At 45.9% G+C, this 113339-nt stretch overlaps 4 protein-coding genes across 5 annotated transcripts; 3 read left to right on the top strand and 1 right to left on the bottom strand.

Moving 5' to 3' along the window:
• Nucleotides 1-27892: 27892 nt before the first annotated feature.
• Nucleotides 27893-74275, top strand: MMP25 (matrix metallopeptidase 25). Its single transcript, XM_075261642.1, has 10 exons — nt 27893-28034; nt 42080-42212; nt 42349-42487; nt 42837-43108; nt 51020-51196; nt 51268-51352; nt 51648-51730; nt 51810-51962; nt 52301-52558; nt 73986-74275. The coding sequence occupies exons 1-10, from the start codon at nt 27954-27956 to the stop codon at nt 74249-74251; spliced, it is 1647 nt and encodes a 548-aa protein (XP_075117743.1). The 5' UTR covers nt 27893-27953; the 3' UTR covers nt 74252-74275.
• Nucleotides 74276-74295: 20 nt separating this feature from the next.
• On the bottom strand, nt 74296-106288 carry LOC142187816 (uncharacterized). Of its 2 annotated transcripts, none has more exons than XM_075261640.1 (15): nt 106160-106288; nt 92714-92974; nt 89792-89893; nt 89554-89709; nt 89374-89454; nt 85725-85781; nt 84691-84723; nt 84563-84613; nt 84405-84473; nt 84187-84328; nt 78061-84083; nt 76287-76511; nt 75013-75117; nt 74842-74934; nt 74296-74705 (listed from the first exon to the last, which is right to left on the bottom strand). In XM_075261640.1, exons 2-15 carry the CDS (start codon nt 92950-92952, stop codon nt 74696-74698), a joined length of 7386 nt encoding a protein of 2461 aa, XP_075117741.1. In that variant the 5' UTR covers nt 92953-92974; nt 106160-106288; the 3' UTR covers nt 74296-74695. The 2 variants fall into 2 exon arrangements, with proteins under 2 accessions (XP_075117741.1, XP_075117742.1); XM_075261641.1 differs by having other exon boundaries at nt 106165-106288.
• On the top strand, nt 90522-92322 carry LOC142187819 (uncharacterized; the record flags this gene model as incomplete). The annotated part of the gene is made up of 2 exons (XM_075261643.1): nt 90522-90601; nt 92208-92322. Coding segments are annotated over 2 exons (195 nt in total), but the record flags the coding sequence as incomplete, so codon positions are not given.
• Nucleotides 106289-106401: 113 nt separating the features above from the next.
• THOC6 (THO complex subunit 6) lies at nt 106402-113326 on the top strand (the record flags this gene model as incomplete). Its single annotated transcript, XM_075261639.1, has 7 exons — nt 106402-106471; nt 109555-109670; nt 109746-109810; nt 109891-109994; nt 110083-110123; nt 110197-110245; nt 113255-113326. Coding segments are annotated over exons 1-7 (465 nt in total), but the record flags the coding sequence as incomplete, so codon positions are not given.
• Between the last annotated feature and the right edge of the window lie 13 nt (nt 113327-113339).

Here is a 113339-nt window from a genome sequence, read left to right as displayed (position 1 = left end):
CGCGGCCATATAGTCTGGGATTATAAGAGACCCCGGCCATATAGTCTGGGATTATAAGAGACCGCGGCCATATAGTCTGGGATTATAAGAGACCCCGCCCTTATAGTCTGGGATTATAAGAGACCCCTCCCTTATAGTCTGGGATTATAAGAGACCGCGGCCATATAGTCTGGGATTATAAGAGACCCCGGCCATATAGTCTGGGATTATAAGAGACCGCGGCCATATAGTCTGGGATTATGAGAGACCCCGCCCTTATAGTCTGGGATTATAAGAGACCCCGGCCATATAGTCTGGGATTATAAGAGACCCCGGCCATATAGTCTGGGATTATAAGAGACCCCGGCCATATAGTCTGGGATAATAAGAGACCCCGCCCTTATAGTCTGGGATTATAAGAGACCGCGGCCATATAGTCTGGGATTATAAGAGACCCCGCCCTTATAGTCTGGGATTATAAGAGACCCCGGCCATATAGTCTGGGATTATAAGAGACCCCGGCCAGTATCTCCAGGCTCAGCAGCCGTTCAGGTATCAGGCGGTGGTACATAGCAGGTCAGGTATCAGGCGGTGGTACATAGGAGGTCAGGTATCAGGCGGTGGTACATAGGAGGTCAGGTATCAGGCGGTGGTACATAGGAGGTCAGGTATCAAACGGTGGTACATAGGAGGTCAGGTATCAGGCGGTGGTACATAGGAGGTCAGGTATCAGGCGGTGGTACATAGGAGGTCAGGTATCAGGCGGTGGTACATAGGAGGTCAGGTATCAGGCGGTGGTACATAGGAGGTCAGGTATCAGGCGGTGGTATATAGGAGGTCAGGTATCAGGCGGTGGTATATATTAGGTCAGGTATCAGGCGGTGGTACATAGGAGGTCAGGTATCAGGCGGTGGTACATAGGAGGTCAGGTATCAGGCGGTGGTACATAGGAGGTCAGGTAACAGGCGGTGGTACATAGGAGGTCAGGTAACAGGCGGTGGTACATAGGAGGTCAGGTAACAGGCGGTGGTACATAGGAGGTCAGGTATCAGGCGGTGGTATATATTAGGTCAGGTATCAGGCGGTGGTATATATTAGGTCAGGTATCAGGCGGTGGTATATAGGAGGTCAGGTATCAGGCGGTGGTATATAGGAGGTCAGGTATCAGGCGGTGGTATATAGGAGGTCAGGTAACAGGCGGTGGTACATAGGAGGTCAGGTATCAGGCGGTGGTACATAGGAGGTCAGGTATCAGGCGGTGGTATATAGGAGGTCAGGTATCAGGCGGTGGTACATAGGAGGTCAGGTATCAGGCGGTGGTACATAGGAGGTCAGGTATCAGGCGGTGGTACATAGGAGGTCAGGTATCAGGCGGTGGTATATATTAGGTCAGGTATCAGGCGGTGGTATATATTAGGTCAGGTATCAGGCGGTGGTACATAGGAGGTCAGGTATCAGGCGGTGGTACATAGGAGGTCAGGTATCAGGCGGTGGTATATATTAGGTCAGGTATCAGGCGGTGGTATATATTAGGTCAGGTATCAGGCGGTGGTATATATTAGGTCAGGTATCAGGCGGTGGTATATAGGAGGTCAGGTATCAGGCGGTGGTATATAGGAGGTCAGGTATCAGGCGGTGGTACATAGGAGGTCAGGTATCAGGCGGTGGTACATAGGAGGTCAGGTATCAGGCGGTGGTACATAGGAGGTCAGGTATCAAACGGTGGTACATAGGAGGTCAGGTATCAGGCGGTGGTACATAGGAGGTCAGGTATCAGGCGGTGGTATATAGGAGGTCAGGTATCAGGCGGTGGTACATAGGAGGTCAGGTATCAGGCGGTGGTACATAGGAGGTCAGGTATCAGGCGGTGGTACATAGGAGGTCAGGTATCAAACGGTGGTACATAGGAGGTCAGGTATCAGGCGGTGGTACATAGGAGGTCAGGTAACAGGCGGTGGTACATAGGAGGTCAGGTATCAGGCGGTGGTACATAGGAGGTCAGGTATCAGGCGGTGGTACATAGGAGGTCAGGTATCAGGCGGTGGTATATAGGAGGTCAGGTATCAGGCGGTGGTATATATTAGGTCAGGTATCAGGCGGTGGTACATAGGAGGTCAGGTATCAGGCGGTGGTACATAGGAGGTCAGGTATCAGGCGGTGGTACATAGGAGGTCAGGTAACAGGCGGTGGTACATAGGAGGTCAGGTATCAGGCGGTGGTACATAGGAGGTCAGGTATCAGGCGGTGGTATATAGGAGGTCAGGTATCAGGCGGTGGTACATAGGAGGTCAGGTATCAGGCGGTGGTACATAGGAGGTCAGGTATCAGGCGGTGGTATATATTAGGTCAGGTATCAGGCGGTGGTATATATTAGGTCAGGTATCAGGCGGTGGTATATAGGAGGTCAGGTATCAGGCGGTGGTATATAGGAGGTCAGGTATCAGGCGGTGGTATATAGGAGGTCAGGTAACAGGCGGTGGTACATAGGAGGTCAGGTATCAGGCGGTGGTACATAGGAGGTCAGGTATCAGGCGGTGGTATATAGGAGGTCAGGTATCAGGCGGTGGTACATAGGAGGTCAGGTATCAGGCGGTGGTACATAGGAGGTCAGGTATCAGGCGGTGGTACATAGGAGGTCAGGTATCAGGCGGTGGTATATATTAGGTCAGGTATCAGGCGGTGGTATATATTAGGTCAGGTATCAGGCGGTGGTATATAGGAGGTCAGGTATCAGGCGGTGGTATATAGGAGGTCAGGTATCAGGCGGTGGTATATAGGAGGTCAGGTAACAGGCGGTGGTACATAGGAGGTCAGGTATCAGGCGGTGGTACATAGGAGGTCAGGTATCAGGCGGTGGTACATAGGAGGTCAGGTATCAGGCGGTGGTATATATTAGGTCAGGTATCAGGCGGTGGTACATAGGAGGTCAGGTATCAGGCGGTGGTACATAGGAGGTCAGGTATCAGGCGGTGGTACATAGGAGGTCAGGTATCAGGCGGTGGTACATAGGAGGTCAGGTATCAGGCGGTGGTATATATTAGGTCAGGTATCAGGCGGTGGTGTATATTAGGTCAGGTATCAGGCGGTGGTATATAGGAGGTCAGGTATCAGGCGGTGGTATATAGGAGGTCAGGTATCAGGCGGTGGTACATAGGAGGTCAGGTATCAGGCGGTGGTACATAGGAGGTCAGGTATCAGGCGGTGGTATATAGGAGGTCAGGTAACAGGCGGTGGTACATAGGAGGTCAGGTATCAGGCGGTGGTACATAGGAGGTCAGGTATCAGGCGGTGGTATATATTAGGTCAGGTATCAGGCGGTGGTATATAGGAGGTCAGGTAACAGGCGGTGGTACATAGGAGGTCAGGTATCAGGCGGTGGTACATAGGAGGTCAGGTATCAGGCGGTGGTACATAGGAGGTCAGGTATCAGGCGGTGGTATATATTAGGTCAGGTATCAGGCGGTGGTATATATTAGGTCAGGTATCAGGCGGTGGTACATAGGAGGTCAGGTATCAGGCGGTGGTATATAGGAGGTCAGGTAACAGGCGGTGGTACATAGGAGGTCAGGTATCAGGCGGTGGTACATAGGAGGTCAGGTATCAGGCGGTGGTATATAGGAGGTCAGGTATCAGGCGGTGGTATATAGGAGGTCAGGTATCAGGCGGTGGTACATAAGAGGTCAGGTATCAGGTGGTGGTACATAGGAGGTCAGGTATCAGGCGGTGGTACATAGGAGGTCAGGTATCAGGCGGTGGTACATAGGAGGTCAGGTATCAGGCGGTGGTACATAGGAGGTCAGGTAACAGGCGGTGGTACATAGGAGGTCAGGTATCAGGCGGTGGTACATAGGAGGTCAGGTATCAGGCGGTGGTATATAGGAGGTCAGGTATCAGGCGGTGGTACATAGGAGGTCAGGTATCAGGCGGTGGTACATAGGAGGTCAGGTATCAGGCGGTGGTATATATTAGGTCAGGTATCAGGCGGTGGTATATATTAGGTCAGGTATCAGGCGGTGGTATATAGGAGGTCAGGTATCAGGCGGTGGTATATAGGAGGTCAGGTATCAGGCGGTGGTATATAGGAGGTCAGGTAACAGGCGGTGGTACATAGGAGGTCAGGTATCAGGCGGTGGTACATAGGAGGTCAGGTATCAGGCGGTGGTATATAGGAGGTCAGGTATCAGGCGGTGGTACATAGGAGGTCAGGTATCAGGCGGTGGTACATAGGAGGTCAGGTATCAGGCGGTGGTACATAGGAGGTCAGGTATCAGGCGGTGGTATATATTAGGTCAGGTATCAGGCGGTGGTATATATTAGGTCAGGTATCAGGCGGTGGTATATAGGAGGTCAGGTATCAGGCGGTGGTATATAGGAGGTCAGGTATCAGGCGGTGGTATATAGGAGGTCAGGTAACAGGCGGTGGTACATAGGAGGTCAGGTATCAGGCGGTGGTACATAGGAGGTCAGGTATCAGGCGGTGGTACATAGGAGGTCAGGTATCAGGCGGTGGTATATATTAGGTCAGGTATCAGGCGGTGGTACATAGGAGGTCAGGTATCAGGCGGTGGTACATAGGAGGTCAGGTATCAGGCGGTGGTACATAGGAGGTCAGGTATCAGGCGGTGGTACATAGGAGGTCAGGTATCAGGCGGTGGTATATATTAGGTCAGGTATCAGGCGGTGGTGTATATTAGGTCAGGTATCAGGCGGTGGTATATAGGAGGTCAGGTATCAGGCGGTGGTATATAGGAGGTCAGGTATCAGGCGGTGGTACATAGGAGGTCAGGTATCAGGCGGTGGTACATAGGAGGTCAGGTATCAGGCGGTGGTATATAGGAGGTCAGGTAACAGGCGGTGGTACATAGGAGGTCAGGTATCAGGCGGTGGTACATAGGAGGTCAGGTATCAGGCGGTGGTATATATTAGGTCAGGTATCAGGCGGTGGTATATAGGAGGTCAGGTAACAGGCGGTGGTACATAGGAGGTCAGGTATCAGGCGGTGGTACATAGGAGGTCAGGTATCAGGCGGTGGTACATAGGAGGTCAGGTATCAGGCGGTGGTATATATTAGGTCAGGTATCAGGCGGTGGTATATATTAGGTCAGGTATCAGGCGGTGGTACATAGGAGGTCAGGTATCAGGCGGTGGTATATAGGAGGTCAGGTAACAGGCGGTGGTACATAGGAGGTCAGGTATCAGGCGGTGGTACATAGGAGGTCAGGTATCAGGCGGTGGTATATAGGAGGTCAGGTATCAGGCGGTGGTATATAGGAGGTCAGGTATCAGGCGGTGGTACATAAGAGGTCAGGTATCAGGTGGTGGTACATAGGAGGTCAGGTATCAGGCGGTGGTACATAGGAGGTCAGGTATCAGGCGGTGGTATATATTAGGTCAGGTATCAGGCGGTGGTATATATTAGGTCAGGTATCAGGCGGTGGTACATAGGAGGTCAGGTATCAGGCGGTGGTACATAGGAGGTCAGGTATCAGGCGGTGGTATATAGGAGGTCAGGTATCAGGCGGTGGTATATAGGAGGTCAGGTATCAGGCGGTGGTATATAGGAGGTCAGGTAACAGGCGGTGGTACATAGGAGGTCAGGTATCAGGCGGTGGTATATATTAGGTCAGGTATCAGGCGGTGGTACATAGGAGGTCAGGTAACAGGCGGTGGTACATAGGAGGTCAGGTAACAGGCGGTGGTACATAGGAGGTCAGGTAACAGGCGGTGGTACATAGGAGGTCAGGTATCAGGCGGTGGTATATATTAGGTCAGGTATCAGGCGGTGGTATATATTAGGTCAGGTATCAGGCGGTGGTATATAGGAGGTCAGGTATCAGGCGGTGGTATATAGGAGGTCAGGTATCAGGCGGTGGTATATATTAGGTCAGGTATCAGGCGGTGGTATATATTAGGCCAGGTATCAGGCGGTGGTATATATTAGGTCAGGTATCAGGCGGTGGTACATAGGAGGTCAGGTATCAGGCGGTGGTACATAGGAGGTCAGGTATCAGGCGGTGGTACATAGGAGGTCAGGTATCAGGCGGTGGTACATAGGAGGTCAGGTATCAGGCGGTGGTATATAGGAGGTCAGGTAACAGGCGGTGGTACATAGGAGGTCAGGTATCAGGCGGTGGTACATAGGAGGTCAGGTATCAGGCGGTGGTACATAGGAGGTCAGGTATCAGGCGGTGGTATATATTAGGTCAGGTATCAGGCGGTGGTATATATTAGGTCAGGTATCAGGCGGTGGTACATAGGAGGTCAGGTATCAGGCGGTGGTACATAGGAGGTCAGGTATCAGGCGGTGGTATATAGGAGGTCAGGTATCAGGCGGTGGTACATAGGAGGTCAGGTATCAGGCGGTGGTACATAGGAGGTCAGGTATCAGGCGGTGGTATATAGGAGGTCAGGTATCAGGCGGTGGTATATAGGAGGTCAGGTATCAGGCGGTGGTACATAGGAGGTTAGGTATCAGGCGGTGGTACATAGGAGGTCAGGTATCAGGCGGTGGTACATAGGAGGTCAGGTATCAGGCGGTGGTATATAGGAGGTCAGGTAACAGGCGGTGGTATATAGGAGGTCAGGTAACAGGCGGTGGTACATAGGAGGTCAGGTATCAGGCGGTGGTACATAGGAGGTCAGGTATCAGGCGGTGGTATATAGGAGGTCAGGTAACAGGCGGTGGTATATAGGAGGTCAGGTAACAGGCGGTGGTACATAGGAGGTCAGGTATCAGGCGGTGGTATATAGGAGGTCAGGTATCAGGCGGTGGTACATAGGAGGTCAGGTATCAGGCGGTGGTATATATTAGGTCAGGTATCAGGCGGTGGTATATATTAGGTCAGGTATCAGGCGGTGGTATATAGGAGGTCAGGTATCAGGCGGTGGTATATAGGAGGTCAGGTATCAGGCGGTGGTATATAGGAGGTCAGGTATCAGGCGGTGGTATATAGGAGGTCAGGTAACAGGCGGTGGTATATAGGAGGTCAGGTAACAGGCGGTGGTACATAGGAGGTCAGGTATCAGGCGGTGGTACATAGGAGTTGGGAGTTGCCGTTTCTTTTGAGCTCTCGATTATCTTTGCACAGAACAAACCACTGAAAGAGACTCCACCTAAACCACACGGTGTAGACGTCGCCTTCACCTGCTGTCACCGCCATATAGAGCAGACGCGTCAGAGGCGTTGCCATTACTGAGACTGCTGGAACCTTCCAAATAACCACGTGGTGGGGGAGGGGGGAGATGCCGCTGTCCTCGCAGTGTATCCAGAGCACAATACCACACGCAGTTCAGGACTGCAGAAAAGCTGGATGACAGCAGCTGTCAGTGACTAACGACCAGGTGACCATGGGGGAGGAGTCATGTCCTGTCTCTGGGTACATGGGAATGGGAACATTTACCCACTGCACCACTCCCCAGCAGACCTGATATAAAATAAATGGTAGAAACATTTACCCACTGTAATGCTCCCCAGTAATACTGATATTCACATACCTGCTAGGAGCATTTACCCACTGCACCACTCCCCAGCAGACCTGATATAAAATAAATGGTAGAAACATTTACCCACTGTAATGCTCCCCAGTAATACTGATATTCACATACCTGCTAGGAGCATTTACCCACTGCACTCTATTATACCTTACACTGATGGTAGGAACACTTACTCACTGCACTCTATCATGCCTTACACATACACACCATAGGAACACTTACCCACTGCACTCTATTATTCCTTACACACACACACACCATAGGAACTCTTACCCACTGCACTCTATCATGCCTTACACACACCATAGGAACACTTACCCACTGCCCTCTATTACACCTTACACACACACTCCATAGGAACACTTACCCACTGCCCTCTATCATGCCTTACACACACACCATAGGAACACTTACCCACTGCACTCTATCATGCCTTACACACACCATAGGAACACTTACCCACTGCACTCTATCATGACTTACACACACCATAGGAACACTTACCCACTGCACTCTATTATGCCTTACACACACACCATAGGAACACTTACCCACTGCACTCTATCATGCCTTACACACACCATAGGAACACTTACCCACTGCACTCTATCATGCCTTACACACACACCATAGGAACTCTTACCCACTGCCCTCTATCACACCTTACACACACACTCCATAGGAACACTTACCCACTGCCCTCTATCACACCTTACACTTACCCACTGCTCTCTATCACACCTTACACACACACTCCATAGGAACACTTACCCACTGCACTCTATCATGACTTACACACACCATAGGAACACTTACCCACTGCCCTCTATCACACCTTACACACACACTCCATAGGAACACTTACCCACTGCCCTCTATCACACCTTACACACACACTCCATAGGAACACTTACCCACTGCCCTCTATCACACCTTACACTTACCCACTGCACTGTTCCTCATTCGACATAAGAATAATTTTGGCAGCAATACCTGTAGGTTTTATATCTGGTGCAATGTGTAGAAAGGACTGGTGTGTACGAGCTCTAACAGATGACCACACCCCTGGCAGAAGACAAGATTGATCTATGCAAAGACGACTACTGGGACCTATATGACTATGAAACCATAGATAGACCGAAAACGCCCCCGCCCCCACCATAGAAACTAAACGGACTCCGCCATCTTGGGTTAGTGGGATTGGCCACAGCTTTATTAAATTAACAGTTAGAGTAAATAAACCAAAACTTTTAACTTGAACATTAAGGAACGAATTGTCCATGTCCCTGTCGACCATCATCTTCGTCGTTATGACAATCGCTGACCATCAGCTGACATGTAGACCCTCGTAGACCTTCATGGGACACTACAGTCATGGCCAAAAGTTTTGAGAATGCTACAAATAGTAATTGTTACAAAGTCTACGGCTTCCGTTTTCCTAATGGTAATTTGCAGATACTCCAGAATGTTATAAAGAGTGATCAGCTTAACAGCAATTACTTACACAGTCAATATTTGCCTAGAAAATGAACTTTATCCCCCAAAACACATTTCAACATCATTGCAGCCCTGCCTTAAAAGGACCAGCTAACATGGTTTCAGTGATTGCTCCAGTAACACAGGTGTGGGTGTTGATGAGGACAGGGCTGGAGATCGATCTGTCATGATTAAGTAAGAATGACACCACTGGACACTGTAAAAGGAGGCTGGTGCTTGGCATCATTGTTTCTCTTCTGTTACCCATGGTTATCTCTAAAGAAACACGTGCAGTCATCATTGCACTGCACAACAATGGCCTCACAGGGAAGAGTATCGCAGCTAGAAAGATTGCACCTCAGTCACCAATCTATCGCATCATCAAGAACTTCAAGGAGAGAGGTTCCATTGTTGGCAAAAAGGCTCTAGGGCGCCCAAGAAAGAGCAGCAAGCGCCAGGACCGTCTCTTAAAAGTGTTTCAGCTGTGGGATCGGGCTACCAGCAGTGCAGAGCTTGCTCAGGAATGGCAGCAGGCAGGTGTGAGTGCATCTGCACGCACTGTGAGGAGGAGACTCTTGGAGCAAGGCCTGGTCTCAAGGAGGGCAGCAAAGAAGCCACTTCTCTCCAGAAAAAACATCAGGGACAGACTGATATTCTGCAGAAGGTCCAGGGAGTGACTGCTGAGGACTGGGGGAAAGTCATTTTCTCTGATGAATCCCCTTTCCGATTGTTTGGGACATCTGGAGAACAGCTTATTGGGAGAAGAGGAGGTGAGCGCTACCACCAGTCTTGTCTCATGCCAACTGTAAAGCATCCTGAAACCATTCATGTGTGGGGTGGCTTCTCAGCCAAGGGAATCGGCTCTCTCACAGTCTGGCCTAAAAACACAGCCATGAATAAAGAATGGGACCAGAATGTCCTCCAAGACCAACTTCTCCCAACCGTCCAAGAGCAGTTTGGCGATCAACAATGCCTTTTCCAGCATGATGGAGCACCTTGCCATAAAGCAAAGGGGAGAACTAAATGGCTCAGGGAACAAAACAGAGAGATTTTGGGTCCATGGCCTGGAAACCCCCCAGATCTTAATCCCATTGAGAACTTGTGGTCAATCATCAAGAGACGGCTGGACAAACAAAAACCGACAAATTCTGACAAAATGCAAGCATTGATTGTGCAAGAATGGACGGCTATCTGTCAGGATTTGGTCCAGAAGGTGATTGAGAGCTGCCAGGGAGAATTGCAGAGGTCCTGAAGAAGAAGAAGGGTCAACACTGCAAATATTACACCGCTGCAGTAACTCCTTCTAACTGTCACTATAAGCTTTTATTACTCAGAATATGATTGCAATTCTATTTCTGTATGTGATAAAAACATCTGACAAACACACAGAAAAACCAGAGGGAGCAGATCATGTGACAAGAGGAGATTTGTGGCATTCTCTGAACTTCTGGCCATGACTGTAGACCCTCGTAGACCTTCATGGGACATGGACCAAGCCCCGCTTGTGTGACAACTGAAAGGAAGAAATACAGGCAGACAACAAAGAGAAAACACCAGAGACAAAGACCAAGAACCAAAACCGTAGGGTCAGGGTGGGCGGGGGGACTTTCAGTCACTTCCAGACCACAGGTATGCCACCCTGACTACGCGCCTCTAAATATATCATATGCCAAAAATGATACATTACTTAGATACGGGGGCGGGCTTGAATTTGAAACAATACCAATACCCTGGCAACCGTGCAGCCAGACCTGGCCCAGCAGTCCTCGCCCTTTTCCCTAAATGGTGCAAGGGCGACATACTCAATCAGCTTCACAAACCCCCCTGATAAATATGGCGCCCTGCAGTGGCCGCAGTCCACAGGTGTGTGCCCGCTCCCCTCCCCCGGCTCAGTGAGGGGTCCCTCCACATCCGCAGTTTGATGTCTAATTTCAGATCCCATTGTTCTGTGCAGAGCTCCTGGATGCAGCCACATTCCCGATCCTGCACAAGGTCTGTATCTACAGCAGAGACAGAGAGGACGACTATGTACCAGGAGGTCATTACAGGGAGGGGTCGCTATGATGACATCACTGAAAATGAAGAGGTCACACTGTATACCCACCTTAAATAACCCTACCCCCAAATAGGAATGTCTCCGAAGATCTGTCCGTTATCACAGGTGTGGCCTGATCAGACATGGCGTCCTACCACAACAGGGTGGAAAAGAGATCCCCCTGCTGCCCTATACAAAGACTCTTAGAGGCTACTTTTGGATAGTGTACCTCTTGGTGAGAGATCACTGACTACTAGCCATATCTCTGTGAGAAGTTGGATGGGGTTTTTGATGAATTGTTCAGCGCTTCATTCTTAACTTTACTGTTGAACCACACACTGCCCACTGCTGGTGAGATGATGTGGGCGCCATCACATAGGACAGTCGGTCCCCCCTAGTAGTGATATGTACAGGACACATTGCCCACTGCTGGTGAGATGATGTGGGCGCCATCACATAGGACAGTCGGTCCCCCCTAGTAGTGATATGTACAGGACACACTGCCCACTGCTGGTGAGATGATGTGGGCGCCATCACATAGGACAGTCGGTCCCCCCTAGTAGTGATATGTACAGGACACACTGCCCACTGCTGGTGAGATGATGTGGGCGCCATCACATAGGACAGTCGGTCCCCCCTAGTAGTGATATGTACAGGACACAGTGCCCCCTGCTGGTGAGATGATGTGGGCGCCATCACATAGGACAGTCGGTCCCCCCTAGTAGTGATATGTACAGGACACACTGCCCACTGCTGGTGAGATGATGTGGGCGCCATCACATAGGACAGTCGGTCCCCCCTAGTAGTGATATGTACAGGACACACTGCCCACTGCTGGTGAGATGATGTGGGCGCCATCACATAGGACAGTCGGTCCCCCCTAGTAGTGATATGTACAGGACACACTGCCCACTGCTGGTGAGATGATGTGGGCGCCATCACATAGGACAGTCGGTCCCCCCTAGTAGTGATATGTACAGGACACACTGCCCCCTGCTGGTGAGATGATGTGGGCGAGATCACATAGGACAGTCGGTCCCCCCTAGTAGTGATATGTACAGGACACACTGCCCCCTGCTGGGGTGATGATGTGGGCGCCATCACATAGGACAGTCGGTCCCCCCTAGTAGTGATATGTACAGGACACACTGCCCCCTGCTGGGGTGATGATGTGGGCGCCATCACATAGGACAGTCGGTCCCCCCTAGTAGTGATATGTACAGGACACACTGCCCACTGCTGGTGAGATGATGTGGGCGCCATCACATAGGACAGTCGTTCCCCCCTAGTAGTGATATGTACAGGACACACTGCCCACTGCTGGTGAGATGATGTGGGCGCCATCACATAGGACAGTCGGTCCCCCCTAGTAGTGATATGTACAGGACACACTGCCCCCTGCTGGGGTGATGATGTGGGTGCCATCACATAGGACAGTCGGTCCCCCCTAGTAGTGATATGTACAGGACACACTGCCCCCTGCTGGGGTGATGATGTGGGGGCCATTACATAGGACAGTCGGTCCCCCCTGGTAGTGATATGTACAGGACACACTGCCCCCTGCTGGTGCGATGATGTGGAGGCCATCACATAGGACAGTCGGTCCCCCCTCGTAGTGATAGGAGCCCTGACAGTGTCATACACTATGTATTATAGATATATATAGTCCTAGGAGTCCTGACAGTGTCATACACTATGTATTATAGATATATATAGTCCTAGGAGTCCTGACAGTGTCATACACTATGTATTATAGATATATATAGTCCTAGGAGCCCTGACAGTGTCATACACTATGTATTATAGATATATATAGTCCTAGAGTCCTGACAGTGTCATACACTATGTATTATAGATATATATAGTCCTAGGAGCCCTGACAGTGTCATACACTATGTAATATATATATATATATATATATATATATATATATATATATATATATATATATATATATATATATATAGTCCTAGGAGCCCTGACAGTGTCATACACTATGTATTATAGATATATATAGTCCTAGGAGCCCTGACTGTGTCATACACTATGTATTATAGATATATATAGTCCTAGGAGCCCTGACAGTGTCATACACTATGTATTATAGATATATATAGTCCTAGGAGTCCTGACAGTGTCATACACTATGTATTATAGATATATATATAGTCCTAGGAGCCCTGGCAGTGTCATACACTATGTATTATAGATATATATAGTCCTAGGAGCCCTGACAGTGTCATACACTATGTATTATAGGTATATATAGTCCTAGGAGCCCTGACAGTGTCATACACTATGTATTATAGGTATATATAGTCCTAGGAGCCCTGACAGTGTCATACACTATGTATTATAGATATATATAGTCCTAGGAGCCCTGACAGTGTCATACACTATGTATTATAGATATATATAGTCCTAGGAGCCCTGACAGTGTCATACACTATGTATTATAGGTATATATAGTCCTAGGAGCCCTGACAGTGTCATACACTATGTATTATAGGTATATATAGTCCTAGGAGCCCTGACAGTGTCATACACTATGTATTATAGGTATATATGGTCCTAGGAGCCCTGACAGTGTCATACACTATGTATTATAGATATATATATATAGTCCTAGGAGCCCTGACAGTGTCATACACTATGTATTATAGGTATATATGGTCCTAGGAGCCCTGACAGTGTCATACACTATGTATTATAGATATATATGGTCCTAGGAGCCCTGACAGTGTCATACACTATGTATTATAGATATATATGGTCCTAGGAGCCCTGGCAGTGTCATACACTATGTATTATAGATATACACTCACCGGCCACTTTATTAGGTACACCATGCTAGTAACGGGTTGGACCCCCTTTTGCCTTCAGAACTGCCTCCATTCTTCGTGGCATAGATACAACAAGGTGCTGGAAGCATTCCTCAGAGATTTTGCTCCATATTGACATGATGGCATCACACAGTTGCAGTCGCAGATTTGTCGGCTGCACATCCATGATGCGAATCTCCCGTTCCACCACATCCCAAAGATGCTCCTCTATTGGATTGAGATCTGGTGACTGTGGAGGCCATTGGAGTACAGTGAACTCATTGTCATGTTCAAGAAACCAGTCTGAGATGATTCCAGCTTTATGACATGGCATTGCATTATCCTGCTGAAAGTAGCCATCAGATGTTGGGTACATTGTGCTCATAAAGGGATGGACATGGTCAGCAACAATACTCAGGTAGGCTTTGGCGTTGCAACGATGCTCAATTGGTACCAAGGGGCCCAAAGAGTGCCAAGAAAATATTCCCCACACCATGACACCACCACCACCAGCCTGAACCGTTACCGATACAAGGCAGGATGGATCCATGCTTTCATGTTGTTGACGCCAAATTCTGACCCTACCATCCGAATGTCGCAGCAGAAATCGAGACTCATCAGACCAGGCAACGTTTTTCCAATCTTCAATTGTCCAATTTCGATGAGCTTGTGCAAATTGTAGCCTCAGTTTCCTGTTCTTAGCTGAAAGGAGTGGCACCCGGTGTGGTCTTCTGCTGCTGTAGCCCATCTGTAGCCTCAAAGTTGGACGTCCTGTGCGGCGTTCAGAGATGCTCTTCTGGCTACCTTGGGTGTAACGGGTGGCTATTTGAGTCACTGTTGCCTTTCTATCAGCTGGAACCAGTCTGGCCATTCTCCTCTGACCTCTGGCATCAACAACGCATTTCCGCCCCCCACAGAACTGCCGCTCACTGGATGTTTTTTCTTTTTCGGACCATTCTCTGTAAACCCTAGAGATGGTTGTGCGTGAAAATCCCAGTAGATCAGCAGTTTCTGAAATACTCAGACCAGCCCTTCTGGCACCAACAACCATGCCACGTTCAAAGGCACTCAAATCACCTTTCTCCCCCATACTGATGCTCGGTTTGAACTGCAGGAGATTGTCTTGACCATGTCTACATGCCTAAATGCACTGAGTTGCCGCCATGTGATTGGCTGATTAGAAATTAAGTGTTAATGAGCAGTTGGACAGGTGTACCTAATAAAGTGGCCGGTGAGTGTATATAGTCCTAGGAGCCCTGACAGTGTCATACACTATGTATTATAGATATATATATAGTCCTAGGAGCCCTGACAGTGTTATACACTATGTATTATAGATATATATAGTCCTAGGAGCCCTGACAGTGTCATACACTATGTATTATAGATATATATAGTCCTAGGAGTCCTGACAGTGTCATACACTATGTATTATAGATATATATAGTCCTAGGAGTCCTGACAGTGTCATACACTATGTATTATAGATATATATAGTCCTAGGAGCCCTGACAGTGTCATACACTATGTATTATAGATATATATAGTCCTAGGAGCCCTGACAGTGTCATACACTATGTATTATAGATATATATATAGTCCTAGGAGCCCTGACAGTGTCATACACTATGTATTATAGATATATATAGTCCTAGGAGCCCTGGCAGTGTCATACACTATGTATTATAGATATATATAGTCCTAGGAGCCCTGACAGTGTCATACACTATGTATTATAGATATATATATATAGTCCTAGGAGCCCTGACAGTGTCATACACTATGTATTATAGATATATATAGTCCTAGGAGCCCTGACAGTGTCATACACTATGTATTATAGATATATATATAGTCCTAGGAGCCCTGGCAGTGTCATACACTATGTATTATAGATATATATAGTCCTAGGAGCCCTGACAGTGTCATACACTATGTATTATAGATATATAGTTCTAGGAGCCCTGACAGTGTCATACACTATGTATTATAGATATATATAGTCCTAGGAGCCCTGACAGTGTCATACACTATGTATTATAGATATATATAGTCCTAGGAGCCCTGACAGTGTCATACACTATGTATTATAGATATATATATAGTTCTAGGAGCCCTGGCAGTGTCATACACTATGTATTATAGATATATATAGTCCTAGGAGCCCTGACAGTGTCATACACTATGTATTATAGATATATAGTCCTAGGAGCCCTGACAGTGTCATACACTATGTATTATAGATATATATAGTCCTAGGAGCCCTGACAGTGTCATACACTATGTATTATAGATATATATAGTCCTAGGAGCCCTGACAGTGTCATACACTATGTATTATAGATATATAGTCCTAGGAGCCCTGACAGTGTCATACACTATGTATTATAGATATATAGTATTACACACAGTGATGTCACAGTACAGGCATTATATATACTGTATATAGGTATGTATATTGGTATATTGGATATTTCTCAGTGACTTTCCTTGTATTTCGGTCTCTGGGGATATTTATCCACTTATAGAAGTTCTGTGTATATAGCGCCCGTCCTGTCAGTGATGATCAGGTTTCCTCCTCCCCGGCTCGCCTGCTGCACTTTCACATGGATGCATTCATTATTTATGGCGGTGTAATTGTCCAGGAGACATGGGCTGGTAATGGCGGTGTGTAATAAATGTGTGTAATGATGTGTCGTGGCAGTGTATGATGGCGGTGTATCATGGCGGTGTGTCATGGCGGTGTATGATGGTGGTGTGTCATGGCAGTGTATGATGGCGGTGTATGATGGCAGTGTATGATGGCGGTGTGTCATGGCGGTGTATGATGGCGGTGTATGATGGCAGTGTATGATGGCGGTGTGTCATGGCGGTGTATGATGGCGGTGTGTCATGGCGGTGTATGATGGCGGTGTGTCATGGCGGTGTATGATGGCGGTGTGTCATGGCAGTGTATGATGGCGGTGTATGATGGCAGTGTATGATGGCAGTGTGTCATGGCGGTGTATGATGGCGGTGTGTCATGGCAGTGTATGATGGCGGTGTGTCATGGCGGTGTATGATGGATGTGTGTCATGGCAGTGTATGATGGCGGTGTATGATGGCGGTGTGTCATGGCGGTGTATGATGGCGGTGTGTCATGGCGGTGTATGATGGCGGTGTGTCATTGCGGTGTGTCGTGGTCAGCCAGGAGGATGGTGCGCTATATCTGTATATGAGCTCACACTTTGCAAGTCTACCCAGAGGCCGCACAAACCCCTCATTGTCATCTCCCCCCACCCTGACAAGCCCCTGGAAGACTCCGTGGGAGAACCGCTCACTGCTCGCTGGGTCAGGGAGGCTTTGATGTGACAATCAGCGGGTGACAGGGTTAATAATGATAACTGCCCCCGAGGTATGACATCATCGGGCAGGAAGAGGAGACGAGACCCTGCCCAAACAGCTCAGTATACAGTATCACACAGGATAGGATTAGATACAGCTCAGTATACAGTATCACACAGGATAGGATTAGATACACAGCTCAGTATACAGTATCACACAGGATAGGATTAGATACACAGCTCAGTATACAGTATCACACAGGATAGGATTAGATACAGCTCAGTATACAGTATCACACAGGATAGGATTAGATACACAGCTCAGTATACAGTATCACACGGGATAGGATTAGATACAGCTCAGTATACAGTATCACACGGGATAGGATTAGATACACAGCTCAGTATACAGTATCACACAGGATAGGATTAGATACAGCTCAGTATACAGTATCACACAGGATAGGATTAGATACACGGCTCAGTATACAGTATCACACAGGATAGGATTAGATACAGCTCAGTATACAGTATCACACAGGATAGGATTAGATACAGCTCAGTATACAGTATCACACAGGATAGGATTAGATACACAGCTCAGTATACAGTATCACACAGGATAGGATTAGATACAGCTCAGTATACAGTATCACACAGGATAGGATTAGATACAGCTCAGTATACAGTATCACACAGGATAGGATTAGATACACAGCTCAGTATACAGTATCACACGGGATAGGATTAGATACAGCTCAGTATACAGTATCACACAGGATAGGATTAGATACACAGCTCAGTATACAGTATCACACAGGATAGGATTAGATACACAGCTCAGTATACAGTATCACACAGGATAGGATTAGATACAGCTCAGTATACAGTATCACACGGGATAGGATTAGATACACAGCTCAGTATACAGTATCACACGGGATAGGATTAGATACAGCTCAGTATACAGTATCACACAGGATAGGATTAGATACAGCTCAGTATACAGTATCACACAGGATAGGATTAGATACACAGCTCAGTATACAGTATCACACAGGATAGGATTAGATACACAGCTCAGTATACAGTATCACACAGGATAGGATTAGATACAGCTCAGTATACAGTATCACACAGGATAGGATTAGATACAGCTCAGTATACAGTATCACACAGGATAGGATTAGATACACAGCTCAGTATACAGTATCACACAGGATAGGATTAGATACACAGCTCAGTATACAGTATCACACAGGATAGGATTAGATACAGCTCAGTATACAGTATCACACAGGATAGGATTAGATACACGGCTCAGTATACAGTATCACACAGGATAGGATTAGATACAGCTCAGTATACAGTATCACACAGGATAGGATTAGATACACAGCTCAGTATACAGTATCACACAGGATAGGATTAGATACACAGCTCAGTATACAGTATCACACAGGATAGGATTAGATACACAGCTCAGTATACAGTATCACACAGGATAGGATTAGATACAGCTCAGTATACAGTATCACACAGGATAGGATTAGATACACAGCTCAGTATACAGTATCACACAGGATAGGATTAGATACACAGCTCAGTATACAGTATCACACAGGATAGGATTAGATACAGCTCAGTATACAGTATCACACAGGATAGGATTAGATACAGCTCAGTATACAGTATCACACAGGATAGGATTAGATACACGGCTCAGTATACAGTATCACACAGGATAGGATTAGATACACAGCTCAGTATACAGTATCACACAGGATAGGATTAGATACACAGCTCAGTATACAGTATCACACAGGATAGGATTAGATACACAGCTCAGTATACAGTATCACACAGGATAGGATTAGATACACGGCTCAGTATACAGTATCACACAGGATAGGATTAGATACACAGCTCAGTATACAGCATCACACAGGATAGGATTAGATACACAGCTCAGTATACAGTATCACACAGGATAGGATTAGATACAGCTCAGTATACAGTATCACACAGGATAGGATTAGATACACGGCTCAGTATACAGTATCACACAGGATAGGATTAGATACACGGCTCAGTATACAGTATCACACAGGATAGGATTAGATACACGGCTCAGTATACAGTATCACACAGGATAGGATTAGATACAGCTCAGTATACAGTATCACACAGGATAGGATTAGATACAGCTCAGTATACAGTATCACACAGGATAGGATTAGATACACGGCTCAGTATACAGTATCACACAGGATAGGATTAGATACACGGCTCAGTATACAGTATCACACAGGATAGGATTAGATACACGGCTCAGTATACAGTATCACACAGGATAGGATTAGATACAGCTCAGTATACAGTATCACACAGGATAGGATTAGATACAGCTCAGTATACAGTATCACACAGGATAGGATTAGATACAGCTCAGTATACAGTATCACACAGGATAGGATTAGATACACAGCTCAGTATACAGTATCACACAGGATAGGATTAGATACAGCTCAGTATACAGTATCACACAGGATAGGATTAGATACACAGCTCAGTATACAGTATCACACAGGATAGGATTAGATACACGGCTCAGTATACAGTATCACACAGGATAGGATTAGATACAGCTCAGTATACAGTATCACACAGGATAGGATTAGATACACAGCTCAGTATACAGTATCACACAGGATAGGATTAGATACACGGCTCAGTATACAGTATCACACAGGATAGGATTAGATACAGCTCAGTATACAGTATCACACAGGATAGGATTAGATACAGCTCAGTATACAGTATCACACAGGATAGGATTAGATACAGCTCAGTATACAGTATCACACAGGATAGGATTAGATACACAGCTCAGTATACAGTATCACACAGGATAGGATTAGATACAGCTCAGTATACAGTATCACACAGGATAGGATTAGATACAGCTCAGTATACAGTATCACACAGGATAGGATTAGATACACAGCTCAGTATACAGTATCACACAGGATAGGATTAGATACAGCTCAGTATACAGTATCACACAGGATAGGATTAGATACAGCTCAGTATACAGTATCACACAGGATAGGATTAGATACACAGCTCAGTATACAGTATCACACAGGATAGGATTAGATACACAGCTCAGTATACAGTATCACACAGGATAGGATTAGATACACAGCTCAGTATACAGTATCACACAGGATAGACTTAGATACACGGCTCAGTATACAGTATCACACAGGATAGGATTAGATACACAGCTCAGTATACAGTATCACACAGGATAGGATTAGATACACGGCTCAGTATACAGTATCACACAGGATAGGATTAGATACAGCTCAGTATACAGTATCACACAGGATAGGATTAGATACAGCTCAGTATACAGTATCACACAGGATAGGATTAGATACAGCTCAGTATACAGTATCACACAGGATAGGATTAGATACAGCTCAGTATACAGTATCACACAGGATAGGATTAGATACACAGCTCAGTATACAGTATCACACAGGATAGGATTAGATACAGCTCAGTATACAGTATCACACAGGATAGGATTAGATACACAGCTCAGTATACAGTATCACACAGGATAGGATTAGATACACAGCTCAGTATACAGTATCACACAGGATAGGATTAGATACACAGCTCAGTATACAGTATCACACAGGATAGACTTAGATACACGGCTCAGTATACAGTATCACACAGGATAGGATTAGATACACAGCTCAGTATACAGTATCACACAGGATAGGATTAGATACAGCTCAGTATACAGTATCACACAGGATAGGATTAGATACAGCTCAGTATACAGTATCACACAGGAGAGGATTAGATACACAGCTCAGTATACAGTATCACACAGGATAGGATTAGATACACAGCTCAGTATACAGTATCACACGGGATAGGATTAGATACACAGCTCAGTATACAGTATCACACAGGATAGGATTAGATACACGGCTCAGTATACAGTATCACACAGGAGAGGATTAGATACACAGCTCAGTATACAGTATCACACAGGATAGGATTAGATACAGCTCAGTATACAGTATCACACAGGATAGGATTAGATACACGGCTCAGTATACAGTATCACACAGGATAGGATTAGATACACAGCTCAGTATACAGTATCACACAGGATAGGATTAGATACAGCTCAGTATACAGTATCACACAGGATAGGATTAGATACACAGCTCAGTATACAGTATCACACAGGATAGGATTAGATACACAGCTCAGTATACAGTATCACACAGGATAGGATTAGATACACAGCTCAGTATACAGTATCACACAGGATAGGATTAGATACAGCTCAGTATACAGTATCACACAGGATAGGATTAGATACACAGCTCAGTATACAGTATCACACAGGATAGGATTAGATACAGCTCAGTATACAGTATCACACAGGATAGGATTAGATACACCGCTCAGTATACAGTATCACACAGGATAGGATTAGATACAGCTCAGTATACAGTATCACACAGGATAGGATTAGATACACAGCTCAGTATACAGTATCACACAGGATAGTATTAGATACACAGCTCAGTATACAGTATCACACAGGATAGGATTAGATACACAGCTCAGTATACAGTATCACACAGGATAGGATTAGATACACAGCTCAGTATACAGTATCACACATGATAGGATTAGATACACAGCTCAGTATACAGTATCACACAGGATAGGATTAGATACACAGCTCAGTATACAGTATCACACAGGATAGGATTAGATACACAGCTCAGTATACAGTATCACACAGGATAGGATTAGATACAGCTCAGTATACAGTATCACACAGGATAGGATTAGATACAGCTCAGTATACAGTATCACACAGGATAGGATTAGATACAGCTCAGTATACAGTATCACACAGGATAGGATTAGATACAGCTCAGTATACAGTATCACACAGGATAGGATTAGATACAGCTCAGTATACAGTATCACACAGGATAGGATTAGATACAGCTCAGTATACAGTATCACACAGGATAGGATTAGATACACAGCTCAGTATACAGTATCACACAGGATAGGATTAGATACACAGCTCAGTATACAGTATCACACAGGATAGGATTAGATGTAGCTCAGTATACAGTATCACACAGGATAGGATTAGATACACAGCTCAGTATACAGTATCACACAGGATAGGATTAGATACACGGCTCAGTATACAGTATCACACAGGATAGGATTATATACACAGCTCAGTATACAGTATCACACAGGATAGGATTAGATACACAGCTCAGTATACATTATCACACAGGATAGGATTAGATACAGCTCAGTATACAGTATCACACAGGATAGGATTAGATACACAGCTCAGTATACATTATCACACAGGATAGGATTAGATACAGCTCAGTATACAGTATCACACAGGATAGGATTAGATACACAGCTCAGTATACAGTATCACACAGGATAGGATTAGATACACAGCTCAGTATACAGTATCACACAGGATAGGATTAGATACACAGCTCAGTATACAGTATCACACAGGATAGGATTAGATACACAGCTCAGTATACAGTATCACACAGGATAGGATTAGATACAGCTCAGTATACAGTATCACACAGGATAGGATTAGATACAGCTCAGTATACAGTATCACACAGGATAGGATTAGATACAGCTCAGTATACAGTATCACACAGGATAGGATTAGATACAGCTCAGTATACAGTATCACACAGGATAGGATTAGATACAGCTCAGTATACAGTATCACACAGGATAGGATTAGATACAGCTCAGTATACAGTATCACACAGGATAGGATTAGATACACAGCTCAGTATACAGTATCACACAGGATAGGATTAGATACAGCTCAGTATACAGTATCACACAGGATAGGATTAGATACACAGCTCAGTATACAGTATCACACAGGATAGGATTAGATACAGCTCAGTATACAGTATCACACAGGATAGGATTAGATACACAGCTCAGTATACAGTATCACACAGGATAGGATTAGATACAGCTCAGTATACAGTATCACACAGGATAGGATTAGATACACAGCTCAGTATACAGTATCACACAGGATAGGATTAGATACACAGCTCAGTATACAGTATCACACAGGATAGGATTAGATACAGCTCAGTATACAGTATCACACAGGATAGGATTAGATACAGCTCAGTATACAGTATCACACAGGATAGGATTAGATACAGCTCAGTATACAGTATCACACAGGATAGGATTAGATACACAGCTCAGTATACAGTATCACACAGTATAGGATTAGATACAGCTCAGTATACAGTATCACACAGGATAGGATTAGATACACAGCTCAGTATACAGTATCACACAGGATAGGATTAGATACACAGCTCAGTATACAGTATCACACAGGATAGGATTAGATACAGCTCAGTATACAGTATCACACAGGATAGGATTAGATACACAGCTCAGTATACAGTATCACACAGGATAGGATTAGATACAGCTCAGTATACAGTATCACACAGGATAGGATTAGATACACAGCTCAGTATACAGTATCACACAGGATAGGATTAGATACACAGCTCAGTATACAGTATCACACAGGATAGGATTAGATACAGCTCAGTATACAGTATCACACAGGATAGGATTAGATACAGCTCAGTATACAGTATCACACAGGATAGGATTAGATACAGCTCAGTATACAGTATCACACAGGATAAGATTAGATACACGGCTCAGTATACAGTATCACACAGGATAGGATTAGATACAGCTCAGTATACAGTATCACACAGGATAGGATTAGATACACAGCTCAGTATACAGTATCACACAGGATAGGATTAGATACACAGCTCAGTATACAGTATCACACAGGATAGGATTAGATACACAGCTCAGTATACAGTATCACACAGGATAGGATTAGATACACAGCTCAGTATACAGTATCACACAGGATAGGATTAGATACAGCTCAGTATACAGTATCACACAGGATAGGATTAGATACAGCTCAGTATACAGTATCACACAGGATAGGATTAGATACAGCTCAGTATACAGTATCACACAGGATAGGATTAGATACACAGCTCAGTATACAGTATCACACAGGATAGGATTAGATACAGCTCAGTATACAGTATCACACAGGATAGGATTAGATACAGCTCAGTATACAGTATCACACAGGATAGGATTAGATACAGCTCAGTATACAGTATCACACAGGATAGGATTAGATACAGCTCAGTATACAGTATCACACAGGATAGGATTAGATACACGGCTCAGTATACAGTATCACACAGGATAGGATTAGATACACAGCTCAGTATACAGTATCACACAGGATAGGATTAGATACACAGCTCAGTATACAGTATCACACAGGATAGGATTAGATACACAGCTCAGTATACAGTATCACACAGGATAGGATTAGATACAGCTCAGTATACAGTATCACACAGGATAGGATTAGATACAGCTCAGTATACAGTATCACACAGGATAGGATTAGATACAGCTCAGTATACAGTATCACACAGGATAGGATTAGATACACAGCTCAGTATACAGTATCACACAGGATAGGATTAGATACAGCTCAGTATACAGTATCACACAGGATAGGATTAGATACAGCTCAGTATACAGTATCACACAGGATAGGATTAGATACACAGCTCAGTATACAGTATCACACAGGATAGGATTAGATACACGGCTCAGTATACAGTATCACACAGGATAGGATTAGATACACGGCTCAGTATACAGTATCACACAGGATAGGATTAGATACACAGCTCAGTATACAGTATCACACAGGATAGGATTAGATACACAGCTCAGTATACAGTATCACACAGGATAGGATTAGATACACAGCTCAGTATACAGTATCACACAGGATAGGATTAGATACACGGCTCAGTATACAGTATCACACAGGATAGGATTAGATACACGGCTCAGTATACAGTATCACACAGGATAGGATTAGATACACCGCTCAGTATACAGTATCACACAGGATAGGATTAGATACACGGCTCAGTATACAGTATCACACAGGATAGGATTAGATACACGGCTCAGTATACAGTATCACACAGGATAGGATTAGATACAGCTCAGTATACAGTATCACACAGGATAGGATTAGATACAGCTCAGTATACAGTATCACACAGGATAGGATTAGATACACAGCTCAGTATACAGTATCACACAGGATAGGATTAGATACACAGCTCAGTATACAGTATCACACAGGATAGGATTAGATACACGGCTCAGTATACAGTATCACACAGGATAGGATTAGATACACAGCTCAGTATACAGTATCACACAGGATAGGATTAGATACACAGCTCAGTATACAGTATCACACAGGACAGGATTAGATACACAGCTCAGTATACAGTATCACACAGGATAGGATTAGATACAGCTCAGTATACAGTATCACACAGGATAGGATTAGATACAGCTCAGTATACAGTATCACACAGGATAGGATTAGATACAGCTCAGTATACAGTATCACACAGGATAGGATTAGATACAGCTCAGTATACAGTATCACACAGGATAGGATTAGATACAGCTCAGTATACAGTATCACACAGGATAGGATTAGATACAGCTCAGTATACAGTATCACACAGGATAGGATTAGATACACAGCTCAGTATACAGTATCACACAGGATAGGATTAGATACACAGCTCAGTATACAGTATCACACAGGATAGGATTAGATACACAGCTCAGTATACAGTATCACACAGGATAGGATTAGATACATAGCTCAGTATACAGTATCACACAGGATAGGATTAGATACAGCTCAGTATACAGTATCACACAGGATAGGATTAGATACAGCTCAGTATACAGTATCACACAGGATAGGATTAGATACACAGCTCAGTATACAGTATCACACAGGATAGGATTAGATACACAGCTCAGTATACAGTATCACACGGGATAGGATTAGATACACGGCTCAGTATACAGTATCACATGGGATAGGATTAGATACACAGCTCAGTATACAGTATCACACAGGATAGGATTAGATACACAGCTCAGTATACAGTATCATACAGGATAGGATTAGATACACGGCTCAGTATACAGTATCACACAGGATAGGATTAGATACAGCTCAGTATACAGTATCACACAGGATAGGATTAGATACACAGCTCAGTATACAGTATAACACAGGATAGGATTAGATACACGGCTCAGTATACAGTATCACACAGGATAGGATTAGATACAGCTCAGTATACAGTATCACACAGGATAGGATTAGATACACAGCTCAGTATACAGTATCACACAGGATAGGATTAGATACACGGCTCAGTATACAGTATCACACAGGATAGGATTAGATACAGCTCAGTATACAGTATCGCACAGGATAGGATTAGATACACAGCTCAGTATACAGTATCACACAGGATAGGATTAGATACACAGCTCAGTATACAGTATCACACAGGATAGGATTAGATACAGCTCAGTATACAGTATCACACAGGATAGGATTAGATACACAGCTCAGTATACAGTATAACACAGGATAGGATTAGATACACAGCTCAGTATACAGTATCACACAGGATAGGATTAGATACACGGCTCAGTATACAGTATCACACAGGATAGGATTAGATACAGCTCAGTATACAGTATCACACAGGATAGGATTAGATACAGCTCAGTATACAGTATCACACAGGATAGGATTAGATACAGCTCAGTATACAGTATCACACAGGATAGGATTAGATACAGCTCAGTATACAGTATCACACAGGATAGGATTAGATACACAGCTCAGTATACAGTATAACACAGGATAGGATTAGATACACAGCTCAGTATACAGTATCACACAGGATAGGATTAGATACACGGCTCAGTATACAGTATCACACAGGATAGGATTAGATACAGCTCAGTATACAGTATCACACAGGATAGGATTAGATACACAGCTCAGTATACAGTATCACACAGGATAGGATTAGATACACGGCTCAGTATACAGTATCACACAGGATAGGATTAGATACAGCTCAGTATACAGTATCACACAGGATAGGATTAGATACACAGCTCAGTATACAGTATAACACAGGATAGGATTAGATACAGCTCAGTATACAGTATCACACAGGATAGGATTAGATACACGGCTCAGTATACAGTATCACACAGGATAGGATTAGATACACGGCTCAGTATACAGTATCACACAGGATAGGATTAGATACAGCTCAGTATACAGTATCACACAGGATAGGATTAGATACACGGCTCAGTATACAGTATCACACAGGATAGGATTAGATACACGGCTCAGTATACAGTATCACACAGGATAGGATTAGATACAGCTCAGTATACAGTATCACACAGGATAGGATTAGATACACAGCTCAGTATACAGTATCACACAGGATAGGATTAGATACACAGCTCAGTATACAGTATCACACAGGATAGGATTAGATACGTCAGGCTGTCCAGCGGATATGCTGCAGGTGGGGGAGGGTCGGGGTGGGGTCGGATGCTGAGACTTCTCTCTCTGTGTTCGGAGCTGCGTTACTTGTGCGGTGCAGGGGACGAGGGTCGCACAGAAGACGCAGAAAGGTCGCAGAGCAGCAGGATGTGGACAAGGCGCAGCAACTGAGCGGCAGGATGATCGGTCTCTGGATCCTCGGGCTGAGCCTGGTCGGGGTCGGGAGTAGCCCCAGCGCCAAGGACATCAGCTCCGGGATGGTGAGAACCTGCTGGGGAGGGGGGAGAGTGATAAGACCCCCCTAATATCATCACTATCATACACTGTCTGTAATATCATCACTATCATACACTGTCTGTAATATCATCACTATCATACACTGTCTGTAATATCATCACTATCATACACTGTCTGTAATATCATCACTATCATACACTGTCTCCAGTATCATCACTATCATACACTGTCTGTAATATCATCACTATCATACACTGTCTCCAGTATCATCACTATCATACACTGTCTCCAGTATCATCACTATCATACACTGTCTCCAGTATCATCACTATCATACACTGTCTGTAATATCATCACTATCATACACTGTCTGTAGTATCATCACTATCATACACTGTCTCCAGTATCATCACTATCATACACTGTCTCCAGTATCATCACTATCATACACTGTCTCCAGTATCATCACTATCATACACTGTCTGTAATATCATCACTATCATACACTGTCTCCAGTATCATCACTATCATACACTGTCTCCAGTATCATCACTATCATACACTGTCTCCAGTATCATCACTATCATACACTGTCTGTAATATCATCACTATCATACACTGTCTGTAATATCATCACTATCATACACTGTCTCTAATATCATCACTATCATACACTGTCTCCAGTATCATCACTATCATACACTGTCTCCAGTATCATCACTATCATACACTGTCTCCAGTATCATCACTATCATACACTGTCTCCAGTATCATCACTATCATACACTGTCTGTAATATCATCACTATCATACACTGTCTCCAGTATCATCACTATCATACACTGTCTGTAATATCATCACTATCATACACTGTCTGTAATATCATCACTATCATACACTGTCTGTAATATCATCACTATCATACACTGTCTCTAATATCATCACTATCATACACTGTCTGTAATATCATCACTATCATACACTGTCTCTAATATCATCACTATCATACACTGTCTGTAATATCATCACTATCATACACTGTCTCTAATATCATCACTATCATACACTGTCTGTAATATCATCACTATCATACACTGTCTCTAATATCATCACTATCATACACTGTCTCCAGTATCATCACTATCATACACTGTCTCCAGTATCATCACTATCATACACTGTCTGTAATATCATCACTATCATACACTGTCTGTAATATCATCACTATCATACACTGTCTCCAGTATCATCACTATCATACACTGTCTCCAGTATCATCACTATCATACACTGTCTCCAGTATCATCACTATCATACACTGTCTCCAGTATCATCACTATCATACACTGTCTCCAGTATCATCACTATCATACACTGTCTCCAGTATCATCACTATCATACACTGTCTGTAATATCATCACTATCATACACTGTCTCCAGTATCATCACTATCATACACTGTCTCCAGTATCATCACTATCATACACTGTCTCCAGTATCATCACTATCATACACTGTCTCCAGTATCTTCACTATCATACACTGTCTGTAATATCATCACTATCATACACTGTCTCCAGTATCATCACTATCATACACTGTCTGTAATATCATCACTATCATACACTGTCTGTAATATCATCACTATCATACACTGTCTGTAATATCATCACTATCATACACTGTCTGTAATATCATCACTATCATACACTGTCTCCAGTATCATCACTATCATACACTGTCTGTAATATCATCACTATCATACACTGTCTCCAGTATCATCACTATCATACACTGTCTCCAGTATCATCACTATCATACACTGTCTCCAGTATCATCACTATCATACACTGTCTGTAATATCATCACTATCATACACTGTCTGTAATATCATCACTATCATACACTGTCTGTAATATCATCACTATCATACACTGTCTCTAATATCATCACTATCATACACTGTCTGTAATATCATCACTATCATACACTGTCTCTAATATCATCACTATCATACACTGTCTGTAATATCATCACTATCATACACTGTCTCTAATATCATCACTATCATACACTGTCTCCAGTATCATCACTATCATACACTGTCTGTAATATCATCACTATCATACACTGTCTGTAATATCATCACTATCATACACTGTCTCCAGTATCATCACTATCATACACTGTCTCCAGTATCATCACTATCATACACTGTCTCCAGTATCATCACTATCATACACTGTCTCCAGTATCATCACTATCATACACTGTCTGTAATATCATCACTATCATACACTGTCTCCAGTATCATCACTATCATACACTGTCTGTAATATCATCACTATCATACACTGTCTCTAATATCATCACTATCATACACTGTCTGTAATATCATCACTATCATACACTGTCTGTAATATCATCACTATCATACACTGTCTCTAATATCATCACTATCATACACTGTCTGTAATATCATCACTATCATACACTGTCTCTAATATCATCACTATCATACACTGTCTCCAGTATCATCACTATCATACACTGTCTCCAGTATCATCACTATCATACACTGTCTGTAATATCATCACTATCATACACTGTCTGTAATATCATCACTATCATACACTGTCTCCAGTATCATCACTATCATACACTGTCTCCAGTATCATCACTATCATACACTGTCTCCAGTATCATCACTATCATACACTGTCTCCAGTATCATCACTATCATACACTGTCTCCAGTATCATCACTATCATACACTGTCTCCAGTATCATCACTATCATACACTGTCTGTAATATCATCACTATCATACACTGTCTCCAGTATCATCACTATCATACACTGTCTCCAGTATCATCACTATCATACACTGTCTCCAGTATCATCACTATCATACACTGTCTCCAGTATCTTCACTATCATACACTGTCTGTAATATCATCACTATCATACACTGTCTCCAGTATCATCACTATCATACACTGTCTGTAATATCATCACTATCATACACTGTCTGTAATATCATCACTATCATACACTGTCTGTAATATCATCACTATCATACACTGTCTGTAATATCATCACTATCATACACTGTCTCCAGTATCATCACTATCATACACTGTCTCCAGTATCATCACTATCATACACTGTCTCCAGTATCATCACTATCATACACTGTCTCCAGTATCATCACTATCATACACTGTCTGTAATATCATCACTATCATACACTGTCTCCAGTATCATCACTATCATACACTGTCTGTAATATCATCACTATCATACACTGTCTGTAATATCATCACTATCATACACTGTCTCCAGTATCATCACTATCATACACTGTCTCCAGTATCATCACTATCATACACTGTCTCCAGTATCATCACTATCATACACTGTCTGTAATATCATCACTATCATACACTGTCTCCAGTATCATCACTATCATACACTGTCTCCAGTATCATCACTATCATACACTGTCTCCAGTATCATCACTATCATACACTGTCTCCAGTATCATCACTATCATACACTGTCTCCAGTATCATCACTATCATACACTGTCTGTAATATCATCACTATCATACACTGTCTCCAGTATCATCACTATCATACACTGTCTCCAGTATCATCACTATCATACACTGTCTCCAGTATCATCACTATCATACACTGTCTCCAGTATCATCACTATCATACACTGTCTCCAGTATCATCACTATCATACACTGTCTCCAGTATCATCACTATCATACACTGTCTCCAGTATCATCACTATCATACACTGTCTCTAATATCATCACTATCATACACTGTCTCCAGTATCATCACTATCATACACTGTCTCCAGTATCATCACTATCATACACTGTCTGTAATATCATCACTATCATACACTGTCTGTAATATCATCACTATCATACACTGTCTGTAATATCATCACTATCATACACTGTCTGTAATATCATCACTATCATACACTGTCTGTAATATCATCACTATCATACACTGTCTCCAGTATCATCACTATCATACACTGTCTCCAGTATCATCACTATCATACACTGTCTGTAATATCATCACTATCATACACTGTCTCCAGTATCATCACTATCATACACTGTCTCCAGTATCATCACTATCATACACTGTCTGTAATATCATCACTATCATACACTGTCTGTAATATCATCACTATCATACACTGTCTGTAATATCATCACTATCATACACTGTCTCCAGTATCATCACTATCATACACTGTCTCCAGTATCATCACTATCATACACTGTCTCCAGTATCATCACTATCATACACTGTCTCCAGTATCATCACTATCATACACTGTCTCCAGTATCATCACTATCATACACTGTCTCCAGTATCATCACTATCATACACTGTCTCCAGTATCATCACTATCATACACTGTCTCCAGTATCATCACTATCATACACTGTCTCCAGTATCATCACTATCATACACTGTCTCCAGTATCATCACTATCATACACTGTCTCCAGTATCATCACTATCATACACTGTCTCTAATATCATCACTATCATACACTGTCTCCAGTATCATCACTATCATACACTGTCTCCAGTATCATCACTATCATACACTGTCTCCAGTATCATCACTATCATACACTGTCTCCAGTATCATCACTATCATACACTGTCTCTAATATCATCACTATCATACACTGTCTCCAGTATCATCACTATCATACACTGTCTGTAATATCATCACTATCATACACTGTCTGTAATATCATCACTATCATACACTGTCTGTAATATCATCACTATCATACACTGTCTGTAATATCATCACTATCATACACTGTCTCCAGTATCATCACTATCATACACTGTCTCCAGTATCATCACTATCATACACTGTCTGTAATATCATCACTATCATACACTGTCTCCAGTATCATCACTATCATACACTGTCTCCAGTATCATCACTATCATACACTGTCTCCAGTATCATCACTATCATACACTGTCTCCAGTATCATCACTATCATACACTGTCTCCAGTATCATCACTATCATACACTGTCTCTAATATCATCACTATCATACACTGTCTGTAATATCATCACTATCATACACTGTCTGTAATATCATCACTATCATACACTGTCTCCAGTATCATCACTATCATACACTGTCTCCAGTATCATCACTATCATACACTGTCTCCAGTATCATCACTATCATACACTGTCTCCAGTATCATCACTATCATACACTGTCTCTAATATCATCACTATCATACACTGTCTGTAATATCATCACTATCATACACTGTCTCCAGTATCATCACTATCATACACTGTCTCCAGTATCATCACTATCATACACTGTCTCCAGTATCATCACTATCATACACTGTCTCCAGTATCATCACTATCATACACTGTCTCCAGTATCATCACTATCATACACTGTCTCTAATATCATCACTATCATACACTGTCTGTAATATCATCACTATCATACACTGTCTCCAGTATCATCACTATCATACACTGTCTCCAGTATCATCACTATCATACACTGTCTCCAGTATCATCACTATCATACACTGTCTCTAATATCATCACTATCATACACTGTCTGTAATATCATCACTATCATACACTGTCTCCAGTATCATCACTATCATACACTGTCTCCAGTATCATCACTATCATACACTGTCTCCAGTATCATCACTATCATACACTGTCTCCAGTATCATCACTATCATACACTGTCTCCAGTATCATCACTATCATACACTGTCTCTAATATCATCACTATCATACACTGTCTGTAATATCATCACTATCATACACTGTCTCTAATATCATCACTATCATACACTGTCTGTAATATCATCACTATCATACACTGTCTGTAATATCATCACTATCATACACTGTCTCCAGTATCATCACTATCATACACTGTCTCCAGTATCATCACTATCATACACTGTCTCCAGTATCATCACTATCATACACTGTCTCCAGTATCATCACTATCATACACTGTCTCCAGTATCATCACTATCATACACTGTCTCCAGTATCATCACTATCATACACTGTCTCCAGTATCATCACTATCATACACTGTCTCCAGTATCATCACTATCATACACTGTCTCCAGTATCATCACTATCATACACTGTCTCCAGTATCATCACTATCATACACTGTCTCCAGTATCATCACTATCATACACTGTCTCTAATATCATCACTATCATACACTGTCTCCAGTATCATCACTATCATACACTGTCTCCAGTATCATCACTATCATACACTGTCTCCAGTATCATCACTATCATACACTGTCTCCAGTATCATCACTATCATACACTGTCTCTAATATCATCACTATCATACACTGTCTCCAGTATCATCACTATCATACACTGTCTGTAATATCATCACTATCATACACTGTCTCCAGTATCATCACTATCATACACTGTCTGTAATATCATCACTATCATACACTGTCTCCAGTATCATCACTATCATACACTGTCTCCTGTATCATCACTATCATACACTGTCTCCAGTATCATCACTATCATACACTGTCTCCAGTATCATCACTATCATACACTCTCTCCAGTATCATCACTATCATACACTGTCTCCAGTATCATCACTATCATACACTGTCTGTAATATCATCACTATCATACACTGTCTCCAGTATCATCACTATCATACACTGTCTGTAATATCATCACTATCATACACTGTCTCCAGTATCATCACTATCATACACTGTCTCCAGTATCATCACTATCATACACTGTCTGTAATATCATCACTATCATACACTGTCTGTAATATCATCACTATCATACACTGTCTCCAGTATCATCACTATCATACACTGTCTCCAGTATCATCACTATCATACACTGTCTGTAATATCATCACTATCATACACTGTCTCCAGTATCATCACTATCATACACTGTCTGTAATATCATCACTATCATACACTGTCTCCAGTATCATCACTATCATACACTGTCTCCAGTATCATCACTATCATACACTGTCTCCAGTATCATCACTATCATACACTGTCTGTAATATCATCACTATCATACACTGTCTCCAGTATCATCACTATCATACACTGTCTCCAGTATCGTCACTATCATACACTGTCTCCAGTATCATCACTATCATACACTGTCTCCAGTATCATCACTATCATACACTGTCTGTAATATCATCACTATCATACACTGTCTCCAGTATCATCACTATCATACACTGTCTGTAATATCATCACTATCATACACTGTCTCCAGTATCATCACTATCATACACTGTCTGTAATATCATCACTATCATACACTGTCTGTAATATCATCACTATCATACACTGTCTCCAGTATCATCACTATCATACACTGTCTGTAATATCATCACTATCATACACTGTCTGTAATATCATCACTATCATACACTGTCTCCAGTATCATCACTATCATACACTGTCTCCAGTATCATCACTATCATACACTGTCTCCAGTATCATCACTATCATACACTGTCTGTAATATCATCACTATCATACACTGTCTCCAGTATCATCACTATCATACACTGTCTCCAGTATCGTCACTATCATACACTGTCTCCAGTATCATCACTATCATACACTGTCTCCAGTATCATCACTATCATACACTGTCTGTAGTATCATCACTATCATACACTGTCTCCAGTATCATCACTATCATACACTGTCTCCAGTATCATCACTATCATACACTCTCTCCAGTATCATCACTATCATACACTGTCTCCAGTATCATCACTATCATACACTGTCTCCAGTATCATCACTATCATACACTGTCTCCAGTATCATCACTATCATACACTGTCTGTAATATCATCACTATCATACACTGTCTCCAGTATCATCACTATCATACACTGTCTCCAGTATCATCACTATCATACACTGTCTCCAGTATCATCACTATCATACACTGTCTGTAGTATCATCACTATCATACACTGTCTGTAATATCATCACTATCATACACTGTCTCCAGTATCATCACTATCATACACTGTCTCCAGTATCATCACTATCATACACTGTCTCCAGTATCATCACTATCATACACTGTCTGTAATATCATCACTATCATACACTGTCTCCAGTATCATCACTATCATACACTGTCTGTAATATCATCACTATCATACACTGTCTGTAATATCATCACTATCATACACTGTCTCCAGTATCATCACTATCATACACTGTCTCCAGTATCATCACTATCATACACTGTCTCCAGTATCATCACTATCATACACTGTCTCCAGTATCATCACTATCATACACTGTCTGTAGTATCATCACTATCATACACTGTCTGTAATATCATCACTATCATACACTGTCTCCAGTATCATCACTATCATACACTGTCTCCAGTATCATCACTATCATACACTGTCTGTAGTATCATCACTATCATACACTGTCTCCAGTATCATCACTATCATACACTCTCTCCAGTATCATCACTATCATACACTGTCTCCAGTATCATCACTATCATACACTGTCTGTAATATCATCACTATCATACACTGTCTGTAATATCATCACTATCATACACTGTCTCCAGTATCATCACTATCATACACTGTCTGTAATATCATCACTATCATACACTGTCTGTAATATCATCACTATCATACACTGTCTCCAGTATCATCACTATCATACACTGTCTCCAGTATCATCACTATCATACACTGTCTCCAGTATCATCACTATCATACACTGTCTGTAATATCATCACTATCATACACTGTCTCCAGTATCATCACTATCATACACTGTCTCCAGTATCGTCACTATCATACACTGTCTCCAGTATCATCACTATCATACACTGTCTCCAGTATCATCACTATCATACACTGTCTGTAGTATCATCACTATCATACACTGTCTCCAGTATCATCACTATCATACACTGTCTCCAGTATCATCACTATCATACACTCTCTCCAGTATCATCACTATCATACACTGTCTCCAGTATCATCACTATCATACACTGTCTGTAATATCATCACTATCATACACTGTCTCCAGTATCATCACTATCATACACTGTCTGTAATATCATCACTATCATACACTGTCTCCAGTATCATCACTATCATACACTGTCTCCAGTATCATCACTATCATACACTGTCTGTAATATCATCACTATCATACACTGTCTCCAGTATCATCACTATCATACACTGTCTCCAGTATCATCACTATCATACACTGTCTGTAGTATCATCACTATCATACACTGTCTGTAATATCATCACTATCATACACTGTCTCCAGTATCATCACTATCATACACTGTCTCCAGTATCATCACTATCATACACTGTCTCCAGTATCATCACTATCATACACTGTCTCCAGTATCATCACTATCATACACTGTCTCCAGTATCATCACTATCATACACTGTCTCCAGTATCATCACTATCATACACTGTCTCCAGTATCATCACTATCATACACTGTCTCCAGTATCATCACTATCATACACTGTCTGTAGTATCATCACTATCATACACTGTCTGTAATATCATCACTATCATACACTGTCTCCAGTATCATCACTATCATACACTGTCTCCAGTATCATCACTATCATACACTGTCTGTAGTATCATCACTATCATACACTGTCTCCAGTATCATCACTATCATACACTCTCTCCAGTATCATCACTATCATACACTGTCTGTAATATCATCACTATCATACACTGTCTCCAGTATCATCACTATCATACACTGTCTGTAGTATCATCACTATCATACACTGTCTGTAATATCATCACTATCATACACTGTCTCCAGTATCATCACTATCATACACTGTCTCCAGTATCATCACTATCATACACTGTCTCCAGTATCATCACTATCATACACTGTCTCCAGTATCATCACTATCATACACTGTCTCCAGTATCATCACTATCATACACTGTCTCCAGTATCATCACTATCATACACTGTCTGTAGTATCATCACTATCATACACTGTCTGTAATATCATCACTATCATACACTGTCTCCAGTATCATCACTATCATACACTGTCTCCAGTATCATCACTATCATACACTGTCTGTAGTATCATCACTATCATACACTGTCTGTAATATCATCACTATCATACACTGTCTCCAGTATCATCACTATCATACACTGTCTGTAATATCATCACTATCATACACTGTCTCCAGTATCATCACTATCATACACTGTCTCCAGTATCATCACTATCATACACTGTCTGTAGTATCATCACTATCATACACTGTCTGTAATATCATCACTATCATACACTGTCTCCAGTATCATCACTATCATACACTGTCTCCAGTATCATCACTATCATACACTGTCTCCAGTATCATCACTATCATACACTGTCTGTAATATCATCACTATCATACACTGTCTCTAATATCATCACTATCATACACTGTCTGTAATATCATCACTATCATACACTGTCTCCAGTATCATCACTATCATACACTGTCTGTAATATCATCACTATCATACACTGTCTGTAATATCATCACTATCATACACTGTCTGTAATATCATCACTATCATACACTGTCTCCAGTATCATCACTATCATACACTGTCTCCAGTATCATCACTATCATACACTGTCTCCAGTATCATCACTATCATACACTGTCTCCAGTATCATCACTATCATACACTGTCTCCAGTATCATCACTATCATACACTGTCTGTAATATCATCACTATCATACACTGTCTCTAGTATCATCACTATCATACACTGTCTCCAGTATCATCACTATCATACACTGTCTGTAATGTCATCACTATCATACACTGTCTCCAGTATCATCACTATCATACACTGTCTCCAGTATCATCACTATCATACACTGTCTCCAGTATCATCACTATCATACACTGTCTGTAATGTCATCACTATCATACACTGTCTCCAGTATCATCACTATCATACACTGTCTGTAATATCATCACTATCATACACTGTCTCCAGTATCATCACTATCATACACTGTCTGTAGTATCATCACTATCATACACTGTCTGTAATATCATCACTATCATACACTGTCTCCAGTATCATCACTATCATACACTGTCTGTAATATCATCACTATCATACACTGTCTGTAATATCATCACTATCATACACTGTCTCCAGTATCATCACTATCATACACTGTCTCCAGTATCATCACTATCATACACTGTCTCCAGTATCATCACTATCATACACTGTCTCCAGTATCATCACTATCATACACTGTCTCCAGTATCATCACTATCATACACTGTCTCCAGTATCATCACTATCATACACTGTCTCCAGTATCTTCACTATCATACATTGTCTCCAGTATCATCACTATCATACACTGTCTGTAATATCATCACTATCATACACTGTCTCCAGTATCTTCACTATCATACACTGTCTCCAGTATCATCACTATCATACACTGTCTCCAGTATCATCACTATCATACACTGTCTCCAGTATCATCACTATCATACACTGTCTCCAGTATCATCACTATCATACACTGTCTGTAATATCATCACTATCATACACTGTCTCCAGTATCATCACTATCATACACTGTCTGTAATATCATCACTATCATACACTGTCTCCAGTATCATCACTATCATACACTGTCTCTAATATCATCACTATCATACACTGTCTCCAGTATCATCACTATCATACACTGTCTCTAATATCATCACTATCATACACTGTCTCCAGTATCATCACTATCATACACTGTCTCCAGTATCATCACTATCATACACTGTCTCCAGTATCATCACTATCATACACTGTCTCCAGTATCATCACTATCATACACTGTCTCCAGTATCATCACTATCATACGCTGTCTCTAGTATCATCACTATCATACACTGTCTCCAGTATCATCACTATCATACACTGTCTCCAGTATCATCACTATCATACACTGTCTCCAGTATCATCACTATCATACACTGTCTCCAGTATCATCACTATCATACACTGTCTCTAGTATCATCACTATCATACACTGTCTCCAGTATCATCACTATCATACACTGTCTCCAGTATCATCACTATCATACACTGTCTCCAGTATCATCACTATCATACACTGTCTCCAGTATCATCACTATCATACACTGTCTGTAATATCATCACTATCATACACTGTCTCCAGTATCATCACTATCATACACTGTCTCCAGTATCATCACTATCATACACTGTCTGTAATATCATCACTATCATACACTGTCTCCAGTATCTTCACTATCATACACTGTCTCCAGTATCATCACTATCATACACTGTCTCCAGTATCATCACTATCATACACTGTCTCCAGTATCATCACTATCATACACTGTCTCCAGTATCTTCACTATCATACACTGTCTCCAGTATCTTCACTATCATACACTGTCTCCAGTATCATCACTATCATACACTGTCTCCAGTATCATCACTATCATACACTGTCTCCAGTATCATCACTATCATACACTGTCTCCAGTATCATCACTATCATACACTGTCTCTAGTATCATCACTATCATACACTGTCTCCAGTATCATCACTATCATACACTGTCTCCAGTATCATCACTATCATACACTGTCTCCAGTATCATCACTATCATACACTGTCTCCAGTATCATCACTATCATACACTGTCTGTAATATCATCACTATCATACACTGTCTCCAGTATCATCACTATCATACACTGTCTCCAGTATCATCACTATCATACACTGTCTGTAATATCATCACTATCATACACTGTCTCCAGTATCTTCACTATCATACACTGTCTCCAGTATCATCACTATCATACACTGTCTCCAGTATCATCACTATCATACACTGTCTCCAGTATCATCACTATCATACACTGTCTCCAGTATCTTCACTATCATACACTGTCTCCAGTATCTTCACTATCATACACTGTCTCCAGTATCATCACTATCATACACTGTCTCCAGTATCATCACTATCATACACTGTCTCCAGTATCTTCACTATCATACACTGTCTCCAGTATCATCACTATCATACACTGTCTCCAGTATCTTCACTATCATACACTGTCTCCAGTATCATCACTATCATACACTGTCTGTAGTATCATCACTATCATACACTGTCTGTAATATCATCACTATCATACACTGTCTCCAGTATCATCACTATCATACACTGTCTGTAATATCATCACTATCATACGCTGTCTCCAGTATCATCACTATCATACGCTGTCTCCAGTATCATCACTATCATACACTGTCTCCAGTATCTTCACTATCATACACTGTCTCTAGTATCATCACTATCATACACTGTCTGTAATATCATCACTATCATACACTGTCTGTAATATCATCACTATCATACACTGTCTCCAGTATCATCACTATCATACACTGTCTGTAATATCATCACTATCATACGCTGTCTCCAGTATCATCACTATCATACGCTGTCTCCAGTATCATCACTATCATACACTGTCTCCAGTATCATCACTATCATACACTGTCTCCAGTATCATCACTATCATACACTGTCTCCAGTATCATCACTATCATACACTGTCTCCAGTATCATCACTATCATACACTGTCTGTAATATCATCACTATCATACACTGTCTCCAGTATCATCACTATCATACACTGTCTCCAGTATCTTCACTATCATACACTGTCTCCAGTATCATCACTATCATACACTGTCTCCAGTATCTTCACTATCATACACTGTCAGTATCAGTCACCACTTTTGTTAGTCTCTTGCTCATATCATTTGTTATCGCCATTATCAGGCTGTAGTTTAGTCTCTGGTCACACACAGGACTGGCTGACCCGTTATGGCTATCTGCCTCCGCCGGACCCCTACTCTGCACAGCAGCAAACACTGGATGGATTGAGGGAAGCCGTGAAGACGATGCAGAGGTTTGCAGGCCTGAGAGAGAGCGGGATCCTAGGTAATATTTGCTTTCCCTTGTGTCACTTGTCCAGGTACATGGCAGCCAGCGCTGTCCTGTGTCCTCTCTGACAACTCCTCATGTACCAAGTAATCCTGACACTGTAGTCATATTTGCATCTTGCTCTACACTGCAGATGAAGACACCGTTGCAATGATGCACAAACCTCGCTGTTCTCTTCCGGACATCATCGCAACGTCTGGCTATCAAAGACACCGCAGAAAACGATATGCCGTGACTGGGTCAGTGTGGCAGAAGAGACATCTGACCTGGAGGTAGGAGGCATGAAGGGGGGGTACAAGAATGTGCCATGGCTGCTATCTAATGGGTCTAAGCTGACCCCCAGTGACTCCCTGTGGAGTCCTGACAACCAGTAGGTCTGCTATTACAGACCTGCCTACTCTGTAAGCCCGAGGGATGTGTCTGTACATGGTTAGGCAGATTTGCCATTCACAGGCCAGGAAAGCTGGATGAGCACCTATGGGATCCATTCTAGCTTGTCCCCCAGATCCCATTACTGAATTGTGAACACAATATGATGATTTTACAGATGTTGTCGTATTTCGGAGGACATGTAGTGCCGAATTGCACACAGTCTAACGCCCCAGGAATCTTCTCTTACAGGGTGGAGAGTTTTCCAATTTCCCTCTCCCAAGACACCACAAGACAACTGATTGGGAGCGCACTGTCCTCATGGGGCCGGGAAAGCAACCTCCACTTCAGCGAGGCCGGGGCTGGGGACGCCGATCTACGTGTCAGCTTTGTGGAAGGAGCACACGGAGACGGATATCCATTTGATGGCCCGGGAGGTACTCTGGGTCATGCCTTCTTCCCCGGTGTAGGGCCCAGCGCCGGAGCCACTCATATGGACGCTGACGAGTCATGGACATATAATGGTAAGATTGGGTGGTGGGGCTGGAGACCCTCCAAGTGATTGGGCACAGGTGGCCATGTGACACCTATGTGCTAAGGGTTATCTTTTATTTGAAAGTTTCTTCCTTCCTTTTTTCTAAGAAATATAAGAGAAGTTGTTTTAGGAAGGAAGACGGGGGAGGGTGGTATTGTGCCACAATAGGGGATGGAGGCTACGCTGTAATGGAGAGCGGCCACCAAGCTTTAGTGAAATCACACCGCTGCTTGGGACATAACGAATCTATACGTACATAGGATTGCACCAGAGTGGGCTACATATCTTCTAGAGCACCATCAGTGAAGAGACTGGAGGTGGATCATGTACAGACCCTCTTATTATCTATATAGCACCATTAGTCCCATAGTGCTGTACATTATTATATTAGTCCCATAGTGCTGTACATTATTATATTAGTCCCATAGTGCTGTACATTATTATATTAGTCCCATAGTGCTGTACATTATTATATTATTCCCATGGTGCTCTGTACATTATTATATTATTCCCATGGTGCTCTGTACATTATTATATTAATCCCATGGTGCTCTGTACATTATTATATTAATCCCATGGTGCTCTGTACATTATTATATTAATCCCATGATGATCTGTACATTATTATATTAATCCCATGGTGCTCTGTACATTATTATATTACTCCCATGGTGCTCTGTACATTATTATATTAATCCCATGGTGCTCTGTACATTATTATATTAATCCCATGGTGCTCTGTACATTATTATATTAATCCCATGGTGCTGTACATTATTATATTAATCCCATGGTGCTCTGTACATTATATTAATCCCATGATGATCTGTACATTATTATATTAATTCCATGGTGCTCTGTACATTATTATATTAATCCCATGGTGCTCTGTACATTATTATATTAATCCCATGGTGCTCTGTACATTATATTAATCCCATGATGATCTGTACATTATTATATTAATTCCATGGTGCTCTGTACATTATTATATTAATCCCATGGTGCTCTGTACATTATTATATTAATCCCATGGTGCTCTGTACATTATTATATTATTCCCATGGTGCTCTGTACATTATTATATTAATCCCATGGTGCTGTACATTATTATATTAATCCCATGGTGCTCTGTACATTATTATATTAATCCCATGGTGCTCTGTACATTAGTCTATTAATCCCATGGTGCTGTACATTATTATATTAATCCCATGGTGCTGTACATTATTATATTAATCCCATGGTGCTGTACATTATTATATTAATCCCATGGTGCTGTACATTATTATATTAATCCCATGGTGCTCTGTACATTATTATATTAATCCCATGGTGCTCTGTACATTATTATATTAATCCCATGGTGTTCTGTACATTATTATATTAATCCCATGGTGCTCTGTACATTATTATATTAATCCCATGGTGCTGTACATTATTATATTAATCCCATGGTGCTGTACATTATTATATTAATCCCATGGTGCTCTGTACATTATTATATTAATCCCATGGTGCTCTGTACATTATTATATTAATCCCATGGTGCTCTGTACATTATTATATTAATCCCATGGTGCTCTGTACATTATTATATTAATCCCATGGTGCTGTACATTATTATATTAATCCCATGGTGCTCTGTACATTATTATATTAATCCCATGGTGCTCTGTACATTATTATATTAATCCCATGGTGCTGTACATTATTATATTAATCCCATGGCGCTCTGTACATTATTATATTAATCCCATGGCGCTCTGTACATTATTATATTAATCCCATGGCGCGCTGTACATTATTATATTAATCCCATGGTGCTCTGTACATTATTATATTAATCCCATGTTGCTCTGTACATTATTATATTAATCCCATGGTGCTCTGTACATTATTATATTAATCCCATGGTGCTCTGTACATTATTATATTAATCCCATGGTGCTCTGTACATTATTATATTAATCCCATGGTGCTCTGTACATTATTATATTAATCCCATGGTGCTCTGTACATTATTATATTAATCCCATGGTGCTCTGTACATTATTATATTAATCCCATGGTGCTCTGTACATTATTATATTAATCCCATGGTGCTGTACATTATTATATTAATCCCATGGTGCTCTGTACATTATTATATTAATCCCATGGTGCTGTACATTATTATATTAATCCCATGATGCTGAACATTATTATATTAATCCCATGGTGCTCTGTACATTATTATATTAATCCCGTGGTGCTCTGTACATTATTATATTAATCCTATGGTGCTCTGTACATTATTATATTAATCCCATGGTGTTCTGTACATTATTATATTAATCCCATGGTGCTGTACATTATTATATTAATCCCATGGTGTTCTGTACATTATTATATTAATCCCATGGTGCTCTGTACATTATTATATTAATCCCATAGTGCTGTACATTATTATATTAATCCCATGATGCTGAACATTATTATATTAATCCCATGGTGCTCTATACATTATTATATTAATCCCATGGTGCTCTGTACATTATTATATTAATCCCATGGTGCTCTGTACATTATTATATTAATCCCATGGTGCTCTGTACATTATTATATTAATCCCATGGTGCTCTGTACATTATTATATTAATTCCATGGTGCTGTACATTATTATATTAATCCCATGGTGCTCTGTACATTATTATATTAATCCCATGGTGCTCTGTACATTATTATATTACTCCCATGGTGCTCTGTACATTATTATATTAATCCCATGGTGCTCTGTACATTATTATATTAATCCCATGGTGCTGTACATTATTATATTAATCCCATGGTGCTCTGTACATTATTATATTAATCCCATGGTGTTCTGTACATTATTATATTAATCCCATGGTGCTGTACATTATTATATTAATCCCATGGTGCTGTACATTATTATATTAATCCCATGGTGCTCTGTACATTATTATATTAATCCCATGGTGCTGTACATTATTATATTAATCCCATGGTGCTGTACATTATTATATTAATCCCATGGCGCTCTGTACATTATTATATTAATCCCATGGCGCTCTGTACATTATTATATTAATCCCATGGCGCTCTGTACATTATTATATTAATCCCATGGTGCTCTGTACATTATTATATTAATCCCATGGTGCTCTGTACATTATTATATTAATCCCATGGTGCTCTGTACATTATTATATTAATCCCATGGTGCTCTGTACATTATTATATTAATCCCATGATGCTGAACATTATTATATTAATCCCATGGTGCTCTATACATTATTATATTAATCCCATGGTGCTCTGTACATTATTATATTAATCCCATGGTGCTCTGTACATTATTATATTAATCCCATGGTGCTCTGTACATTATTATATTAATCCCATGGTGCTCTGTACATTATTATATTAATCCCATGGTGCTCTGTACATTATTATATTAATCCCATGGTGCTCTGTACATTATTATATTAATCCCATGGTGCTCTGTACATTATTATATTAATCCCATGGTGCTCTGTACATTATTATATTAATCCCATGGTGCTCTGTACATTATTATATTAATCCCATGGTGCTCTGTACATTATTATATTAATCCCATGGTGCTCTGTACATTATTATATTAATCCCATGGTGCTCTGTACATTATTATATTAATCCCATGGTGCTCTGTACATTATTATATTAATCCCATGGTGCTCTGTACATTATTATATTAATCCCATGGTGCTCTGTACATTATTATATTAATCCCATGGTGCTCTGTACATTATTATATTAATCCCATGGTGCTCTGTACATTATTATATTAATCCCATGGTGTTCTGTACATTATTATATTAATCCCATGGTGCTCTGTACATTATTATATTAATCCCATGGTGCTGTACATTATTATATTAATCCCATGGTGCTCTGTACATTATTATATTAATCCCATGGTGCTCTGTACATTATTATATTAATCCCATGGTGCTCTGTACATTATTATATTAATCCCATGGTGTTCTGTACATTATTATATTAATCCCATGGTGCTCTGTACATTATTATATTAATCCCATAGTGCTGTACATTATTATATTAATCCCATAGCACAGTGGGGTAGAGGGCCCGGCCCACAAGAGCTTACAGTACATGAGGGGAGAGGTGTGGATAAGGTCAGAGATACAGCGCCTTGCTAAAGTATTCGTCCCCTTGAATTTTTCATCCTTTTGCCCCATTTCAGGCTTCAAATATAAAAATATCAAATTTTAATTTTGGGGGGAAGAATCAACAAGTGGGAGACAAGTGGGAACAAATGGGAACAAGTGGGAGACAAATGGGGGACAAGTGGGAGACAAGTGGGAGGAAAGTGGGGGACAAGTGGGGGACAAGTGGGAGACAAATGGGGGACAAGTGGGAGACAAGTGGGAACAAATGGGGACAAGTGGGAGACAAGTGGGGGACAAGTGGGAGACAAATGGGGGACAAGTGGGGGACAAGTGGGAACAAGTGGGGGACAAGTGGGAGACTAGTGGGGGACAAATGGGAGACAAATGGGAACAAGTGGGGGACAAGTGGGAACAAATGGGGGACAAGTGGGAGACAAGTGGGAACAAATGGGGGACAAGTGGGAGACAAGTGGGAACAAGTGGGGGACAAGTGGGAGACAAGTGGGGGACAAGTGGGAGACAAGTGGGAGACAAGTGGGAGGAAAGTGGGAACAAGTGGGGGGCAAGTGGGAACAAGTGGGGGGCAAGTGGGAGGAAAGTGGGAGACAAATGGGAGACAAGTGGGAGGAAAGTGGGAGACAAGTGGGGGGCAAGTGGGAACAAGTGGGAGACAAGTGGGGGACAAGTGGGAGACAAATGGGAGACAAGTGGGAGGAAAGTGGGAGGAAAGTGGGAGACAAGTGGGGGGCAAGTGGGAGACAAGTGGGAACAAGTGGGAGACAAGTGGGGGGCAAGTGGGAGACAAGTGGGAACAAGTGGGAGACAAATGGGAGACAAGTGGGAGGAAAGTGGGAGGAAAGTGGGAGACAAGTGGGGGGCAAGTGGGAGACAAGTGGGAACAAGTGGGAGACAAGTGGGAGACAAGTGGGGGACAAGTGGGGGGCAAGTGGGAGACAAGTGGGAACAAGTGGGAGACAAGTGGGAGACAAGTGGGAGGAAAGTGGGAGGAAAGTGGGAGACAAGTGGGAGACAAGTGGGAGGAAAGTGGGAGACAAGTGGGAGACAAGTGGGGGACAAGTGGGGGGGTGGAAGGAAAGTTATGGGATATTTTAAACTTTTTTTAACAAATAAAAAACTGAGCAGTGGGGCGAGCAATATTATTCGTCCCCTTTCATTTCCCTCCATTCGGTTCAGTGAGGTCTCTGAATGATCCAATGTTGTCCAATGACTGATGACGACGATGGGGGAGGGGAGGGGGGGGGGGGACGAGTTGTTACCGTCCAGTCCCTTCTGGCCTAATTCTGGTCTGTGCACTTTAGAGTTGCACTTATGACGATGACCTGACTACTCATCGCCAACAGTACATGGCAGTCCCATCATACAGGACATGGCGGTCCCATCATAAATAACATGGCGATCCCATCATACAGGACATGGCGGTCCCATCATAAATAACATGGCGATCCCATCATACAGGACATGGCGATCCCATCATACAGGACATGGCGGTCCCATCATAAATAACATGACGGTCCCATCATACAGGACATGGCGATCCCATCATACAGGACATGGCGGTCCCATCATACACGACATGGCGGTCCCATCATACACGACATGGCGGTCCCATCATACACGACATGGCGGTCCCATCATACAGGACATGGCGGTCCCATCATACACGACATGGTGGTCCCATCATACACGACATGGCGGTCCCATCATACACGACATGGCGGTCCCATCATACACGACATGACGGTCCCATCATACACGACATGACGGTCCCATCATACATGACATGGCGGTCCCATCATACAGGACATGGCGGTCCCATCATACAGGACATGGTAATCCCATCATAAATAACATGGCGATCCCATCATACAGGACATGGCGGTCCCATCATAAATAACATGACGATCCCATCATAAATAACATGACGATCCCATCATACACGACATGGCGGTCCCATCATACACGACATGGCGGTCCCATCATACACGACATGGCGGTCCCATCATACAGGACATGGCGGTCCCATCATACAGGACATGGCGGTCCCATCATACAGGACATGGCGGTCCCATCATACAGGACATGGCGGTCCCATCATAAATAACATGGCGATCCCATCATACACGACATGGCGGTCCCATCATACAGGACATGGCGGTCCCATCATACAGGACATGGCGGTCCCATCATACAGGACATGGCGGTCCCATCATACAGGACATGGCGGTCCCATCATACAGGACATGGCGGTCCCATCATACAGGACATGGCGGTCCCATCATACAGGACATGGCGGTCCCATCATACAGGACATGGCGGTCCCATCATACAGGACATGGCGGTCCCATCATACACGACATGGCGGTCCCATCATACACGACATGGCGGTCCCATCATACAGGACATGGCGTTCCCATCATACAGGACATGGCGGTCCCATCATACAGGACATGGCGGTCCCATCATACACGACATGGCGGTCCCATCATACACGTTGTGGCGGTCCCATCATACAGGACATGGCGGTCCCATCATACACGACATGGCGGTCCCATCATACACGTTGTGGCGGTCCCATCATACAGGACATGGCGGTCCCATCATACACGACATGGCGGTCCCATCATACACGTTGTGGCGGTCCCATCATACAGGACATGGCGGTCCCATCATACACGTTGTGGCGGTCCCATCATACAGGACATGGCGGTCCCATTATATAGGACATGGCGATCCCATCATACAGGACATGGCGATCCCATCATACACGTTGTGGCGGTCCCATCATACAGGACATGGCGGTCCCATTATATAGGACATGGCGATCCCATCATACAGGACATGGCGATCCCATCATACACGTTGTGGCGGTCCCATCATACAGGACATGGCGGTCCCATTATATAGGACATGGCGATCCCATCATACAGGACATGGCGATCCCATCATACACGTTGTGGCGGTCCCATCATACAGGACATGGCGGTCCCATCATACACGACATGGCGGTCCCATCATACAGGACATGGCGATCCCATCATACACGTTGTGGCGGTCCCATCATACAGGACATGGCGGTCCCATCATACAGGACATGGTAATCCCATCATAAATAACATGGCGGTCCCATCATACAGGACATGGCGGTCCCATTATATAGGACATGGCGATCCCATCATACAGGACATGGCGATCCCATCATACACGTTGTGGTGGTCCCATCATACAGGACATGGCGGTCCCATCATACACGTTGTGGCGGTCCCATCATACAGGACATGGCGGTCCCATTATATAGGACATGGCGATCCCATCATACAGGACATGGCGATCCCATCATACACGTTGTGGCGGTCCCATCATACAGGACATGGCGGTCCCATCATACACGACATGGCGGTCCCATCATACAGGACATGGCGATCCCATCATACACGTTGTGGCGGTCCCATCATACAGGACATGGCGGTCCCATCATACAGGACATGGTAATCCCATCATAAATAACATGGCGATCCCATCATACACGACATGGCGGTCCCATCATACATGTCATGGCGGTCCCATCATACACGACATGGCGGTCCCATCATACACGACATGGCGGTCCCATCATACATGTCATGGCAGTCCCATCATACATGAAGACTTTACCGTGGTCAGCTCCACCACACAGTCACGAGGTTTTGTTTCTTCTGTTGTAGCCGCCGAGGGGACGGATCTATTTGCGGTGGCCGTGCATGAGTTTGGCCATTCTCTGGGACTGTCTCATTCATCTGCAGAGAATTCCATTATGAAGCCGTACTACCAGGGGTCTTTGGGCGAGCACCGCAGGTACAGGCTCCCTCCAGACGACGTGCAGGGCATCCAGGCGTTGTACGGTGAGGACTGACTCCATCGCTCGCCTCTCCACACCCCTCGGGCACACAGATCATTTTATTCTCTCACACAGGGAGAAGAATCGTCCACCCCGGAGCAGAGATTCCTCCTCCTGCACCCACTCAGCACTTTATTCCGCCCCGAGGGCCTACATACCGGTATGAGATCTTGTCATGTACACCTGACCACGAGATGTAATCTCCTAAATGACCAGACGCTAAAATAATGCTGGCGGGAGCGAAACCCAACAACGGTGAAGACCCTCCCTGTACAGGACTCTGTATGGAGCACCTACCATCCCCCACTGCACCCTCCTGCCATGCATCCCTGGTCCCCTCCACCACACCATGGACTGCAGTCCTGATTATAATCCCCAATATTTCTCTCTTCCTTCTCCTACAGTCCTGACTCTTCTTTACGACTTTCTAAACCCCATTCTACGTTTCTCACCAGGCCCCGAGCCCCATATCCAGACCGCTGCTCCACGCACTTTGATGCTGTGGCCAACATTCGAGGAGAGGTTTTCTTCTTTAAGAGTAAGTGTCACTTTGGCTGGGGGTTACAGTGTGCGCGCTCCTTCATCTTAACCAATATTCCCCATTCCTGCCTCCGCAGATCGGTACTTTTGGCGGGTACAAGCTACTAGGCAACTGGTGTCTCTAAACCCGGCCCATCTTGACCGCTTCTGGCTGGGACTGCCCCCCGATCTGCCCAGGGTGGATGCAGTGTACGAAAGGGCCAATGACAGCAAAATCGTGTTCATTGCAGGTAAGGGGCCATGTGACCCAGGAGGTGTTTAGTGACCGCCACATTCTGTATAATGATGCCCCCGGCCCGCAGGATAAACCTCCACCTGCTACTTGGTCAGCGCTAGAGGTCGGTCCTCAGGATTACTGCTCTGTGTTGGGATCTCTACCCTCCACTTGCAACTTGAAGGCGCATCCACTCCAATCCTGTTTCTGACATCAATGGGACCGATGAGCTGGAGAAGCCGATGAGCTCAGGACTCGGCCGCAGAGGGCACTGACCAACAGCTTCTGTAAGGAAGGATCTGAGGGCTGATGTGGACAGTGACTGAAGTAGCCGCTTTCTTGTTCTCCTTCCAGGAAGCCATTACTGGGTGTTTAAGGACACGGCGGTGGATCCCGGGTACCCCCGGCCCCTCTCCGATTTTGGGTTGAACACTAATGAAGTAGACGGAGCCTTTGTTTGGAAGCACAATAAGAAGACGTACTTCTTCAGACACAACCGCTACTGGAGGTTTGATGAGCAGCTTGGGAGGATGGATCCTGGATATCCTCGTGACAGTAACCTATGGCTAGGGCTGCCCGGGGACGTGGACGACATGATCAGCTGGACAGACGGTGAGTATTAGCAGACACCAGGTGACATGACGTGACTCCACACCGTGGTCAGTGATGGTAAAGAGCCACATCTTATCCTCTACTCACCTCCAGAGCTGCAATCCTAACAGTTTACAGGATTTATCTACCAAGTCTGAGCACCAGAATCCAATGTCATAACAATAAATGCTGGTAAAGAGCATAAAGCAGTCCCCCGCCCGGCCCAACGTGGATTCATCGCCATCACGTCAGGAGTTGTGGCCCTCCGCTGCTCTGACCACTGTGGCCGTCCACCCCTCTGCTACAAATCCTAAAGAAGCTTCTACAGCCACGACTCTGGTAACCATAGACTTCTAACTGTACTCCGGTAACCATAGACTTCTAACTGTACTCAGTAACCATAGACACAGCCGACTGTACGCTTCTAACTGTACTCCGGTAACCATAGACACAGCCGACTGTACGCTTCTAACTGTACTCCGGTAACCATAGACACATCCGACTGTACGCTTCTAACTATACTCCGGTAACCATAGACACATCCGACTGTACGCTTCTAACTGTACTCCAGTAACCATAGACACAGCCGACTGTACGCTTATAACTGTACTCCGGTAACCATAGACACATCCGACTGTACGCTTCTAACTATACTCCGGTAACCATAGACACAGCCGACTGTACGCTTCTAACTGTACTCCGGTAACCATAGACACAGCCGACTGTACGCTTCTAACTATACTCCGGTAACCATAGACACAGCTGACTGTACGCTTCTAACTATACTCCGGTAACCATAGACACAGCCGACTGTACGCTTCTAACTGTACTCCGGTAACCATAGACACATCCGACTGTACGCTTCTAACTGTACTCCGGTAACCATAGACACAGCCGACTGTACGCTTCTAACTGTACTCCGGTAACCATAGACACATCCGACTGTACGCTTCTAACTGTACTCCGGTAACCATAGACACATCCGACTGTACGCTTCTAACTGTACTCCGGTAACCATAGACACAGCCGACTGTACGCTTATAACTGTACTCCGTAACCATAGACACAGCCGACTGTACGCTTATAACTGTACTCCGGTAACCATAGACACAGCCGACTGTACGCTTCTAACTATACTCCGGTAACCATAGACACAGCCGACTGTACGCTTCTAACTGTACTCCGGTAACCATAGACACATCCGACTGTACGCTTCTAACTGTACTCCGGTAACCATAGACACAGCCGACTGTACGCTTCTAACTGTACTCCGGTAACCATAGACACATCCGACTGTACGCTTCTAACTGTACTCCGGTAACCATAGACACATCCGACTGTACGCTTCTAACTGTACTCCGGTAACCATAGACACAGCCGACTGTACGCTTCTAACTGTACTCCGTAACCATAGACACAGCCGACTGTACGCTTATAACTGTACTCCGTAACCATAGACACAGCCGACTGTACGCTTATAACTGTACTCAGTAACCATAGACACAGCCGACTGTACGCTTATAACTGTACTCCGGTAACCATAGACACAGCCGACTGTACGCTTCTAACTGTACTCCGGTAACCATAGACACATCCGACTGTACGCTTCTAACTGTACTCCGGTAACCATAGACACAGCCGACTGTACGCTTCTAACTGTACTCCGGTAACCATAGACACATCCGACTGTACGCTTCTAACTGTACTCCGGTAACCATAGACACAGCCGACTGTACGCTTATAACTGTACTCAGTAACCATAGACATAGCCGACTGTACGCTTATAACTGTACTCCGGTAACCATAGACACAGCCGACTGTACGCTTCTAACTGTACTCCGGTAACCATAGACACATCCGACTGTACGCTTCTAACTGTACTCCGGTAACCATAGACAGATCCGACTGTACGCTTCTAACTGTACTCAGTAACCATAGACACAGCCGACTGTACGCTTCTAACTGTACTCCGGTAACCATAGACACAGCCGACTGTACGCTTATCACTGTACTCAGTAACCATAGACACATCCGACTGTACGCTTCTAACTGTACTCCGGTAACCATAGACACAGCCGACCGTACACTTCTAACTGTACTCAGTAACCATAGACACATCCGACTGTACGCTTATAACTGTACTCCGGTAACCATAGACACATCCGACTGTACGCTTATAACTGTACTCCGGTAACCATAGACACAGCCGACTGTACGCTTCTAACTGTACTCCGGTAACCATAGACACATCCGACTGTACGCTTCTAACTGTACTCCGGTAACCATAGACACAGCCGACTGTACGCTTCTAACTGTACTCCGTAACCATAGACACAGCCGACTGTACGCTTATAACTGTACTCCGTAACCATAGACACAGCCGACTGTACGCTTATAACTGTACTCAGTAACCATAGACACAGCCGACTGTACGCTTATAACTGTACTCCGGTAACCATAGACACAGCCGACTGTACGCTTCTAACTATACTCCGGTAACCATAGACACAGCCGACTGTACGCTTCTAACTGTACTCAGTAACCATAGACACAGCCGACTGTACGCTTATAACTGTACTCCGGTAACCATAGACACATCCGTCTGTACGCTTATAACTGTACTCAGTAACCATAGACACAGCCGACTGTACGCTTCTAACTGTACTCCGGTAACCATAGACACAGCCGACTGTACGCTTATAACTGTACTCCGGTAACCATAGACACAGCCAACTGTACGCTTATAACTGTACTCCGGTAACCATAGACACAGCCGACTGTACGCTTATAACTGTACTCCGGTAACCATAGACACAGCCGACTGTACGCTTCTAACTGTACTCCGGTAACCATAGACACAGCCGACTGTACGCTTCTAACTGTACTCCGGTAACCATAGACACAGCCGACTGTACGCTTCTAACTATACTCCGGTAACCATAGACACAGCCGACTGTACGCTTATAACTGTACTCAGTAACCATAGACATAGCCGACTGTACGCTTATAACTGTACTCCGGTAACCATAGACACAGCCGACTGTACGCTTCTAACTGTACTCCGGTAACCATAGACACATCCGACTGTACGCTTCTAACTGTACTCCGGTAACCATAGACAGATCCGACTGTACGCTTCTAACTGTACTCAGTAACCATAGACACAGCCGACTGTACGCTTCTAACTGTACTCCGGTAACCATAGACACAGCCGACTGTACGCTTATCACTGTACTCAGTAACCATAGACACATCCGACTGTACGCTTCTAACTGTACTCCGGTAACCATAGACACAGCCGACCGTACACTTCTAACTGTACTCAGTAACCATAGACACATCCGACTGTACGCTTATAACTGTACTCCGGTAACCATAGACACATCCGACTGTACGCTTATAACTGTACTCCGGTAACCATAGACACAGCCGACTGTACGCTTATAACTGTACTCAGTAACCATAGACACAGCCGACTGTACGCTTATAACTGTACTCAGTAACCATAGACACAGCCGACTGTACGCTTCTAACTGTACTCCGGTAACCATAGACACAGCCGACTGTACGCTTCTAACTATACTCCGGTAACCATAGACACAGCCGACTGTACGCTTCTAACTGTACTCCGGTAACCATAGACACAGCCGACTGTACGCTTCTAACTGTACTCCGGTAACCATAGACACATCCGACTGTACGCTTCTAACTGTACTCCAGTAACCATAGACAGATCCGACTGTACGCTTCTAACTGTACTCCGGTAACCATAGACACAGCCGACTGTACGCTTATAACTGTACTCCGGTAACCATAGACACAGCCGACTGTACGCTTCTAACTATACTCCGGTAACCATAGACACAGCCGACTGTACGCTTATAACTGTACTCCGGTAACCATAGACACAGCCGACTGTACGCTTCTAACTGTACTCCGGTAACCATAGACACAGCCGACTGTACGCTTCTAACTGTACTCCGGTAACCATAGACACAGCCGACTGTACGCTTATAACTGTACTCCGGTAACCATAGACACAGCCGACTGTACGCTTCTAACTATACTCCGGTAACCATAGACACAGCCGACTGTACGCTTATAACTGTACTCCGGTAACCATAGACACAGCCGACCGTACGCTTATAACTGTACTCCGGTAACCATAGACACAGCCGACCGTACGCTTATAACTGTACTCCGGTAACCATAGACACAGCCGACCGTACGCTTATAACTGTACTCCGGTAACCATAGACACAGCCGACCGTACGCTTATAACTGTACTCAGTAACCATAGACACAGCCGACCGTACGCTTCTAACTGTACTCAGTAACCATAGACACAGCCGACTGTACGCTTATAACTGTACTCCGGTAACCATAGACACATCCGACTGTACGCTTCTAACTGTACTCCGGTAACCATAGACACAGCCGACTGTACGCTTCTAACTGTACTCCGGTAACCATAGACACATCCGACTGTACGCTTCTAACTGTACTCCGGTAACCATAGACACAGCCGACTGTACGCTTATAACTGTACTCAGTAACCATAGACATAGCCGACTGTACGCTTATAACTGTACTCCGGTAACCATAGACACAGCCGACTGTACGCTTCTAACTGTACTCCGGTAACCATAGACACATCCGACTGTACGCTTCTAACTGTACTCCGGTAACCATAGACAGATCCGACTGTACGCTTCTAACTGTACTCAGTAACCATAGACACAGCCGACTGTACGCTTCTAACTGTACTCCGGTAACCATAGACACAGCCGACTGTACGCTTATCACTGTACTCAGTAACCATAGACACATCCGACTGTACGCTTCTAACTGTACTCCGGTAACCATAGACACAGCCGACCGTACACTTCTAACTGTACTCAGTAACCATAGACACATCCGACTGTACGCTTATAACTGTACTCCGGTAACCATAGACACATCCGACTGTACGCTTATAACTGTACTCCGGTAACCATAGACACAGCCGACTGTACGCTTCTAACTGTACTCCGGTAACCATAGACACATCCGACTGTACGCTTCTAACTGTACTCCGGTAACCATAGACACAGCCGACTGTACGCTTCTAACTGTACTCCGTAACCATAGACACAGCCGACTGTACGCTTATAACTGTACTCCGTAACCATAGACACAGCCGACTGTACGCTTATAACTGTACTCAGTAACCATAGACACAGCCGACTGTACGCTTATAACTGTACTCCGGTAACCATAGACACAGCCGACTGTACGCTTCTAACTATACTCCGGTAACCATAGACACAGCCGACTGTACGCTTCTAACTGTACTCAGTAACCATAGACACAGCCGACTGTACGCTTATAACTGTACTCCGGTAACCATAGACACATCCGTCTGTACGCTTATAACTGTACTCAGTAACCATAGACACAGCCGACTGTACGCTTCTAACTGTACTCCGGTAACCATAGACACAGCCGACTGTACGCTTATAACTGTACTCCGGTAACCATAGACACAGCCAACTGTACGCTTATAACTGTACTCCGGTAACCATAGACACAGCCGACTGTACGCTTATAACTGTACTCCGGTAACCATAGACACAGCCGACTGTACGCTTCTAACTGTACTCCGGTAACCATAGACACAGCCGACTGTACGCTTCTAACTGTACTCCGGTAACCATAGACACAGCCGACCGTACACTTCTAACTGTACTCAGTAACCATAGACACATCCGACTGTACGCTTATAACTGTACTCCGGTAACCATAGACACATCCGACTGTACGCTTATAACTGTACTCCGGTAACCATAGACACAGCCGACTGTACGCTTATAACTGTACTCAGTAACCATAGACACAGCCGACTGTACGCTTATAACTGTACTCAGTAACCATAGACACAGCCGACTGTACGCTTCTAACTGTACTCCGGTAACCATAGACACAGCCGACTGTACGCTTCTAACTATACTCCGGTAACCATAGACACAGCCGACTGTACGCTTCTAACTGTACTCCGGTAACCATAGACACAGCCGACTGTACGCTTCTAACTGTACTCCGGTAACCATAGACACATCCGACTGTACGCTTCTAACTGTACTCCGGTAACCATAGACACAGCCGACTGTACGCTTATAACTGTACTCCGGTAACCATAGACACAGCCGACTGTACGCTTCTAACTATACTCCGGTAACCATAGACACAGCCGACTGTACGCTTATAACTGTACTCCGGTAACCATAGACACAGCCGACTGTACGCTTCTAACTGTACTCCGGTAACCATAGACACAGCCGACTGTACGCTTCTAACTGTACTCCGGTAACCATAGACACAGCCGACTGTACGCTTATAACTGTACTCCGGTAACCATAGACACAGCCGACTGTACGCTTCTAACTATACTCCGGTAACCATAGACACAGCCGACTGTACGCTTATAACTGTACTCCGGTAACCATAGACACAGCCGACCGTACGCTTATAACTGTACTCCGGTAACCATAGACACAGCCGACCGTACGCTTATAACTGTACTCCGGTAACCATAGACACAGCCGACCGTACGCTTATAACTGTACTCCGGTAACCATAGACACAGCCGACCGTACGCTTATAACTGTACTCAGTAACCATAGACACAGCCGACCGTACGCTTCTAACTGTACTCAGTAACCATAGACACAGCCGACTGTACGCTTATAACTGTACTCCGGTAACCATAGACACATCCGACTGTACGCTTATAACTGTACTCCGGTAACCATAGACACAGCCGACTGTACGCTTATAACTGTACTCAGTAACCATAGACACAGCCGACTGTACGCTTACAACTGTACTCAGTAACCATAGACACAGCCGACTGTACGCTTCTAACTGTACTCCGGTAACCATAGACACAGCCGACTGTACGCTTCTAACTATACTCCGGTAACCATAGACACAGCCGACTGTACGCTTCTAACTGTACTCCGGTAACCATAGACACAGCCGACTGTACGCTTCTAACTGTACTCCGTAACCATAGACACATCCGACCGTACGCTTCTAACTGTACTCCGGTAACCATAGACACAGCCGACTGTACGCTTATAACTGTACTCCGGTAACCATAGACACAGCCGACTGTACGCTTATAACTGTACTCAGTAACCATAGACACATCCGACCGTACGCTTCTAACTGTACTCCGGTAACCATAGACACAGCCGACTGTACGCTTCTAACTGTACTCAGTAACCATAGACACAGCCGACTGTACGCTTCTAACTGTACTCCGTAACCATAGACACATCCGACCGTACGCTTCTAACTGTACTCCGTAACCATAGACACATCCGACCGTACGCTTCTAACTGTACTCAGTAACCATAGACACAGCCGACCGTACGCTTATAACTGTACTCAGTAACCATAGACACAGCCGACTGTACGCTTATAACTGTACTCCGGTAACCATAGACACATCCGTCTGTACGCTTATAACTGTACTCAGTAACCATAGACACAGCCGACTGTACGCTTCTAACTGTACTCCGGTAACCATAGACACAGCCGACTGTACGCTTCTAACTGTACTCAGTAACCATAGACACATCCGACTGTACGCTTTTAACTGTACTCCGGTAACCATAGACACATCCGACTGTACGCTTCTAACTGTACTCCGTAACCATAGACACATCCGACCGTACGCTTCTAACTGTACTCCGGTAACCATAGACACAGCCGACTGTACGCTTATAACTGTACTCCGGTAACCATAGACACAGCCGACTGTACGCTTATAACTGTACTCAGTAACCATAGACACATCCGACCGTACGCTTCTAACTGTACTCCGGTAACCATAGACACAGCCGACTGTACGCTTCTAACTGTACTCAGTAACCATAGACACAGCCGACTGTACGCTTCTAACTGTACTCCGTAACCATAGACACATCCGACCGTACGCTTCTAACTGTACTCCGTAACCATAGACACATCCGACCGTACGCTTCTAACTGTACTCAGTAACCATAGACACAGCCGACCGTACGCTTATAACTGTACTCAGTAACCATAGACACAGCCGACTGTACGCTTATAACTGTACTCCGGTAACCATAGACACATCCGTCTGTACGCTTATAACTGTACTCAGTAACCATAGACACAGCCGACTGTACGCTTCTAACTGTACTCCGGTAACCATAGACACAGCCGACTGTACGCTTCTAACTGTACTCAGTAACCATAGACACATCCGACTGTACGCTTTTAACTGTACTCCGGTAACCATAGACACATCCGACTGTACGCTTCTAACTGTACTCCGTAACCATAGACACATCCGACCGTACGCTTCTAACTGTACTCAGTAACCATAGACACATCCGACCGTACGCTTATAACTGTACTCCGGTAACCATAGACACATCCGACTGTACGCTTCTAACTGTACTCCGGTAACCATAGACACAGCCGACTGTACGCTTATAACTGTACTCCGTAACCATAGACACATCCGACCGTACGCTTCTAACTGTACTCCGGTAACCATAGACACAGCCGACTGTACGCTTCTAACTGTACTCAGTAACCATAGACACATCCGACTGTACGCTTATAACTGTACTCTGGTAACCATAGACACAGCCGACTGTACGCTTATAACTGTACTCAGTAACCATAGACACAGCCGACTGTACGCTTATAACTGTACTCCGTAACCATAGACACATCCGACCGTACGCTTCTAACTGTACTCCGTAACCATAGACACAGCCGACTGTACGCTTATAACTGTACTCAGTAACCATAGACACAGCCGACTGTACGCTTATAACTGTACTCCGGTAACCATAGACACATCCGTCTGTACGCTTCTAACTGTACTCCGGTAACCATAGACACATCCGACTGTACGCTTATAACTGTACTCCGGTAACCATAGACACAGCCGACTGTACGCTTATAACTGTACTCCGTAACCATAGACACAGCCGACTGTACGCTTATAACTGTACTCCGGTAACCATAGACACATCCGTCTGTACGCTTATAACTGTACTCAGTAACCATAGACACAGCCGACTGTACGCTTCTAACTATACTCCGGTAACCATAGACACAGCCGACTGTACGCTTATAACTGTACTCCGGTAACCATAGACACAGCCGACCGTACGCTTATAACTGTACTCCGGTAACCATAGACACAGCCGACCGTACGCTTATAACTGTACTCCGGTAACCATAGACACAGCCGACCGTACGCTTATAACTGTACTCCGGTAACCATAGACACAGCCGACCGTACGCTTATAACTGTACTCCGGTAACCATAGACACAGCCGACCGTACGCTTATAACTGTACTCAGTAACCATAGACACAGCCGACCGTACGCTTCTAACTGTACTCAGTAACCATAGACACAGCCGACTGTACGCTTATAACTGTACTCCGGTAACCATAGACACATCCGACTGTACGCTTCTAACTGTACTCCGGTAACCATAGACACAGCCGACTGTACGCTTCTAACTGTACTCCGGTAACCATAGACACATCCGACTGTACGCTTCTAACTGTACTCCGGTAACCATAGACACAGCCGACTGTACGCTTATAACTGTACTCAGTAACCATAGACATAGCCGACTGTACGCTTATAACTGTACTCCGGTAACCATAGACACAGCCGACTGTACGCTTCTAACTGTACTCCGGTAACCATAGACACATCCGACTGTACGCTTCTAACTGTACTCCGGTAACCATAGACAGATCCGACTGTACGCTTCTAACTGTACTCAGTAACCATAGACACAGCCGACTGTACGCTTCTAACTGTACTCCGGTAACCATAGACACAGCCGACTGTACGCTTATCACTGTACTCAGTAACCATAGACACATCCGACTGTACGCTTCTAACTGTACTCCGGTAACCATAGACACAGCCGACCGTACACTTCTAACTGTACTCAGTAACCATAGACACATCCGACTGTACGCTTATAACTGTACTCCGGTAACCATAGACACATCCGACTGTACGCTTATAACTGTACTCCGGTAACCATAGACACAGCCGACTGTACGCTTCTAACTGTACTCCGGTAACCATAGACACATCCGACTGTACGCTTCTAACTGTACTCCGGTAACCATAGACACAGCCGACTGTACGCTTCTAACTGTACTCCGTAACCATAGACACAGCCGACTGTACGCTTATAACTGTACTCCGTAACCATAGACACAGCCGACTGTACGCTTATAACTGTACTCAGTAACCATAGACACAGCCGACTGTACGCTTATAACTGTACTCCGGTAACCATAGACACAGCCGACTGTACGCTTCTAACTATACTCCGGTAACCATAGACACAGCCGACTGTACGCTTCTAACTGTACTCAGTAACCATAGACACAGCCGACTGTACGCTTATAACTGTACTCCGGTAACCATAGACACATCCGTCTGTACGCTTATAACTGTACTCAGTAACCATAGACACAGCCGACTGTACGCTTCTAACTGTACTCCGGTAACCATAGACACAGCCGACTGTACGCTTATAACTGTACTCCGGTAACCATAGACACAGCCAACTGTACGCTTATAACTGTACTCCGGTAACCATAGACACAGCCGACTGTACGCTTATAACTGTACTCCGGTAACCATAGACACAGCCGACTGTACGCTTCTAACTGTACTCCGGTAACCATAGACACAGCCGACTGTACGCTTCTAACTGTACTCCGGTAACCATAGACACAGCCGACCGTACACTTCTAACTGTACTCAGTAACCATAGACACATCCGACTGTACGCTTATAACTGTACTCCGGTAACCATAGACACATCCGACTGTACGCTTATAACTGTACTCCGGTAACCATAGACACAGCCGACTGTACGCTTATAACTGTACTCAGTAACCATAGACACAGCCGACTGTACGCTTATAACTGTACTCAGTAACCATAGACACAGCCGACTGTACGCTTCTAACTGTACTCCGGTAACCATAGACACAGCCGACTGTACGCTTCTAACTATACTCCGGTAACCATAGACACAGCCGACTGTACGCTTCTAACTGTACTCCGGTAACCATAGACACAGCCGACTGTACGCTTCTAACTGTACTCCGGTAACCATAGACACATCCGACTGTACGCTTCTAACTGTACTCCGGTAACCATAGACACAGCCGACTGTACGCTTATAACTGTACTCCGGTAACCATAGACACAGCCGACTGTACGCTTCTAACTATACTCCGGTAACCATAGACACAGCCGACTGTACGCTTATAACTGTACTCCGGTAACCATAGACACAGCCGACTGTACGCTTCTAACTGTACTCCGGTAACCATAGACACAGCCGACTGTACGCTTCTAACTGTACTCCGGTAACCATAGACACAGCCGACTGTACGCTTATAACTGTACTCCGGTAACCATAGACACAGCCGACTGTACGCTTCTAACTATACTCCGGTAACCATAGACACAGCCGACTGTACGCTTATAACTGTACTCCGGTAACCATAGACACAGCCGACCGTACGCTTATAACTGTACTCCGGTAACCATAGACACAGCCGACCGTACGCTTATAACTGTACTCCGGTAACCATAGACACAGCCGACCGTACGCTTATAACTGTACTCCGGTAACCATAGACACAGCCGACCGTACGCTTATAACTGTACTCAGTAACCATAGACACAGCCGACCGTACGCTTCTAACTGTACTCAGTAACCATAGACACAGCCGACTGTACGCTTATAACTGTACTCCGGTAACCATAGACACATCCGACTGTACGCTTATAACTGTACTCCGGTAACCATAGACACAGCCGACTGTACGCTTATAACTGTACTCAGTAACCATAGACACAGCCGACTGTACGCTTACAACTGTACTCAGTAACCATAGACACAGCCGACTGTACGCTTCTAACTGTACTCCGGTAACCATAGACACAGCCGACTGTACGCTTCTAACTATACTCCGGTAACCATAGACACAGCCGACTGTACGCTTCTAACTGTACTCCGGTAACCATAGACACAGCCGACTGTACGCTTCTAACTGTACTCCGTAACCATAGACACATCCGACCGTACGCTTCTAACTGTACTCCGGTAACCATAGACACAGCCGACTGTACGCTTATAACTGTACTCCGGTAACCATAGACACAGCCGACTGTACGCTTATAACTGTACTCAGTAACCATAGACACATCCGACCGTACGCTTCTAACTGTACTCCGGTAACCATAGACACAGCCGACTGTACGCTTCTAACTGTACTCAGTAACCATAGACACAGCCGACTGTACGCTTCTAACTGTACTCCGTAACCATAGACACATCCGACCGTACGCTTCTAACTGTACTCCGTAACCATAGACACATCCGACCGTACGCTTCTAACTGTACTCAGTAACCATAGACACAGCCGACCGTACGCTTATAACTGTACTCAGTAACCATAGACACAGCCGACTGTACGCTTATAACTGTACTCCGGTAACCATAGACACATCCGTCTGTACGCTTATAACTGTACTCAGTAACCATAGACACAGCCGACTGTACGCTTCTAACTGTACTCCGGTAACCATAGACACAGCCGACTGTACGCTTCTAACTGTACTCAGTAACCATAGACACATCCGACTGTACGCTTTTAACTGTACTCCGGTAACCATAGACACATCCGACTGTACGCTTCTAACTGTACTCCGTAACCATAGACACATCCGACCGTACGCTTCTAACTGTACTCCGGTAACCATAGACACAGCCGACTGTACGCTTATAACTGTACTCCGGTAACCATAGACACAGCCGACTGTACGCTTATAACTGTACTCAGTAACCATAGACACATCCGACCGTACGCTTCTAACTGTACTCCGGTAACCATAGACACAGCCGACTGTACGCTTCTAACTGTACTCAGTAACCATAGACACAGCCGACTGTACGCTTCTAACTGTACTCCGTAACCATAGACACATCCGACCGTACGCTTCTAACTGTACTCCGTAACCATAGACACATCCGACCGTACGCTTCTAACTGTACTCAGTAACCATAGACACAGCCGACCGTACGCTTATAACTGTACTCAGTAACCATAGACACAGCCGACTGTACGCTTATAACTGTACTCCGGTAACCATAGACACATCCGTCTGTACGCTTATAACTGTACTCAGTAACCATAGACACAGCCGACTGTACGCTTCTAACTGTACTCCGGTAACCATAGACACAGCCGACTGTACGCTTCTAACTGTACTCAGTAACCATAGACACATCCGACTGTACGCTTTTAACTGTACTCCGGTAACCATAGACACATCCGACTGTACGCTTCTAACTGTACTCCGTAACCATAGACACATCCGACCGTACGCTTCTAACTGTACTCAGTAACCATAGACACATCCGACCGTACGCTTATAACTGTACTCCGGTAACCATAGACACATCCGACTGTACGCTTCTAACTGTACTCCGGTAACCATAGACACAGCCGACTGTACGCTTATAACTGTACTCCGTAACCATAGACACATCCGACCGTACGCTTCTAACTGTACTCCGGTAACCATAGACACAGCCGACTGTACGCTTCTAACTGTACTCAGTAACCATAGACACATCCGACTGTACGCTTATAACTGTACTCTGGTAACCATAGACACAGCCGACTGTACGCTTATAACTGTACTCAGTAACCATAGACACAGCCGACTGTACGCTTATAACTGTACTCCGTAACCATAGACACATCCGACCGTACGCTTCTAACTGTACTCCGTAACCATAGACACAGCCGACTGTACGCTTATAACTGTACTCAGTAACCATAGACACAGCCGACTGTACGCTTATAACTGTACTCCGGTAACCATAGACACATCCGTCTGTACGCTTCTAACTGTACTCCGGTAACCATAGACACATCCGACTGTACGCTTATAACTGTACTCCGGTAACCATAGACACAGCCGACTGTACGCTTATAACTGTACTCCGTAACCATAGACACAGCCGACTGTACGCTTATAACTGTACTCCGGTAACCATAGACACATCCGTCTGTACGCTTATAACTGTACTCAGTAACCATAGACACAGCCGACTGTACGCTTATAACTGTACTCAGTAACCATAGACACAGCCGACTGTACGCTTATAACTGTACTCCGGTAACCATAGACACAGCCGACTGTACGCTTCTAACTGTACTCAGTAACCATAGACACATCCGACTGTACGCTTCTAACTGTACTCCGGTAACCATAGACACATCCGACTGTACGCTTCTAACTGTACTCCGTAACCATACACACATCCGACCGTACGCTTCTAACTGTACTCCGGTAACCATAGACACATCCGACTGTACGCTTCTAACTGTACTCCGGTAACCATAGACACAGCCGACTGTACGCTTATAACTGTACTCCGTAACCATAGACACATCCGACCGTACGCTTCTAACTGTACTCCGGTAACCATAGACACAGCCGACTGTACGCTTCTAACTATACTCCGGTAACCATAGACACATCCGACTGTACGCTTATAACTGTACTCAGTAACCATAGACACAGCCGACTGTACGCTTCTAACTGTACTCCGGTAACCATAGACACATCCGACTGTACGCTTCTAACTGTACTCCGGTAACCATAGACACATCCGACTGTACGCTTATAACTGTACTCCGGTAACCATAGACACATCCGACCGTACGCTTCTAACTGTACTCAGTAACCATAGACACAGCCGACCGTACGCTTATAACTGTACTCCGGTAACCATAGACACAGCCGACTGTACGCTTCTAACTGTACTCAGTAACCATAGACACATCCGACCGTACGCTTATAACTGTACTCCGGTAACCATAGACACAGCCGACTGTACGCTTCTAACTGTACTCAGTAACCATAGACACAGCCGACTGTACGCTTATAACTGTACTCAGTAACCATAGACACAGCCGACTGTACGCTTCTAACTGTACTCCGTAACCATAGACACAGCCGACTGTACGCTTCTAACTGTACTCCGGTAACCATAGACACAGCCGACTGTACGCTTATAACTGTACTCAGTAACCATAGACACAGCCGACTGTACGCTTCTAACTGTACTCCGGTAACCATAGACACAGCCGACTGTACGCTTATAACTGTACTCCGTAACCATAGACACAGCCGACTGTACGCTTATAACTGTACTCCGGTAACCATAGACACATCCGTCTGTACGCTTATAACTGTACTCAGTAACCATAGACACAGCCGACTGTACGCTTATAACTGTACTCCGGTAACCATAGACACATCCGTCTGTACGCTTATAACTGTACTCAGTAACCATAGACACAGCCGACTGTACGCTTATAACTGTACTCAGTAACCATAGACACAGCCGACTGTACGCTTCTAACTGTACTCCGGTAACCATAGACACAGCCGACTGTACGCTTCTAACTGTACTCAGTAACCATAGACACATCCGACTGTACGCTTCTAACTGTACTCCGGTAACCATAGACACATCCGACCGTACGCTTCTAACTGTACTCAGTAACCATAGACACATCCGACTGTACGCTTATAACTGTACTCCGTAACCATACACACATCCGACCGTACGCTTCTAACTGTACTCCGGTAACCATAGACACATCCGACCGTACGCTTCTAACTGTACTCAGTAACCATAGACACAGCCGACTGTACGCTTATAACTGTACTCCGGTAACCATAGACACATCCGTCTGTACGCTTATAACTGTACTCAGTAACCATAGACACAGCCGACTGTACGCTTCTAACTGTACTCCGGTAACCATAGACACAGCCGACTGTACGCTTATAACTGTACTCCGGTAACCATAGACACAGCCAACTGTACTCCGGTAACCATAGACACAGCCGACTGTACGCTTATAACTGTACTCCGGTAACCATAGACACAGCCGACTGTACGCTTCTAACTGTACTCCGGTAACCATAGACACAGCCGACTGTACGCTTCTAACTGTACTCCGGTAACCATAGACACAGCCGACTGTACGCTTCTAACTATACTCCGGTAACCATAGACACAGCCGACTGTACGCTTATAACTGTACTCAGTAACCATAGACATAGCCGACTGTACGCTTATAACTGTACTCCGGTAACCATAGACACAGCCGACTGTACGCTTCTAACTGTACTCCGGTAACCATAGACACATCCGACTGTACGCTTCTAACTGTACTCCGGTAACCATAGACAGATCCGACTGTACGCTTCTAACTGTACTCAGTAACCATAGACACAGCCGACTGTACGCTTCTAACTGTACTCCGGTAACCATAGACACAGCCGACTGTACGCTTATAACTGTACTCCGGTAACCATAGACACAGCCGACTGTACGCTTATAACTGTACTCCGGTAACCATAGACACAGCCGACTGTACGCTTCTAACTATACTCCGGTAACCATAGACACAGCCGACTGTACGCTTATAACTGTACTCCGGTAACCATAGACACAGCCGACTGTACGCTTATAACTGTACTCCGGTAACCATAGACACAGCCGACCGTACGCTTATAACTGTACTCCGGTAACCATAGACACAGCCGACCGTACGCTTATAACTGTACTCAGTAACCATAGACACAGCCGACCGTACGCTTCTAACTGTACTCAGTAACCATAGACACAGCCGACCGTACGCTTCTAACTGTACTCAGTAACCATAGACACAGCCGACTGTACGCTTATAACTGTACTCCGGTAACCATAGACACAGCCGACTGTACGCTTATCACTGTACTCAGTAACCATAGACACATCCGACTGTACGCTTCTAACTGTACTCCGGTAACCATAGACACAGCCGACCGTACACTTCTAACTGTACTCAGTAACCATAGACACATCCGACTGTACGCTTATAACTGTACTCCGGTAACCATAGACACATCCGACTGTACGCTTATAACTGTACTCCGGTAACCATAGACACATCCGACTGTACGCTTATAACTGTACTCAGTAACCATAGACACAGCCGACTGTACGCTTATAACTGTACTCAGTAACCATAGACACAGCCGACTGTACGCTTCTAACTGTACTCCGGTAACCATAGACACAGCCGACTGTACGCTTCTAACTATACTCCGGTAACCATAGACACAGCCGACTGTACGCTTCTAACTGTACTCCGGTAACCATAGACACAGCCGACCGTACGCTTCTAACTGTACTCCGTAACCATAGACACATCCGACCGTACGCTTCTAACTGTACTCCGGTAACCATAGACACAGCCGACTGTACGCTTATAACTGTACTCCGGTAACCATAGACACAGCCGACCGTACGCTTATAACTGTACTCAGTAACCATAGACACATCCGACCGTACGCTTCTAACTGTACTCCGGTAACCATAGACACAGCCGACTGTACGCTTCTAACTGTACTCAGTAACCATAGACACAGCCGACCGTACGCTTCTAACTGTACTCCGTAACCATAGACACATCCGACCGTACGCTTCTAACTGTACTCCGTAACCATAGACACATCCGACCGTACGCTTCTAACTGTACTCCGTAACCATAGACACATCCGACCGTACGCTTCTAACTGTACTCAGTAACCATAGACACAGCCGACTGTACGCTTATAACTGTACTCAGTAACCATAGACACAGCCGACTGTACGCTTATAACTGTACTCCGGTAACCATAGACACATCCGTCTGTACGCTTATAACTGTACTCAGTAACCATAGACACAGCCGACTGTACGCTTATAACTGTACTCAGTAACCATAGACACAGCCGACTGTACGCTTCTAACTGTACTCCGGTAACCATAGACACAGCCGACTGTACGCTTCTAACTGTACTCAGTAACCATAGACACATCCGACTGTACGCTTCTAACTGTACTCCGGTAACCATAGACACATCCGACCGTACGCTTCTAACTGTACTCCGTAACCATAGACACATCCGACCGTACGCTTCTAACTGTACTCCGTAACCATAGACACAGCCGACTGTACGCTTCTAACTGTACTCAGTAACCATAGACACATCCGACTGTACGCTTATAACTGTACTCCGGTAACCATAGACACATCCGACTGTACGCTTCTAACTGTACTCCGGTAACCATAGACACAGCCGACCGTACGCTTCTAACTGTACTCCGTAACCATAGACACATCCGACCGTACGCTTCTAACTGTATTCCGGTAACCATAGACACAGCCGACCGTACGCTTCTAACTGTACTCAGTAACCATAGACACATCCGACTGTACGCTTATAACTGTACTCTGGTAACCATAGACACAGCCGACTGTACGCTTATAACTGTACTCAGTAACCATAGACACAGCCGACTGTACGCTTATAACTGTACTCCGTAACCATAGACACATCCGACCGTACGCTTCTAACTGTACTCCGTAACCATAGACACAGCCGACTGTACGCTTATAACTGTACTCAGTAACCATAGACACAGCCGACTGTACGCTTATAACTGTACTCCGGTAACCATAGACACATCCGTCTGTACGCTTCTAACTGTACTCCGGTAACCATAGACACATCCGACTGTACGCTTCTAACTGTACTCCGGTAACCATAGACACAGCCGACTGTACGCTTATAACTGTACTCCGTAACCATAGACACAGCCGACTGTACGCTTATAACTGTACTCCGGTAACCATAGACACATCCGTCTGTACGCTTATAACTGTACTCAGTAACCATAGACACAGCCGACTGTACGCTTATAACTGTACTCCGGTAACCATAGACACATCCGTCTGTACGCTTATAACTGTACTCAGTAACCATAGACACAGCCGACTGTACGCTTATAACTGTACTCAGTAACCATAGACACAGCCGACTGTACGCTTCTAACTGTACTCCGGTAACCATAGACACAGCCGACTGTACGCTTCTAACTGTACTCAGTAACCATAGACACATCCGACTGTACGCTTCTAACTGTACTCCGGTAACCATAGACACATCCGACTGTACGCTTCTAACTGTACTCCGGTAACCATAGACACATCCGACTGTACGCTTCTAACTGTACTCCGGTAACCATAGACACATCCGACTGTACGCTTCTAACTGTACTCCGGTAACCATAGACACATCCGACCGTACGCTTCTAACTGTACTCCGGTAACCATAGACACATCCGACTGTACGCTTCTAACTGTACTCCGGTAACCATAGACACAGCCGACTGTACGCTTATAACTGTACTCCGTAACCATAGACACATCCGACCGTACGCTTCTAACTGTACTCCGGTAACCATAGACACAGCCGACTGTACGCTTCTAACTATACTCCGGTAACCATAGACACATCCGACTGTACGCTTATAACTGTACTCAGTAACCATAGACACAGCCGACTGTACGCTTCTAACTGTACTCCGGTAACCATAGACAAATCCGACTGTACGCTTCTAACTGTACTCCGGTAACCATAGACACATCCGACTGTACGCTTATAACTGTACTCCGGTAACCATAGACACATCCGACCGTACGCTTCTAACTGTACTCAGTAACCATAGACACAGCCGACCGTACGCTTATAACTGTACTCCGGTAACCATAGACACAGCCGACTGTACGCTTCTAACTGTACTCAGTAACCATAGACACATCCGACCGTACGCTTATAACTGTACTCCGGTAACCATAGACACAGCCGACTGTACGCTTCTAACTGTACTCAGTAACCATAGACACAGCCGACTGTACGCTTATAACTGTACTCAGTAACCATAGACAAATCCGACTGTACGCTTCTAACTGTACTCCGGTAACCATAGACACATCCGACTGTACGCTTATAACTGTACTCCGGTAACCATAGACACATCCGACCGTACGCTTCTAACTGTACTCAGTAACCATAGACACAGCCGACCGTACGCTTATAACTGTACTCCGGTAACCATAGACACAGCCGACTGTACGCTTCTAACTGTACTCAGTAACCATAGACACATCCGACCGTACGCTTATAACTGTACTCCGGTAACCATAGACACAGCCGACTGTACGCTTCTAACTGTACTCAGTAACCATAGACACAGCCGACTGTACGCTTATAACTGTACTCAGTAACCATAGACACAGCCGACTGTACGCTTCTAACTGTACTCCGTAACCATAGACACAGCCGACTGTACGCTTCTAACTGTACTCCGGTAACCATAGACACAGCCGACTGTACGCTTATAACTGTACTCAGTAACCATAGACACAGCCGACTGTACGCTTCTAACTGTACTCCGGTAACCATAGACACAGCCGACTGTACGCTTATAACTGTACTCAGTAACCATAGACACAGCCGACTGTACGCTTATAACTGTACTCAGTAACCATAGACACATCCGACCGTACGCTTCTAACTGTACTCCGGTAACCATAGACACAGCCGACTGTACGCTTATAGTTGTTTTCCAGTAACGTCAAAACATCTCACGAAAAAGATTCAAAAGCGGAAGCAGCAAAAACTAGGAAAATCAAAATCTGTGACAGTCTCAGATATGTAGCCCTTATCGTACTTTGCCTGAACTGCTCAGCCCGCTCACCCAGACAGTGCAGAGTATACAGAGCCCCGCAGGATGGTATACAGTATAAATCTAGCGTTACAGAAGTAATGTGCAGAGTAAGAGCAGATCAGCCCGCTGGAACAACCGGGCCACAAAGGATTAACAGCGCTCGCTCAATGTGGTGTAATATAAGCTTTATTGCACAACGCGTTTCGAGCCCTACACTGCTCTCTCAAGTGCACAACATTGACCTTCCCAAACAAATCACTGACAGAAGGAAGGATACCGTATCCTTCTGTCAGTGATTTGTTTGGGAAGGTCAATGTTGTGCACTTGAGAAAGAGCAGTGTAGGGCTCGAAACGCGTTGTGCAATAAAGCTTATATTACACCACATTGAGCGAGCGCTGTTAATCCTTTGTGGCCCGGTTGTTCCAGCAGGCTGGTCTGCTCTTCCTCTGCCTCCACGTCTTCGGGACGTCATCCACCAGCAGCTGCTCTCGCGGTGTGTGTGTTTTGTCTAAAAGGTGGTTGTGTCTTACACAACCCCGCCATGTGAGAGTCTTCACTTCTGCTCACCTTTCTGCCAAAGGAAGCTGAAAATACTACACTAGGGTCGGCTCGGTCTTCTCCCCTTTTGTAATGTGCAGAGTGACGCTGTGGCCGAGCAGAGCTGCCCCCTCCAGCGGGGGACCTTCTATTCTACTTTACATCATCATTAAACCTCCCATTTCCTCTCACAGGTCACACCTATTTCTTTAAGGGTGCGCAGTACTGGAAGTTTCAGGATGGTAAAGTGGAGGCTGAGCCAGGATATCCCCGCAGCATTGCCCTAAACTGGATGTACTGTGCAGCGCCCGCTCCGCCAGAGCCCACCGGAGAACCTGAAGGACGAGATCAGAGAAACTGCAAATGCACGTGTGCAGCGGAGAACGGCAGCGCTCCTCCACCCTCCGCCTTCTGGTTTACAATGGCACTCACACTCGCCCTGCTGCTCGGTGCACTGTAAGAAGCAGGTGCAACCAAGGGCAGGGGCGACACCTCGGACAGGTCTGGGCTTTGCCTAAACTTTTATTGACAGAAAGAATTCTCGCTGTACAGATTACAAAAAAAGAAAAAAAATAGACAAAATAAAGACGACAGAAGTTTCACCGATTCAATTCACTTCTTACGAAATTGCCTATGCAGAACAAAGAGAGGGTTGAAGTCGGGATAGGCGCCATCACCTTCAGCGAGGGAGGGGCACTGTCACCAGGGGAGGGGCCGATGGCAGGTTCACATTGCACAGGACTCCAGCCACAGTCTCTGCTGCCGCACAGCGAGTGCCCCGGCAGTCTCTAGGTCTCCTCAAGCCCCCCAACAAAGAAGGGGTTGACCTGCAGTCAGGTGCAGGGTCAAAAAACAAAAACATTCCTAAAAACGTTTCCTTTATTGTAAGATGCAGACGAGAGGTTCACGGCGACCTGAGAAAAGAAGAAACAAGATCAGTCCGGACATCAGCTGACACCCCATAAAACCGCCACCCCCTGCCTTCCCAATATACAATACACACCTGGCAGATGGTATATAATCAATGAAACCCCTCTCCCCCCCTCATACCTGGAGGATCTCCGCCGGGAGTACTGACTCTCTGAAGACTCTCTCCTGCGTTTCCTCTCAGGGGAGCTGTGGCTTCTTCTGGTATTGTGTTCCCTAAGGAGGAGGAGGCCATATTTGTAAATGGGTCACTAGTCAAAGGGCTTACGTGCCGATAGCATTATGGTGACCTACCTCCTGCGGGGCGGAGGAGTCTGAAGACGCTGACGCTCTGCTGGAGAATAGCTCAGGGATCGCGAATCTCGTAGGGAGTCGATGGGTTTACGGGGGCTTCGAGACCTGGAAACATCAATATAGTGGAGATGTGGAAGTATTTTTTGTTTTTATGTAGATTGTGAGCCCCATATAGGGATATATGATATAGGTAGAGCCCCGTATAGGGATATATGATATAGGTAGAGCCCCATATAGGGATATATGATATAGGTAGAGCCCCATATAGGGATATATGATATAGGTAGAGCCCCATATAGGGATATATGATATAGGTAGAGCCCCATATAGGGATATATGATATAGGTAGAGCCCCATATAGGGATATATGATATAGGTAGAGCCCCATATAGGGATATATGATATAGGTAGAGCCCCATATAGGGATATATGATATAGGTAGAGCCCCGTATAGGGATATATGATATAGGTAGAGCCCCGTATAGGGATATATGATATAGGTAGAGCCCCATATAGGGATATATGATATAGGTAGAGCCCCATATAGGGATATATGATATAGGTAGAGCCCCATATAGGGATATATGATATAGGTAGAGCCCCATATAGGGATATATGATATAGGTAGAGCCCCGTATAGGGATATATGATATAGGTAGAGCCCCGTATAGGGATATATGATATAGGTAGAGCCCCATATAGGGATATATGATATAGGTAGAGCCCCATATAGGGATATATGATATAGGTAGAGCCCCATATAGGGATATATGATATAGGTAGAGCCCCATATAGGGATATATGATATAGGTAGAGCCCCGTATAGGGATATATGATATAGGTAGAGCCCCGTATAGGGATATATGATATAGGTAGAGCCCCATATAGGGATATATGATATAGGTAGAGCCCCATATAGGGATATATGATATAGGTAGAGCCCCATATAGGGATATATGATATAGGTAGAGCCCCATATAGGGATATATGATATAGGTAGAGCCCCATATAGGGATCACAATGTACATTTTATTGTAGAATGGGAGGAAATCCAGGCAAACACGGGGAGAACATACAGACTCCTTGCAGATGTTGTTTCTGGCGGGATTCGAACCCAGGACTCCAGCGCTGCAGTGCTAACCACTGAGCCACCGTGTTGTCCCGAGACGTGGAAGTATGAGCACATAGGGGACAGATGAGTGTAGTACATACATATAAAATATAGAATATACATGCACACATATCAGAGGCAGGCCATAAGATGGAGATCTCACCTCCTGGGTTGGGACGCCTCTGCCTTCTTGTTGAGTTTGTGAGGTGTGGAAGAGGATGAGGATGATGATGATGAGGAGGAGGAAGAAGAGGAAGAGTCAGATGAAGAGCTTGAAGAAGAGGATGAAGAGGAGGACGTGCTCGAGCTCCGGGATCTTCGAAATTTCTTCTGTAGCTCAGGGTTCTCCTTCGTCTCCTGACGCTCAGCTGGTGATGGGCTGGAGATCCTGAAGTCACAAGAAACAAAAACATCAAGACTGGGCAAAACCAGCAAGACCCCCCCCCCCACTCCCAGGACCGGCCGGGGCCAGGGCCGTAACTGATGACATCATATACACAGTATATCTATAGGACAGTATTCCAAAAACAGAACATACAATATCTGCACGTCCATGCACAACCATATATAAGAGTTTTATAAGGCAGCCAAGGCAATGGTGGTCCCTGCAGATTAAGGGGTGATAGATGGCAACCTAAGGTATAAAGTGTATATAGATCATATGGGGGTCAGCCCGGGCTCCAATTCCCCACAGCCATCAGTATACAGTGGTTAGGGGGGCGCCGCTGTCCAATAGAAGAGTGCAGGGTCTCAGTGTCAGACCCCCAAAGATCACACGCTGAGTAACACCTATAGACCAGTAAGATGGGGGGGGAGGCCATCCCAACCAGTGACATGTAGGACACAGCCGGGTATTGTTCTGGGCTCACTATGGGCCAACACAGCCAAAATCCTCCCAACCCTGGAAGTGTTAGCGTCCTCTATCACCACCATCACTGGTCCTGCACTATACACCGGCACTTCCAGTGCAGTTGTCCCAGTGGTTGTCCCCTCTGCTGGCTGTACTGATCACAGGAACCGCATCAAAATTGGGAAATCTACAGTCAGAAGTAACCCCAAATGATCCTGGAGACCTGTGTGATCCACAGGGAGGGGCTGAGCCCCGAATGACTAGGCTGAAGGTTTGTACCATGGTTATAGTAACTACACCAGTCCACACCGGCCCCCTTACACCCAAGTGAAGTTTGTCAAAATAGTCCCCACCTTTACAAGTGCTATAGACCTGACCCACTAATAATGGCCGGGCTTCAGCAGCAGTCCTTGCAGTCTCCATGTACTTTGTCCTTTCAGGAGGGAAGAAATAACCAAACTGTCCCTTGGTAAGTGGGAAATGTGACCTAGGACCTAAGTATGGCAGCTCTCCCCCAGAATGATGGGACAGGCTTTGTAATGCTACCTGTCGGGGAGTCCTGATATCACACGGGATATAATGTCACGCTATTAGTGTAAACACATCATGGAGGCAGGTGTCATCTACAGACTGGGCTCCTGCATGGTTGTCCGCTAACATCTCATGAATAGAGAGCCCTGTCCACTCACTTCTAGGGCAGTCACGGAATCGCCCAAGTATGTTCCTTGACCAACTCCCAGAGAGGAGCCTTCGTGGAGGACACACACATTATAGAAAATGGAGATTTGGGAGCAGCCACACCTCAGGCATGGCAGGAGAAAACCCGTGAGAACTGCATACCCCAGAGGCAGGACCTGTATCCTATGAATAGGCCATGGATGTGCAAGAACAAGATAACCAGAATTAGAAAAACATGGCTTCTTTATCAAAGGAGCACCCGCCCAGACTCCACTGCAGTGAATGGGAATGAGCTGCAATACCACGTACAACCTGTGGACAGGTGTGCTGCTGTTTAGAAAGTAAGAAGTCAGGGCTTTCTAATGAGGGTTCCCCTGTTTAATGTCCTCTCCAACACAGTAATACCCACCTTGCTGTTTTTGAGGTGGAAGCCGGTGAGAGTTTGCAGGGGCTGGACTCCAACGATGAGCTCCTAGACCGTCTGCTCTGCTTATTCGAGGGGACGTTTTCTCCATCTTGCTCTGAAGACTTGTGTATTTGGGCGGGAGATGCTAATTTTTCTGAAACACATTCTGGTGCTGCTACTTTTTGGTCACCACATGGCTGTGTCTTTGAGTCTACTTCAGGGTTCTCTTCCCCTTTTCCAGAGGATGGAGGGGTATCTAGCAGGGCAGCCTGAGCTGCAGGAGACCCGGACTGCTCCGTTACAGCTGGTGCCATGTGTGGGGAGGAATCTCTTCTGGTTGAGGAGGTCTCTCTTCTGCTGGCAGAGCCGCCCTGGTCTGTACTGGAGAGTTCCTGATGAAAAGAGCTCATCTTGAGTTGTGACTGACATGGCGACTTGTGGGCACGCTCCTCCTCAATAGTCATAGGAGGACTGGCAGATGGTTTAGGACTGGCTGTCCGTTTATTGGACGTTCTGGCTGGAGAATGAGTGCTCCTTTGGTGTTGCACAGATTTGCTGAGAGTTGGAGATGTGGACTGTCTGGGGGCTCGAGACTGATCGGCATCGGAGGATAAGGAACGGCTGTGTCTGGCAGAAGTGTCCGCCTTGCTGCTCTGCGTACCTTTATATCTATCAGAAGATCTGGACCGTGCCCTTCTCTCAAACGAGCGAGATCTCTGTGGTGACCTTGGTCTTTTATGTCTAGAAGAGGAAGAAGATCGGTCCCGACGGTAATAGCTCTGAGGCCTATCGCGCCTGTATGGTGATCGTGATCTTCTTCTTGGGGAAGTCCTCGAATTGCCCCGATGAGAGTACCGATAAGAATCATATCTTGATGGAGATCTTGATCTCCCCTTCCAAGGGGGGGATCCAGAATGACCACGATGAGAACGCCATGAACGATCCATGCGCGAGCGAGAACCAGAGCGTCCTCTTCTGGAGGAAGATGGAGATCTGCGACGCCCCCATCTGCTACGATTTTGCCAAGATGGTGAACGCCTTGTAGACGATCGAGAGCGATTTCTACGAGTGTATCTGTCTGACCTGGACCTTGAACGAGACCTAAATGCTCGAGGCGGCGTTCTTCCTCTGTGCCTTAGTGGCGTTCTGGACCTGCCTTTCCGAACAGGTGATCGTGATGGAGATCGCCTTCTTGGTGATTCTTTCCTTGCTGCTGTACGGGAGAATTCTCGCTGTCCCACCGATGACCTGGATGAGGAACGTGAACGATGAAGTGCTTCTTTCTCTCTAAGAGATCCATGCTTTGAGGAGGTGTGCCTCAGGGAGTCGGGAGACTTTTCTCTTCTATCTGGCGACGCAATTCGCCTTATTGGTGGCAGATCTGGCATAGTCATTCTTTGAGCGTTTGTTGCGCGGACCGGAGATGGGATCTCTTCAGAAGAGCTGCTCTCACTTGAAGAGTCAGAACTGCTGTCCTCTGACGAGGAATCTGAGCTACTATGCTTCGAAGATCCTGGGGATTTGTGATTATTAGAACGAGGCGATGAAGACTTTTGCTTGATGTCATCAGCATGTTCCTGCATCCTGGGATCACAGTCTTCATGCTCGGCATTAGAATGATCATCACCTAAGGCAGTCTTGTCATGTGCCACGGGTGGCAGAGAGCTGGAGATATGGAGATTCTGGGATCTCTCTGGAGAATCCAATTGATCCTCTCCTGGTTTGTGTTCTTCATTCACTTGGAAAACACTAGCATTTTTTTGGAATTCACATAGGTCAGGAGAAACTGGAGATTTAACTGGGCTCCTGTCTGCTTTAGGAGAGGCAGAAGGTTCTCCATTTGTGGAGTCTCCTGTCCGAGTCCCAGGAGAAACACTCATTTTATGCAAAGTAGATGCTGCAGTCCCATGAACAGATATCGGAGAAGTAGACTTTCTAGCAGCTCTATCCACATGGACCAATGGAGACGCTGGTTCATTTACAAGTATTTCATTGACTTGCTTGTCAGGAGGTAGGTCACATTTCAGAGACAAGGTGTTGACAGGGGGAGGAGACCTCGTCTCAGTCTGATCAAGATTTGCCTTTAGTCTTTTTGATGGTGGTGATGTCATATTTTGCGCAGGTGAAGGATTTGATGCCTCATCTTCAGAGGATGAGGAAGAGGAAGAAGATGAGGATGTGGAGGAGGATGAGGATGATGATGACGACGATGAAGAGGATGATGAAGAAGAAGAGGAAGAAGAAGAGGTTGAAGAACTTGATTTTCTTCTCTTCATTCTCTTTTGCGTTGCTTGGAGTGGTGAAGATTCGTCCTCCCCTGGTGTGGCGGCTTCTTCAGCAGACGCTAGATAGTTGGATGCAGTATTTTCCTTTGAACTAGTTTCTGCACCCTTCAGCGGAGAGGTCCTGGAGACGCACAGAGGCTGGTCATTCTGCTTGTCTTTTGCCGATTTTAGCATCATTATTTGTGACCGTGTCCCATTCACTTCTGTAGATAATGACATTACAGCGCAACTCTCGGTCTGGGTGACTTTGATAGAGTCGCCATATTGTTCTTGTGGGGCAGGCATGGATTCTGAGGATACAGAGTTCTGTGGCTTCTCCAAAAGAGAACCCAACCTGTCAGTAGGCTCCTTGACAGCAGACTTCACGCCCTCCAGGGAATACAGAACCGTTTCACAAGACGAAGACTTGGATTGTTCCTCAGCTTCTGAAGATGAAGGAGATAACTTTGCCTCCCTTTCAGATGTTCTAGATTTATGCTTAGCGCTGCCAGGTCTGGAATCGCTATCTGATGACCCAGAAGTTTTAGGTTGTGTTGTGACTGAAACAACTTCGGGCGATCTAGAGTAAGAATTCTTTTGGGAATGTCCAGGTCTAGTTTCACGCTCATGTGAAGAGTGAGAAAGAGACTTCTTTCTGCGGGATTGGTTTGAGTATTCGCTTTCAGATGATCTAGAATCATATTTTTTTTGAGACCGTCTGCCCTCTGATTCTTGCTCAGATCTAGAACTACTCCTATGTTGTGATGACCTTAACTTTGCTTCATGTTCGGGTGATCTAGTGCCAGCTCTGTGGTCACGGGTTGATGTTCGAGCTGACCTATGCTCAGAACGTTGTTCCGAAGACAACCTAGAACTGGCTTTACTTGGCGGTCTAGATCCAGTAGGCCTTTCAGGTGAGGACTCTGAACTCACACTACTATGGTGTGATTTCAGTTTAGTTTGTCTTTCAGTTGAAGACTGTGAACTTGTTCTGGATTTTGAATGTCTGCTTATAACCGGCTGTTCGTTGGAGGACTCAAAGTTTTCTCGTAGTGCTTTGTTTCTAGGCTGACGTTCAGAAGATGACCTCGAACTTGCTTGAAATTTACTTTGGGTCTGACGTTCTGAAGACAAGCCTGGGCTCGCTCTAGGCGGTCGTCTACTTCTAGGCTGTTGTTCTGAAGAGGATTCTGATTTTGCTCTTGTTGACCGTGTTTTACTTTTCTGCCTTTCGGAAGAGGAATCTGAACTAGTTGGAGACGGGGTCCGTCTACTTCTAGGCTGCCTTTTTGGAGAAGAGTCCGGAGAGCTAGGTTCAGATTCCGGAGACCTATATATCTTTTCTTTTTCAGACGACTGCTTGAGACATGGCTTAGAAGCAGAATCTGAAGTCCTTTCAATACCCTGCTTATTTTTAGATAACATTTCAGTGTCAGAAAACTTTGGCCTGCTTCTAGAAAACTTGGAATTATCTTCTCGCTCAGATGATGAATCGGATCTTGGGCATCTCTGCGATTTTGTCTTTTGGTTTGAAGAGGATTGACTGATCCTGCCCGGGGAACCATGTTTCGTTTTCAGTTCAGAAGTCGACCGATTGCTCTTTTGTGATGGTTTACGCTCAGATTCAGATCCAGATCGCTCTTTGCTTTTTGAAGAGCTAGAACAGCTTTCACTTGAACCAGATCTCCTTTTACGTGCTGTTAGTCTAGAAGTAAACTCTTTTTCTGGAGGAGACTTGGGAATGAATTCACGTTCGGAAGAGGAATCAGAATCTCGTCTATGACGAGCAGTCTTCTCTTTTCCCGTATGGTCCAGAGATGATCTCGAGTCAACATTTTGTTGTAATGACTTGGCCTCCTGATGATGCTGAAGTTTAGAAGGTCGGGGTTTGCTTTCCAAAGACTGGTTGTGTACTGAAGATATGGAAAGCTTTGCATGCGGAAACTCTCTAGATTTGGACCTGAAGTCAGGAGACAATGCAACTGCTTTGTGAGCACTTCGAGATGATCTTTCACTATCGTTCCTATTACTCGGAGAATGGCTTGTGTGTGATCTTAAGGAAACTGGTGATCTTGATGCACTCTTCCTACGGGACTTACTTTCTTGAGCTTTCCTTTGTTCAGAATACCTAGAAGGTTCATCTCTTGTTTTTGGAGAAGAATAGTATCTTCTACTAGAATCCAGTTTCTTTTCATGTTTTCTAGTTTGCGGTGAAGGTGACCTCGATATTCTCGTTACCTTCCCTTTTATGGGAGACTTTGATCTGGACACAGACTGATTTGACTGATTTCTTGAAGAAAGCTTTTTATGTACTGGAGACAACGAACGTGAAGAAGATCGTCCCTTGGAGGACTGGTGTCTAGATCTTGTTTTGGGAGTAGTCCTCCGTTTGGCAGATGCTTGTCGTATAGGAGATAATGATTGAGACTTTGCCTGTTTTCTGGGCGTTCTTGAACGAGATTTCTTCTTTGTATATGAATTTGAACTAGGGCTAGGAGATCTGGAAGCCACGGGTGTTTCTGAAGGAGTTCGCCTTTCATACCTTGATCTTGAGTGAGACCTTTCTGTACCCCGAGGCGGTGACCTTACTCGTTTCTGTTCACACTTAGAAAGTGAAGTGTTTCTTTGATTTAACGAAGGGGAACGTGATCTGACAACGCTTGCTGGGGACCTTGTGTGCGATCTCCCACTTCTTTTAGGTCGAGAATGTGATCTTTCGTTCCTTTGAGGTGAGAGAGCAATTGAACTTTTGTGCTTGAGCGTAGACCTGGACTGTAAAATGGTCTCATTCTTGGACCAGGATTCACCTCTTTTGGGCTGGTCAGATTGCACCTTATCATATCTCTGAGTAGTCAGGCGTTTCTTATCACCGTAGGGAGATCGTTCTCTTTCGTGGTAGTGGCGTGGAGGAGTCTGTGAGGAGGATCTCCCTCTTTGTGAAGATTTTGTTACGTCTCTATGTGGAGAAGATGGTGACCGTGCTTTTCTTGAAGTTTTACTTTTTGGCGGAGAAAAGGAGCGAGATCTGGCTTTGCTTATATGAGTTGGAGAGCGCCGCTGACGTGGTGGGCTCTTAGAAGGTGAGCGGGTATTTTTTGGAGCGGTTGATTTGTATTCTCTTTCAGGACTAACTGACATACTTTTCCTTGCCCTTCGTACTCCCTCTGGGCGTCTGGCTGGTGATGATCTTGTCTGGGCATCAGACTTTGCAGTCTTAACTTCAGCATCTTGTTCTCTTCTAGAAGGTTTCTTTCCTTTAACAATTGTATGAGTTTTTGGCACCTCCTGATCAGACATTTCACTTTCTGAGGAGGACGATGACGATGAGCTGGAGGATGAGGAGGAAGAGGAATCACGACTCTGTAATGACTTCTTACTAAGTATCGGTTGATTTTTCTTCCTTGATTCACACTTTTCAATTCTTGACAAATCTTCCCTGGACCTGGGCACAGGAGAGGCTTTCTCTAGGGATGGACTTTGCTCCCTTCGCTGTCTGAGTGTGGCTGGTGATTTTCTGCGCTCAGGAGAAGCGATCCTCTGCGGCTTTTCTCGGTTGCCCCTCTCTTTTGGGCTGTCATGTCTGGTCCTCTTTTGGAGGTTTGGGCTTGATCTTGGGGAGAAGTCTCTGACAGCAGAACTATTTTTCTCTCTCTGTTGTTGATCCTTTTTTGTTGTCTCTAGAACTGCTCTGGTGTCTTTAGATCTCACTGGAGAGAATGAAGAAGAGCGATCTCTGCTGCTCCTCTCTTTTCTTGAGCCTCTCTGAAAGATATCATAGAAGTACAGAAGTTTGCTGTGAAATATCTTCTTCTAGTGGTTTTGATCTTTTTAGTTCTGCCTGAATCTTAAGACGTCTTATACTTACATTTCTGGAGCGGCTCACCAGCTGTGGGCTCAGGTCTCGATCGTTCCTCCGCTCTCTAGCAGGGCTGGTAGATCTCTGTCTTTCTGGGTTTTTCCCATGACCATGTTTTTCAGTCTTGCCTTTGTGGGTATCATGTCTAGACCTGGAGGTTACAAGGTGAGATTTAAGAGCAGTCAATGTGTACCGAGTATGGCAACCACATGAATAGGAGAGACTACCTGCTGGGGGAGGACTCATCCGAAGAGGAGGAGGGCACATGTCTATGCTGCAGAGATCCACTGGGGGACCTATGGGGTGAACAGAGAAGTGTTACAGCAGAGGCCGCCCATAACTACTGCCCCACCCTTATCCCAGAGAGAAGGGGATCCGCACTTACCTCTTCCCCTTTTTATCTTTATTTCTGCGCTTGCTTTTTGGACTGGATGATCTAGACATAAAAATACATTAAGAAATGACACAGAGACAGACCCCAACCTGCCCCAACATACACCCCCAACTTCTCACCTGTCTTTCTTCTTCTTAGAACTTGAAGAAGACCTAGAAGACAAAAAGAATGAGGCTCAGAGTACAGGCCTAGGCGTGGCCACACACATACACGGGACAAGCCTAGGCGTGGCCACACACATACACGGGACAGGCCTAGCCGTGGCCACACACATACACGGGACAGGCCTAGCCGTGGCCACACACGGGACAGGCCTAGCTGTGACAGTGAACACACACATGCACGGGACAGGCCTAGACGTGGCCACACACATACACAGGACAGGCCTAGACGTGGCCACACACATACACGGGACAGGCCTAGCCGTGGCCACACACATACACGGGACAGGCCTAGCCGTGGCCACACACATACACAGGACAGGCCTAGCCGTGGCCACACACATACACAGGACAGGCCTAGCCGTGGCCACACACAGGACAGGCCTAGACGTGGCCACACACATACACGGGACAGGCCTAGCCGTGGCCACACACATGCACGGGACAGGCCTAGCTGTGACAGTGAACACACACATGCACGGGACAGGCCTAGACGTGGCCACACACATACACAGGACAGGCCTAGACGTGGCCACACACATACACGGGACAGGCCTAGCCGTGGCCACACACATACACGGGACAGGCCTAGCCGTGGCCACACACAGGACAGGCCTAGACGTGGCCACACACATACACGGACAGGCCTAGCCGTGGCCACACACATACACGGGACAGGCCTAGCCGTGGCCACACACATACACAGGACAGGCCTAGCCGTGGCCACACACATACACAGGACAGGCCTAGCCGTGGCCACACACATACACAGGACAGGCCTAGATGTGGCCACACACATACACAGTACACGGGACAGGCCTAGCCGTGGCAGTGAACACACACACATACACAGGCCTAGCCGTGGCCACACACATACACAGGACAGGCCTACATGTGGCAGTGAACACACACATGTTCACACCACGTCCAGGCATATGACACAATACACACACACTGGTGGGCCTGTCACCACCACAACATGTAGAGGTTACCTGCGCTTATGGGATTTTGACTTTTTCTCCTTCTGGCTGGGGGATCGGCTGAGAGACCTGAAAGACGGGAACAGATAAAAATACACCGAGTCCCTGGATGACATTACAGACACCTGCCAGGTGAACAACTGGAACCTCCTTATGCCCATATGGTGACAAACTACACATCAGTCCATACTGTACTCCCCCCACACTATACACACGTCCATACGGTACTGCCCACCTCCCCGTACTACATCAGGCCATACTGTACTCCCCGCACACATCCATACCGTACTACACCAGGCCATACTGTACTCCCCGCACACATCCATTCATACTACACCAGGCCATACTGTACTCCCCGCACACGTCCATACTGTACTACACCAGGCCATACTGTACTCCCCGCACACATCCATACCGTACTACACCAGGCCATACTGTACTCCCTGCACACGTCCATACCGTACTACACCAGGCCATACTGTACTCCCCGCACACGTCCATACCGTACTACACCAGGCCATACTGTACTCCCCGCACACATCCATACCGTACTACACCAGGCCATACTGTACTCCCCGCACACATCCATTCATACTACATCAGGCCATACTGTACTCCCCGCACACATCCATACCGTACTACACCAGGCCATACTGTACTCCCCCCACACTATACACACGTCCATACGGTACTGCCCACCTCCCCGTACTACATCAGGCCATACTGTACTCCCCGCACACATCCATACCGTACTACACCAGGCCATACTGTACTCCCCGCACACATCCATACCGTACTACACCAGGCCATACTGTACTCCCCGCACACATCCATACCGTACTACACCAGGCCATACTGTACTCCCCGCACACATCCATACCGTACTACACCAGGCCATACTGTACTCCCCGCACACATCCATACCGTACTACACCAGGCCATACTGTACTCCCCGCACACATCCATACCGTACTACACCAGGCCATACTGTACTCCCCGCACACGTCCATTCATACTACACCAGGCCATACTGTACTCCCCGCACACATCCATTCATACTACATCAGGCCATACTGTACTCCCCGCACACATCCATACCGTACTACATCAGGCCATACTGTACTCCCCGCACACATCCATACCGTACTACACCAGGCCATACTGTACTCCCCGCACACATCCATACCGTACTACACCAGGCCATACTGTACTCCCCGCACACATCCATACCGTACTACACCAGGCCATACTGTACTCCCCGCACACATCCATACCGTACTACACCACGCCATACTGTACTCCCCGCACACATCCATACCGTACTACACCAGGCCATACTGTACTCCCCGCACACATCCATACCGTACTACATCAGGCCATACTGTACTCCCCGCACACATCCATACCGTACTACATCAGGCCATACTGTACTCCCCGCACACATCCATACCGTACTACATCAGGCCATACTGTACTCCCCCCACACTATACACACGTCCATACTGTACTGCCCACCTCCCCGTACTACACCAGGCCATACTGTACTCCCCGCACACATCCATACCGTACTACACCAGGCCATACTGTACTCCCCGCACACATCCATACCGTACTACACCAGGCCATACTGTACTCCCCGCATACGTCCATTCATACTACACCAGGCCATACTGTACTCCCCGCACACATCCATACCGTACTACATCAGGCCATACTGTACTCACCGCACACATCCATACCGTACTACATCAGGCCATACTGTACTCCCCGCACACATCCATACCGTACTACATCAGGCCATACTGTACTCCCCGCACACATCCATACCGTACTACACCAGGCCATACTGTACTCCCCGCACACATCCATACCGTACTACACCAGGCCATACTGTACTCCCCGCACACGTCCATACCGTACTACACCACGCCATACTGTACTCCCCGCACACATCCATACCGTACTACACCACGCCATACTGTACTCCCCGCACACATCCATACCGTACTACACCAGGCCATACTGTACTCCCCGCACACATCCATACCGTACTACACCAGGCCATACTGTACTCCCCGCACACATCCATACCGTACTACACCAGGCCATACTGTACTCCCCGCACACGTCCATACCGTACTACACCAGGCCATACTGTACTCCCCGCACACGTCCATACCGTACTGCACCAGGCCATACTGTACTCCCCGCACACATCCATACCGTACTACACCAGGCCATACTGTACTCCCCGCACACATCCATACCGTACTACACCAGGCCATACTGTACTCCCCGCACACGTCCATACTGTACTACACCAGGCCATACTGTACTCCCCGCACACGTCCATACTGTACTGCACCAGGCCATACTGTACTCCCCGCACACGTCCATACTGTACTACACCAGGCCATACTGTACTCCCCGCACACGTCCATACCGTACTACACCAGGCCATACTGTACTCCCCGCACACGTCCATACCGTACTGCACCAGGCCATACTGTACTCCCCGCACACATCCATACCGTACTACACCACGCCATACTGTACTCCCCGCACACATCCATACCGTACTACACCAGGCCATACTGTACTCCCCGCACACATCCATACCGTACTACACCAGGCCATACTGTACTCCCCGCACACATCCATACCGTACTACACCAGGCCATACTGTACTCCCCGCACACGTCCATACCGTACTGCACCAGGCCATACTGTACTCCCCGCACACATCCATACCGTACTACACCACGCCATACTGTACTCCCCGCACACATCCATACCGTACTACACCACGCCATACTGTACTCCCCGCACACATCCATACCGTACTACACCAGGCCATACTGTACTCCCCGCACACATCCATACCGTACTACACCAGGCCATACTGTACTCCCCCCACACATCCATACCGTACTACACCAGGCCATACTGTACTCCCCGCACACATCCATACCGTACTACACCAGGCCATACTGTACTCCCCGCACACATCCATACCGTACTACACCAGGCCATACTGTACTCCCCCCACACATCCATACCGTACTACACCAGGCCATACTGTACTCCCCGCACACATCCATACCGTACTACACCAGGCCATACTGTACTCCCCGCACACATCCATACCGTACTACACCAGGCCATACTGTACTCCCTGCACACATCCATACCGTACTACACCAGGCCATACTGTACTCCCCGCACACATCCATACCGTACTACACCAGGCCATACTGTACTCCCCCCACACTATACACACATGTCCATACGGTACTGCCCACCTCCCTGTACTACATCAGGCCATACTGTACTCCCCGCACACATCCATACCGTACTACACCAGGCCATACTGTACTCCCCGCACACGTCCATACTGTACTGCCCACCTCCCCACACTACACATTAGTCCATAACTCCCCTCTCCATGTACTACACATTACTTGGGGTTGAAATACATCCGAATAACACAAAGTCAGGACAAGAGATCTGACCAGTGTATAGCAGAGTGGTCACACCACCTACATACGAGGTCAGTCACCTCTACCCCTCCCCGACACATGAGGTCGCATGCCTTTACCCACCAACCCCCTCCCCCATGAGGCTGGTCTCCTTTTTTCTCCCCTCCATGTTTCAGTATTACCGGCCTCGCTCCTTCTTCTTTTTCTTCTTCTTGTGTTTGCTTGGGGATGGAGATGGGGAGCTCTCGGGGTCAGCTACAAAACTGAGGGGGGAAGAAACGGCCGGTCATACGTCAAGTCCCCTAACCCATATGTGACAAGATGCCTGCCGAGCCGCGGGGTGACTACTCTGGCTCCCTCACCTGTAGGATTTCTGCTGCTCCTGCTGTTTGGCTGCCGCTCTACGGTTTGGATCAAAGCTGCTCCCGTCCACGTAGCTGTCACTAATCCCAAACGCTGCCCGGAGACGCTCGTTCTTCTTCTCATTAGCCTCAGCGAGCTGGTGCGTCTCTGAAACACTACAAAGGAGGGAAAGAAGAGTCAAACACGGCAGCGACAGCAGTGACTGCCATCCAGCACCGCAACCCCAACACCACACACCTTGTCTTTAACTTCTCATCGTCCTTATTTGTCGTCAGATCTTTCTCCTGTAGCATCAGTCTGAAGGTGGCCACCTTCTCCTGGATCTCCACCTCGCTGTACCTGGAGGAAGAAGAAACACAACAATCAGATTTATATACCCAGCCCCCTACAGCCACCAGATCTCTCCGCTCATCCCCACCAGATCTCTCCACTCACCCCCACCAGCCACCAGATCTCTCCGCTCACCCCCACCAGCCACCAGATCTCTCCGCTCACCCCCTACAGCCACCAGATCTTTCCGCTCACCCCCACCAGCCACCAGATCTCTCCGCTCCCCCCACCAGATCTCTCCGCTCACCCCCTACAGCCACCAGATCTCTCCACTCTCCCCCTACAGCCACCAGATCTCTCCACTCACCCCCACCAGATCTCTCCGCTCACCCCCCACATCTCTCCGCTCACCCCCTACAGCCACCAGATCTCTCCACTCTCCCCCTACAGCCACCAGATCTCTCCACTCACCCCCACCAGATCTCTCCACTCACCCCCTGCAGCCACCAGATCTCTCCACTCTCCCCCTGCAGCCACCACATCTCTCCACTCTCCCCCCACCAGATCTCTCCACTCACCCCCTGCAGCCACCAGATCTCTCCGCTCACCCCCTATAGCCATCACATCTCTCCACTCACCCCCTACAGCCACCAGATCTCTCCGCTCACCCCCTACAGCCACCAGATCTCTCCACTCACCCCCTACAGCCACCAGATCTCTCCACTCCCCCCACCAGATCTCTCCACTCCCCCCACCAGATCTCTCCACTCACCCCCTGCAGCCACCAGATCTCTCCACTCACCCCCTATAGCCACCTGATCTCTCCACTCCCCCCACCAGATCTCTCCACTCTCCCCCTATAGCCACCAGATCTCTCCACTCTCCCCCTACAGCCATCACATCTCTCCACTCACCCCCTACAGCCACCAGATCTCTCCACTCACCCCCTATAGCCATCACATCTCTCCACTCACCCCCTGCAGCCACCAGATCTCTCCGCTCACCCCCTATAGCCATCACATCTCTCCACTCACCCCCTGCAGCCACCAGATCTCTCCGCTCACCCCCTATAGCCATCACATCTCTCCACTCACCCCCTACAGCCACCAGATCTCTCCACTCCCCCCACCAGATCTCTCCACTCACCCCCTGCAGCCACCAGATCTCTCCACTCTCCCCCTATAGCCACCAGATCTCTCCACTCACCCCCTACAGCCACCAGATCTCTCCACTCACCCCCTACAGCCACCAGATCTCTCCACTCCCCCCACCAGATCTCTCCACTCTCCCCCTATAGCCATCACATCTCTCCACTCACCCCCTACAGCCACCTGATCTCTCCACTCACCCCCTACAGCCACCAGATCTCTCCACTACCCCCCTACAGCCACCACATCTCTCCACTCCCCCCACCAGATCTCTCCACTCTCCCCCTATAGCCACCAGATCTCTCCACTCACCCCCTATAGCCACCAGATCTCTCCGCTCACCCCCTACAGCCACCAGATCTCTCCACTCACCCCCTACAGCCACCTGATCTCTCCACTCACCCCCTACAGCCACCACATCTCTCCACTCCCCCCACCAGATCTCTCCACTCTCCCCCTATAGCCACCATATCTCTCCGCTCACCCCCTACAGCCACCAGATCTCTCCACTCACCCCCTACAGCCACCTGATCTCTCCACTCACCCCCTACAGCCACCAGATCTCTCCACTACCCCCCTACAGCCACCACATCTCTCCACTCCCCCCACCAGATCTCTCCACTCTCCCCCTATAGCCACCAGATCTCTCCGCTCACCCCCTACAGCCACCAGATCTCTCCACTCCCCCCACCAGATCTCTCCGCTCACCCCCTATAGCCACCAGATCTCTCCGCTCCCCCCCCCTACAGCCACCAGATCTCTCCGCTCACCCCCTATAGCCACCAGATCTCTCCGCTCACCCCCTATAGCCACCAGATCTCTCCGCTCACCCCCTATAGCCATCACATCTCTCCACTCCCCCCCTATAGCCATCACATCTCTCCACTCCCCCCACCAGATCTCTCCACTCACCCCCTACAGCCACCAGATCTCTCCACTCTCCCCCTGCAGCCACCAGATCTCTCCACTCCCCCCACCAGATCTCTCCGCTCACCCCCTACAGCCACCAGATCTCTCCGCTCACCCCCTACAGCCACCAGATCTCTCCACTCCCCCCACCAGATCTCTCCGCTCACCCCCTATAGCCACCAGATCTCTCCGCTCCCCCCCCTACAGCCACCAGATCTCTCCGCTCACCCCCTATAGCCACCAGATCTCTCCGCTCACCCCCTATAGCCATCACATCTCTCCACTCCCCCCCTATAGCCATCACATCTCTCCACTCCCCCCACCAGATCTCTCCACTCACCCCCTACAGCCACCAGATCTCTCCACTCTCCCCCTGCAGCCACCAGATCTCTCCACTCCCCCCACCAGATCTCTCCGCTCCCCCCCTACAGCCACCAGATCTCTCCGCTCACCCCCTACAGCCACCACATCTCTCCACTCCCCCACCAGATCTCTCCACTCACCCCCTACAACCACCAGATCTCTCCACTCCCCCCACCAGATCTCTCCGCTCCCCCCCTACAGCCACCAGATCTCTCCACTACCCCCCTACAGCCACCAGATCTCTCCGCTCCCCCCCTACAGCCACCAGATCTCTCCGCTCCCCCCCTACAACCACCAGATCTCTCCACTCCCCCCACCAGATCTCTCCGCTCCCCCCCTACAGCCACCAGATCTCTCCACTCACCCCCTACAGCCACCAGATCTCTCCGCTCACCCCCTGCAGCCACCAGATCTCTCTGCCCAACAACAAATCTCTCTCTTCACCCCACTCCTCCAGCAGATCACTCACCCTTGCTCCTCCATCATCTCCTCCAGCTCTAGACACTTCAGCTCCACTTTCCTCTTCCTCTCATGGTCCAGGATCTCTTGGTTTGGCTTCTTCACCAGGAGAGACTCCAATTTCTTCAGCTCCTCCTCGGATTTATAATCAGTGCGGTCCTTCTTGTGGCGGACGGATGACAGATTGCGCTGTACGTAGCCATTAGTGCCGCTGCCGCGCGGAGTTGGGAGGCCGATCCCATTATACATTGTGCTGGGGAAAACTCAAGACCTGGAACCAGAAGTAGAAAACCCATGACTGCCGGTATCTGGGGTAGGCCGGCCACCGCACCGTACAGGAGAGGGCGAGCACAACACTGACCAATGGAGAACGCTGCAACGTGAGGCCATGTGATCAGAGAGGAGAACGAGAGGAAGAAACGTGGAAAACTACACCAGGATCTATACAGCATGTCCTACTGAAACCTACAGGGGGAGCACACCGCCACTACATCACCATGACAGCATGTAATCTACACCACTACAACGTGATGACACCGCTACAACGTCAATGATGAAATTGGAGAAGAATCCAGAGCGCAGAATCGGGAGAGAAGGAGGAAAAAGATCCGGAAATTCTGGCACATCGACATAACGCCAGACCCTAAATACAACTACTGTCCACTATATACTGTACAGTCTCCTCCACGTATTACCTCATCACTATCTATATACAGTGTTGGCCAAAAGTATGTGCACCCCTGTAATTCTGTCAGATAATCCTCGGTTTCTTCCAGATAATGATTACAGTCACAAACTCTTTGGTAATATCTTCATTTAATTTGTCTTCAATGGAAAACCACAAAAAGAATTGTCAAAAAGCCAAATTGGATATAATTCCACAGCAAACATAAAAAAGGGGGTGGACAGAAGTATTGGCGCTGTTTGAAAAATCATGTGATGCTTCTGTAATTTGTGTAATTAACAGCACCTGTTACTTACCTGAGGCACCTAACAGGTGGTGGCAATCACTAAATCACACTTGCAGCCAGCTGAAATCGATTAAAGTTGACTCCACCTCTGTCCTGTGTCCTTGTGTGACCACATTGAGCATGGAGAAAAGAAAGAAGACCAAAGAACTGTCTGAGGACTTGAGAAGCAAAATTGTGAGGAAGCCTGAGCAATCTCAAGGCTACAAGTCCATCTCCAAAGCCCTGAATGTTCCTGTGTCTACCGTGCGCAGTGTCAGTAAGAAGTGTAAAGCCCATGGCCCTGTGGCTAACCTCCCTAGATGTGGACACAAAAGAAACATTGACCAGAGATTTCACCGCAAGATTGTGCGGATGGCGGATAAAGAACCTCGACTAACATCCAAACAAGTCCAAGCTGCCCTGCAGTCCGAGGGTACAACAGTGTCACCCCGTACTATCCAGCGTCAGCGTCTGAATGAGAAGGGACTGTATGGTAGGAGACCCAGGAAGACCCCACTTCTTACCCACAGACAGAAAAAAAGCCAGGCTGGAGTTTGCCAAAACTTACCTGAGAAAGCCAAAACCGTTCTGGAGGAAAGTTCTCTGGTCAGAGGAGACAAAAGTAGGAGAAGGCCTCAACATAGAGATTACAGGGAAAAAGAGAAGAAGACGCCCCCTACAGTCAGACATGGCGGAGGGCCCTGATGGTTTGGGGTTGCTTTGCTGCCTCTGGCACTGGACTGCTTGACCGTGTGCATGGCATTATGAAGTCTGAAGACGACCAACACATTGTGCAGCATCATGTAGGGCCCAGTGTGAGAAAGCGGGGTCTCCCTCAGAGGTCAGGGCTCTTCCAGCAGGACAAGGACCCAAAACACACTTCAGGTCAGCACTAGAAAATGGTGGTGAGAGAAAGCCCTGGAGACTTGTAAAGTGGCAGCAATGAGTCCAGCCCTGAATCCCATAGAACACCTGTGGGGGAGGGGGAGAGATCTCTTGGTGGCAGTTTGGAGAAGGCCCCCTTCACATCTCAGGGGGGACCGCGAGCAGTTTGCCAAAGAAGAAGGGTCTAAGATTCCAGCAGAGCCTTGTAAGAAACTCATTGCTGGTTAGCGGAAGCGGTTGTGCGCAGTTATTGTGTCTACAGGTTGTGCTACCAAGTATTAGGCTGAGGGGGCCAATACTTCTGTCCGCACCAGTTCTGGAGTTTTGTGTAAAATGATCAATGATGTGACTTTTTTTTCATTCTCTTCTGTGTTTTTTCATTGCAAAATAACTGAAGATATTACCAAAGAGTTTGTGCCTGTAATCATTATCTGGGGACAGCGAGGATTATCTGACAGGACTGCAGGGGGCGATACTTATACTGTATATACCCTGTGTCACTTATATACTATATAAGAGTCTGTGCTGTGTAATCATTATCTGGGGGACACCGAGGATTATCTGACAAGACTGCAGGGGGCGATACTTATACTGTATATACCCTGTGTCACTTATATACTATATAAGAGTCTGTGCTGTGTAATCATTATCTGGGGACAGCGAGGATTATCTGACAGGACTGCAGGGGGCGATACTTATACTGTATATACCCTGTGTCACTTATATACTATATAAGAGTTTGTGCTGTGTAATCATTATCTGGGGGACACCGAGGATTATCTGACAGGACTGCAGGGGGGCCAATACTTTTGGCTAACACTGTAACCATAACCACCTACTACACGCTGCTCACTTGTCTTACAGAAATGCTTCTCACCTTAATCACTGTTGTTCTCCCAATCCTTGTAAAAACCAGTTTTCCACCCCAACCAGCCTGGTCAGTAACTACCTCCTCATCTCTCCCTCTCTCCTACCCCACCATATAACTTTCCCTGCGCAGCTCCTCACACACCTGCAGGCTTTCCACCCCAGACACATACAACCCCCCGCAGCCTCTCCTACCTACACATGCTGTCCCTCTCCCTGCTCCTCCTTACTTCTGGTGACATATCTCCTAATCCTGGACCCCCCCAGCAAACCCCTACGTTCAACTCATTCCCCACACCTGGCGTTAGCGCGCAAAACCCCCAAAATCTCAAACCAATCTCACTCACACCTACCCCTCCCCCTGTCCTCTCCGATGCACTATGGAATGCCCGCTCCGTATGTAATAAACTAGACTACATCCACGACTAGAGATGAGCGAACAGTAAGATATTAGATAGTCGTTACGAATAGCCACTCACTATTGGAAGGAATATGGAACCCCATTATAGTCTATGGGAGAAAATGCTTCGTTTCAGGGGATCCCACCATTCACCTCAGGAGAGTCACCAAGTCCACAATGACACCCCAGGAAATGATGCCAACACCTCTGCAATGTAACTGGGCCAGCAGGGGGAGCAAGTCTGGGGGCATCAGGTACCTTTATTATGTCGGGATCCAACACCTGTCTCTGACCTCACCTGTCCTCTCCATATATCTCTGACCTCATCCTCACCTGTCCTCTCCATATATCTCTGACCTCATCCTCACCTGTCCCCTCCATATATCTCTGACCTCATCCTCACCTGTCCCCTCCATATATCTCTGACCTCATCCTCACCTGTCCCCTCCATATATCTCTGACCTCATCCTCACCTGTCCTCTCCATATATCTCTGACCTCATCCTCACCTGTCCCCTCCATATATCTCTGACCTCATCCTCACCTGTCCCCTCCATATATCTCTGACCTCATCCTCACCTGTCCCCTCCATATATCTCTGACCTCATCCTCACCTGTCCTCTCCATATATCTCTGACCTCATCCTCACCTGTCCTCTCCATATATCTCTGACCTCATCCTCACCTGTCCCCTCCATATATCTCTGACCTCATCCTCACCTCTCCCCTCCATATATCTCTGACCTCATCCTCACCTGTCCCCTCCATATATCTCTGACCTCATCCTCACCTGTCCCCTCCATATATCTCTGACCTCACCTGTCCTCTCCATATATCTCTGACCTCATCCTCACCTGTCCTCTCCATATATCTCTGACCTCATCCTCACCTGTCCTCTCCATATATCTCTGACCTCATCCTCATCTGTCCTCTCCATATATCTCTGACCTCATCCTCATCTGTCCTCTCCATATATCTCTGACCTCATCCTCACCTGTCCCCTCCATATATCTCTGACCTCATCCTCACCTGTCCCCTCCATATATCTCTGACCTCATCCTCACCTGTCCTCTCCATATATCTCTGACCTCATCCTCACCTGTCCCCTCCATATATCTCTGACCTCATCCTCACCTGTCCTCTCCATATATCTCTGACCTCATCCTCACCTCTCCCCTCCATATATCTCTGACCTCATCCTCACCTGTCCCCTCCATTTATCTCTGACCTCATCCTCACCTCTCCCCTCCATATATCTCTGACCTCATCCTCACCTGTCCCCTCCATATATCTCTGACCTCATCCTCACCTGTCCCCTCCATATATCTCTGACCTCATCCTCACCTGTCCCCTCCATATATCTCTGACCTCATCCTCACCTCTCCCCTCCATATATCTCTGACATCATCCTCACCTGTCCCCTCCATATATCTCTGACCTCATCCTAACCTGTCCTTTCCATATATCTCTGACCTCATCCTCACCTGTCCCCTTCATATATCTCTGACCTCATCCTCACCTGTCCCCTCCATATATCTGTGACCTCACCTGTCCCCTCCATATATCTCTGACCTCATTCACACCTGTCCCCTCCATATATCTCTGACCTCACCTGTCCCCTCCATATATCTCTGACCTCATCTGTCCTCTCCATATATCTCTGACCTCATCCTCACCTGTCCTCTCCATATATCTCTGACCTCATGCTCACCTGTCCCCTCCATATATCTCTGACCTCATCCACACCTGTCCCCTCCATATATCTCTGACCTCATCCTCACCTGTCCCCTCCATATATCTCTGACCTCATCCACACCTGTCCCCTCCATATATCTCTGACCTCATCCTCACCTGTCCCCTCCATATATCTCTGACCTCATCCTCACCTGTCCCCTCCATATATCTCTGACCTCATCCTCACCTGTCCCCTCCATATATCTCTGACCTCATCCTCACCTGTCCCCTCCATATATCTCTGACCTCATCCTCACCTGTCCTCTCCATATATCTCTGACCTCATCCTCACCTGTCCTCTCCATATATCTCTGACCTCATCCTCACCTGTCCCCTCCATATATCTCTGACCTCATCCTCACCTGTCCCCTCCTTATATCTCTGACCTCACCTGTCCCCTCCATATATCTCTGACCTCATCCTCACCTGTCCCCTCCATATATCTCTGACCTCATCCTCACCTGTCCCCTCCATATATCTCTGACCTCACCTGTCCCCTCCATATATCTCTGACCTCATCCTCACCTGTCCTCTCCATATATCTCTGACCTCATCCTCACCTGTCCCCTCCATATATCTCTGACCTCATCCTCACCTGTCCCCTCCATATATCTCTGACCTCATCCTCACCTGTCCTCTCCATATATCTCTGACCTCATCCTCACCTGTCCTCTCCATATATCTCTGACCTCAATCTCACCTGTCCTCTCCATATATCTCTGACCTCATCCTCACCTGTCCTCTCCATATATCTCTGACCTCATCCTCACCTGTCCTCTCCATATATCTCTGACCTCATCCTCACCTGTCCTCTCCATATATCTCTGACCTCATCCTCACCTGTCCCCTCCATATATCTCTGACCTCACCTGTCCCCTCCATATATCTCTGACCTCATCCTCACCTGTCCCCTCCATATATCTCTGACCACATCCTCACCTGTCCCCTCCATATATCTCTGACCTCATCCTCACCTGTCCCCTCCATATATCTCTGACCTCACCCTTACCTGTCCCCTCCATATATCTCTGACCTCACCTGTCCCCTCCATATATCTCTGACCACAACCTGTCCCCCCCCATATATCTCTGACCTCATCCTCACCTGTCCCCTCCATATATCTCTGACCACATCCTCACCTGTCCCCTCCATATATCTCTGACCTCATCCTCACCTGTCCCCTCCATATATCTCTGACCTCATCCACACCTGTCCCCTCCATATATCTCTGACCTCATCCTCACCTGTCCCCTCCATATATCTCTGACCTCATCCACACCTGTCCCCTCCATATATCTCTGACCTCATCCTCACCTGTCCCCTCCATATATCTCTGACCTCATCCTCACCTGTCCCCTCCATATATCTCTGACCTCATCCTCACCTGTCCCCTCCATATATCTCTGACCTCATCCTCACCTGTCCTCTCCATATATCTCTGACCTCATCCTCACCTGTCCTCTCCATATATCTCTGACCTCATCCTCACCTGTCCCCTCCATATATCTCTGACCTCATCCTCACCTGTCCCCTCCTTATATCTCTGACCTCACCTGTCCCCTCCATATATCTCTGACCTCATCCTCACCTGTCCCCTCCATATATCTCTGACCTCATCCTCACCTGTCCCCTCCATATATCTCTGACCTCACCTGTCCCCTCCATATATCTCTGACCTCATCCTCACCTGTCCTCTCCATATATCTCTGACCTCATCCTCACCTGTCCCCTCCATATATCTCTGACCTCATCCTCACCTGTCCCCTCCATATATCTCTGACCTCATCCTCACCTGTCCTCTCCATATATCTCTGACCTCATCCTCACCTGTCCTCTCCATATATCTCTGACCTCAATCTCACCTGTCCTCTCCATATATCTCTGACCTCATCCTCACCTGTCCTCTCCATATATCTCTGACCTCATCCTCACCTGTCCTCTCCATATATCTCTGACCTCATCCTCACCTGTCCTCTCCATATATCTCTGACCTCATCCTCACCTGTCCCCTCCATATATCTCTGACCTCACCTGTCCCCTCCATATATCTCTGACCTCATCCTCACCTGTCCCCTCCATATATCTCTGACCACATCCTCACCTGTCCCCTCCATATATCTCTGACCTCATCCTCACCTGTCCCCTCCATATATCTCTGACCACAACCTGTCCCCCCCCATATATCTCTGACCTCATCCTCACCTGTCCCCTCCATATATCTCTGACCACATCCTCACCTGTCCCCTCCATATATCTCTGACCTCATCCTCATCTGTCCCCTCCATATATCTCTGACCTCATCCTCACCTGTCCCCTCCATATATCTCTGACCTCCTCACCTGTCCCCTCCATATATCTCTGACCACATCCTCACCTGTCCCCTCCATATATCTCTGACCTCATCCTCACCTGTCCCCTCCATATATCTCTGACCACATCCTCACCTGTCCCCTCCATATATCTCTGACCTCATCCTCATCTGTCCCCTGCATACATCTCTGACCTCATCCTTACCTGTCCCCTCCATATATCTCTGACCTCATCCTCACCTGTCCCCTCCATATATCTCTGACCTCCTCACCTGTCCCCTCCATATATTTCTGACCTCATCCTCACCTGTCCCCTCCATATATATATGACCTCATCTCCCGCTACCTGCCCACACTTAACCTCAGCTCCTCCAATGACCTCCTACTCCGCTCTTCTCTCATCCGCTCCTCACACAACCGTCTCCAAGACTTCTCTCGTGCATCCCCCACACTCTGGAACTCCTTACCACGACACATAAGACTGATCCCCACAATCACAAGAAGGCCCTGAAGACTCCCCTATTCAGGAAGGCCTACACCCCCCAATAACACTATCACCACACCCCCATCTGTACAGTCTCCCCCTCTCCTTCTGTCTCTACCCCCTTCCCTCATAGATTGTAAGCCCTCGCGGGCAGGGCCCTCTACCCCACTGTGCCAGTCATTGTTAGTATTATATCTACCTGTATATTCTGTGTATTGTATGTAACCCCCAAATGTAAAGCACCATGGGATTATATATATATAATAATGTACAGCACCATGGGATTAATATAATGTACAGAGCACCATGGGATTAATATAATAATGTACAGAGCACCATGGGATTAATATAATAATGTACAGAGCACCATGGGAGTAATATAATAATGTACAGAGCACCATGGGACTAATATAATAATGTACAGAGCACCATGGGAGTAATATAATAATGTACAGAGCACCATGGGATTAATATAATAATGTACAGAGCACCATGGGATTAATATAATAATGTACAGAGCACCATGGGATTAATATAATAATGTACAGAGCACCATGGGATTAATATAATAATGTACAGAGCACCATGGGACTAATATAATAATGTACAGAGCACCATGGGATTAATATAATAATGTACAGAGCACCATGGGATTAATATAATAATATACAGAGCATCATGGGATTAATATAATAATGTTCAGAGCACCATGGGATTAATATAATAATGTACAGAGCACCATGGGATTAATATAATAATGTTCAGAGCACCATGGGATTAATATAATAATGTACAGCACCATGGGAATAATATAATAATGTACAGAGCACCATGGGATTAATATAATAATGTACAGCACCATGGGATTAATATAATAATGTACAGAGCACCATGGGATTAATATAATAATGTTCAGAGCACCATGGGATTAATATAATAATGTACAGCACCATGGGAATAATATAATAATGTACGGAGCACCATGGGACTAATATAATAATGTACAGCACCATGGGATTAATATAATAATGTACAGAGCACAATGGGATTAATATAATAATGTACAGAGCACCATGGGACTAATATAATAATGTACAGCACCATGGGATTAATATAATAATGTACAGAGCACCATGGGATTAATATAATACTGTACAGAGCACCATGGGATTAATATAATAATGTACAGAGCACCATGGGATTAATATAATACTGTACAGAGCACCATGGGATTAATATAATAATGTACAGCACCATGGGATTAATATAATAATGTACAGAGCACCATGGGATTAATATAATAATGTACAGCACCATGGGAATATAATAATGTACAGAGCACCATGGGATTAATATAATAATGTACAGCACCATGGGATTAATATAATAATGTACAGCACCATGGGATTAATATAATAATGTACAGAGCACCATGGGATTAATATAATAATGTTCAGAGCACCATGGGATTAATATAATAATGTACAGAGCACCATGGGATTAATATAATAATGTACAGAGCACCATGGGATTAATATAATAATGTACAGAGCACCATGGGACTAATATAATAATGTACAGCACCATGGGACTAATATAATAATGTACAGAGCACCATGGGACTAATATAATAATGTACAGCACCATGGGACTAATATAATAATGTACAGAGCACCATGGGACTAATATAATAATGTACAGCACCATGGAATTAATATAATAATGTACAGCACCATGGGATTAATATAATAATGTACAGAGCACCATGGGACTAATATAATAATGTACAGCACCATGGGATTAATATAATAATGTACAGAGCACCATGGGATTAATATAATAATGTACAGAGCACCATGGGATTAATATAATAATGTACAGAGCACCATGGGATTAATATAATAATGTACAGAGCACCATGGGATTAATATAATAATGTACAGAGCACCATGGGACTAATATAATACTGTACAGAGCACCATGGGATTAATATAATACTGTACAGAGCACCATGGGATTAATATAATAATGTACAGAGCACCATGGGATTAATATAATAATGTACAGCACCATGGGATTAATATAATAATGTACAGAGCACCATGGGATTAATATAATAATGTACAGAGCACCATGGGATTAATATAATAATGTACAGAGCACCATGGGATTAATATAATAATGTACAGCACCATGGGATTAATATAATAATGTACAGAGCACCATGGGACTAATATAATAATGTACAGCACCATGGGATTAATATAATAATGTACAGAGCACCATGGGACTAATATAATAATGTACAGCACCATGGGATTAATATAATAATGTACAGCACCATGGGATTAATATAATAATGTACAGCACCATGGGATTAATATAATAATGTACAGAGCACCATGGGACTAATATAATAATGTACAGCACCATGGGATTAATATAATAATGTACAGAGCACCATGGGATTAATATAATAATGTATAGAGTACCATGGGATTAATATAATAATGTACAGAGCACCATGGGATTAATATAATAATGTACAGCACCATGGGATTAATATAATAATGTACAGAGCACCATGGGATTAATATAATAATGTACAGAGCACCATGGGATTAATATAATAATGTACAGCGCACCATGGGATTAATATAATAATGTACAGCACCATGGGATTAATATAATAATGTACAGAGCACCATGGGATTAATATAATAATGTACAGAGCACCATGGGAGTAATATAATAATGTACAGAGCACCATGGGATTAATATAATAATGTACAGAGCACCATGGGATTAATATAATCATGTACAGAGCACCATGGGATTAATATAATAATGTACAGCACCATGGGATTAATATAATCATGTACAGAGCACCATGGGATTAATATAATAATGTACAGAGCACCATGGGATTAATATAATAATGTACAGAGCACCATGGGATTAATATAATCATGTACAGAGCACCATGGGATTAATATAATAATGTACAGAGCACCATGGGATTTATATAATAATGTACAGAGCACCATGGGATTTATATAATAATGTACAGAGCACCATGGGAGTAATATAATAATGTACAGAGCACCATGGGATTAATATAATAATGTACAGAGCACCATGGGATTAATATAATAATGTACAGAGCACCATGGGATTAATATAATAATGTACAGAGCACCATGGGATTAATATAATAATGTACAGCACCATGGGAGTAATATAATAATGTACAGAGCACCATGGGACTAATATAATAATGTACAGAGCACCATGGGACTAATATAATAATGTACAGAGCACCATGGGACTAATATAATAATGTACATCACCATGGGATTAATATAATAATGTACAGAGCACCATGGGATTAATATAATCATGTACAGAGCACCATGGGATTAATATAATAATGTACAGAGCACCATGGGATTAATATAATAATGTACAGCACCATGGGATTTATATAATAATGTACAGAGCACTAATGGATTAATATAATGTACAGAGCACCATGGGATTAATATAATAATGTACAGAGCACCATGGGATTAATATAATAATGTACAGAGCATCATGGGATTAATATAATAATGTACAGCAGTATGGGATTAATATAATAATGTACAGCAGTATGGGACTAATATTATAATGTACAGCAGTATGGGACTAATATAATAATGTACAGCAGTATGGGATTAATATAATAATGTACAGCACCATGGGACTAATATAATAATGTACAGCAGTATGGGACTAATATTATAATGTACAGCAGTATGGGACTAATATAATAATGTACAGCAGTATGGGACTAATATAATAATGTACAGCACCATGGGACTAATATAATAATGTACAGCACCATGGGACTAATATAATAATGTACAGAGCACCATGGGATTAATATAATAATGTACAGAGCACCATGGGATTAATATAATAATGTACAGAGCACCATGGGATTAATATAATAATGTACAGAGCACCATGGGAGTAATATAATAATGTACAGAGCCCCATGGGATTAATATAATAATGTACAGAGCACCATGGGATTAATATAATAATGTACAGAGCACCATGGGATTAATATAATAATGTACAGCAGTATGGGATTAATATAATAATGTACAGCAGTATGGGATTAATATAATAATGTACAGAGCACCATGGGACTAATATAATAATGTACAGCAGTATGGGACTAATATTATAATGTACAGCAGTATGGGACTAATATTATAATGTACAGCAGTATGGGATTAATATAATAATGTACAGAGCACCATGGGATTAATATAATAATGTACAGCAGTATGGGATTAATATAATAATGTACAGCACCATGGGACTAATATAATAATGTACAGCACCATGGGACTAATATAATAATGTACAGAGCACCATGGGATTAATATAATAATGTACAGAGCACCATGGGATTAATATAATAATGTACAGAGCACCATGGGATTAATATAATAATGTACAGAGCACCATGGGATTAATATAATAATGTACAGAGCACCATGGGAGTAATATAATAATGTACAGAGCACCATGGGATTAATATAATAATGTACAGAGCACCATGGGATTAATATAATAATGTACAGAGCATCATGGGATTAATATAATAATGTACAGCAGTATGGGATTAATATAATAATGTACAGCAGTATGGGACTAATATTATAATGTACAGCAGTATGGGACTAATATAATAATGTACAGCAGTATGGGATTAATATAATAATGTACAGCACCATGGGACTAATATAATAATGTACAGCAGTATGGGACTAATATTATAATGTACAGCAGTATGGGACTAATATAATAATGTACAGCAGTATGGGACTAATATAATAATGTACAGCACCATGGGACTAATATAATAATGTACAGAGCACCATGGGATTAATATAATAATGTACAGAGCACCATGGGATTAATATAATAATGTACAGAGCACCATGGGATTAATATAATAATGTACAGAGCACCATGGGAGTAATATAATAATGTACAGAGCACCATGGGATTAATATAATAATGTACAGCAGTATGGGATTAATATAATAATGTACAGCAGTATGGGACTAATATTATAATGTACAGCAGTATGGGATTAATATAATAATGTACAGAGCACCATGGGATTAATATAATAATGTACAGCAGTATGGGATTAATATAATAATGTACAGCACCATGGGACTAATATAATAATGTACAGCACCATGGGACTAATATAATAATGTACAGAGCACCATGGGATTAATATAATAATGTACAGAGCACCATGGGATTAATATAATAATGTACAGAGCACCATGGGATTAATATAATAATGTACAGAGCACCATGGGATTAATATAATAATGTACAGCAGTATGGGATTAATATAATAATGTACAGAGCACCATGGGATTAATATAATAATGTACAGAGCACCATGGGATTAATATAATAATGTACAGAGCACCATGGGATTAATATAATAATGTACAGCAGTATGGGATTAATATAATAATGTACAGAGCACCATGGGACTAATATAATAATGTACAGCACCATGGGATTAATATAATAATGTACAGCAGTATGGGATTAATATAATAATGTACAGAGCACCATGGGACTAATATAATAATGTACAGCAGTATGGGACTAATATAATAATGTACAGCAGTATGGGACTAATGGTGCTATATAAATAAATAACAATCACTATCTATATACTGTCCAACCTCCTCCATGTATTACCTCAGCACTATCTATATACTGTACAGTCTATGACATCACATTACCGGCGGGCGTTCGCTGACGTCACTCCCTGCCGGTCTCCCTCGGTGTTCGGTTCCGGTCTCCGGGCCTGCTCCGCGGAATCTTCGCTGCGACACTCAGGACGGCGCGTGCACTACGTTACGTGGGTTCCGTGCGCTTCACGTGACTGGACGTAGAGCACGCTGGGGGCGGGACCGGTTATGGAGCTCTTATTGGATGGAGTCATTTGTGTCACCCTCACTACATCTCCCGGCTTGCACAGCGGCCAGTGACGTCATCAGTGTGAGGCGGTAATATTCTTGTGTTCTAGAGATGATGAACCCGGCGGAGGTGAGGAGACTTGTGATGTCATCACTCTAAGTATATATGTAGTAGAATAGGACTAATATATATGGGGGGGGGGGCTGTGTCATGTGAGGTGCCCCCCCCCCCCAGGATAATGTCCCCCAGACTGTGCCCCCCCCCCCCCCCCCCAGGATAATGTCTCCCCCTCCCCCACAGGATAATGTCCCCCACCCCCTCCCCCACAGGATAATGTCCCCCAGACTGTGCCCCCCCCCCCCCAGGATAATGTCTCCCCCTCCCCCACAGGATAATGTCCCCCTGACTGTGCCCCCCCCCCCCCAGGATAATGTCTCCCCCTCCCCCACAGGATAATGTCCCCCACCCCCTCCCCCACAGGATAATGTCCCCCAGACTGTGCCCCCCCCCCCCCAGGATAATGTCTCCCCCTCCCCCACAGGATAATGTCCCCCAGACTGTGCCCCCCCCCCCCCAGGATAATGTCTCCCCCTCCCCCACAGGATAATGTCCCCCTGACTGTGCCCCCCCCCCCCCCAGGATAATGTCTCCCCCTCCCCCACAGGATAATGTCCCCCACCCCCTCCCCCACAGGATAATGTCCCCCAGACTGTGCCCCCCCCCCCCCAGGATAATGTCTCCCCCTCCCCCACAGGATAATGTCCCCCTGACTGTGCCCCCCCCCAGGATAATGTCTCCCCCCCCCCCCCCAGGATAATGTCCCCCAGACTGTGCCCCCCCCCCCCAGGATAATGTCTCCCCCTCCCCCACAGGATAATGTCCCCCTGACTGTGCCCCCCCCCCCCAGGATAATGTCTCCCCCTCCCCCACAGGATAATGTCCCCCTGACTGTGCCCCCCCCCCCCCCCAGGATAATGTCTCCCCCTCCCCCACAGGATAATGTCCCCCAGACTGTGCCCCCCCCCCCCCCAGGATAATGTCTCCCCCTCCCCCACAGGATAATGTCCCCCTGACTGTGCCCCCCTCCACACAGACCTGTAGCACTGACATCCCACCTGATGACTGGTCCTGACACACCTGCGCCCCCTAGATCGGCCGGGCACTGGGGTAGATGCCGCCATCATCCACCTTCTTCATAGATCTCTCTCACCTGGAGAATCCCGGGAACACTGTGAGAATAATGTCCTGTGATATCTCCGGAGCTTTCACCACCATCAGCCAGGACTACTGAGGGAGAAGCTGGACCTTGGTGGAGGGACCATCACCTGTCCTACTGGATCCTAGACTAGCTGACACCCCGCCCTCAGTATGTGAGAGCCCGGGACTGTGTGTCTGACACTGATCTGTAGTACGGGGGCACCACAAGCTCCAGCTCTCGCCCCTGCTCACACTGTACACGGCTGACTTTAGGTACAACTCCTCCAGCTGTTACTTACAGAAGTCCTCCGATGTCTGTAATAGGCGGCCTCACCACAGACGGGGGCGACAGCGAGTACAGAGACTTATACCGGGACTGTGTGGACTGGTATCAGCAGGACCAGCTCAGGATTAATGCTGGGAAGACCAAGGAGATGGTGGAGGACTTTAGTAAGCGGAGGAGCGCCCCGAATCTGGTGGAGATCCAGGGGACGGCAGTGAGATAGTCAGGACCTATAAGTACCGGGGTGCGCTCCCCAATAATAAGCTGGACCGGGCCGATCACCTGGAGGCGCTGCACAGAAAGGGGCACAGCAGACTCTACCGGCTGAGGGCTGGGGGTCCAGGGGCCACTTCTTAGGGCCTGTGGGGTCCGGGGGCCACTTCTTAGGGCCTGTGGGGTCCGGGGGCCACTTCTTAGGGCCTGTGGGGTCCGGGGGCCACTTCTTAGGGCCTGTGGGGTCCGGGGGCCACTTCTTAGGGCCTGTGGGGTCCGGGGGCCACTTCTTAGGGCCTGTGGGGTCCGGGGGCCACTTCTTAGGGCCTGTGGGGTCCGGGGGCCACTTCTTAGGGCCTGTGGGGTCCGGGGGCCACTTCTTAGGGCCTGTGGGGTCCGGGGGCCACTTCTTAGGGCCTTTTCCATCTTCTCCGGAGTGGCCTGCGGGGGGCGCTGTATACCAGCCAGGGACAGGAATAGACTTGTCAGGCTGGCTAGAAGGGCCGGCTCTCTCCTCGGGGCCCCTGGGCCCAGTACAGGTGGGGGGTGACAGAAGGACACTGTCCGTGGTGACCTCCATGCTGGAGAACATCTCCCACCCCATGTATAAGACGTGATAGCACCGGGCAGTCCTGTCAGTGACCGACTGCTGCCCCCCAAGTGTGAGAAGGAGCTATGGGAGACCCCCCCGCGGTCAGGCTGTATAATCTACACCAGGCCGAGCGCAGACACTCCGCACACAGGACTACATGCTCCTGAAGTTGTCATCTCCTCCTACTATCTGCTCCGCCTGTCACTGCGATGTCTCTTTCTATTAGTATTGGATTCTCTGCTGCAGTAACACCGACTATCCCCGGGGAGGGGGGGGGGGGGGGAGACTATTAAAGGGAACCATCATTTAAACTCAATTTTTTGTCAATCACACATAGGACTAGCCTTAAGAAAGACTCTGACTCCTACCTTTAGATGTCTTCTCCGCGCCGCTGTTCCATAGAAATCCCTGTTTTCAACGGTATGCAAATGAATCCTCTCGCAGCACTGGGGGCGTCCCCAATGCTGCGAGAGAACTCTCCAGCGCCGCTTCCATCTTCTTCAGGAATGGGGGGTCTTGACGCGTCTTCTTCCGGGGGTTGGAATCAAACTTGTAGGCCTCAAGCCTAAGAGAAAGCCGACTGCACATGCCCGCGGCCACAAGAAAAATGGCCGCCTACACAGTATTGTAATGGATTATCTCATAATGTCCCCCTGGCTGTGCCCCCCCCCCCCCAGGATAATGTCTCCCTGACTGTGCCCCCCCCACAGGATAATGTCCCCCTGACTGTCCCCAGCCCCCCGCCACACACAGGATAATGTCCCCCTGACTGTGCCCCCCCAGGTTAATGTCCCCCTGACTGTGAGACTGTGGAGAAGTGTCTGGGGGGCATTGCAGATTGGGGGCATTTGTGGGGTGGCTCTTGTCGGGGGGCTCTTGTTTGGGCTACTTGTGGGTCGGCTCTCACCCGCCCTCTCTCCTCCTCAGGTCGATGTCTCCCGCTCGCTGCAGCGCCTCCACATGACCATCTTCTGTCAGCGTTTCTCTCCCTGTGGGAAGTTTCTGGCTGTTGGTAATAACCTGGGTCAGATTGGGGTGTTCAGGTGAGGAGGGGGGGCAGATACCCCGGGGGCCCCCTGTGAGGACTTTGGGATATTTATTCTCTGCATCTTTTACAGCCTCTCGGCCGCCCTCAGCTCTGAGGCCAAAGAGCAGAGCAAGGAGCCCACCGCCATCTTCCAAGGTGTGTGAGCGCTGTGTGGGGCAGGGGTACATTGGGGGTGTCACTATATGTGGGGGGTAATGACAACGGTGTCTGTGCAGCACATGCAGGTCCTGTGTACAGTATGGCGGCCACAGAGCGTCACCTGATCAGTGCGGGGGGAAATGAGGTGAAGGGCTGGCTGTGGACTGACGTCTGTAAAAAGGTAAGACCCCCACCCCCATGGGGTATATTGATGTGGGGCCCCTCTCTTCTATGTCTGGTAAATTGTTGTTGCGCCCCTTCTATTTCAGGGCTGTGCAGAGGCATGGAGTCGTGTGGCCCCCTCCTCCAGGTGAGACCCCCTATCTTGTACTGGTTACTGGTGCCCCTAACTCAGACACTGACCCCCGACCTTCTGTGTACAGGAGCAGCCTGGAGACCTCCGAGATCAACAGCCTCGTCCTCAACCCGAAGGTGAGACCCTAAAAGCACCGGATAGGATGTATCTGCAGCTGAGCCAGTGATCCTGGGGGGTATAACCCCTCCCCCCTGTGTATATACCCCCCCTGTCTTCTGTATACACTCACTGGCCACTTTATTAGGTACACCATGCTAGTAACGGGTTGGACCCCCTTTTGCCTTCAGAACTGCCTCCATTCTTCGTGGCATAGATACAACAAGGTGCTGGAAGCATTCCTCAGAGATTTTGCTCCATATTGACATGATGGCATCACACAGTTGCAGTCGCAGATTTGTCGGCTGCACATCCATGATGCGAATCTCCCGTTCCACCACATCCCAAAGATGCTCCTCTATTGGATTGAGATCTGGTGACTGTGGAGGCCATTGGAGTACAGTGAACTCATTGTCATGTTCAAGAAACCAGTCTGAGATGATTCCAGCTTTATGACATGGCATTGCATTATCCTGCTGAAAGTAGCCATCAGATGTTGGGTACATTGTGCTCATAAAGGGATGGACATGGTCAGCAACAATACTCAGGTAGGCTTTGGCGTTGCAACGATGCTCAATTGGTACCAAGGGGCCCAAAGAGTGCCAAGAAAATATTCCCCACACCATGACACCACCACCACCAGCCTGAACCGTTACCGATACAAGGCAGGATGGATCCATGCTTTCATGTTGTTGACGCCAAATTCTGACCCTACCATCCGAATGTCGCAGCAGAAATCGAGACTCATCAGACCAGGCAACGTTTTTCCAATCTTCAATTGTCCAATTTCGATGAGCTTGTGCAAATTGTAGCCTCAGTTTCCTGTTCTTAGCTGAAAGGAGTGGCCCCCGGTGTGGTCTTCTGCTGCTGTAGCCCATCTGTAGCCTCAAAGTTGGACGTACTGTGCGGCGTTCAGAGATGCTCTTCTGGCTACCTTGGTGTAACGGGTGGCTATTTGAGTCACTGTTGCCTTTCTATCAGCTCGAACCAGTCTGGCCGTTCTCCTCTGACCTCTGGCATCAACAACGCATTTCCGCCCCCCACAGAACTGCCGCTCACTGGATGTTTTTTCTTTTTCGGACCATTCTCTGTAAACCCTAGAGATGGTTGTGCGTGAAAATCCCAGTAGATCAGCAGTTTCTGAAATCCTCAGACCAGCCCTTCTGGCACCAACAACCATGCCACGTTCAAAGGCACTCAAATCACCTTTCTTCCCCCCCATACTGATGCTCGGTTTGAACTGCAGGAGATTGTCTTGACCATGTCTACATGCCGAAATGCACTGAGTTGCCGCCATGTGATTGGCTGATTAGAAATTAAGTGTTAACGAACAGTTGGACAGGTGTACCTAATAAAGTGGCCGGTGAGTGTATATATAATCACACACCCCCCCTCCCCTCCCCCGTCCTCTGGGTATATATACCCCTACCCCTCCTACTCCTCTGTCTACACTGTGTTCCACATTATTATGCAGACGTCTGTTGGAGTGATAAGGTAGGAATGTTTGTGTGTCAGGGCTCGTTATATCACTGAAAGCCATTGCAGACGCCTGTGCTAATTAGTTTGGCAGGTGTGTCCAATTAAAGGCAAGACTTAAGAAGGCTGTCCCACATTATTAAGCAGCCTACATTTTCAGCAAAAATGGGAAAGAAGAAGAAGAAGGAGGTGTCGTCTGCTGAGAAGCAACAAGTTGTGGAGTGTTTAGGTCAAGGAATGACTACAATCCACATGGCCAAGACACTTCATCGTGATCATCGCACAATCAGGAAGTATGTAGCTGATTCACAGCACACGCATGTGCGTGCTCAGGAAGGAAGATTGAGGACTCTTTCCAACAGACAATTACGTCAGGTTATAAGAGCAGCTGCAGAAAGGCCTGGTCATAGCAGCAGACAGGTTTGTGAAGCTGCTGGCGCCTCCAACATCCCCCGAACCACAAGATGCCGGGTCCTTCAGAGGTTTGCAGCTGTGTGTAAGCCGTCCTGTCCACCTCCTCTATCCACTGCACACAAGCAGAAACCGCTCCAGTGCGCCAAACAATACACGAAGACTGACTGCAAAACCGATGAGCGCCGTGCAACACTCGATGGTCCAGATGGATGGAGTGGAGGATGGCTGCTTGATGGTCACCCCATGCAAATACGGCGACAGCGCCAACAAGGAGGAGGTGGAGTAATGTTCTGGACTGGAATCATGGGGAGAGAGATTATCGGCCCCTTTAGGATCCCTGAAGGGGTAAAGAGGAACCCCATAATGTATGTGGAGTTTCTCAAACAGAACTCCCTGCCATGGTCCAAGAAGAAGAACCGCGCAATCCGCAGCAAGATCATATTCATGCAGGATAATGCACCAATGTCTCAGGCTGCAAATAACACGTCTGCATCTCTGACTGCTATGGGCATAACAGGGGACAAAGTTATGGTGTGGCCCCCCAGGCTCCCCTGACCCCAACCCCAATGAGAACCTCTGGAGCATCATCAGAAGGAGTGTCTATGATGGCGGGTCACATCTAAGCAACAGCTCTGGGAGGGGAGTCAGTCCTCATGCAAAACAATTGGAGCAGAAACCATCCAAAACCGGACAAATACAACGGACAAGAGAGCTCAGAACAAGGCTCCGATGTGCAAATGTGACCTCACCTAGAAGAAAGGCTGGACGTGGAGACTGTGATGTCTGTAATAACCTGCTGATGCCGAGAGTCTCACTAATCACCAGAGGGTTGTGTGTTATACAAATATACAGGTTGTAATCTCTGCGGTGCGTAATAATCTGGAACGTGCAGTCTGTGTGTATTACATCTCCTGTGATCACAGGGAGTGTGTGCAAAAACCTTTCAATTGTTCTCTAATAGCGACTGGAAAATACAAAGACTGCAAATCATAGATGTCATTTCTGAAAATAGGAGAAATATTATCTGCATAATTTGGAATACAGTGTATATACCCCCCCCCCTTCCATATATATACACTCCACTTCCCACCCCCCCATTTTCCCCATTGTCATCACCTGTCTTTCTTCCCTCTGTGTAGGATAACTCTCTTCTGCTCGCCGGGGGTAGTTGTCACATCCATGCCATGGACCTGGAGTCGGGAACATTCACAGTAAGTGATGTCA

The sequence above is a fragment of the Leptodactylus fuscus genome, unplaced genomic scaffold (genome assembly GCF_031893055.1).
Source record: "Leptodactylus fuscus isolate aLepFus1 unplaced genomic scaffold, aLepFus1.hap2 HAP2_SCAFFOLD_244, whole genome shotgun sequence".
Taxonomy (NCBI): Eukaryota; Metazoa; Chordata; class Amphibia; order Anura; family Leptodactylidae; genus Leptodactylus; species Leptodactylus fuscus.
The sequence above is the reverse complement of the archived record's forward strand: the minus strand, read 5'-3'. Positions and strand labels throughout refer to the sequence as shown.

Bases quoted from the DNA above. Each gene is read 5' to 3' on its own strand.
- MMP25 (XM_075261642.1), top strand. From the start codon at position 27,954: ATGATCGGTCTCTGGATCCTCGGGCTGAGCCTGGTCGGGGTCGGGAGT. The intron at 43,109-51,019 runs GTAAGATTGGGT...CTTCTGTTGTAG, and splicing joins CGAGTCATGGACATATAATG to CCGCCGAGGGGACGGATCTA. The intron at 51,963-52,300 runs GTAAGGGGCCAT...TTCTCCTTCCAG, and splicing joins CAAAATCGTGTTCATTGCAG to GAAGCCATTACTGGGTGTTT.
- LOC142187816 (XM_075261640.1), bottom strand. From the start codon at position 92,952: ATGTATAATGGGATCGGCCTCCCAACTCCGCGCGGCAGCGGCACTAAT. The intron at 89,455-89,553 runs GTGAGGGAGCCA...TTCCCCCCTCAG, and splicing joins GAGCAGCAGAAATCCTACAG to TTTTGTAGCTGACCCCGAGA. The intron at 84,614-84,690 runs GTGAGAAGTTGG...TTTTATGTCTAG, and splicing joins TCTAAGAAGAAGAAAGACAG to ATCATCCAGTCCAAAAAGCA.